The sequence below is a fragment of the Diorhabda sublineata genome, chromosome 6, assembly GCF_026230105.1.
Source record: "Diorhabda sublineata isolate icDioSubl1.1 chromosome 6, icDioSubl1.1, whole genome shotgun sequence".
Taxonomy (NCBI): Eukaryota; Metazoa; Arthropoda; class Insecta; order Coleoptera; family Chrysomelidae; genus Diorhabda; species Diorhabda sublineata.
In genome coordinates this window covers 10,068,432-10,212,610 of record NC_079479.1, presented here as the reverse complement: position 1 = coordinate 10,212,610, position 144,179 = coordinate 10,068,432, and the positions used below count along the sequence as shown (strand labels likewise).

The 144,179-nt window shown below is 31.8% G+C and overlaps 4 protein-coding genes across 7 annotated transcripts; 2 read left to right on the top strand and 2 right to left on the bottom strand.

The window, feature by feature from the left end:
* The first annotated feature begins 31,062 nt into the window (after positions 1 to 31,062).
* LOC130445203 (protein gooseberry-like) lies at positions 31,063 to 82,036 on the top strand. Its single transcript, XM_056780747.1, has 9 exons — positions 31,063 to 31,126; positions 37,181 to 37,193; positions 42,710 to 42,714; positions 48,201 to 48,373; positions 53,719 to 53,947; positions 70,131 to 70,336; positions 73,378 to 73,564; positions 77,066 to 77,434; positions 81,587 to 82,036. The coding sequence occupies exons 1-9, from the start codon at positions 31,063 to 31,065 to the stop codon at positions 81,859 to 81,861; spliced, it is 1,521 nt and encodes a 506-aa protein (XP_056636725.1). The 3' UTR covers positions 81,862 to 82,036.
* Positions 82,037 to 85,671: 3,635 nt separating this feature from the next.
* On the bottom strand, positions 85,672 to 110,781 carry LOC130445640 (uncharacterized). 2 transcript variants are annotated; one of them, XM_056781390.1, is made up of 16 exons: positions 110,182 to 110,781; positions 108,464 to 108,744; positions 106,571 to 106,844; positions 106,319 to 106,506; positions 102,411 to 102,672; positions 101,691 to 101,869; positions 99,673 to 99,911; positions 98,232 to 98,423; positions 97,395 to 97,509; positions 95,949 to 96,181; positions 95,527 to 95,830; positions 92,782 to 93,026; positions 91,198 to 91,540; positions 91,004 to 91,135; positions 88,227 to 88,350; positions 85,672 to 87,498 (listed from the first exon to the last, which is right to left on the bottom strand). In XM_056781390.1, the coding sequence occupies exons 1-16, from the start codon at positions 110,390 to 110,392 to the stop codon at positions 87,221 to 87,223; spliced, it is 3,600 nt and encodes a 1,199-aa protein (XP_056637368.1). In that variant the 5' UTR covers positions 110,393 to 110,781; the 3' UTR covers positions 85,672 to 87,220. The 2 variants fall into 2 exon arrangements, with proteins under 2 accessions (XP_056637368.1, XP_056637369.1); XM_056781391.1 differs by lacking the exon at positions 110,182 to 110,781 and having other exon boundaries at positions 106,571 to 106,710; positions 108,464 to 108,595.
* A 271-nt stretch (positions 110,782 to 111,052) lies between these two features.
* On the top strand, positions 111,053 to 124,574 carry LOC130444967 (phosphatidylinositol 5-phosphate 4-kinase type-2 alpha). 3 transcript variants are annotated; one of them, XM_056780367.1, is made up of 9 exons: positions 111,056 to 111,406; positions 111,462 to 111,559; positions 111,616 to 111,726; positions 115,646 to 115,784; positions 116,672 to 116,911; positions 118,093 to 118,195; positions 120,038 to 120,274; positions 121,367 to 121,432; positions 122,859 to 124,574. In XM_056780367.1, the coding sequence occupies exons 1-9, from the start codon at positions 111,281 to 111,283 to the stop codon at positions 123,092 to 123,094; spliced, it is 1,356 nt and encodes a 451-aa protein (XP_056636345.1). In that variant the 5' UTR covers positions 111,056 to 111,280; the 3' UTR covers positions 123,095 to 124,574. The 3 variants fall into 3 exon arrangements, with proteins under 3 accessions (XP_056636347.1, XP_056636345.1, XP_056636346.1); XM_056780369.1 differs by lacking the exon at positions 121,367 to 121,432 and having other exon boundaries at positions 111,053 to 111,406; positions 120,038 to 120,232; XM_056780368.1 differs by lacking the exon at positions 121,367 to 121,432.
* Positions 124,575 to 134,938: 10,364 nt separating this feature from the next.
* LOC130444968 (transcriptional repressor protein YY1-like) lies at positions 134,939 to 142,907 on the bottom strand. The gene is made up of 6 exons (XM_056780370.1): positions 142,268 to 142,907; positions 139,482 to 139,667; positions 139,198 to 139,420; positions 138,479 to 138,598; positions 138,305 to 138,420; positions 134,939 to 137,971 (listed from the first exon to the last, which is right to left on the bottom strand). The coding sequence occupies exons 1-5, from the start codon at positions 142,731 to 142,733 to the stop codon at positions 138,315 to 138,317; spliced, it is 1,101 nt and encodes a 366-aa protein (XP_056636348.1). The 5' UTR covers positions 142,734 to 142,907; the 3' UTR covers positions 134,939 to 137,971; positions 138,305 to 138,314.
* Positions 142,908 to 144,179: the final 1,272 nt, after the last annotated feature.

Below are 144,179 nucleotides of genomic sequence, written 5' to 3'. Positions count from 1 at the left end.
GACCACCTCCAAATGCTAACGGTCGAGACAAAGACACGAAAGTGAGGGTACCCCATCTTATTCGACTACCCCATTTTAACCAAACTCTCCCCTATTAGCTAAGGTTTTATCTAATAGATAAGAGTGAATTATCTATCCGATAGTTCTTGGGGAGGTCTTCGTATCCTGTTGCTAGCAGCGAAAGGGGTGGATAGGAGACTTTTCTCTTGTGCTTTGAGGGGAGGAGCAGCGAAGTTGTTTGATGCGATGGTACGAATCGCATAGCGGGGTTGAAGATCGCTTAGACGGCTTAAAATGGGGGTTATGGCAGTATTGACATAAACGGTGTTTGTGAAGCTCAATCGGAACTTGTATTGGCAGAACCTGAGAATGTACAATTCGCAGGTCGAGTTTTCAAGGAGATAGTAGGGTGAAGTGCTGTTGACGGCGAAGGGGTGGATTCGTCCGTATTTTCCTTGTAAATGCCTTATGAGTGACAGATTTTTACTATAGATTTAATATCTTTATATTTTTAAGTTCTTAACCTTTTGTGAGGGTGTGGTTAATGATGGTGTTGTTAAAAGCTTCCCATGATGGTATTAAGAGCTTTCCATAATTTTGATATTGGTATCTTCCAGCTCTTGGCTCTTCTTCTTCGTGAAACACAATTTATCTTTAGTAATATTTAACACTCAAACACCAACGAGGTTTGTGATGGAAATTATAAATCAGACATACAAAAAAATCTCCTCAATCTCAATAATTCTTACCTATTTAATTGAACTTGAAAAAATAATGCAATTATTAATGTGCAAAAGAATTTTATTCAAAGATTATTTACTATCACAGCAACAACAATTTCATGGTTTTATTAAGATAGATCTTAAGATAAAAACGAATATTTATATACATTACTTGCAACTTTGAGAGTGGATGATTGCATCTGAATATATAAATACCACATTTTTTCAATAGTTTGACAGTTCGGGTTATTTGTTTCCTTTTCCTTCTATTTATCCATATAATATACCTGACGAGAAGTAATTTCAATTTTTTTTTAATTAATAGAAATGAGATCTAGCAAATTATTTATACCTATACGAGGTGCGCTTATAAAATAATTTTATGTGCAGTTTTACCGTCTTACAATTTCATATTTCTAAGATATATACAGACTGTCCCATGACGAGTTAAAACTATCTGTATATTGCAAAATACTTAAAGTAAAATCATGAAAAAGTTTGGGTTTTCGGATACAATCTTTTTAACTAAAATATTTTCAAAGATAACCGACTTCCGGTTTATAATGCACTAACTGAGTGCGGTTTGGAGAAAATGATCGTTGACACACCTGTTAATAGAAGAATTAGAAATGAAGCTTGCACTTTGCTGGAAAACAAATTGGAGAAGAATTATTATGGCTAGCATATTTTAGATTGTTCCCAGTAAACTGTTTCTCTGTTTTGAGCCAAAAAGTTCTCCTGATATTCCTTCATTCAAAAGGTTCAATGCAGCATAGCATTCGATTAACCAAAGTAACTTTAAACTATTGAAAGAAGTTCCTGGAAGTGAACAATTGTAGTAAATGCTTTATCAATTGTCTTAGAAAGGAAAACGCGTTCCAGAGACGATTACACGGAGTTAATAGAGCTCGTCTTACTAGCTGTGGGCCATACCCTCGAAAAAAGACTTCGAGTGCAGTACATCATGCTGGTTGGATAGCAAATCTACCTGTTTAGTGAGCAAGAGGGTTTCAAACCCGATCCAACAGAAAAATCGCATCGCTTTTTAAACTTTGGAACGCTCCTTTATTTGAAATACTGGTTTGAGGCCCGTTTTTGTAGCTATGACTACTGCTTGGGCAGATCAGATCTTTGTGAAAAGACATGAACAAATTTGAAGATATAGATCCTCAAATAAGTATCTCTCGGATGAATTAGTTGGTTAAGTTTATTTTCTTAGAAAGAATCAAGGCTAAGGTAGATATAGTCAAGATGGAATGTGAACCCACTTATCGAAAGATAAGCTGATTTTGCTAATAGATGATCACTGCACTGCACTGTTTTGCAAGTTTTTTGAAGACACATCCAGATTAAGAAAACAACAATAAACATTACAATAGTGGGAAACAAATCACTACAAATCTAAACGTTGTCAATTATGTAGCTGAGCGAGGTGTCGAACTTTTTGAAGAATTTAATAAGCTTTCGACGAATGAAGAAGAAAATCAGATAGTCCTTCAAGTAGTTGAAGCTAATAGAAACCTAACCTAACCGAAACGACAAAACTAGAAGTAGTTGAAAGTTTGGGATCATCAACTTCAAAGGATTGAATGATATTTACATACTCCATGTCCTTAGAAGTTTTAATAATATTTATTAAAATTATACTGTATAATAAATTTACTATTTCCAATATTTGTTATGTAGCTAATAATAAATGTTGGAGGGTGTCTAGACGTGTAAATTAGTTTTGAAATTTTCATTATATAATATGGGCCACCCTAACTAACTCACGTTCCTTCCTAGAAGATTGGAAAGTTGCTCGGGATCAACCCATACCAATAAAAAGCTTCAATCCACAGATCAACCTTGGATCTATGCCACCAACGCATGGAGTGGAGTTATGGATAAATATGGGGATCCAGAGGAATCGCAATAGACATATCGAAGGCTTTTGGCAGGGTTTGGCATGCCAAACTTCTGAATATACTAAAATAGTACGATTTGCTTCCTCGCTCATCTAATGGCTTAGAAGGTTTCTTAAAGAGCGATCCATCCAGGTATTTATCTATGGACACACCTCAGAAATGTTTGAGATCAACGCTGGTGTTTCCCAGGGATGCAGCTTGGCACCTTCTCTCTTTTTACTGTACATCAATGATCTACTGGTCAAAACTGCAAATCCCATCTATAGTTTCGCCGATTATAGCACACTTCAATAAACTTGGCTAACATCCAAATCCGTATACAGCAACAGCTCACAACCATTAACACTGATCTGACATTCTGAAATTGGATGGAATCAATCTGATTGAGATTAATGCAACAAAGACCAAGGCTGTTGTTTTTATAAAGAAGGCTTGCACTGTGACTCATGATTTGGTTTTCTCTGGACATTCTCTTGTACTTCGACAGAATGTAAATAGAGGTTTTATTATATATCACTGTAATTTACACTATATCATAGGTTATACTTGTTTCCATCAAAGCAGTTCTTTTACTTAGACGAGGTTTATTCATCTGAAAAAAAAAATATTTTCAAAGACAAATCATCAAATACTATGAATAATCTCATAGAACACCAAGTTATCTTTTTTCTTCGTAGTTACTGGACATGCCAATCAAGTTGTAACCCCCAGACACATATCACTTTCTATCATCAACAGACTGAAGTTTTTTTCATTTCAATTGAACTGCGAAAGATCTTATTGGAATATTTGTCTTAATACGTTGAGCCCCAACCAAACTTTCCCTAGGGCTTAAGTGTTTTTACACTCCATATGGCGTGTGGGTCCAAGGAAAAATGAAAAAAACTATAATTTAAAATAAAAATAGCGAAAAAATGATCCCCAGGGTCCAGAGCGCTTATATGGACCGTACACAAAAAATCTAATGTTTAGCACGTTTTATTCGAAATAATTCTTTTCATTACATGTCTTTGAAGGTACTTGCGATTTGGAAAAACAAATTTTTTTTGCTTTCCCATCTTTGCAATAATAATTTCCCATAAAGGAGCTCCAAGACTCCAACCCAGCTTTGGCAAACCAATAATGGTCCAAAACTAGTTGAAGCCTTAGACCCGGCCATCTCATATTAATCCAACCAACCCGACCTCGGCCATCCTATAGTCACCCAAGTCGGGCTGAACTTTGACTAGCCCGACTTCGGCTATCCTAGACAATGATAGCTTCCAAACTAGGGCTAGAATTGTACATACTTGGCCTAAGTCTGTGCCTATATTAGGCCCAGGTCTGGGCCTATAGTGGGCCCAAGTCTAGGGCTATACTGGACCCAAGTCTGGGCCTATACTGAGCCCAAGACTGTGCCTATACTGGGCCCAAGTCTGGGCCTATACCTAGCTCAAGTCTGTGCCTATACTGAGCCCAAGAATGTGCCTATACTGGGTCTAATTCTGGGCCTATACTGAGCTCAAGTCTGTGCCTATACTGGGTCCAAGTATGGGTTTATACTGAGCCTAATTCTGTGCCTATTCAGGGCCCATAGTAAACGATCCTTTGGGCCGTGGAGAAGGTTTGAAATAAAATACCCCCTGCAGTCCATAGTACCACCCTGTGCTATAGGGAAAGTTCAATTGCGGACCTATAAACCACGCCGGGTCTCAACGTGTTAATAGAAATATACCAAACAGTAAAAAGACTGTAAGTAGTCTCAGAAGTACAAGCGAATGTGTCTCCTACTAAAAATAAGCAAGTATTTTGTTATTTGTCGCGTTTGTTGAAGGAGATATTCCACAAATGAATTAAGTAACTGGCTATTAGGTAACAGAAGGTACTTGGATTGCGATTTGTGCCTAGTCGTCGCTATCGGTTGCCGAGGTTCTGTCTCCGTATCGGTTATCGAGCCGAATCGTGATACGCTGGTTTAACCAAAGAAAAACAAATACTCTATTTAAACTGTAACCAAGATTAAGCAAATTATAATTATCGTTACCTATTCATTTACAACAGAAATTGTAGTTTTTTTTAGCTGTACTCAGTTTAGACACTTGCAATATTTTCTAAAAATTTCAGATTCCATGTTTACTTTTATGTATTAAAAACTTGAATGAATAAATGACAACTAAACAAGTTAGCAATCAGTAAATATAAATAAAAATCTTAATTTATATAAATATAGTTTAAAAAACACGCTACTGATGCACAACAAACTAAAAAGTTGAAAATAATTTTTAAAATAAGTTTAAAACAATAATGAATAAAAAATACTCGTATTATTGTGGAGGTTTCGTATTTCTTGTACATCCAGCATTTAAGCTTTCAACTTTTAAAAAACGTGTGTTTTAATTTTCTTAAACTATATTTATTTTTCACTTTATAATTTTTGTTTTTCTTTAAACTAAATTTATTTAATTGGTACCACATCTCGTCGAAACTTGTATCGAGCCTTAACGGTGTAATTGGTAATAGTGTCGAGGTGGGACAGGAGATTTCTCTCTGGCGAAAGAAATTTTCATTAAACAAGCCACTATAAATAAAAAAGCTCAAAAACATACAGCTGAAGCTAATATAAGCGTCTTAAAAATTAACTTTCAATGGAAAATAAAAGAAGAATAATATCAATAATTTATTTTTTATGTGCTTACTTTCAGTCTCTGAAGACGATAGCTTGGTTATTGAAACGTGCGTCAGACAGTGTAATTGTGAGTGTTGGTGTAAACAATGTATTCAGTATGAATATTGTCAACGGTTCCAGAAATTCCAGCTTGGAGGAAGACCAAAAGAATCATGGGACTACTTGATAAGAAAAGTTTTGAAGACGAAATAACTCACGTAGAACGAAGCAAACAAGATTGCTATGAAAATATAAATGACCGAAATTTATAAACAATAATGTTATCTCTCTGAAATTTTCTGTAGACGTCTGTCCTAGTTATCTGCGCAAGTTTTTCAGCCACGAATTTTGTCTACGATCGACCGATTTTCTTCGATCTTCCCTTCTATTATCTCATATCGCTCGCCTCTCATTATATTATCTCCTTAATTGTCGTGAGAAGTTACCCCTTTGCTATAGGACCTATATGTTTGTCTTATATTCCGTCCAAGATATCCGCAGCATTTACTTGTAGACGTACATCAATTTTCTTCTCTGTGGCCGCATTCATGGTCCAAGTATCGCATACGGAAACAGAATAACAGGAAAGATGTAACAGCGGAGCTTTTTGGTCCGGAGTTCCAGGCTGAGGTTGCGGTTTACCAGAAGTGTCTTCATGTTGTTCGGAGTTTTCCGCGCTTGCTCAATTCTTGATTTGACTTCGAGTTTTGGGTCGCATTGCTGGTTGACGAGCGTTCCCAGGTAGAGATGACACTTCTCCTTGGAGTCTTATAATGGCGTTTCTTTGTATTTTTAGAATACCAATAGACGTATTCATTCAGAGATTGAAATTCTGGTAGGCTACTGGCAGCTACCACGAAGATTGTTTATAATGTTTCCATTAATCTTTATGCCTGCAGTTGTATTCTCGAGGGCTTCGCTAATAACTGCCTCAGACTAGAGGTTAAACAATAGGGGAGACAGTACACATCCTTGTAGCACGCCTCTTTTTATTGCTATGTCTTTTGATGTGAACCCCGTTATGTTATTAGTTATTTCAAACGCGTTATTCCTGTCCAGCATGTAAAGAAAAACCAGCCCTTTGTGCGGAAGATTGATTTAAGAAGTTCCACAATCAATAAAATTTAGTTTTTAATAAAGTTTCTTTTCCCAGAAGGCATCTATCCACATTAGTATTTATATATTCTGAGTTTAATCGTAGCTGCACAAAAATGGTAAAGTAAACACCGGACGAGGTAACTCGTAGTTGGCAGTCAACGTGTTAACGAACTTAGTTTTGTCTCCCTACTAATAGGGAGTTGTTTTGTATAAAATTTTAAATAAGAAAGGAGGTCGTGTGGCACCTTGTTGGAAAGGGATTTTAGTCCTCTGTTCAACAATATAAAGTTTTTTTAAATTTGGTGCCATTATAACTGAGAAAATTAATTTTTAATATGTAAAATTTTGATGATATCTCTATCTTACGTAGATAATAATGTCCGGTAATATTTAGAATGTATTTTCCAATGTACTTTACAAATCAAGTTAATGATCAAAATGAGCACCATTCCTTTCTTGACAATAACCAAGGCAATTCTCGTTTTGTATGACTTTAGGGGTTATTTTGTTAATTTCTTCCATTATCCTATCTTTCAAATTAGCAACACTGTCTGGTCTATTAAGGAGGTTTGTGAAATGTTAATAATAAATACTTTGGTTAACACTTTTCGCAGTCTAAGTTTGCAAAATTGAAAAAAAAGTTTCTTAAAACAGGACATGTAAAAAATATTAAAAAACCATATAGAAATGTTCGATTTACTGATGAAAAACATTAGATGTACTTCTAGAGATTGAGGAAAATCCGCAAAAAACAAAAATTCTGTGAAATTATGATTGACAGAATGAACGAGGATTTGGAATTCATAAACAAAATAATTTTTTGTGATGATGCGACGTTTCATTTAACAAACAGATCTGTAGATTTTTGAACAGAGAAAATTCTTACTGGATGTGTGAGGCTCACACTTAATATTCTAAAAAAGTGAGCGTTTGGATTGGTATGATTAATAATAAAATTATTGGCCCTTATTTTTTTGAGGGCACAGTTAATGGTGATGTTTATTTAGATTTTTCCATTAACTTTTTAGAGCCTACATTACAAAGAATTTTTCCTGATGAGATATTATCAAAATTTCCCATCTTAACACGTAAACTGCCATGGGGGATCAACCTTATCCCCCATTTTGATAACAAAATTAAATTCAATACGGCCATGGGGTGTAAAAGACGAAAAAGGCCGTTAGTGTGGAAAATAACTTGAATTTTTTACTGTATTCAATATTTTTATTATAATTTGACTAAAAATAAAGTAATATAATAAAAAAATCTTTTGCCAAAAAGACATCAATATTTGTATTTTCATTATGGAACTTTGCGTGTTAAAAATTAATTTTCTGTTATGATTATACCAAATTAAAAAAAAATTTATATTGCTTAACAGAAGACTAAAACCTCTTTCCGACATGGTATCACACGACCCCTTTTTTTATTTGAAATTTTCGAAGGGGTGATTATAATTCAGAGGGGGATAATATTTTCATATTGTAAATTTTCATTTTAAGAATAAAAATCGACCTGTTTTTTTTTCACATAGTACAGAGTCCTTCACGACGAGCTGAATTGATATGCATATGAGAAAGTACTGCGATTAGTGTTCTGAAAATTTGCTTGCGTGGGTTTTTCGAAGTGCTCGTTTCTATTAAAATAATTTCGGTTTTCTGAAACTTGGAAGTGGACCCAAACTTCGTTATTTTAAGCGGAATGCTATAGTTTTTATTAAATTTTTGAAATCTACGCAATTTCAATACAACTTTATATAAGGCATAGTAAGCCTAAAGTCCATCATTTTTTAATTATTTCACATTTTCGAAATTTTTGAACACATGCAGCCCTCCACTAAAAAAATTATATTTCTAAGTTTAAGTGAGTCAGGTCTCATATTTTTGGGATTTGGACAAATAACATTTACAGCTTTCAAAATCTGTGAAAACCTTGACAAAAATTTATATGGGGTGTTCAAAAAATGGTGTCGAATTTCACTATCTAAAAACATCGAAAACTTAATTTTTCAAATGGCAACTCCCATTTTTCTCTTTACCATTGGATTCTACACTTTAAATTAAGGGGACTTTTTGTAGAATATTGAAAAAAACTGAAATTTTCATGGTTTTTAATTGTCACCTGCCGATGGCGACAATGAATAACAAAAGTTAACGTATCAAAAATCAAAATACTTTAGTCAATTAGAAAATTTATAAAAACACTACACTAAGAGGAGAAGAACGAAGCTAAAAATTAAACTAAAGTAAATATTCTAAATGGTTGCCCCCAACCCGTGCTGAGTGTCGTTTCTTGCGGTGACAGAGTTCGAAATTCATTCCGAGCTCTTTCCTGGCAGTGTTGTTTTGTAGTTAGCGGCGAAAAAAATCTAATCGGGTGATATCCGGTGAACGAGGAGGCCATTTATGCGGTCCATCGTGTGCTATCCATCGGTCCTTAAAATGAGTTACAAGTGCACTACCGTGTGGAGGGGGCTCCGTCGTGCTGATACCACAGCTAATTCCAATTCAGATTTAGTGGGTGTAAATAATTTTCTAATATTTCTAGATATATATTACCTGAAATAAACAAAAATTTGAAGTAAAATTCACCCTCAAATTTAAATAGTAAGATTACCATTCAAATTTTCGTCTTAAAAATATATCATCAGCATACTGTCATTTTTTATCCCAGCAAAAACATTGGAATTCCAGTACCCTTGAAACTGTCTTTCACAAAACATGTGAGGATTAGAATCACTCCAAAAATGGGAGTTACCCCGGTTAAATGTTCCATTATTCTGAATTTTACACTCATCTGTCCAAATTAAGTTTTGTAAAAAATTTTCGTCTTCCTGAGTTCACAAAAAGAAATTTTTCTTTGATCGTCACCTGGCTTTAAATTTTGTACCAACGAGATTGAATACAGATGGAACTTGTGTTTTTAAGACTCCTTTGAATACTTATCTCTGATATTCCCAAATCTCCTTCCGAATCGATTAATGAATTTTCAGGATACGTTCTGAAGTATCCCAAGACTGTAATTACATTGGATTCATTATGTACGACAGGTTTCAATTTGCTACACGGTGCAACAAACTGACCGTGGGTTTTACAATTATGAATGAGCCGCGTAACAGGGGTGGGTCGTGGTCTATCCGAATATCGCAAACGGAAAGTATAGCAGGCTCGTTTAAGACAACCCTATCACATTCCCCGTATATTACCAGCAAATTGTAATAATTTTATAAATCCTAAACGGGACGTGATGAACAGTTTTGCAACGCTTAAACGTCAAGATATTTTCATTGTTTGTTGATATGTGAGCTTATTTTGGTGGCTCTACGACAATTAAAAACAATGAAGATTTCAGTTTCTTAAAAGTTTCTAGAAATACTGTTAATTTGAAATATATGAATTTACTAACGAAGTCCCCTTAATTTAAAGCGTAGAATCCAATATTAAAGAGAAAAATGGGTGTTGATATTTAAAAAAATTAAGTTTTCGAAGCTTTTAGACAGCGAAATTCGGCACCATTTGCTGAACACCCTATATAAATTTTTGTCAAGGTTTTCACAGATTTTGAAAGCTGTAAATGTTATTTGTCCAAATCCCAAAAATATGAGACCTGACTCACTTAAACTTAGAAATATAATTTTTTTAGTGGAGAGCCAAAAATTTGAAAATGTGAAATAATTAAAAAATTGTGGACTTAGACATACTATGCCATAGGTGGGGAACCTGCGGCCTCCGCGAGATTCTTGTTCGGCCCTTTGCCACCTAGTACAAAATGGTAGAGTGTTTTTTCTTTTTTCATTTATAAGGAATATTGGGAATTAAAAAATTGTATAATTGTCAGGTAATTGAAAAATTATTTATTGGGATATTTCAGAATCCCAGAAATCAATTATACTTTTTTCAGAGTATTGCCGAAATGTTGGCTTTATATCCAAATAAATAATTTTACACTTTACTGAAAATTCCACATTGTTTATGTAATTTACATATCTAAAAGAAACGAATAATGTTTTATGTAATATTTATTTGAAAATAAAGTAAAATTACAAAATACTATTTACAAAATTTGTCATACAGAGCAGCCACATGCTAGCAGACGATATGTTTACATCGATATTGATTGGTTGCATCATCGATTACACAGAGCCATTCATTAGTCAGCTGATTGTCTTTGCAAAAAAAATTAAAGTAGCGCTAGCAGCGCCAACTACCTTGTCTAAGAAGTAAACCAAACTCGGTTTCAGATCTCCCATTTGAGTGTCACATCTTGCTTTGGCTTATCTGACTCGCATCTCTCAACGCTTCCCTGTTGCGATGTTCAGCAAACTGTAGTTAACAGTGCGTGCTTATAACAGTTACACGGTTTTATTGTATTTCTAGAAAGTATACACTTTGTTAAAGATATTATTCGATATTCGTTTTTTTTTATCCATCATGTCAAATAGCAAGAGAAGAAAATTAGGTGATGAAAACAGAACATTTAATGTAGAATAGGAGTTAGATTTTTTCTTTACTGCTGAGAAAGATAAAATGATGTGTTTGTTGTGCAATACAGTTTTAAATACTTTAAGAAAAGCGAATGCAAATAAACACTACTTGACTCATAAAGAACATAAATATTTCGCTTTAGAAGGTGAATCACGAAGAGCTGCTCTCAAAAATGAGAAGCATCATCAGCAGGCATCTTTTAGTGTCTTCGTAAATCAAAATTACGCAGCAAAGAATGTATTGTTGAAGCAGTGAGTATGTTAGATCCAAGAAATGTCGACAAATACAAACAATTACCTCTTTCCAGAAGAACTGTAACAGATCGACAGCACGAATTAGCGCAAAATGTAATAGAACAACTTCATACAATTATACAAAATGAAGATGTTTATTTTTCAATTGGTTCAGATGAAAGCACTGATAAAACAGATTCGGCACAAGTTTTATATTTTATTCGTGCTATAACTAAAGATTTTCAATGTTACGAAGAACTACTTGCGTTGGGTACACTAACTGGAAGAACTCGCGGAGCCGATATATTCGAAAACTTCAAAGAAGTATATAATAAATTACAATTGAATGTCAGTAATTTAGTCAGTATCTGCACCGATGGCAAAAAAGAAGGATTCGTTGCTTTGTTAAAAAAGGAAAATTTAAACTTGAAAAAATTGATATCATTTCACTGCATTTTGCATTTTTGCATTTTGCGCAAAATCTACCATTTTGCAAGAGACTCTGGATAGAACCATTGCCATTTTCATGCTCTCTTTAGATGAGGAAATGATGTATAGTGTTGACCTATCACACTACTGCAAGGTTCGCTGGCCATCAACAGGTCAGGTTTTGTCTTTGACAAACTTTTATCAACAACAAGGAAAACATTGTGATCTATCAGATGAAGTATTTCTCAGAAACCTTGCATTTTTGTCTTATATGATGTCAAAACAAAACAATTTAAATATTTGCCTGCAAGGTGAAACGAGGTATATTTATGAAATGTGGCAAAAGATCCAAGCGTTTAGAAAAAAATTTATCATTTTTCGAAACATTGCTTTGTCGATCGGAAATATCTGCACAGCACTTCCCGGAGCTAGCTAAAATGTTAAATGAGCAGAACTGTGAAAATAAAGAGTATACTAATAGATTTTCTGATTTTGACGAGCACACTCCTGCTATAAAACTGGCATTTGAACCACACTCGATAGATATATCCGAGGCTCCTGCAAAACTACAAATGGAGTTAATTGATTTAGAGGAAGATAGTATCATCAAATCCCTTTTTAACGCTAAAAACGATACCATAGAAATCTGGAAAAATGCTGTTGAATGTCCATGCCTTCGAGAATATGCTCGCCGTTTACTTTCCTGCTTCGGAAATATCTACTGTTGTGAGACAAATTTAAGAACGCAAATTACAGATGCACATTTACAGGATCAATTAAAGCTGTGTGTTACGAAGCTTGATCCATATATACAATTACTGTCAAACAAAAAACAAAGCCAAATAAATCACTAACTTAGTGAATAAAAAAATATCTTTTATTGTATTTTTTTATAATATTTTTATATTATTTTATATGTATATTATATTTAAAATTATGTAATATTATATTTTATTTTTTCTATATAATGCTATAAATTGTTAAATCTATAGAAAAACTATAATAATTTCACAAAAGTCACTTTCTTAGGTCAATCAGCTTATGCTGCCTCTCTTATTGCTGCCTAATTTAAATGTGACCTCTTATGGTAAAAAGGTTCCCCACCTCTGTACTATGCCTTACCTAAAGTTGTATTGAAATTTTGCGTAGATTCCAAAAATTCAATAAAAACCATAGCATTTCGTTTAAAATAACAAAGTTTGAGTCCACTTTCGGTATAACCGGATTCAGCTCGTCGTGAAGGACCCTGTACATGGATCGCATTGTATTTTGAGATGTATTAGAAATATCAGTAAGCTGTTGAAACGTAAATCCAAGTTCTCGATAATCATATTCTTGACCTAGAACCGCAAAATCGTCATGGATTTTTATAAGAGATCGTTTTAGCGATTCTTTTTAATTCAATAAACAAATAGTTCATGTACTTGAATGTATTTGAACGTTCTCAGGCTTGAATATTTCAACGAGAATAGATTTCATGAGGAGAAACTGAAAAAAAAATGCAGTTCTCACGCTGTTTAAAGAAATACCGTAGTTTACTTACTTTTACCAAATTCAAACTATAATTATTGATGGTACTTTTTTCTGTTAAGTTTACGCGTACAAGCAAAAGCAAATTTGTTTACCGTGAAGGTATTACTACACCTTTTTACACGCATTCTCTTTTTGATTGGTGTATAACGAGGGTAGCATTTAACTAAACCATACCAAAAGCAAAAAAAGCTCGATGAGTACCTACTACATAAATTAAGTTTTAAATTGGAAATCCTAATGAGAATGTAAAGAATTTTAACATTGTAGTTACCGTTATGTACGTAATTTGAAACTACTTTGAAGTTATTCATTCTGAAAGTGCTATTTTATTTATTTATTTTCAAGGAAAACATTGTATTTTGAACGTTGATTAATACGACAGTCGTTTGATTGGAAAATACACTCATCAACGTTTTAATAACAACTGCGTGTTCGCCAAGTTTTGGTCGATATATGACAGAGTAATAAATTGATGAAGCATTCGAAATAATTAAACGTTTCGCTTCTTTAAGTAGACAGTTGGAATATTTTTTTTTATTTATACGTTCATTTTTTTCGTATGAAATTATAATTGAATAGATATCTATAATAAATATATCGGGTGTACACTTATATTCCAAAGGGATGAAGATAAATACGCGACCTAACCCCATCAGCATAACGTAACGAAAAGCGAATCAAAGAAACAAGTAGAACATCACAAAAGAGAGGCCAAAGAAAGATGAATGGAAAAGATCTGTAGTGAAATGAAAGAATTGAACAATAAACATGATTATTTCAATTTACATAAAAAACTGCAGGAATTAACTGGAAATACAATAAAAAACATACCAATGATAACAAGGAACACCAAAGGAGAGATCCAGTTGACAGAAGAAGACATTCCAATAGAAATCTTTAAGGTTTTGGACGATCGGAACTTGACCCATCTTACAACATTTTTCAACAAAATCTATAAAACAGGAGAAATTCCAAAAGACTGCCTTAAATCAGTATACAGTCCTAAAAGGAATCACTATAAGTCTTGTGACGAATATCGGATGATCAATTTTAGTACTCTTGAAAATAATCAAGCAGAAAATTTATCGAAAATGTGAAGAACAAAAAGATGAAACGCAGTTTCACTTTGGAGAAGGATTAGGAACTATAAAAGCATTACTCGCTATCCCAGTACTATTAGAAGTTCAGAGAATACAACAAAAGTATATATGTCTGTTTCATTGATTTCTAGAAGGCATTTGATAAACGACACGATAAACTTATAGAGAATTTAACAACTATTAACTTAGATCCAAATGATTAATCAAAAATATCTATTACAATCAAACGGCAGAGGACATGGAAGCAGTCGAAATCAAAATTCAAAAGGGAGTTCGCCAAGGAAAGCTACTTAAAAATTTAAAAGGCCCATTGTGTCAATCCCCCCTTTAAGAAAACCCGATGGAAACTGGGCTCGCACAAATGATGTTTTTACCCCTCTTCCATCAAATAATCCAATAACAGATGTCGAGAGAGAAACCTACTCACAATCTGCCAACTATCACCTCCCCTAAGAGCAATAACCCCATCAGAAGTGTACAGACAGAACTCCAGGATATAATCTCATCACCAGGAAAGTATTGAAACATCTTTCAAGGAGCCATCGCACTACCACCAAAATATTCAATAGAATAGAATTAACCATTATCCAATACAATGGAAGCATGCACAGATAATCATGTTAGCGAAGTCAGGAAAATTTCACCATGAACCCAGCTCATACTGGCCAATTAGTTTACTACCCAGAACCGGACTTAGGCATGGGCCAACCCGGGCGTGCGCCGGGGACCCCCGCTGAGGGGGGACCTCGCGACGAGCCATATGATTGATTTTTAAACATATGAATGCAAGCGAAAAAATACATCCATAGCCAATGTTCGAAAAAATCATTTTACATAGACGAAATTATAGATAAAGAAGAACTATTTCCAACACATCAATTTGGATTCAGACAGCACTGAACAATCCAACAGTGTCATAAATTAGTGAACAATATCAAGCAAACACTAGAACAAAAGTAATCAAGTGTTTTAACATTTTTAGACGTCTAACATTTCGATATTTTGATAAAGACTGAAGTTAAGTCGAAACGTCAATTTTTTTATCAATATTTCAAAAATTATTAAAAAAACTAATTTTAAAACAGAAGATACTTTAAATCAAGAGCATTTAGAGCATTATTATTTTATATATTCAAATAAATACCTATAACAACACAAGATAATAAACTCCACTCCAAATAGGAAGTCTTCTAAATAAAATTTGTGAGAATTGATTGGATCTTGAGGTGAATCATTGTAGAATTCAAAAAAGTAAAGTTGGATAGAAACACTTTGCCGATTGGACAATTTTGCTTTTTTGATATCCACTCACAGTACAAATAAATTAAAATTTGATTGAAAATTTGTTTAGCTGATTTATTTTATCAAATAATTAACCCTATCGAGCAATCAATTCTAGCCTTTTTTTTCGAAAACTGTTCATTCGTCGTTGAAACTCAGCAACTAGTTTTCATGGATAGATATAAATAATCTAACTTTTTTTTCGAAATTTGAAAATTGGTAATGATGAATATTAATTTTGAAACAAGAAGATTTGAAAATCGATTATTTAAGACAACGTGTTAACTCTGATCACTAGGAGCCATTCCAATATCTTCATCAGGTGTTCTATCAAATCTTATATTTTATTTTATTTTGTCATGTATCTAGAATATTTTTTTAATCCATCTAAATGTTCTTGATTATAGGTCTCTTCTTTTTCAAAATAAGTTTTTTTTAATAATTTCTAAAAGATTGATAATAAATTTGACGTTGCGACTGATTTTATGTCTTTATCAAAATATTTAGATATTTCTTAGACCTTTTGATTTGTTTAAGTTTCTAAATGTTCTTGATTTTAGAAAAAACTAATTTTAAAACAGAAGAGACCTAAAATCAAGAATATTTAGAAATATAAACTAAGAAATATCAAAATATTTTGATAAAGACTTGAAATTAGTCGAAACGTCAATTCTTTTAACAAATTATCAAAAATTATTAGAAAAAACTAATTTTAAAACCGAAGACATCTAAAATCAAGAACATTTAGAAATTTAAACAAATCAAAAGGTCTAAGAAATATCAAAATATTTTGATAAAGACTTAAAATTAGTCGAAACGTCAATTCTTTTAACAAATTATCAAAAATTATTAGAAAAAACTAATTTTAAAACCGAAGACATCTAAAATCAAGAACATTTAGAAATTTAAACAAATCAAAAGGTCTAAGAAATATCAAAATATTTTGATAAAGACTTGAAATTAGTCGAAACGTCAATTCTTTTAACAAATTATCAAAAATTATTAGAAAAAACTAATTTTAAAACCGAAGACATTTAAAATCAAGAACATTTAGAAATTTAAACAAATCAAAAGGTCTAAGAAATATCAAAATATTTTGATAAAGACTTAAAATTAGTCGAAACGTCAATTCTTTTAACAAATTATCAAAAATTATTAGAAAAAACTAATTTTAAAACCGAAGACATCTAAAATCAAGAACATTTAGAAATTTAAACAAATCAAAAGGTCTAAGAAATATCAAAATATTTTGATAAAGACTTGAAATTAGTCGAAACGTCAATTCTTTTAACAAATTATCAAAAATTATTAGAAAAAACTAATTTTAAAACCGAAGACATCTAAAATCAAGAACATTTAGAAATTTAAACAAATCAAAAGGTCTAAGAAATATCAAAATATTTTGATAAAGACTTGAAATTAGTCGAAACGTCAATTCTTTTAACAAATTATCAAAAAATATTAGAAAAAACTAATTTTAAAACCGAAGACATATAAAATCAAAAACATTTAGAAATTTAAACTTATCAAAAGGTCTGAGAAATATCAAAATATTTTGATAAAGACTTAAAATTAGTCGAAACGTCAATTCTTTTAACAAATTATCAAAAATTATTAGAAAAAACTAATTTTAAAACCGAAGACATCTAAAATCAAGAACATTTAGAAATTTAAACAAATCAAAAGGTCTAAGAAATATCAAAATATTTTGATAAAGACTTGAAATTAGTCGAAACGTCAATTCTTTTAACAAATTATCAAAAATTATTAGAAAAAACTAATTTTAAAACCGAAGACATCTAAAATCAAGAACATTTAGAAATTTAAACAAATCAAAAGGTCTAAGAAATATCAAAATATTTTGATAAAGACTTGAAATTAGTCGAAACGTCAATTCTTTTAACAAATTATCAAAAAATATTAGAAAAAACTAATTTTAAAACCGAAGACATATAAAATCAAGAACATTTAGAAATTTAAACAAATCAAAAGGTCTGAGAAATATCAAAATATTTTGATAAAGACTTAAAATTAGTCGAAACGTCAATTCTTTTAACAAATTATCAAAAATTATTAGAAAAAACTAATTTTAAAACCGAAGACATCTAAAATCAAGAACATTTAGAAATTTAAACAAATCAAAAGGTCTAAGAAATATCAAAATATTTTGATAAAGACTTGAAATTAGTCGAAACGTCAATTCTTTTAACAAATTATCAAAAATTATTAGAAAAAACTAATTTTAAAACCGAAGACATCTAAAATCAAGAACATTTAGAAATTTAAACAAATCAAAAGGTCTAAGAAATATCAAAATATTTTGATAAAGACTTGAAATTAGTCGAAACGTCAATTCTTTTAACAAATTATCAAAAAATATTAGAAAAAACTAATTTTAAAACCGAAGACATATAAAATCAAGAACATTTAGAAATTTAAACAAATCAAAAGGTCTGAGAAATATCAAAATATTTTGATAAAGACTTAAAATTAGTCGAAACGTCAATTCTTTTAACAAATTATCAAAAATTATTAGAAAAAACTAATTTTAAAACCGAAGACATCTAAAATCAAGAACATTTAGAAATTTAAACAAATCAAAAGGTCTAAGAAATATCAAAATATTTTGATAAAGACTTGAAATTAGTCAAAACGTCAATTCTTTTAACAAATTATCAAAAATTATTAGAAAAAACTAATTTTAAAACCGAAGACATTTAAAATCAAGAACATTTAGAAATTTAAACAAATCAAAAGGTCTAAGAAATATCAAAATATTTTGATAAAGACTTAAAATTAGTCGAAACGTCAATTCTTTTAACAAATTATCAAAAATTATTAGAAAAAACTAATTTTAAAACCGAAGACATCTAAAATCAAGAACATTTAGAAATTTAAACAAATCAAAAGGTCTAAGAAATATCAAAATATTTTGATAAAGACTTGAAATTAGTCGAAACGTCAATTCTTTTAACAAATTATCAAAAATTATTAGAAAAAACTAATTTTAAAACCGAAGACATCTAAAATCAAGAACATTTAGAAATTTAAACAAATCAAAAGGTCTAAGAAATATCAAAATATTTTGATAAAGACTTGAAATTAGTCGAAACGTCAATTCTTTTAACAAATTATCAAAAAATATTAGAAAAAACTAATTTTAAAACCGAAGACATATAAAATCAAAAACATTTAGAAATTTAAACTTATCAAAAGGTCTGAGAAATATCAAAATATTTTGATAAAGACTTAAAATTAGTCGAAACGTCAATTCTTTTAACAAATTATCAAAAATTATTAGAAAAAACTAATTTTAAAACCGAAGACATCTAAAATCAAGAACATTTAGAAATTTAAACAAATCAAAAGGTCTAAGAAATATCAAAATATTTTGATAAAGACTTGAAATTAGTCGAAACGTCAATTCTTTTAACAAATTATCAAAAATTATTAGAAAAAACTAATTTTAAAACCGAAGACATCTAAAATCAAGAACATTTAGAAATTTAAACAAATCAAAAGGTCTAAGAAATATCAAAATATTTTGATAAAGACTTGAAATTAGTCGAAACGTCAATTCTTTTAACAAATTATCAAAAAATATTAGAAAAAACTAATTTTAAAACCGAAGACATATAAAATCAAAAACATTTAGAAATTTAAACTTATCAAAAGGTCTGAGAAATATCAAAATATTTTGATAAAGACTTAAAATTAGTCGAAACGTCAATTCTTTTAACAAATTATCAAAAATTATTAGAAAAAACTAATTTTAAAACCGAAGACATCTAAAATCAAGAACATTTAGAAATTTAAACAAATCAAAAGGTCTAAGAAATATCAAAATATTTTGATAAAGACTTAAAATTAGTGGAAACGTCAATTCTTTTAACAAATTATCAAAAAATATTAGAAAAAACTAATTTTAAAACCGAAGAGACTTAAAATCAAGAACATTTAGAAACTTAAACAAATCAAAAGATCTAAGAAATATCAAAATATTTTGATAAAGACTTAAAATTAGTCGAAACGTCAATTCTTTTAACAAATTATCAAAAAATATTAGAAAAAACTAATTTTAAAACCGAAGAGACTTAAAATCAAGAACATTTAGAAACTTAAACAAATCAAAAGGTCTAAGAAATATCAAAATATTTTGATAAAGACTTAAAATTAGTCGAAACGTCAATTCTTTTAACAAATTATCAAAAAATATTAGAAAAAACTAATTTTAAAACCGATGAGACTTAAAATCAAGAACATTTAGAAACTTAAACAAATCAAAAGGTCTAAGAAATATCAAAATATTTTGATAAAGACTTAAAATTAGTCAAAACTTCAATTCTTTTAACAAATTATCAAAAAATATTAGAAAAAACTAATTTTAAAACCGAAGAGACTTAAAATCAAGAACATTTAGAAACTTAAACAAATCAAAAGGTCTAAGAAATATCAAAATATTTTGATAAAGACTTAAAATTAGTCGAAACGTCAATTCTTTTAACAAATTATAAAAAAATATTAGAAAAAACTAATTTTAAAACCGAAGACATCTAAAATCAAAAACATTTAGAAATTTAAACTTATCAAAAGGTCTAAGAAATATCAAAATATTTTGATAAAGACTTAAAATTAGTCAAAACGTCAATTCTTTTAACAAATTATCAAAAAATATTAGAAAAAACTAATTTTAAAACCGAAGAGACTTAAAATCAAGAACATTTAGAAACTTAAACAAATCAAAAGGTCTAAGAAATATCAAAATATTTTGATAAAGACTTAAAATTAGTCGAAACGTCAATTCTTTTAACAAATTATAAAAAAATATTAGAAAAAACTAATTTTAAAACCGAAGACATCTAAAATCAAAAACATTTAGAAATTTAAACTTATCAAAAGGTCTAAGAAATATCAAAATATTTTGATAAAGACTTAAAATTAGTCGAAACGTCAATTCTTTTAACAAATTATCAAAAAATATTAGAAAAAACTAATTTTAAAACCGAAGAGACTTAAAATCAAGAACATTTAGAAACTTAAACAAATCAAAAGGTCTAAGAAATATCAAAATATTTTGATAAAGACTTAAAATTAGTCAAAACGTCAATTCTTTTAACAAATTATCAAAAATTATTAGAAAAAACTAATTTTAAAACCGAAGACATCTAAAATCAAAAACATTTAGAAATTTAAACTTATCAAAAGGTCTAAGAAATATCAAAATATTTTGATAAAGACTTAAAATTAGTCAAAACGTCAATTCTTTTAACAAATTATCAAAAAATATTAGAAAAAACTAATTTTAAAACCGAAGAGACTTAAAATCAAGAACATTTAGAAACTTAAACAAATCAAAAGGTCTAAGAAATATCAAAATATTTTGATAAAGACTTAAAATTAGTCGAAACGTCAATTCTTTTAACAAATTATAAAAAAATATTAGAAAAAACTAATTTTAAAACCGAAGACATCTAAAATCAAAAACATTTAGAAATTTAAACTTATCAAAAGGTCTAAGAAATATCAAAATATTTTGATAAAGACTTAAAATTAGTCGAAACGTCAATTCTTTTAACAAATTATCAAAAATTATTAGAAAAAACTAATTTTAAAACCGAAGACATCTAAAATCAAAAACATTTAGAAATTTAAACTTATCAAAAGGTCTAAGAAATATCAAAATATTTTGATAAAGACTTAAAATTAGTCAAAACGTCAATTCTTTTAACAAATTATCAAAAAATATTAGAAAAAACTAATTTTAAAACCGAAGAGACTTAAAATCAAGAACATTTAGAAACTTAAACAAATCAAAAGGTCTAAGAAATATCAAAATATTTTGATAAAGACTTAAAATTAGTCGAAACGTCAATTCTTTTAACAAATTATAAAAAAATATTAGAAAAAACTAATTTTAAAACCGAAGACATCTAAAATCAAAAACATTTAGAAATTTAAACTTATCAAAAGGTCTAAGAAATATCAAAATATTTTGATAAAGACTTAAAATTAGTCGAAACGTCAATTCTTTTAACAAATTATCAAAAAATATTAGAAAAAACTAATTTTAAAACCGAAGAGACTTAAAATCAAGAACATTTAGAAACTTAAACAAATCAAAAGGTCTAAGAAATATCAAAATATTTTGATAAAGACTTAAAATTAGTCAAAACTTCAATTCTTTTAACAAATTATCAAAAAATATTAGAAAAAACTAATTTTAAAACCGAAGAGACTTAAAATCAAGAACATTTAGAAACTTAAACAAATCAAAAGGTCTAAGAAATATCAAAATATTTTGATAAAGACTTAAAATTAGTCAAAACTTCAATTCTTTTAACAAATTATCAAAAAATATTAGAAAAAACTAATTTTAAAACCGAAGAGACTTAAAATCAAGAACATTTAGAAACTTAAACAAATCAAAAGGTCTAAGAAATATCAAAATATTTTGATAAAGACTTAAAATTAGTCGAAACGTCAATTCTTTTAACAAATTATAAAAAAATATTAGAAAAAACTAATTTTAAAACCGAAGACATCTAAAATCAAAAACATTTAGAAATTTAAACTTATCAAAAGGTCTAAGAAATATCAAAATATTTTGATAAAGACTTAAAATTAGTCAAAACGTCAATTCTTTTAACAAATTATCAAAAATTATTAGAAAAAACTAATTTTAAAACAGAAGAGTCCTAAAATCAAGAACATTTAGAAGCATTGATATATTAAAAGGTCTAGGAAATGAGAAATTGAAGAAAATTTAATTTTTTATACCATATTAAATCCCATCACTTTTCCTTAGAAATAATTAAAAATATCTTGTACCAGCGATGTAAAAATTATAAATTAATTTATAAAGGTCGGTAAGATCTAAACTCATCTTCTTAATTTGAACAAATTTTTTTTAAAATTTTGTGAATCGTTATAAAAAGTTACTGGACAAAATTTGCTACCTCTGAAATCTGCTGCTACAATTTAATCCAACACTGTATGTACCTATACGTATATTTGAGCAAAACACATTATTTTAGAAAAAGAAATTCTTTGTTAAAAAACTGTAAGAATTTTCGTAACGTTTTAATAGTTTTAATTCTTTTCACATCCCCGAAAATATCCATTTCTAATGGTTTATAAATTATATACCACACGGTATATTCGGAAAATTATATACAAAAAAATGTAACTCGCACAAATACCAAATACCATTGTTAGAATTAACCATTACAGAATTCCATATATATACCTCCAATAAAGTAAAAGCGTTTTTGTTCGCGTGGTACCACTGTAAAACCGAACGGTGCCCCATAATTCAATAATAATTTTCGATTTCATCCCCAATAAGTGTAGTTGTCTGTCAACTATGAACATTAGTTTTTCTACAAAGCTGTAATGGAACTAAAAACGACTTTCTAGCAATAAAATTCCACAATGAAGCTGTAAATCTGTGGACCGTAATGGACCGGTCTAAGAAACTTTCTGAGCGTACGAAGGCCTTCCAATAATATAACAAAAAGTTGTTAAATGGATCGAGTAGTATTTCCAACTCAAAGCGAAAAAGTCTATTATTTAGAAGTAAGCAAGTCAACATAACCTTAAAATGTATTTGACACGACTTTGAAGAACCAAATGATCTGTCAAATGAGACATGTGCCTGTCAAATGAAACGACATTTTCGATTTCCAATCTCCCTAATATTTTTGATACGATAAAAAATGGCCAATTCACTAGTGTTGATTTTATGGCATCGATCATTTATACTAAATTTATACTAAATCTTATAAATAAATCAAAAAACCATCCAATGCTATTCTGGTATTTTGCTAACAATTTGACCCCATAAAGCAAAAAGGTCTATTATTTATAAGTAAACAAGCCAACATAACCTTAAAATGTATTTGACACGAATTTGAAGAACCAAATGATCTGTCAAATGAGCCGAAACGATAAAAATATGGCCATTTCTATTTTATGGCATCGATCATTTATACTAAATTTTATAAATTGTCGACACTAGTGAATTGGCTATTTTTTTATCGTTTTAAAAATATTAGGGTAATCATTTGGTTAGGTTAGTCGTGTCAAAGACATTTTAAGGTTATGTTGACTTGCTTACTTCTAAATAATAGACTTTTTTGATTTTTGGGGTCAAATCGTTTGCCAACCACCAAAAACATTGGTTAGAGACGTTCGTGAATGTCAAATATGGTTCACTAAATTAAGACCCTGGCTCGTATCGATCAGGAAAACTAAAAACATTAGTTAACAACATAATAAGGGTGTAAAGGCAAAAGTAAAAGCAAATCCATGTGACCAAATGCACTATGCAAAAATAACCCTTGAAAAAAAGGAGTAATTTGGACTGTTCTGCCACTCATCATAACCTTAACCACGTAAAGTTTGGCATTATCGATCGTTTAAAATATTTCCTTTTCACGATTCTTCGAAAAGATGTTTGCTTCTGTTTCAATAACCCTTCAGTGTGTGCAAATGAGATTTCGGAAGTAATCTTGGCCACATGGGAGCATCCAAAGGATCTCCTGTTTATTTTTCCTTAGAATGATGTTTGCTTCAATTCCAATGACCCTTCAGTGTGTGCAAACGAGATTTCGGAAGTAATCTTGGCCAAATGGGAGCGTCCAAACGATCTCTTGTTTATTTTTCCTTAGAATGATGTTTGCTTCAATTCCTATGATCTTTCAGTGTGCGTACACGAGATTTCGGAAGTAATCTTGGTCAAATGGGAGCGTCCAAAGGATCTCTTGTTTATTTTTCCTTAGAATGATGTTTGCTTCAATTCCAATGACCCTTCAGTGTGTGTACACGAGATTTCGGAAGTAATCTTGGTCAAATGGGAGCGTCCAAAGGATCTCTTGTTTATTTTTCCTTAGAATGATGTTTGCTTCAATTCCCATGACCTTTCAGTGTGTGTACACGAGATTTCGGAAGTAATCTTGGTCAAATGGGAGCGTCCAAAGGATCTCTTGTTTATTTTTCCTTAGAATGATGTTTGCTTCAATTCCCATGATCTTTCAGTGTGCGTACACGAGATTTCGGAAGTAATCTTGGTCAAATGGGAGCATCCAAAGGATCTCTTGTTTATTTTTCCTTAGAATGATGTTTGCTTCAATTCCAATGACCCTTCAGTGTGTGTACACGAGATTTCGGAAGTAATCTTGGTCAAATGGGAGCGTCCAAAGGATCTCTTGTTTATTTTTCCTTAGAATGATGTTTGCTTCAATTCCCATGACCTTTCAGTGTGTGTACACGAGATTTCGGAAGTAATCTTGGTCAAATGGGAGCGTCCAAAGGATCTCTTGTTTATTTTTCCTTAGAATGATGTTTGCTTCAATTCCCATGACCTTTCAGTGTGTGTACACGAGATTTCGGAAGTAATCTTGGTCAAATGGGAGCGTCCAAAGGATCTCTTGTTTATTTTTCCTTAGAATGATGTTTGCTTCAATTCCCATGATCTTTCAGTGTGCGTACACGAGATTTCGGAAGTAATCTTGGTCAAATGGGAGCATCCAAAGGATCTCTTGTTTATTTTTCCTTAGAATGATGTTTGCTTCAATTCCAATGACCCTTCAGTGTGTGCAAACGAGATTTCGGAAGTAATCTTAGCCAAATGGGAGCGTCCAAAGGATCTCCTGTTTATTTTTTCTTAAAATGATGTTTGTTTCAATTCCCATGGCCCTTCAGTGTGTGCAAACGAGATTTCGGAAGTAATTTTGGCCAAATGGGAGCGTCCAAAGGATCTCTTGTTTATTTTTCCTTAGAATGATGTTTGCTTCAATTCCCATGACCTTTCAGTGTGTGTACACGATATTTCGGAAGTAATCTTGGTCAAATGGGAGCATCCAAAGGATCTCCTTTTTATTTTTCCTTAGAATGATGTTTGCTTCAATTCCAATGACCCTTCAGTGTGTGCAAACGAAATTTCGGAAGTAATTTTGGTCAAATGGGAGCATCCAAAGGATTTCCTGTTTATTTTTCCTTAGAATGATGTTTGCTTCAATTCCAATGACCCTTCAGTGTGTGCAAATGAGATTTCTGAAATAATCTTGGCAGGTATGGTAGCCTGTATTTCTTACTCTTTCAAGGATTTTGTCGATAAAAATTCATGGTTTGATAAAAACTGCACTAGAGCAGTCAACAAACAAAATGCGGCGCTGAAATCTTAGTGCCGAGAGAAAGACCTGGAAGCTTACAAACAAAGATATAATGAGATAGTGAAAAACAAGCCACTCAATTGTCCAAATGGATCATGGTGTTTCTGGTCTAACAAAAACAGTCAGCCAAGTATTTTGTAAGGCAAAAATTTCATCGTTGACTGGAGATGGGTTAATTGCAGTAATCCCAAAAGAGAAGGCGGATTTGTTGAGTCGCATGTTTGTTTCAAATTCAACTCATGATTTGATCTATGCCAGAAATTCAACACCAAGATGTGGCGAAATTTTTCAAAGGCTTGTACATCAATAAAGCGACTGGTCTAGATGGAATACCACCCATCGTATTGAAGAATTACGCTACTGAACTAACGAGTCCGCTATGCAAAATCTTTTCTCTATCATATGAGATGTTTCTTCATTGCAGATTGGAAAATTCTTTGGGTTCAACCCATACCGAAAAAATACGGTTACCAATAACCACCGTCCGATTGGCAAAGTATGTTGAAAGTCGTTAACTAGCAAATCTCGAGTCTGCGACCATCAATACGGCTTCGTCTGTCGGGTCGAATAGAAAATCTGAGCCGACTCTGAAATGATGAAATGAATTTTGAGAAATTATATATATGTTTATTGCAGTCTACTTGTTTTGTACAAATACCCCAAGAATCTTGTCTTCCCTTATAACGTTTACGATATCTTAGTCAGAATCGAACAATGCCCTGTTGTAAATTATTGTAAACACGTTGAAATTACGTTTTGGGACTCTCCAGCTGTCAAAAAAAATGTTTCTTTCCGTAGGGTACCTACTCTAGATACTTTTCTATACCATTAAGGGTGTTGAAAATAAAAAATTCCGTGTAATATATTTCAAATACCTGTTATGCAAGACGATTAAAAGATTTTTGTTTTATCTTGTAATACGCCTTTTCGTGAACGATCGGAGCTTACTACAAGAAATTGATATTAAGAAAATTATTTTCAATAGAATTGGTTCAACCACGTCCAAAATCCTCGCAAGAAAATGCTGGTGATTTAATCCATTTTTTGACCAAGACGAATTTCTGTAAACAGCTCAAGTAACACTCGTATGTTAACACGTTCTGAGTACGTTCACCATTAAAAATGTCAATGTCAATGTCAGATTTGACATATTCATATCAGTGTTACCATATTTCAAAATTTAAGTATACTTCTTCCAATATCAATTGCAGATAATTTTGTTTGATCTACCATAGCCGTAGATACCTCATTTTATAAATGTATTATTTTTATAAATACGACTTTATTTAGACAACTTGCTACTTGCTACAACTAAATATTGAATTATAAAACGTAAATAGGCGAGTAAAATGTGCTTGCCTGTAAGGGAGTTTGGTTTAAACAGGATACCAGACGTGTACTGTACCCGTTTTGTACACGATTCGTCCATTAGAACTTCGGTAGTCTTTTATCTGACGCAAATAATCTTGTCGCCATCGAACTAGTCTTGACGATTCGGTTATTGCCATCCGTTTATTCAGTTTTTTGTATTTAAAACCACTTGCTAATAAAACTTGAGGCAATGTTTCTAAACTTGTATAATTGTATGTTTTTCAGTTCTGCGAATAATCCACATCAACCCCTTCGTGACTACTCGATAAATGGAAAATTAATGTACTCTAGTTAATTCAGCAATTGCTGAATATTTTCCTTTTTTAACAATTCGAATATATTTAAAATACCTTGTTGTATTTGTATATCTAAATCTTTATTATTAAATTCATACCTACAATGTGCAATTTCATTGTCTTCATTCGTCCATAGTCTAAAGAACGACATATTTTTATTTATTTAGAAATTTATGAATTAAAGGAATCTCACCTAGTCACGCCACTGCTTATCGCAGACTGTCTAGCAGGAATATTTCAAAGAAATTGTGTTCATACACCTTCCGATAATTTCGGCCGATAGAAACGCATTTATATTTACGATACGATGTTTTCATTGGTAAACAGTGGAGATGATGATTCCTCGTGGACTGACGGTTTGTTAGATGTTTACCGAATTTTATACGGAGTAAACAGTATTTTCATTTCTTAATTTGGTCTAAGTGCCATGCGTTTTTATGAAATATTGATTGTTTCTCACATAAATACCTTCTGCAATTGATATTGGAAGAACTTCAGCAATCCTGGTTGATTTAAGACAGATAACAAAAAAACAATGATAACAAAATGAGAAGAAAACAAAAACTATTATATAACTAAGATAAAGCACTTAAAAACCGATTATTAAAAAAATTGATTGAGTAAAAAATAGTGTGATACCTGAAGCTACTTTTGTGGATTACTTTTTGTTTTACTACAATGTGAGCCAACAATTATTTTAATTTTTTTTTATAATTTCAAATTGAGGAAGTTTGATAGCAAAAACTGTAACCCACTTTTTAGTCCTGATTATTACTATATCCAATCAGTACCTATATTGGAAACAACATGTATAATATACAGGGTGTATATTAATAATTAATTTTTATATAGGAACACGAACCCTTACGGGGCCTAGTTGCCGAGATATAGGGTGTTCAACATTTTAAATCAAAAATTTGCCATAAATCAAGAACGCCTTTAAATTTTTTTTTCAAATTTGGTGAACAATATGCTCCTTAATAAAATAATATTTTGACATAAACAAACTTTGGGAAAATTTAACCAGTGGCACGCTGTCGGGGTAATTGGGTCCACCCCGACCAATCCATTTTTCACTAAAACGTCTGTTTAAGTAATTTCTTGCCGCTGCAGCAAAATGAACAGATGTCTCATCGTGTTGAGACCAAGGGCGGATCCAGGATCTTGACAAAGGGGGGGTCATTAGTATTAGGACGGCTCCTGCCCCAAAGACATGCCATTTTAAGCCTTTTACCCACAAATATATGTTTTTGACATCTGATTAGACCAACTCTCGAATTTCCTGAGTATTTTATTTTTGTTTTATTAGGTATTGTTTTGATATTCAAAATATTTGGGGATATATTGGCTCCCTGTATCCACGGTGAAAATAATTCGTACTTTTACATATTCCTACTTACGCCCTCTTATAAGAAACAAAAAAACAAGTTAATTAATCACAGTTTGGGAGGGTCATGACCCCTATGACCCCTCCCCTGGATCCGAGCTTGGTTGAAACCACATGTGTTGTCTAATATTTAACGATACATTCTCCAACAATTAATCCAACATTTCTTCCTGAAATTGCTCAATTTAATTTATTTGGTAAAATGTAATGCCCGATTAAACAATCTCCAATCATACCCATCCACACATTAACCGAATATTTCACGAATAAAGTGCGGATTTTCTTCATCCCAAATGTGACTATTTCTAGAGTTAAAAATTCCTTCCCTAGTAAATCTAACCTCGTCGGTATACAACACATATTTTGGAAAATCGTGTCAAATACACAAAATGTCACGAACTGTCAAAAATATGACAGGCGCCTACTAGTTTATAATTTAGAAATATTGACAAGTATTTAATTACCTATTTGGAGGCAAATTTCTACAACACCTTTTATTTTAGCTCCATAAAAGGTTGTTAGTTGGTTAACTAAAAATAATCAAGCAATTTAAAATAAAATTGAGAAAAGAATTTGCTCTAGTGACGTAAAAATAGGGAGATATAAGTGACAACTAACCCTGACAGCGCGCCACTGGTTAAATCTCTCCAAAGGTTGTTTATGTCAAAATATCAATTTATTAAGAAGCATATTGGTGACCAAATTTGAAAAAAAAAATTTATAAGCGTTCTTGATTTATGGCAAATTTTTTATTTTGAGTGTAAGGTTTGTAAGGGTTCGTATTCCTAGATCAAAATGATTCGTTTATTAAGATCTCTCTATGGTAGAGCGTTGTCGGTCGAATATAGAAACACCATGTATATATATCCATCAGTATCATAAACTAATTGATTTGTTTTTATGCTTTTTTTGATAATTATTTTGTATGTGTTTGTAGGAACTTATACAACTTATTATATATAAATAAACATGTAAAAACGATACTGCAAGTCCACTATTAGCTCGTCCGAGTTTGTTGAATGTATTCAAGTAGCGTTCACTGAAGACACTTAATTTTTCTTTCACCAAGAGCCAAAATGCATCGGTGATTGTTCGTAATACTTTAGACTTGGTTGATGTTCCCCATAACTGAATCCCATAGGTCTAAATTTGGTCGGAGACAACTTTGTAAACTAGGAGCTTATTTTGATTTACGTCCTACTGATTTTTGACCTTCGGTCTCGCGATTTTGTCATGTCAGTTTTTCTCGTGAAATTACTGATTGGCTAAATTATTTTGTTATAAAATAATGATTTGTATGCCAAGAACTGAAAGTGCTACTTTGTTTAACGAGTCCGAAAATTCCGAGACGTTTATCAGATCCAAAACTTTTTCAACTACACTGGGGAAAGAAAATAAATAATAGAGATTTTATAAACATTTTATTTATTGAACAATATAATGTATTTAATAATATTTGCAATGTCAATATTAATTCCTTAATTATTTGCAAAAAGTAATGATGATTGTACCTCAAGGACACTTCATAAAGAGCTCGTACTGTTTGCACGAGATCTACCCGGCAACTCTTCATCACTGATATTTTCTTTTTCATCATCATTCATTGTTATTCATTAATTTAGACAAAATTTCGGATAAAACAAATCATTTCATAATATTAAAAATTTAAAGTTATGCAAAATCATCGAAGTGTAACTGTCAACTGTCAATATTGAATTGACTAAAGTTACATTTAAGGAAATTAAAATTGTGTACTCCAGAGCGTCCTGAAAGTGTTTTGAAGTACAGAACTGTCACTTTCACTACATGGAAAATTCAACAACTTCCGGTATGTACCTAAATGAATACGGAACGAACAACTTTGAGATGGCGTCGTCTAAAAAAGAAATTTATCCAAAAAAATTGGATATTGAAAAAACAGCACGACCTTTGCGAATATTCTAAATAGATAAAAACTTATGTACTTCTCAATATTAGTTCTAAAAATTCTCATCAGTTAAAGATTGATAATAAAAACATATAATTGTACTGTACTGACTTATAATTAAGGCCACCCTATAATTTACCATTATCCCTATAATCAAACTTTTAGCTTCTCGCCTACCGGATCGAAGCACGCCCTCGAAGGCGGGGTGGAAGAGAGGCGGAGCCAACAACTTCTAACACCAGTCAAAGTCAAAATATTTCAAGTTAGTTCTGAAGTTGAAATGTTCTTGATAAGTTTGAAGACCTATCGGAGACAAATAAAGTTACGTTTAAACGTTTGAAATACATTATTTTTACTACCTAATTGGTTTTCGAACTTTTTTCTAAGTGCGCTCGAGACATTTGCTTAATTATTTTAGTGGTGCAGTGCTCAAATAATTTCTCATTAAGTGATACCTGGGACGCTGAATTCGCGAAAAATGACTGTTACCGGAAATTTTGGAATGATGCCTCGACCGTGTTTTTCAGGTTATCCTTTCCAAGGTATGTTTCCATATCCTAACATTTCGATTGCAAAAAAATTCTCTAATCTACACGTAAACGAACAGCTGTTGAGAATTTTAATATATACAACAAAAATTGTTATATTATATTTTTAATTGTAGAAATTATTCATAAAATATAATTTTAGAATAATGAAAATTAAATAATTTCTCCGGTAATTTAATAAGAAAAAAACACGATCTTCAAAATAAAACAAACAAAAGACAAAGAGGCAGTTCTCTACATTCATGGTGAAGAAAAAACTGCAATTTAATGGAAAGTGGCTTCAGAAATAGTCAAAAACAGAAGAAAATCGAAAGCTCTCCACAACAAAATGATGATGAATATTATATTTAACTCCTATTTCTACGTATCACTTAGCAGTGACATGATTTTTTTATAAAATTATATATTCGTTACATTTTGAACGCCAAAAACGATTTTTTTCATCCTATATTACTGAAAATTGTATAACATGCTAATACAATATAAGAATCTGTGTAGCACATCTTCTTGATGTTTTCAATCGATTTTTCTAATCAATTTTGTGCGATTTCTTGCTTAAAATTGCGAAAGAAGATTCCCAAGCTCTTTTGGACATCAATCCTCTTTCTAAATCACAAGCATGTTCTATAGGATCGTTGTAGATGAAGATTTTCTATTTCTATTTCCGTAGATCGATTTATTCTCATTTTATTATTAATAGAAATGATTATTATATACGTGTCCTGTCATTTTACCATGCAATATTCGGTTATTAACCATTCATTGGTGGTCCAATATCCATGTGCAAATATCGATGGTATTCTCCTTTATTTTTGAAATAGATAGAGAAACATCTCTAGCAATAATAAATCTCTTTCCCTGCATAAATTACGAGAATTTGTAATGGCGAAGTCCCAGATAATCTGTCTTCCAATTCTTTCGGTAACAGTTCCAGGACATTGGACAGTTATTGAGTTTTTGGACACTTATAAACGTTTTTCAAGATTTGTCTGTGTTGAGTCCACTTCGAATAGTCCAATAGCTGGATAAGTGTCTTCAATAGTCAATATTTTTGTTGAAACGTCGTTCAATATTTTCATAAAAATAAAAAAAAGTATTTCAGAATTTAGACTCCTTATCGCTTTTTTACCAAATAAAATAATTTTCAAAATGCAGCACCAAACTAAAATTAATTTATTTTTTATATTATTATCAAAAATAAGTAAGTGAAATAGTCATTTTTTAAAATTTAACTTTTAGTTTTGAATACCTATAATGCGGTTTAACTTTTGAATGTGCGTATAACGCAAATTTCACACTTTTTCTATAAATTTGTTGTTTTTATTTTACATTATTTTGTTTATTCGTAATAGTGAAAGACTCAGTGGGGTGTGAGAAGTGCACGTGCATCGAGCGCACAGGCACATTTAGAAAAACATTCCTGCATTTAGCGCACACTAAGTCGAATCCAAAAGATCGTTCGACGAGCGCACAAGAAAATTTGAGTCCCAGAGACGGACAAACATACGAACTTTTGAATAATTATTATCATTAAGACAAAACGAAAAACCATCAGCAACATCTAAGATTTTCCAAATTGAACAAATGTTCGATATTATGTAAAAAATTGAACAAAAATTGATACAAAAAGTATTTTTCCTAAGAATGAGTACATTCGTCCACAAAAAAGCCTTTTAATTTAAGAATGGTTAGGTTAAGTTAGGTTATGTTAGGTTTTGTTAGGTTATGTTGGTTATGTTAAGTTAGATAAGGTTAGGTTAGGAGACTATGACTAAAATCGCATTGATGAGAAAGTGTTAACTCTTTATCTTCTTTTATTTACGGTAATGAACATTTCAAGTTAAATACAGGGATTGAAGATACCGTCTTTTTACCTGTAAATGTGCGCTGGAACTACCGTGCGCTCGATGCTAACATTCAATGAGTCGCTTATAAACTTTCGTATCAGATATTTGGAATTTTTGTTTCCAAAATGTAGGGCAGGATTTAGAATTTTGGAACCCCTGCACTGTTTGAAATTTCTTTGGTAATTTCACCAAAAACGTGTAGGAAGTTTATTACGAACAATTTAGAAAATATACTAAACAAAATAATCCAATTTAGATTGAGAAAATAACAAAACATTCCATAAAATGCTGCATTAGCAATCTTACTCTATAAATTTTTAATGTTGGAACTAAGCACTCAATTAACTAGAGCTCAGTTTGAGAAACATACAAAATATTGTTTTTTAAATTTATCATATAATAAGCAAAGTATCTTCCTCTACAAGCTATTTTATTTCAAATAGAATGATATTGTTTATTCCGATTGAAAATCTAAATTTATTTAAAGAAAGATGCTCAAGTTTCTAGACTCAAGCATAAATGCAAACGGTGTAGCTACACGTTAAAAATTTATTTGGTAATTTTACCAAAAATGTGTTGTTTTCTTCTTATTCTCAATTTACTATACAATAACCCATGTAGGGGCCTTCAGACTTGAACGACGGGGCTTAGCTTGGGCCAACGCTGGGAAACCCGGCCTTGGCAAACCGATAATGGCACAAAACTCGTTAAAGTCTGGGTAACTTAACCCCGGCCATTCTATAGTCCGTCTATATAACTTTATCTAAGCAACCAGGCCTAGTCTAGGCTTGCAAACCAAGCGAGGGTGTTCCACCAAGTCCTGGCCAATAACGGCTTCCAAGCTAGTGCCAAAGCTGTACATAACTGGCCCAAGTGTGGGCCTGTACTGGACCCATCTTAAAATCCTATATGGGAAACAATCTATATGTCTCTCTGAATCGGAAACTTACTAAATTTGATTGAAAATAAGAAGCTTAAGTGCTCTAGACTCAAACATAAATGCAAACGGAGTAGCTAGCGTCATCTCTACAATGTTTTCCAACTCAAATCACAAAATTTTACAATGAAATACAGAGAATTGTTATAGAAAAAGTAAACAGTTCCGTATAATTACTAACCAAGTAAGTTTTCTACTCTATGGTCGTACAATTACACCATCTCAGTAAATTTTCTCCATTGTCCAAGAAAACTACTCAAATTGTATTATAGTTTGATTTCGCTTACACTGACTAACAAAACAATAGTAATATTACAGAAAAAATTTACAGTGTAGAACCATTTATTTAATGTTTCCATAGTAACTAAAATCACAAAAAATTTTTGTAATTTTATAATAAAATAATAAAACAAATCTTCAAATTGCCGGTTTACCCATAGAATGCTTTATATAAATTTTGAATAAGTTAAAAGTGTATTACGGACCTGTTTCTCTTTTGATCGACATTCCTTATTATGTTGTGACACTTCATATAAAAGAATTTTAACAATGTGGGTACCTACCTCAACATTTTTAATTTTCCTATGAGTAGATTTTGATAAAATAGTTTGTGGAAATGATTGATTATAGAAAAAGGTGAAAATTTCAAGTTCTATATTATGTATAATTTTGATTATTAACAAACTAATTGAAGAAAATAAACTTTATCACAACTAAGTATTAAATAGCTTCTTTTATTAAATAATACCACGTATTATTATATACAATTGATTGGTAATGTTAGTTCGATGGAATAATATTATTTAGTAGTTGTGTCAAATGTAAGAAAACGTACAGTATATTCTAGCACAAGCGTGTAGTGATGCATATTATTCACGAAGATGAAATTTACTATACGAACAGCGGGCGAGGTCTATACTTTGAAAAATTGAACAGATTTTTAGCAGCTAAGGCTTTTACGAAATTAGTAGTAGAAAAAAAAACAACGGCGTCGTGTTCTAGGGGTTGAATAAAAGTTATGTGCATAAAATTCAACATTTTTGGAGTTTACTCCTTAAGAATCGATTTGCATATATAAGGGGCCCGGTATGAGAAAAATTTGAGGAGTAAAATCTATCGATGAATGACCTCGTTACGTTTTTGGTGCGCACCCTATGATGCGCAACTTTCTAATTTGTCACTGTCAACATACTTATATTGCTGTTTTTATTATAAATACCAATAATTAATATTGTTATTGTGAAGTTTTAATTTTTATCATTGTGTTCCGCTAAAGTGAACTGAAAGTATTTTCAAATAACTATGGCAGAAAGAGGTGTAGATGATATTGCCGGAACATCTAACAAACACGTGGTTGCAAGGTACGTTATAATTCATGTATTATATGTATGAGCATGTGCAATTTGTATTTATTAAATATTTTAATAATTATCGATGTAGTTCATATAAATATATATTTGAAAACGACATATAAAATTAGATAATCAACCCAATATGAATTATCGAGATTATTGACTATTGTAAAAAGTTTAATGTAAAATATTTCATCGATTAGTGATAATAAATGTATATGAAATGAATAAATTGAATAAATATATATTTATATATGTATATTATTTTCATTAATTAACAAATTTGCCCTTTTATACAGTATCAATCTTTTTTAAGTTAAATAAACTCTTTTTGCGTCTGGTTAGACTATCTAACTCAAGGAGTAAGCTCCAGTCGTGCGTCGGAGCTGACACACACAATTTTTGTCAATGCTTTATTTTTTTAAACAATAAAAACACCAAAAAATTGGTACAAATTTTGTTTTTTTGCTTTTTGCAATATTGTAGAGAGTTGAAAAATCTTCAAAATAAGCTCTTATAAATTAAATTTCGATAATTTGTTGCTTAGATATTTTAACCGAAAAGAGAAAATTTTTTTAATTTTTTAAATTGTTTATAATTTGTTTAATTTCAAATATAAAGATTTTTTATTCACTGAAAACCGAGATCTCGATGTACTTAATCAATGTTCCAAATACGGGCCCTGTGGCTCCAATAGTTTTTGCAAAATGGCAATTAAACCATAGGAGGCCCTTTTTTTCAAAGGGCCATTCCAGTTCACCGGATGGTCCTATCAAGTCGCGTTGGAAAGAAGAAAAATTGAACTAATAATCCCTAATCTCAGTTTTTTGAATATTTTTTTGACCTCAAAAAAGTGTTCAAAAAAGGGATGAAAAAAAATTATAAATAATTTATTGTTTTTCAAACATTTTATAAAAATATCGTAATACCAATGTCATTATGACGGCTTCAATAATTTTATTTATTTAATAATTGAAAACAATTATTCATTTATGTTATACGTAGTATTAAGATTCAAGATAAAAAATTATTGTTTCACAGTATTAGGATACAAATAAAAATACTTTTATAAACAACGTACAGAAAAAGGAGTATTTTCAAAATTTTTTGTATAAAATACGTTCAAGTGAAGCAGTAAATACGAAATATTTCCCCAAAAAATTAAGTATTTGCACCTAGAATGCAAAGTATTTTATGCCAGTATGAATAACTGTTTGTTTAATTAATAATAAATCTTACAAAAAATTGCAAAATTCATATAGGGGAAAATTATTAATTTTAGCAAAAAACTAATGTGACAGCTAATTTTAGCTGAACGAGTTATTCCAGTTAAAAAAAATCAAAATCGGCCCAATAGTTACTGAGATAATTAATATTTTTCAGCACTCCGCAGATTTGAAGTGTGTGGGACAATAATTGAACGTCGTCTTTGCTTCTTTTCATTATCCCCATTCCTCCGCTGTCGCAGTGTCATTTATACTGCTACCAAATGCACATTTTCAATAATAGATTATTGAAACTTTTATTGATAAAAATTTCAAGCTTCTCCTACAAAATGACGCAAAAAACATTCCTTAATATTGAAAAACAAAGCCGCAGTAAATTTGAAAAAAAATGTCTAACTTCGCCCCAAATTAAACTGCCAGCTTTCCGAATATGTCATTAGTATCACGATATTTTTATAAAATGTTTAGAATACAATAAGTTGTTTATAAGTATTTTTTACCCCTTTTTTGAACACATTTTTGAGGTCAAAAAAATCCAAAAAACTGTGATTGGGGATTTTTAGTTCAACTCTTCTTCTTTCCAACGCTACTTTCCAAATGATGATAGGATCATCCGGTGAGCAAAAATGGCCCTTTGAAAAATAGGGCTTCCTATGGTTTTTAGAGCATTGATTAAGTATATCGAGATCTCGGATTTTAGTGAATAATAAATCTTCATATTTAAAATCAAACAAATTATAAACAATTTAAAAAATTTTTTTCTTTCGTTTAAATTATCTAACCAATAAATTATCGAAATTTAATTTATAAAACCTTGTTTTGAAGATTTTTCAATTCTCTACAATATTGCCCATAGTAACAAAGACGAGTCTTGCATAGGTTCAGCGCAAAACGAAAAAACAAAATTTGTACCGATTTTTTAGTGTTTTTATTGTTTAAAATAATAACGCATAGACAAAAAATGTTGAATTTTATCCATATAACTTTTATTTAACCCCTAGAACACGACAGCGTTGCTTTTTTTTCTACTTGTAATTTCATAAATGCCCTGGCCTATATTCCAAGTGTGGCTATTAAATAACGAGACTGCTGATGAAAAACATTTTATTTTGATATTATATCTTCTTCTTCTTCCTGCTGTGTATAGCAGCATTGCCTGTTTTCCTTCACGTCATTGCCTCTGCTCAGTCACCTGGGAGGTTGTCACTCCATCTTTTCCTAGGTCTTCCAATGTTTCTTTGTCCTGCTGGCGATTTGTCCCTTGATATTTTCACAATTCGTTCTTCCGTCATGCGGTCAATGTGCTCATTCCATTTTATCTTTCTATCCAGTACCCAGTCATTGATATTATCTATTCCGCATGTTCGTCTTATGTTTTCACTCCTTTCTCTATCCATTAGTGTTCTTCCCGCTTTTCTTCGAACTATTTTCATTTCTGTAGTCTCCAATATCCGTTTCGTTTTAGAGGTCTCAGGTCAGGTCTCTGCAGCATAGGATAATATAGGTCTGATTGCGGTCTTGTATATGCGGACTTTTGCTTCAGTTCGAATGTATTTATTTCGCCAGATTGTGTCATTTAGGTATGCTGCTGCTCTTGAGGCTCTTGTAGCTTGTAAATATTATCTATATTTATATATTATCATTTTCAATATAATCTCCTTCCCTTTACCTACATCTTACATAATTCAAAACTATTTCAGGTTTTCTGCGATTTTCCTATAACTTCGTGAACCGATTTACCAAATAGCCGACGATAATACAGCCGCTGCTGTACTCGCCCTTAAATTACCCCCTTCCCTATTAAATAATGAACAAAAGACACAAAAAAAATAAACAGAAACAACAAAAAAACATACAAAGAATATATCACTTCGCTACAAATGCTTCGGGAAATTGGTGAGTAAAACAAAGTTGAATCTGTCTATCCCAGGTTCAAACTTAGCTTGGAATTTATTATCACGTCGCTGCAAACTAGGGTTGGAAGCGAACTGCACAAGGACTTGAACCAATTCGAACTGCTGTGGCTCCCGCACCGTCATGTTTAATGCAAATAATATCGTGCAAATGCACCAAAAATTGCGGAGCTGCCTGCGGATGCCGAAAAGCTGGTTTGAAATGTTCCATTATTTGCTCCAATTGCAGAGGCCAAATATGCGACAACGTGCCAGATATATTAGATGCCATCGGAAACGAAATAGAAGAAGACCCAACCTTCGATTCGTCTCCTTCGGATATGGCGGAGGCAGAAGAGACAGATTTACAAGGCGATGAGGGCCTTCCGTCGACATCGAAAAAAATAAGACTCGTCCCGTAAAATAATGCGCCACTTTTTATATTATAACAAATATCTGAGTCCGTTTTTTTGAAACGGTTTAGCGATTTTTCGAAAAACTCAGATTTACGTTAAATTTAAAAAAATAAAAAATTCAAATTGAATACCAGCCTTCATATTCTTCTATTAAAAAAGAAATCATTTTAAATATTGCAATATATGATAATATACAATATAAAATAGCATAATACAAGCATAACGTTAGTTAATTATTAATAATAATATTAAGAAAATTCTTACGATGTAGCGTAACTAAATATTTAGCAAAAATCGTATTGAAAAAAGCTGGGAGCGCTATAATTAAAAACCTATGCGTTATACAAAATAAAGTTTCAAATAAAAAAGATGGAAAATATTATTATCTACAATAATGATCTCTACAGTTTTTGTTGTATGATGCGTGGTTGACGAGATATTTAATAAAACGTGTTTTTCAAGATGGCGGCCGAAGTAAAGCCCCCTCCCATTATGCTCATTTGGATTTACATTCATGGGACCCCCTGAACATATTCAAAAAGAAATAACTATTCCCGTACGTTTTTTACAAAAACAAATTGTCTCTTTTGTTCGAAAAAATGCAGTTTTTTCAGGACGCGCGCCGCTTTTTTTTCAACAGACTCACATATTGTTCTTTTTATTGTAGATTTGAACATTCAACGTGTTAATACAAATATTTTGGACGACCTTATTGTTGTTCAAATGTAATAATTTTAAGAACCAGTTTTGCTCGCACTTTTCGCATGTTAAAATTTTTATACAAAATTTGCAACGGCTACACACATTTGTCTACAGACTCAGTAAACATCGCATTCGAAAGTCTAACAAATAGGTGTCTATTATGTACATTTATGTTGTGATAAAATAAAAAAAGTTCAGTTAGTTATATTTTCAACTGATCTTGATAAAAGGATATTTTATATGATTTTACAATGAATAAAACATAGTTAATCAAAATATTGTTTATCACAAATAGTTCCGTATAATCACTATCCAAAATAAGATTTATAATCAAAGATCTTCAAAGATCTGAAATTTTCTCAACTGTCTAAGAAAATTATTCGAAGTGTATTATAAAAGAAGTCTTTTACCTGCTGATTGGAAACTTTCTCGTGTTCAATCTATACAAAAAAAAGAAGAAAAAAGAACGGTTATTAACAACTACTGTTCGATAGCTTTAATCCCAGTTATTACCAAGGTCATGAAGAAAGTCGTTAACCAGCAAATCATGTCTTGAGTCTGCTACCACCATCAGCGATCATCAATACACTGGACATATCGAAGACTTGTGACAAAGTTTGGCACGTCAACCTTATAAATAAGTTAAGATCATACGATTTGTCGACCTCACTTATCGACTGGCTTAGTAGCTTCCTCAAATACCGATCCATCCAATTCGCTGATTATCCCCTGGGATGCATCTTGTCAGTTACTTTCTTTTTCCCGCCACCATCATCAATATCAGTATTGAAAACAATCTGGGGTGGACTGGAAACAATCTTATTGAGTTTAATGCAGCAACGACCTAAGCAGATGTTTTTGCAAAAAATGCTGAGACTGCAGCTCACGATTTGGTCTTGTCTGGTTATAAAATATCAAATTCGCTTGTTTGGTGTTGAGGCTGGAAGCAATTTGACCTGGTGGCGAATTTGGATCTCGACTACCCTGAGGATACTTGACTGAAGACAGAAGAGATCAATTCGACTTATAAGCGATTTGGAGGTCAGTTCGGAGCAAAAAAGAAAAGTCGCTGACCTGACTCTGTTTTACGAAAACTTTCATGGCAGATGCTATTCCGAACTGTCCAGCATAATCCCACCCAGAGCAGTTTTTTCAAAACCTACCCGACAGACAGACGTGGCTCGTGAATACCCAGTGTGCCTGCAAACGTCCAGAACGTCAATTAATCGGTACAAGCCTGTGTAACCAGCTACCAAGGCACGTCTTTTCTGAAACTAGAATCTACAGAAGTTGAAAATCAATGTCCACAGACATCTCCACTCGGCAGGCACCAATCGAATCACTTGTAAAAGGGTTTCCGTCTTTAAAATACAGTCACAAAAAAAGAATTTTTATTTATTTCAAACCAAACGAAAATTTCAAACATTTACCTGGATTTTTATCACAAAATGAAAACATTGTAGTGAGACTTTTATATTTTAATTCCCAATAGTAAAGCTACCGGTTGCCCGTGTAGTGACTGATTATACCACGGGGAAGTCGACATCTCCTTAGAGGCCAATTGTAGCGATGTTTAAATCTTGTAAAATTTAAGTGGTATGACATTTTTATGACGCGAACAAAACTGACGTGATAAATTGAGCTTTTCGATGTTTCCGTTTTTGAAACGAACAAACGATAAGTTCGGAGAATCACATACAATGGATATCTATGCAGGGCTCAAGTAAAAAAAATAATTGCAAGTCTACAAGAAGTGATTCAACTAAATTTTTAGCATAATTGAAGAGAATAACTTTCGATTCAATAAAAAAGTTATTCACAATTAATCAAAAGTATCAATAAATTGAAAAGAGAGAAGTAAGCTTCGTTATATTTAAGATTATATACAGTACAAATTTGAAAGTAACGATTTTAATCTTGATATAAAATGAAACAGTGCATTACTCCACTGGATATATTGTATTTGCTTAGTTCAGTCGATATCGACTCCTTGTACAGGACGATACAATATTGGGTATCAAAAAATACACAAAAACTATTCGATCCTTTAGAAATTTACAAAAAACTTTTTTTTCGCCCACCAAAGACTTTTCTTCCATCCATTCCTATTGTTTACTATCAATTTCCCCAACAATTTCATTTTTGAATTGTTCAAATTTCTTCTAAGGAATAAAGGATTCGATGCACAATAAAACTTGTCATTCTATATGATTCAACAAGAAGCTGTTTTGACAGCACTGATATGGATATGTCAAATCTGTCATTGTCATCATAAAGTTTGACATTTCTAATGAGAAACGTGTTTTCATACAAGTACTATTTGAATTGTTTACAGATACTCGAAACACACAGGATCAATTTCGTAAAGGTTCTTCAAAATCGACTAGAAAACATCAATGCAGAAATTGCAAGACCGTCATGGGACTTAACGTGAGATTGAGGTATACCTGGGCATTAGTTCTACTCGCAAACATTCAATATTACATGAACATTCAGAAGAAATGGTGAAAAAATTACAGTGCGGGACGTCTGTAATCATGGATCTACGAGAATGGTCCCCAGAAGTACCTCGGCAGACCTAGAGATTGCGCTAGCTGCCACCGTAGTAGAAAGTACACAATATATACAGCATTTATTTCAATTTTGAAGTCGCCACGTTTAGTACTTGTTTGGCAGAATTTATAAACATGGGAAAAAATGGTCATTAGCCCAACCTATGTAAAAACTGAATTAGGGTGACTGCTTTTTCGTTATCAACAGTAAAATATTGGGTAGATAAGTTTAAAGAGGCCGTACGACCTGCGAAGACAAGCATTGCACTGGTCGACCAAATTTGATGACGACTCTAGAAATGTTGAAGAAAATCCACAAAGCGGTACTGAATGATCGTCGAAGAACAATCAAAACAAGGGATTGAAGAGGGAGAGCCGGTTCCAAATAAGGCAAAGACAGTTGCATTTGCAGGCCAGGTCATGGCGTCGATTAATGAATGAAAATTTGAATTGCAACCTCATCCACCCTATTCGCAGGATTTAATCCCCTCGAATCATTTCCTGTTCCCAGACTTGAAAAAGTGACTCGGTGGTCAAAGATTTTTCAACAATGAAGAGGTGATGTCGGCGATTACTGACTATTTTGAGGAGCTTGATGATTCTTATAAAAATAGTAAGGAGCTAAAAGGAAATTACTTTTTTTTCTCCGTTAGTCCAGGTATTTCTGGGACCATCTTCATAGATAAATATGTACAAAAAAAGAGCAAGTTCATTGAATCGAAACGACTTTCATTGCAATTATAATCAAAACATTTTTATAAGAATCACATACATATATTGTGTTTTTAAAAATAGCTAAATCGTATACTGAAAAAATCATCTATTTTATCATTAATTCGATTCAATAATAACTTTCCTTTAACTAGAATTTTTAGCACAAACGCGGCAACAGCCAATTAATTTTTTTAATGGCTCAATATAAGCTGTCTGCTAATGGTTTCGTTCCCACGAAACAAAAAATAATATTAAATAATAACGAGTGTTCCAGATTTCCTTGCAACAATTAAGTTACCATTAATTCAGACATACCTAAATTAACTTTAGATTATATAATTTACGATCCCCCGAGGGTATTTTATACACGTCTAGCTACTGTTTCAAATTATTTCGCAAAACATGTGTTCTAACCTCAAATATCAATGCCCAAAATAAAAAATCTTTTTTAAAATATATTTACAAAATCAAAATTACAATTTAACTATCTCGAAAATTCTTGTTCGGCATTACAAAGTTAAAATAAAAAACTTATACGGAAATAAGTGATTGCTGATTTGTTATTTGACATTCATCGATTGCTGATTTGTTATTTGACATTCATCGATTACTGATTTGTTATCTGACATTCATCAATTACTGATTTGTTATTTGACATTCATCGATTGCTGATTTGTTATTTGACATTCATCGATTACTGATTTGTTATTTGTCATTCATCGATTACTGATTTGTTATTTGACATTCATCGATTACTGATTTGTTATTTGTCATTCATCGATTACTGATTTGTTGTTTGACATTCATCAATTACTGATTTGTTATTTGACATTCATCGATTGCTGATTTGTTATTTGACATTCATCGATTGCTGATTTGTTATTTGACATTCATCGATTGCTGATTTGTTATTTGACATTCATCGATTGCTGATTTGTTATTTGACATTCATCGATTGCTGATTTGTTATTTGACATTCATCGATTGCTGATTTGTTATTTGACATTCATCGATTACTGATTTGTTATTTGTCATTCATCGATTACTGATTTGTTATTTGACATTCATCGATTACTGATTTGTTATTTGTCATTCATCGATTACTGATTTGTTATCTGACATTCATCATTTACTGATTTGTTATTTGACATTCATCGATTGCTGATTTGTTATTTGACATTCATCGATTACTGATTTGTTATTTGTCATTCATCGATTACTGATTTGTTATTTGACATTCATCGATTACTGATTTGTTATTTGTCATTCATCGATTACTGATTTGTTGTTTGACATTCATCAATTACTGATTTGTTATTTGACATTCATCGATTGCTGATTTGTTATTTGACATTCATCGATTGCTGATTTGTTATTTGACATTCATCGATTGCTGATTTGTTATTTGACATTCATCGATTGCTGATTTGTTATTTGACATTCATCGATTGCTGATTTGTTATTTGACATTCATCGATTGCTGATTTGTTATTTGACATTCATCGATTACTGATTTGTTATTTGACATTAATCGATTACTGATTTGTTATTTGACATTCATCAATTACTGATTTGTTATTTGACATTCATCGATTGCTGATTTGTTATTTGACATTCATCGATTACTGATTTGTTATTTGTCATTCATCGATTACTGATTTGTTATTTGACATTCATCCATTACTGATTTGTTATTTGACATTCATCGATTACTGATTTGTTATTTGACATTCATCAATTACTGATTTGTTATTTGACATTCATCGATTACTGATTTGTTATTTGACATTCATCGATTACTGATTTGTTATTTGACATTCATCAATTACTGATTTGTTATTTGACACTCATCGATTGCTGATTTGTTATTTGACATTCATCGATGACTGATTTGTTATTTGTCATTCATCGATTACTGATTTGTTGTTTGACATTCATCAATTACTGATTTGTTATTTGACATTCATCGATTGCTGATTTGTTATTTGACATTCATCGATTACTGATTTGTTATTTGACACTCATCGATTGCTGATTTGTTATTTGACATTCATCGATGACTGATTTGTTATTTGTCATTCATCGATTACTGATTTGTTATTTGACATTCATCGATTACTGATTTGTTATTTGTCATTCATCGATTACTGATTTGTTGTTTGACATTCATCAATTACTGATTTGTTATTTGACATTCATCGATGACTGATTTGTTATTTGTCATTCATCGATTACTGATTTGTTGTTTGACATTCATCAATTACTGATTTGTTATTTGACATTCATCGATTGCTGATTTGTTATTTGACATTCATCGATTGCTGATTTGTTATTTGATATTCATCGATTGCTGATTTGTTATTTGACATTTATCGGTTGTTGATTGCTGATCTGTTATTTGACATTCATCAAAGAATAGGTACAGTGACCTCTTTTGAATACTTGGAAAAGTATGAAAAGCGAATCAAATATACTATGCTACCTAAATAATAGTACCCACGTTAATATATTTCATGGAAACTTGGGTAATGAACAAAAAGACACAAAGTAGAATAGTAGCAGCAGAGATGAAACAACTAAGGAATATAACAGATAAAACGAGGATGGGTGGAAAAAGAAAAGAGGTAATTATAGAAAAGCCGAAACAGGAACCAATAGGAATCAAAATAGTTTGTTTAAAGATGATGGTACGAGCACATAAAGAGAAGAAGACTATGAATCCTAACAAGCAAAAAGATATCTACTATATAAAGAGAAGAAAGGGAAGAGACAGGTACTAATTTGAAGATGAGCTCATCTTTCATTAATAATTAATGACATTTGAGTCTTGTCAGTCACACAAACTGCTACTTTGGTCACATTTTTAAGGTTTTTTAATTGTTATAGAAGAATCTTTCTTCTTTCTAAGAAATCGAAATTATTAATCCCTTGAAAATTAGACAGGAATTGGAGTTTTGAAAAAATTGATTTTTACTTTTAAAAAACCGAATGGAAAATTAGCAGTAGCAGTTCAAATAATTTTATGGTTGATGGTCTAAACAAAAGGTAACAGTATGATAAACCCCACCACGACGATCATCATGAAACTCTATACATAGATTATAGATGATACGAGAAATCGATTCATCATATAAGAAATGCTGACAGATGTCGAACCATGGATAACTTTGTCCGATATCATCTAGATCTAGCTATCTATCATAACCTAACCTAACTTAACCTAACCTAACTTAACCTAACCTAACCTAACTTAACCTAACCTAACCTAACTTATCATACTAGTGCCAAACAAAAATAGCGAAATTTTTTTTTGAGATAAACAATTATGTAACAGTTTGTATTTGAAAACTCGAAGGAATTAGAAATATCGACAAGTTTTTTAAGACATGGATTTTAAGAAAGTTATAAAGTTGATATCATATTTGAGAATATTTGTTGGAAATCATCAGATGTCAACTCAAGAGGTTGTTAATCATACATTATTTCTAATATACCTTTAAACAACAATTATTAATTGTTGTTATTATTAATACGCCTTATTTAATAACATACAAGTTTTAAAAATGTGATCTGAAAATGATGACAGCAACACCTTCCTCTAATCGCTTTTACTGTCGGGCTCGACAAGATCAAAGTAAAGGACACACCGCTATGACATGCCAGAAACACTGGGAGGTCCATGTCAGGTCAGGCGACTTCTCGATGTGATTTATTTCCACCTTTTTTTTACCGTATAGGAATCGAACTAAAGTTACGTTTAAAAACATTGTCCACACGTACGTTGCATCAATACGGTAATTTCGAATACTAAATTATTTGCGAGAGCATCTTTATCGAAAAAAACCAGAAAAATCATAATTTTTATTGTAAAAAGTCTGTTATTTACAAACTAGCATAGATGCAAGTGGTAATTGTTAAATATTTCCTTTTGTTCATAAAATAAATTTTAATAAAAATCCTGGATACAATTAAATAAATCAAAAGATTTTGAATTTAATACGAAATGATGATATGCGTGAACCAAAAACATAAATAGTGTCTGAATACAACTGTTTTACAAAAGCGTGACTGCTTGCAACGTAGTAAACTAGCAGTTCTAAGGATGCAAAGAAGATATAACGGAAGAAACCTTCAGAAGAATCTATCAAAACCTGAGAACCAGCCCCAACATCCAACTGAGGAGCTGATGTGCTACATCAAATATGATTAAAGCTGATTTTCAAGGTCGAAAAAACAACTAAACCCCTACCAGCAGTGGACACAAATGTAAGAATAAGAACAAAGAAAGAAGAAGAAGCATCTATTAGAGGCCCGGTTAAGAATTTGCCTCTTCAAGAGGCTGCGATAACCAAACATCCTACTATAAATACTAGAACCGAAAAAAAGGCACTAGCCCTAAGAAAATAAGATAATAGTCCACAAAACTCATGTAAGAAGGAAGGAAAGCTCGCAGCAGAAAAAACTGACTACCTTATGATAAGAGATGTGGGGGTGGATGTAAGGTCTTTCCGGATTGCATTGTTGCATCTTTGATCAAGGCGGGTTTGGACTAGGTGTGCGAATGTGAAGGGAAAGCTCTACCAGCGTACTGTACCAATCAGTGCTGGCAGGACAAGACCAAAGTAAAGGACACACCGCTATGACATGCCAGAAACTCTGGGAGGTCCATGTCAGGTCAAGCGACTTCTCGATGTGATTTATTTTCACGTCTTTTTCTATTCGGTATAGGAATTGAACCAAGTGCAAATTGAATGTACTAAAACGTACTCCACTTATGTCTCTGTGGACCTGTAAGGTAAACTCCAGCTGTTTCTTGTTCATTACTTTCCTGTATCTTCCAATCAATGCTGGTTGGCCGGAGGTTCAGGATGAAGAATTGGGCTCTTTTTTGCTTTTCGCCTTCACCGATTAGTCAGGAACCAAAGACTTACGTCTCTCTGCAACAGTGTAGGGAGCCTACTGTTACATAGCCTGGCGCTTTACACTGTGTCTCAATTTTGACACGTTCTACTTTGATCTCCACGTAACAGTTCCTGGAGAGCTTTCGTGGTGAAAGTTGTCGTTCCATTCCATGCGTGTTTAAAGCTAAGCAATGATGGTCACAATAAAATTTTTATACTACTTGTCATGTATGGGTTTTACAAAGGTCGGGAAGCCTTATTACTCTGCTTTTAAGTCTGTCGACTTATTTTATAACGAAATGGCTTCAACTCTTTTGAGTTATGAAATACATTCACTCACGAGTCTTTTCATTCACGAAACCAATGAAAGGACAAAAACTGTGTCTAATTATCAAACTGTTCGTATCCCGTCTTTGGAAATATAACAGTTATTGGACCTATCATAATTGAAGAACAGTTTTATATTTCAATTTCATCGCTTTTTCACAATTGTTTCATATCTTTGCTTAAATTCATTCGCTTATTACAGGTCAGGGAAGAGTAAATCAACTAGGAGGAGTGTTTATAAACGGAAGACCGCTTCCCAATCACATAAGACTGAAGATAGTGGAAATGGCAGCTGCTGGAGTTCGACCTTGTGTCATATCAAGACAACTCAGAGTGTCACATGGATGCGTTAGTAAAATTTTAAACAGATATCAGGTGAGATTTTTTAGTTTTTATGTTCGAAATTAATAATCACAAAAGTATTATAGTCGCGTGGAATTCTCTTCTTTCATAAATCCACGGTTACCACTTTATTATCCACTAGTACCAAGATTCGTTTTTCTTTTCATGATATTTTCTTGCAGAACTATCTGTTCCTTGGATTCTGTTACTTTGATCATCTTATTAATTCGTTTTTTTTTAGTGAATTATCAATAGATAATACTAAAGATAGCAATAAATAGTTTTTTCTCCTTTTTAAATTGTGAACAATGCACTTTGACACTGTTTACGTAATTAACAATAATTATCAAAAAGGTATCGCTTGTAAGGTAAAGGGTTGTAAGCCAACTATACAATTACAAACCATGTATCTTATTTATTAAAGAAGCATCCTATGCACATTAATTTTCAACCACAAACAAAGGAAATTCTTGGAAAAATGCTCCACGTTCAGGATTTATGTTTGACTATGAAAAGGGTGGATTTCAGCATAGAGTACTCACACCATAATGATGATGGAGAATTTAATACCTCAGATTTTCGTTGAGAGTACGCCAAAAGCACGGTTTTTTGAAGTAACATTCTTTTTTTGAATATAATTTCTTAGTGCATTGCTTCACACCTCTTTCTAGATTTTCCTGGTGATTCCTTTTTGATAATAAACACTCAGCTCAACGTTGTCTATGAAATAACAATGATCTTGATGCTATAGAAACTGGTCAAAATAATTTGAATAATCTCATGCCAAAACTATCTAATCAAAGAATCAAAGAAATACAAAAAAACTGATATACGAGGTCTGGCTAATAAATAACGAGACTGGTTAAGAAAGAGGTTTTTATAATAAAAAGTATTCTACATTCGAATGCTCCCCTTCAATATATTCACCTCCCGTCGTCATTTTTTCATTGATTGAAGCAGAGCTGGAAGTCTTTGGTGTGCGTCTTTAGGAGCTCTGCTCGGATCCCTTTCAAAGCAGATTTTTTCTAACCTTTCAAGGAAATCTGAGCACAACCGTTGACGGACGAGCTTTTGGTCATGTGCAATTCCTCGTGTACAATTTTTCTAACCGTTTCTCTATCGGCGTTTACAGCCTCGGCAATTATCCGGATGCTCATTCGATGATGTGTATGCACAATTTAGTTGATTTTGGTCACTGTTTCCGAAGTTGGAACAGTCACAGGACGACCTGGGTGCTAGTCATCTTCAGTACTTTATTAGGGGCCTCATTAAATCGCTTACACCACTCAAAAACACGCGCACGAGATAGAGAATTGTCCCCATAGGCTTCTTGCAACAATTTATTGATACAACTATCACTAATTCAAAATAACTATACTAGTCTTATCAATAAAATTGTCTACAAAAAACGTATCAATACTTTTTTCTCTACGAGCCACTGTTTATGAGATATAACGATTCGAAAAATTTTCCCCGCAAGCTATGAGGTAGTTAGGGTATCTTTTTAACGTGGTTTCCTCACTGCATCTCTTTTGCAGTTGCAACAAATTTTGTTCGGCAGTTTTTCCAGCTGATGTATTGTTGTCTGTAGGGTTGGACTTCTCCTATACAGCTAACGTACTCCAAGGAAAACGAAGATTCCTCTATTGGAAAAGTTCATGACCACCGTTTTGTAGAATTCACAAGATTTGATCTAAATCTTCTATCTGAAGAAACCCGAAATTATCACAGGCCTCTACTATGCCGAATTATTATTTATTATTAATTTAGACAACGGCGAAGGAAAAACGCAACGGTTCACACTTCTATACTCACCATGGTCAAACTGGACCAATCGGGCTATAAATGCTACCTCATTCACCATATTTCCCTATTTGACTCCCTTTGATTTTTGTAAATTGAATTGAAAAAAGTCTCTCGTTGTATTATAATTCGAGTCAAATCAGGACATCATCTCCGGAGTTTGCTTAACTCGAGAAAACGTATTTGTAAGATTGGTTAAAAAAGTTTTTTCAAAAATTTTTTCAAAAATGTTCGTTTTTCTATTGTAGGCCAAGTACTTATCAGACCATCCTCATATGAGTATCTCTATAATTAACAAACATCCGTAAGTTTTCAATTAGAGCGTGATTGGTACACAAACAAAGAATATTATTTGTTTATATACGAGGGTAGTGCATAAAATAGGTTTCACAAGGAATTAGGGATGCTAGGACCACTGTTGAACGGAATTTATCGAAAAGAATTCAGCTACCCGCTGGGTTTATGAACCAACTTCTTTATTTCTAACGTGCATAACGTTTCGACGTTTCAAAGTTGTGATTTAATCATATTTTCCGAGTTATTATAAAGAAGGAGATTGAGTAAAATGACATTTTCGTTGTATTTTATTACATTGATTGAAAGAATGCGAAATGAATGTACGAAACTCGAGTCTAGCGAAACGGTGTATTTCTTACAAGTGCGCACAGGTGTTGCTGATGAGAACGAAACTAAAAAAAAATATGTTAATCGTAAAAACACTTTTTATGTGGCATAACAAACGACCGGTCGTGTATTTCGATAATAAGTACACTCACATACAAACATTTTCGATTTTTATTGGTGTGACTGTTGATAAAAAAATAATAATTAGATGAATTTACGACTTTGGATCGTCATGGTACTTCTACTATAATAACTCGGGTACCGAGAAACAGTTTAAGAACGAAAATAAAATGAACAGTTTCCAGGAATTTTTATTCGAATAGAAAACTGTACGGGATATTGAAAAATTAAGTAGCATGTAATATAATTTCATACAGATATCAAAATATTGAGTTATTTTTTGAACACAAATATAATATAGAGTCATTATTCCCAAATTTGACCAGGTATACCCCTAGGTGTCAACAGGAAGCTCTACAATAAGAGTGTATTGAAATTCTATAGTTAGATTTGATTTTTTGGGAATAGTATAAAATAAAACTGATAATAAGTTTGTTGAAAATGGTTTAAAAGGGAAAAAATCTGCATTATAGAGCATACAATAGTTCTTCTAATAAAATACCCCTTTTTGAATAGATTTTAAACATGAAAAAGCTGTGGATACTAGCTGAAGCTCAAATAGATGAAGCACAAAGGAAGTTAAGCAAAAAACACAGTATAGAAGATCATGTATTTACAATTGAACAATTAATAGAGGTAAAACGGAGCGAAATAGATATACATCGCTTTCTTAGACCTACAAATAGCTTCCGAGTGTAAATAACAGTTTCAGATAGGATGAAACATAGAAGTGTACCTTAAAGGTAGATAAACATAACCAAAGTCTATTTTCCAACAACAACGACTATGTCAGGAAAAAAATTTAGAGTATAGGGTAGTGAACACACATAGAATATAGAGTAGTGATTCCCAAATTTGTCCAGGTGTACCCCCAGATGTCCACGGGAAGCTCTACAATAAGAGTGTATTGAAATTCCATAGTTAGATCTGATTTTTTGGGAATACTATAAAGTAAAACTGATGATAAGTTTTTTGAAAATGGTTTAAGAGGGAAAAAATCTGCATTATAGAGCATACAATAGTTCTTCTAATAAAATACCCCTTTTTGAATAGATTTTAAACATGAAGAAGCTGTGGATACTAGCTGAAGCTCAAATAGATGAAGCACAAAGGAAGTTAAGCAAAAAACACAGTATAGAAGATCATGTATTTACAATTGAACAATTAATAGAGGTAAAACGGAGCGAAATAGATATACATCGCTTTCTTAGACCTACAAATAGCTTCCGAGTGTAAATAACAGTTTCAGATAGGATGAAACATAGAAGTGTACCTTAAAGGTAGATAAACATAACCAAAGTCTATTTTCCAACAACAACGACTATGTCAGGAAAAAAATTTAGAGTATAGGGTAGTGAACACACATAGAATATAGAGTAGTGATTCCCAAATTTGTCCAGGTGTACCCCCAGATGTCCACGGGAAGCTCTACAATAAGAGTGTATTGAAATTCTATAGTTAGATTTGATTTTTTGGGAATAGTATAAAATAAAACTGATAATAAGTTTGTTGAAAATGGTTTAAAAGGGAAAAAATCTGCATTATAGAGCATACAATAGTTCTTCTAATAAAATACCCCTTTTTGAATAGATTTTAAACATGAAAAAGCTGTGGATACTAGCTGAAGCTCAAATAGATGAAGCACAAAGGAAGTTAAGCAAAAAACACAGTATAGAAGATCATGTATTTACAATTGAACAATTAATAGAGGTAAAACGGAGCGAAATAGATATACATCGCTTTCTTAGACCTACAAATAGCTTCCGAGTGTAAATAACAGTTTCAGATAGGATGAAACATAGAAGTGTACCTTAAAGGTAGATAAACATAACCAAAGTCTATTTTCCAACAACAACGACTATGTCAGGAAAAAAATTTAGAGTATAGGGTAGTGAACACACATAGAATATAGAGTAGTGATTCCCAAATTTGTCCAGGTGTACCCCCAGATGTCCACGGGAAGCTCTACAATAAGAGTGTATTGAAATTCCATAGTTAGATCTGATTTTTTGGGAATAGTATAAAGTAAAACTGATGATAAGTTTTTTGAAAATGGTTTAAGAGGGAAAAAATCTGCATTATAGAGCATACAATAGTTCTTCTAATAAAATACCCCTTTTTGAATAGATTTTAAATATGAAAAAGCTGTGGATACTAGCTGAAGCTCAAATAGATGAAGCACAAAGCAAGTTAAGCAAAAAACACAGTATAGAAGATCATGTATTTACAATTGAACAATTAATAGAGGTAAAACGGAGCGAAATAGATATACATCGCTTTCTTAGACCTACAAATAGCTTCTGACAGTGTAAACAGCAGTTTCAGATAGGTTCAAACAAAAGAAATGTACCTTAAAGATAAACATTATCCAAAGTTTATTTTCCAACAACAACTATGCCAAGAAAAAAGTTTAGAATATAGAGTAATGAACACACATAGAATATAGAGTAGTGATTCCCAAATTTGTCCAGGTGTACCCCCAGATGTCCACGGGAAGCTCTACAACAAGAGTGTATTGAAATTCCATAGTTACATCTGATTTTTTGACGAATTGGGAATATGATATAAATGTATCAACTAAAAGTGATAATAAGTTTTTTGAAAATGGTTTAAGATGTTTATGGTTTATAAAATCACCTACCTGCTATTGTAAACGGGGATAATTAAGCTATTCAAAAGTGGTACATGTTAGGCTTTAATAAATATTTTTTCTATTTTTGGACGGGTATTTCCGTTTTAAAAATAAAGGTCAGAAACTAAACGTATATTAGATTTATTAAATTTTTAACAGAAACTTAGTGAATCAAACTTTACGATGTAATTGTTTTTAGGAAACGGGATCGATACGTCCTGGTGTGATTGGCGGTTCCAAACCTCGAGTAGCAACTCCAGAAGTAGAAAGTAGAATAGAACAATATAAAAGGGAAAACCCTTCGATTTTCAGTTGGGAAATTCGCGATAGATTAGTCAAAGAAGGAATATGCGATAGAAGTACCGCCCCCAGCGTATCGGCTATATCGAGACTTCTTCGAGGAAAAGGAGGAGAATATGAAGGAGACGGTAAGTGGTTTTGACATTTATGCATAATTCAAATGAAGTGTTTGACACACAAACAAATGGTTCACAGTTGGAAATGAGGATGGCGCCACTTAGCGTTTTTTGAGAAATATTTAGCTACATGTACCAAATACGACGCTGTTAAACTGCTCTGATGAGACATAATAACGTCGAAACTAGTCAGTAGTTACACCCTCTTCTTGCATATGCGAGTCATTAGGGTTGTTAATATCGACAAAAGGGTCGATTTACATCACGCTCTTAAGGGGTTGTAATTCAATATTCGTCCTTTGAAGAACGGCGACATACATTTTCGATATATTGATATATATATGTTGGGCGTGGAAACGTCATCTTCACATAGTTTTTTTAGGTTAAAAATTGAATAGTGTGTTACTTATATTTTACGAATGTCTGATGCAAAAGGAAGTTGTAAGTAGGCGCGGAGGGTGTTCCTAGCCTAATTCAACCTAACCTAACCTAACTCAGAAACAGAGAAAGCAGCACTATCGGCAGTACATTGCTGAATTACTTTTCAAAACAAATTTCTCGTAGGGTTTCTTATTGGGAACGTGGCAATGAAACACCAAAGTAGACTAACCTTAATATATTTTCCGAGCTTTCGAATACTTATGTATTCATCGTCTGGGTAATAATTAATTAAGATTTTCGGTGGTTTTGAATCGTATTCTTGTAAAAAATTTTGAAATTCATAGGTTTCAAAATTCAATATTCAAATTGACGTTGCTAGAAATATTTAAAAAATTTTTTGAACAATATCTGGAGGTGTATTTTTAACTTCTAAATCTTTGTATTGTATTATAATCAATATGAAGCAACTCTGAACTATTTTAGTATAAAAACAAAAATAAAACTATTTAAATTGTGTTTTAGTCGTTGTCTATATGGTAAACATGGCGTATGAAATTGACATGTAACAATTCTTGGTTGATTTGCGTTATCATAATAACATTTGAAAAATATTTTTCATTATAATGGCGAAGATTTCTCTTTGCGTGTCATATATTTATTGGAGAGGGAATAAAAAGATAAGGATTAAAAATCAACAATTTTATTTAAAATTAGGAAAAAAGCTGAAATTTCGATTTTGTTTTCGAATTAGTCGAAACGGTTCAGAACAAAAGTATTATTATCGAAGGTCGAGCAAGAGAATGGACCCCACCTGCGCTATCTACCTGTCGGTCTGAGACACCATAAAAAACCTAATAAATCATTTTCTTTTACACCTAGCGACTCTCCACTTATGTATAATAATAATTACCTTCTACATCAAACAACACGTAACGCGTTTTCTATTGAATTATGCAGTTTTAATTCGAAAAAGAAAAGAAGAAATTTAAAAATTCTACAAAAAGTTATTAATAAATGTCATGTGTTAAGCTCGGAACAACGCTGAAACTGATCTAGATAATAATACCGTGAACAAAGCGTCGGAGCCGTTGATGGGAATGCGAACTTCTTATTAGTTCCTCGAATTTATGATGTTTCTTGTAAAAAATGGTTTAATTTGCTTGACGTCTACTTCCGTTGTTTTCTAGGAGTTCAACAATAATAACGGTCGCAAATGTATTCTAATTTATGCATACAAATTGAACATGTGCACTATTGACTGCACACTTTAAAGGTAAAGTACGTAGGTACAGTCAGTGGTGGGCTCACCAGCAAGCTAAGTAGGCTGTAGCCTAGAGTGGCAGATTTCAAAGGGCAGACAATTTTGTTCAAAATTTTTACACAAAGAAATGGAATTCAAGAAACCCTACAAAATGTATTGGATGCTACGTAATTTGACAATCGCTCGAAAAGAAACTCGTGTCGATTGATGTAAAAAAATATCATCCGTTTCATCCAATTTATGACTCCAAAAATAAACAATAATCGACTGTATTGGTTATTTAGGACGAACCAAATCCAACGAAAATTGTTCGCGCACCGAGCTCTTAGGAGTAAATGGATACCATTCTATTAGAGCAACGTAAAACGATAAATTCTGAATAGTACGCCAGCATTTATTTGTCAAAATGTTCGAAAAAATCGGAGAAACCGATCGCGGAAGAGGAATCATTCTCCACCACCAGCCTCAAACGGTTTCCCTGCAACCTGGTGAACCGGTTCTTCATCCAAACACTCGATAGGGAATAATGCAGCCGCAGCTGTACTTAATTTGAAATAAACAAAAAAACCAAAAAAAAAAAACAATAAAACCCTCAAACATAAAAAAACTAGTAGGGCCGTTTTTGCTTACAAGCTTCGCTTCGTTTTCATTCGGCTAAAATCTCCCGCTAGAAATAGTTAGACAAACACAACCCAAAGAAACCATCATAACCTCAGCCCTGCAGAGGAGCTATTCCTATACCAGGGCCTACTCAAACAAACCACAATCCTCCTTTTCCTATCAAACTTTAACAAACGAATCTCTCTCTTTTACCAACCTCAAGCATCAGTTCAAACAAAAACTTTTTCCCATAAAGGATTTTACGATGGGTCCAGTGTAGGGACGAGTATGTATAACTCTGGCCCTAGCTTGGAGGCCGTTATTGGCCCAGACTTAGCCTAGACTGGTCTCCATCCCTTGGTCTGGCTGGTTGCTTGTAAAAATAGATTTTTAATATACGAGGATATATTGAAAAATTCTTATCCCACTATAGAACCAAACAAAACTTCAATATCAAAATATTTCATAACTCAACATATTCTCCTCTTAATTGGATACATTTATTACAGCGAACCTGCAACGTCTCGACCTTTCAAAAAAAATGTTTCTTCTTGTTCTGCAAACCAGACCTCCACAGCTTTTATTACCTCCTCGTTGGAAGAAAATTTACGACCTTTTTACGAACTTTTTTTCAGTTGTGGAAAGAGATGATAGTCGGACAGAGTTAAATCTGGTGAATAAAGGGGGTGTTCTAGTAATTCTAACCTTAAGGTCGAACGCCCACCAAAGTAACGTGACGTGTGGCGTGGCAAATGAAGTAGCAAGTAGCATGTGTATCAAAACAATGTAATTAATAGATTTAACGCCAAATAAAGTGATACGACTGTGATATGACAAACTACATGTTACTTCGGTGTCATTCAAATGCAGCATGTTCCATTTTTTGCCACGTGTTACGTGTTTTTACCGACTAGAGTGACAAGTGTTTTGAAAAATATTATTATTTTAATTATTTTATTAATTTTCTAACTTTTCTTTTCATAATTTTCTAAGTTAAAAATGGAAGACGATCCAGATTTTAACATACATTTTATTGGTGTAAACTTTCGTCATCCGATGAAGAAGAAGACATATTGACAACTGGTGTTACTAGTTTCTAGATACATAGGTAGGCGTTGTGTCACACCATTCGTCATTTTGTTGTTACGTGTTTGCTATATCACTTGCCACGCCACACGTCACGTTACTTTGGTGGGCGCTTGGCCTAAGTCACGAAGTTTTTGCATGGCAACATGAGATTTGTGTGCAGGGGCGTTGTCCTGCAAATACAAAACACCTTTGGATAGCTTTCCGCGTCTTTTCTATTTAATTTTTTCCCGTAGAGTGGTCAGTAATGTCGAATAGTAATCTCCAGTTATTGTTCTACCCTTATCCAAAAAATCAATCATGATTACTCCATGGCAATCCCAAAAAAGTAAAGCAAGAACTTTTCCGGCAGATTTTTCTACAGCTACACATGTTCCTGTGAGGAGATATCGCTAAAAACATTATTCTAGCCCCATCACTTATTAATCTGAAAGTTGAAAGAAACTAAAGACGCTAAACAAGAATTGTGATGCATTTCAGAATGTATTTGCAAACAATATTTTCAAATAATGTAGGAATACTGAAAGTTTCAATGTCTCTCATCTATTAATGAAAACGCTGCTTAGATGTCACAAGTTTTTGGAAAAATATGAAGTGAAAATCAAGAAGATGAGAATTATGAAATATAATAACTGGGGAAGTATGAATGATGAATAGTAGGAACATTTTTATCAAGATTTGAGGGTTATTGAAGAATTTCATCAAGGGTTCTGGGATGGAAATATATTTGAGGATTACTAGAGTTTATTTCAGAAATGTATAGAGTAATAAATTCTCATTAGGTATGCAAAGGGACCACAGAGTGACCAAACGAATATTTAAGCCGCTTTTATAGTTTGGCATTGATTTCATTGTAAAATTCTTTCTTTTTATCAAGTGCAGGAAGTACCAACCGGGTTGGGGTCAATATATGAGCTTAGCCTATTGTTATCCATTCACAAACACTGAAAATAGTGTATTAAAATATGAGAAAAAATATAAAAGTTAGGCTAAAATTGGCCTCATTCTATTATAGTTTTTAATGTTCATACCAAGTTCACCAAGTTATCTATCAACTAGTCAGCCTTAAATGACCCCAATCACAGCTCTATATAGAAAAATTTTTTCCTATATCAGTGTTAATGCTAAAATATCCTATTTTTCCACTGAAATAACACGTTGAGTAAAGTACTTCTAATGGCGATAAAAATGTGTATTATGGATCCAATAAATTTCTCTTAATTAGCTTTGTTTTTTTTTTAATAATATGAATTATGTATTGTAACTCAGAGTGTGTACTGATCACACTGAACAACAACAACACGCACGTTTCGATAACGAAGCTTTCATCTTCAGATACCGAAGGTAAACTAGTTTAATGGAGACGATAACTTGTTTATCGACCCGGCTATCAGTGAATGTAATTATGAGTGTTGGTGTAGTGGTAGTGTAAACAGTGTGTTCAGTATGAATATCACCAACTGTACCATATATTCCAATTCAATACAATACAATATAAATGTATTTGAATCAATCTTCTTCCTTATCCAACGTTCTGTTAATTTATTTTAACATGGTTAAAATCTATTGATTTTTCAGAACATAGGCAATTAGGATTGATAAAAATTGATATTTATAGTACAATTAAACACTTTTTGAAGTCGTTAATCAAAAGATTTTCAATCTCAAACCATTTCTATAAGTTAAATAATTAAATATTCTAATTTTTATCTTCTTTTATGCATAAAAGAATTTTATTCATAAAAAATTATTACTTTTAATGTTAAGATATCTATTATACAAAATTTGATATAGTTATTCAGAGTTCTGCCAAGCCTGGCTGACTATAGGATGGCCAATGCCGGGTTTCCCAGCGTTGGCCCAAACTAAGTCCCGTCGTTCAAGTTTGGGGGCTCCTACTTGGGTTTGAACAGTCAAAGCATCGATTTAATGGGTAATCCGCCGTACAGTCTTTGTTTGGTACCAAATGATATCTTCTGATACACGCATATCAAAAATAAATTGCGAGGTGGATGTTTTTATGTTTTTCTACAAACCACTTGGTTCAAACGAATGCAAAAGTGTATTGGAGAATATGTTGAGAAACAATATCCAATTACTTATAATTGTTTATCGGAAAACTTAAGTAGCATCCAGTTCTGGTAATTATATTTATTTAGTTTCCATACTCTGTCAGAATTTTTTATATTAAAAATACGGGGATATTATTGTTTATTAGTCTGAAAATATAGTTGCCCATTCGGTCTGTTACTATGTTCTTACATTTGTATATACATCTCCGATCCAATGTTCTTCTAAAAATAGACGGCAAGAATTAAAAAAAAAACTATTCGTAGCAATTTGTTACGTCATTCCGGGACTATTAACTAACCGCTTTTAAAGTTACCGCTCTGTGTAATCTGACACCTTTTTTCTGTTCCCTCTCTCTCTCACTCTTTCCTTCTTTCTTCGAGCTGCTCTGTTACATTTAATATTACAACTGTAATTAAAAACTAAATAGGTTGATTTTTTTTTCTGTTACCACTCCTGCAATTTTAACGTTCTAGAAGCTATTCAATATTATACAGCTGATAAAATGCAGTAGAAGGGTGGACTTTTTTTTAATAATTACCCTAAATATAAGTGAAACAATGAATTATAATTTAACACGTTAACTGCCAAGGCAATTTTCACAATATAATGTAATCACATGAAATCATTAAAGATATTAATTTAAATACAAAGTTGTCACTGAAAAGTATAAAAATAAAGGCTTTTTTGAAAAAAGTTTCATTTCTTAGTAGTTGTATTATATGAAAAAAAAACTTCTCGACAGGTAAATTATCAGTTATTTCGTAGTTGGCAGTCAACGTGTTAAACAATGAGAAACTCGCTTTTATAGCAATAATGAAACTAAAATATAGAAAAATAATTCTTGACATATAAATAAAATTAATTATTATTAACATTTTTATATACTAATTTGTCCAGGGAATGACCAAATGAGTTTTTCGATTATTGAAAATTATTCACTTCCCTTTCCTGTTATTTCTCTGTTTTACCATTTTCTAGACAAGCTCGAAATCTACGTCTCGTTTGTAGGTGACTGAAATTTGATGCAAACTGTTACAAATCTAAGACAGACTTTTTCAAATACGAGGTCTGGCTATTAAATAACAAGACTGGCGACGAAAAATGGTTTTATTATAAAAATTATTCTACATTATAATGCTCCTCTTCAATATACTCCCTCGCCACACACCTTTCCATACGTTTTTACAATTGATCGAAGCAGTGTTGGAAGTCTTCTTTGGTGAGTGCCTTTAGGAGCTCTGCCGTTTTTTGCTTCACCGCTTCCATCGACTCAAATCGAGTCCCTTTCAAAGCAGATCTTTTTCTAACCTTTCAAAGAAATCTGAGCAGATCCGTTGACGTTTTTGGTCAGGAGTCAGATTTTTTGGCACCAATTTCGCACAGATTTTTGTCATGTGTAATTCCTGGTGTAAAATTTTTCTAACCGTTTCTTTATCGGCGTTTACAGCCTCGACAATCATCCGAATGCACATTTGACGATCTGCACGAATAATTTGGTGACCAGGACGACCTGGGCACTGGTCATCTTCAATGTTCTTTCGGCCCTCACTGAAGCGCTTACACCACTCAAAAACGCGCACGAGAGAGATATTTGTCCCCATAGGCCTCTTGCAACAATTTATAATACTCAGTCTGAGTTTTTTTTCAATTCAACGAGAAATTTGAGATTGATACGTTGCTCCACGATAAAAAATACGTTCGATTTAAACCGCTACTGCACAAATACTATAATAGTGACGGAAACCTGCACAGACAAGATCTAGACGCCCTTCTAGGCACGCAGTCTCGATATTTAACTGCCAGACCTCGTAATTCGTCCACTGGTTTAAATCCACCAACGGAAAGGGGCGTAGACTGATAATAGTAGACATCGACTGTTCAGACGGTTTAGTTAAAGGTGGTTTATTGACTTTTGGAAAAGAAACTGTATTATTTGTGTTTCCTTCAAACAAAAATTCAAAAAATATGAGATTGCAGAAGATCGTGGATTGACAATGGCTAGATCTCTACGATATTATTGTGAACTAAACCTGTTTGAACTGATATGGGTACAGATAAAGGGAGAACTTTCAAGAAAAACTAAGTCTTCTGAAATGACTGACGTTGTCCAGGCTGTAAATAAGGTAAAGCCTAGAAACTTGAGAAAAGCAGTTAATCATACGATTAAAGAAGAAGAGAAAAAGTTTTCAGTTCATCTTCTTATTTGGATATGTAAGAAATAGCTCTACTTTTTCTTCTCTGCGCCCATTCAAGTTTTTATATTAAAATTATTATTCAAGGGCGAAATGCTGCTTAGAAATCAAATTTAAATTCATGCTCAAGCAATTGCTGAAGCCCAGAATCGATTTTTGGCAAAAAATGGTTTTTCTTAGTTAGTCACAGGACTTATTGAGTGATTAATGAAACTTCAGTTATACAGGTGAATGAAAAAAAAACCGTTTGCATTTGTATAAAACGTATAACTGAATGGGTGTTAGTGATATCCGATTTCGATGATTTTTTTTCATAATCTTTGTTTTTACGGCGGATTTATGAAAATAAAATATGGGAAATATCTCACCTGGATATTTCGTGTAGTTTTTTGACTTTAAATGTGATCATAAACGCAATTCTTCACACAAAATCGTTCATAACTTTTTTAGAAAGCATCAAAGGCAGTTTATATATTTTTTTTTTGTTAATCTACATAAAAAAACGAATATTTTGGAGAAAAATATCGAAAAATGTTTGTTTATTCATTTTTTATCGCACTTGAACATTTCATATGGTTTTCTGACTTTAAATGTTATCATAAACGCTCTAGAAAATCGAAAAATCATACGATATCGATGAATTTTTTTAAAATCTTCGTTTTTACGGCGAATTTATGTGGAAAAATATAGGAAATATCTAACTTGAAGATTTTATATGGTTTTATGACTTTAAATTCTCTGTAACAGTTAACCTTAGTAATATACCATTTTGTTAATGGTGAAAATTTCCAATTTTTCAAAGTTAACTTTTAATATTGTACACTTGATTACAATCAGTGATTTTAAGAATGTTTTTATTTATATAACTTTAATGATTACTTAATAAAAAAGATACAAACGATTAGAAGTGAGAAAATTTTAATTTTAAGAGAAATTGTTATTATTTTTAATTGTAAAAACATGACAAATCAACATTTTTGTATAATTTTTTTTCCAATTTGTTCGTTTTTCTGTGTAAATTATAAAAAAAAATATAACAACTTCATTTGATTATTTGGGAAAAATTTACCAATAATTATACGTGAATGGGTGCATTTTCATAAACATTTAACGCCCTGAAACGAATATAAGTTTCATTGTTTTCCATTCCAATAATTTTTTTCGTGAATCCGCCGTAAAAACAAAGATTTAAGAAAAATAATCGATATCGGATGATTTTTCGATTTTCTATAGCCGAAAAATGAAAGGACCACGAAAGTATAAAATTTCTCTCTATTTATTCAATGATTAGGATTTAAATCATCTAATTTCATATGTCATTACTTCTCTTAACATTGATTTTTGTTAAAAAAAAAGGAAAATCTATCGTCTGTTATTTTTTTAGCGATTTCATAACATTTTCATCGCTGAATAAATAGAAATAGAAAAAAAAACTATTTAACAAAACATTTAAGCACGACATCTTGTTTAAATCGTGTGAAAGTCAATATAGGTTTTTATAAGATATTATGGCACGAAACCCATCAACTACTCTCACTTTTGAGCGCACCTGTCATGGTTTCTAGGAAGAAGGTCATAGTTATCCATATTCTCATGGGTATGAGATGTGTTTCTTGTATTGTTGATGGACTTACTTCCATTCAACAAAAATTTGAGTCACTATACATTTTTGGTATCCCACCATAACCAAATTGGCGAAAAGCAACATCATTCATTGCTTCAGATCTTTTTTAGCAGTACTACAATTTTTGTTATGGTTTTTTCTCAAAATATTTTTCATGTAAATTAACAAATAAATGAACTTTGTTTGATGCTTTGCAAACAAGTTTTGAACTATATTCAAAGAAATGCATAAAATTCATAAAATATATTATTTTTTTCAAAAATACGTCGTGAAAACGATTACTCAAAGAAGAATTCATCAAAATTGAGTGATTTTTCGATTTTCTAGAGCCAAAGAACGAGATTACCACAATAGAAATTTATAAATATCATGTTTTGACAATAAGAAAATTAGTTAAATTGATAAATAAATAAACAGTAGACTAGAAGCGACAAAGAAAACGCAAATTTATTTGCAAATCATCTCAGTACAGTCTTCCAGCCACTAAGTCACGAAACAGACCAAGAAGTAGAGGAAAACTTAGCAACTGCAATAAATACAAGAAGCCCCATCAAAGCATTGACTCCAAAAGAAGTACACAATGAAATAAAATTACTAAACCCGGGCTCTGACCTAATAACCGCCAAAATGCTGAAAGAATTACCTCAAAACATGCTAATATACATCTAAAATGCAATTCTGAGACTCTGATACTGGCCAATTACAGCAGACTTACCTCCAGGGGATTGTCTGGATCAATTTGGATTCCGACAAAAACATTCGACAGTGCAACAAATCCACCGACTCACGCAGAAAATAAATAAAATCCTAGAAAACAAAGAAAACTGCTCCGCTTGATATCGGACAGGCTTTTGACAGAGTGTGGCATCGAGGGCCGCTATACAAAATTGAAAGAACTCTTTCCCCAAACTACTACCCACTTCTGAAATCTTACTAAACCAACAGAACCTTCCAAGCAAAAGTTAAAGAGGAAAAGTCCGAAAATTTTACTTTTACAGGGGTGCTACAGGGTAGCGTACTATGTCCACTACTTTACATACTGTATACATCAAATATCTCAGAGACACAGTATACAACTTTTATTGACGACACAGTAAAGAGGATTACTGATTAAGAACCACAAACAGCAGCAAAAAATGTTCAGGTTCATCTTAATCAATTACAGGAGTGGCTACAAAAATGGAGGATTAAAGTTAATGAAACCAAATCAATAAATGTAACATTCATACTACGTAAGAATACATGACGGCTAGTCAAGTCAAACAATACGGAAAACCATAAGCAGATAGTGCCAAATACTTAGGAATCCACCTAGACAAAAAATTTAACTGGAAACAACACAAAAAAAGAACACAACTTAATATAAAAGCAACATTGGTTGATAGGGAGAAAATCCAAAGTCTCACTTGAAAACAAAGTCCTTATCTACAAATCTGTCATCATGCCTATATGAACATATGGAATAGAACTGTGGGGCTGCGCTTCCAAATCTAATACAAATATTATTCAGAGATCCCAATCTAAAATACTCCGTCAACTAGTAGATGCTCCATGGTATGTAACAAATTACACATTCACGTGGACCTGGAAGTGCCCACTGTACAAGAAGTTATCCAAGAGAGGATCATCAAATACCACAAAATTATAGAAACCCACCCAAATCCACTATTAGAGGAGTTGTTAACACCATGAAATGCAAAAAGATTGGAAAAAAGTTGGCCATTAGACCTAATATGAGGTATAAGATGCCTCATCAAGACATTATAGATGTTAGATTATCTAACAATCGCGAGCAAATTAACCCATAGAATATAAAAAATATTGTTAACAAAAACTTAAATTAAAAAAAAAATATATGTAAACGAGACTATGATTTTTTTCAGAGTACAAGAATCCATAAACCAGTGTAATTCATAAAATATCAGATATCAAACGCCTCCATTTTCAAATTAAATTCTCCCTTTAAGTATGAAGCCCGGAGACCACCTACCTTCATTTCTAGGTATAACCACGTCAAACAGTGAATCATTGGCTAGATAATTTTAATTAGGTTGTTTGCTTTCCGTTTTTTCGATCTCCTCCGCTGAAAATAATTGTTAATCGTTACGGCTTCTGAACCAACAGGTAAATTATAGAATGGCCGATGAAATATAATGATGGCGTTATATAACTATAACTATAGTCGATTTTATACAATTATTTTCGTACGATTGGTCGAAAAATTATTACTAATCAAATCATTTTGAATTTTAATCCTACTAAAACGATTTTTAGTTGAAGGTAAATCATTGTCTATCATTTACGAGGATTATATATTAGTTTTCTCACGAAAAACTATTTTTAAAAACTTTTATTCACAATAACATAAGAATTTTATAATTTTAAATAAATTACATTAATTTCAACAAGCCGAATCAATATAAACTCATCGAAAGATGTTTACATCAATTCCTTATTTTGTATTAAAATAAATGTTTATGGAATATGATCTCTCGGTTTTAATTTTTAAAATAATCCGGTTTTTTCTAGAAATATAACTCGAATTAGCTTTTTCACATGATACGGCGAGATTCATCCGTACTAGATTTTTTATTTCGACCGAATCCTAGAAGCGAAACAATTCTCTAATTATCATATTCATAATGACACAGATAAGTGCAACCAAGATTATATACATGGTGTTCCCGGACTTAGAAAATAAGAAAATGTCTCTTACAACCCCTCGTTTGTGTATGTCCATGCAGGGCCGAGCCTAGGGTATTCGCCGCCCGGGGTCGGATAGAAAAATACCTCCCTACTCCGGGAAAATATTCATTAATAAAAATAGTCTCTATCTAGCAAATGTGTCTAGATCTTATTAGAGATAGGATTAATTGGATAACTCAATGCCGATTTTGAGGTATAGGTACTTACTGTTCACATTTTAGATTGGGAAAATTAATAAAAACACATTTTTCAACATTATTTATTGACAAATATATAAAAACGTAATGAAAATAAAATTTGGATTTTTAAGGTAGTAAAAGAAAAGAAAAAAAAACAAAACGAAACGAAAAAATAACAAATATATATTCCTAGATCCTAGTTTTAGATCGGTTTAAATGTTAAAATCTACTTTTCTTACCTTCTTTAGGTAAAGCAAATTCACAAATAAATCTGTAACATTTATACTGGAACAAATATCTTCCTCGATGCTAATTACTGCTAAATTTGTAAACCTCGATTGGGCTTTTGCCGCCCCGTGTTAGTGTCGCCCGGGTGCCATGCCCCCTTGCACCTCCGGTACGGCTCGGCCCTGTGTTTATGTAGTGTACTTGACGGAATAAATCATAAGTCCAGGGGCGGCTCAAGTCCAATGGTTAACAATCTGTAACTCTTACAGTCTCAAGATAGCAAAAATGATTTTTTAACAAAAAGATGTAGATTTTCAATTGTGATTATTTATTGAAAATACTTACAGAAGGTATTAAAACACAATCAAATATTTCTATTTCAACAGCATACTGTCGAACGTCGTGTTTTTACATAAGGAAAAAATTGAAATGTGGCTCATGCACCGGATGGAGCCCCTCACCATTTCCTAAATGATGTAAAAAATGATCTTAATAACATATTTTCCAATAGATGGATTGGTCGGGGAGGTCCATTTGCGTAGGCATTACATTCCCCTGAATCAAATACGATGGATTCATTTTTTTGCATTCCAATTTTTTCCTTATGCAAATAACACGGTTCGACAGTATGCAGCTGAAATAGAAATATTTGATTGTGTTTTAATACCTCCCTGTAAGTATTTTCAATAAATGGTTACAATTTATGATCATTTTCTTCAGAATGTCTCTTTAAGGCGAACAACGCATCTCCTAAACCATCAATTTTATCGAGATAGATTGTACAAACGTCAAACATACTACTTAAAAGTACATCCATTAAAACACCCTGTATATATCTAACATATAGAAATGTCGTTATTTCTTTAATTTCTTGGACCTTTTGATATCTTTATGTTTCTGAATGCTCTTGATTTTAGGTCTCTTCTGTTTTAAAATTAGTTTTTTTAATAATTTTTGAAAGATTGTCAAAAAATTTGACGTTTCGACTAATTTTAAGTCTTTATTAAAATATTTTGATATTTCTTAGACCTTTTGATTTGTTTATGTTTCTGAATGTTCTTGATTTTAGGTCTCTTCAGTTTTAAAATTAGTTTTTTTAATAATTTTTGAAAGATTGTTAAAAATTTTCACGTTTCGACTTTTCTTTAAGTTGGTGACTTTCAACATAAACGAACTTTATCTTCGGCTGTTCGTAGCAAATAGAAAAGAGCCAAACACATCACGTGATTTTGACGTATGACGTTAGAACGTGATGCTTTCTGTTTGTTTGTTTATGATGATTTTTTGGCTTTTCTTGTTTTCTCTTCGCTATTTTCCGTAATGTCATCCATAAATACGGGATTACAAACAAAACATGAAAGCAAAAGCAGTACACACGTCAAAAAAGAATTTTTATGTTAACGGCAGCGACGTCAGCTTTATGACTAGGGTCAATAGACGTCAAACTGCAAACTGAAAGTCAAGTTTATGAATCGTCATTAAACGATAATAATTCGTAGAGACCAGTGCTCAAATCAAATCAGTATCAGCTAACGACTAGGTTCCAAAGCAACGTCAAACGTCACTCGCTAACGGCAACGTCAAAACGTCACTCGCTAATGGCAATGTCAACGGAAAGTCAAGTTTATGAATCGGCGGTAAACGATAATAATTCGTAGAGACCAGTGCTCAAATCAAATCAGTTTCAGCTAACGACTAGGTGCCAAAATTATCATTTGCAAACAGTCGCAAAATCAAATGGCCCGTTTGAAATACGTTTTTAGTATTGCGTATGAATATAAACGTTTTAGAACAAACTTTTAATTAACCAAAAGATATTAATAGTAGATTAAGAAGCGAAACTAACAATTGAACTTTATTTCATACAACCAATCAATTCAATTACGTTTTGTTTAAACATTTGAATAATTAGGGCGTTTATTTAATTAGTACTTATTAAATTACCGATTGTTTCTGGCCAAATTAGATTTTGATTGATGGTTTTAATGAAGTTTAATGGTAAACATATCAGTTATTGCCTTTCACATTACAGTTTTATGAAGGATAAAAAATAGGTGTGCGAATTAACAAAAGATGACGCAAATATATGCAGCTAATTGATTTTTGTTCCATATCCGTGTTTGTGATTATTTCAGGAAATCATTTTTTATTGATATCGTACATACAAGGTGTCTATTTTGACATGTAAAAATCGGCAAGGTCGATGTTAGTAAAAATACGGGAAATATTTAACTATTACGGCTTTAAGCTGGTTAGTTTTTTAGCATTACATCCTATTGAGAAAATATTTCACATATTCATTCAGTTATTCTTTTGTTTTTGTCCACAGTGTTTTAGCATAAATTCTAGACATTTCTAGATGGTCTGTTTAACTGTTTTGTCATCTTTATGGTTAAACTTCGATTAGATTTCATAAAAATCCTCACAAGTACAATAATTTTTCAGTTTTTGAAGTTGAAGGTCGTTCTGAGCGAAATTTACCAAGTTTATGACAAAAAGTAGTTGCTCTGAAGTCAGATTTTTATAATACATAACAAAAACTGTCAGAAAGGGCGTGCGCCAACTCGTGATCGTAGTTGACATGAATATTAGACAACCCGTGACGGGATTTTTAATTATGTACGTTGTTGAAAGTATAGCAGATGGAAAAAGTACTTTGAACAGTATTTACAAGTACCATCCATGTGAACTGTTGTCGAGTTTCTTAAGCAATTTAAATTTAGTTCAGATTCAAATGTTATTAATTAAATCATTGTTCTATAAAAATATTTTCCTCGGTAATTTTTAAAAAAATCTGTATTATTTATAAAATTTTGAATTTGGTTTAGGTAGCTTAACCTAACCTAACCTAAACCAAAGGATTTAGAAATTCTAGGTTTTAATTTTTTGAATTTCCAGATTTAAAAACTCGAACTACCCTTTCGTTTACCTGAAAAATCGTGACGAGTTGTAACGCACCCGTGAAAAATTACCGGATTGCCCCTTGTCTCATTACTTGTCTTTGTTATCCTAATTAAAGGCGACGGTTTGTCGAAAGCACTTGGAAATAAACAGTCAAAAGACTACATCTAAAATTTAACGCTTCTTGTAAAATTGCCACGCAAATCTCATTATAGTGCCCTGTGACCGAATCCCTTATGAAAAGAAATAATATAGTTGATATATTTGACATATTGGAATTTGGAATTGGAATCTTTTCAAGAAAAAACCACCAAGAACTTTGGGAAAGAAGAGAATGGTGGGCTTCTATCTAAGGACGTTTAGTACATAAAGGTTACAATAATGTAGAGCTCTCAAAAATTGTGGAAATGATAATTAGAAACTTAAAATAAAACAATAAAAAAAAATCTATACTAATATCAACATTTTCCAAAAGAAAATTTTTAATACTCGACCGATTGAATGATCCAGCTACCTTTTAATTCACTTGCTTTTTTCATGACCCACGATGATCCAAATTAGAGTAGGATTGTAAGACAGTGAGGACATTTGACTAGAGACATTCTGTGTCAAGTTCAGTTCGCGTAATATGGTGGTTAGTTGCCGAGTGAATAACTTTTCGAACTATAAATTTGTACCGAATGACAATATACCTACTATAATAGAGGGTGTGCGGTTTAGTCCAGTATGAACGTTTTTCCAAATCTTTATTAGTACCAAAATTTATATATATATATATATATATTAATAGTACTACAAGCCTTTAAGTGACTAATTTTTCTTTTCTTGGAGGTCATTAAGTGATTTCATTTCCAATTTCTTCTTATATCTATTTTTATTTAACGAATCCTTTTGGAAATCTATTTCCTGGCATCCTTTTAATAAACCATCTCAATCTTTTTTTAACATTTACACATTGTTACAGAAAAATCCACTGATAACGAAGGAGGTTCGGATTGTGAAAGCGAACCTGGTATTCCATTGAAAAGGAAACAACGTCGATCTAGAACCACATTTACCGCACATCAATTAGATGAATTGGAAAAAGCCTTCGAAAGAACTCAATATCCCGATATATATACGAGAGAAGAACTAGCTCAGAGGACTAAGCTTACAGAGGCAAGAATTCAGGTAAATCATCATTTTAATTGTTTTGCTTCTCAAGCTGAAACGGGATTAGCAGCAACTATCTATATAGAAATCTTCTTCGAGAGCTTGTTTTAAAATTATTTTCAATATTTCATGAACAAGTTAATTACCACTATTCTAAATGAATGAAATTTCGAAAAATTGGGACTGTCATGTCGCTTAACATGTCAAAAAGGTTAATTTAATTAAAAGTATGTTCAGAAATTGCTGTGTTGTTTGATATCATACAATAAAAATTTGTCGGGTCTTTATCTTTATACCTCCACCACCAAAATAATCATAATAATGATAATAATAATAATAATAACGACGAAATACAGTGTTTTAGAAGAGATGTAATTAAAATTAAGGCAGAAAACGCAAAAAAAATTATTTTTTCAAAAAATTCTACATACATAATCTCAAAAAAGATCACGTGAAAATCATAAAATTTATTTATGAAACATATAAGTAAATAAAATTCGAAATCAACAATATCTTTAAGAATCTGCCCAAAACAGTCGATATTTTTATATCTGGAAAAATACAAAAAAACTTAATCAATTTATTTCATTCTCTCTGTCTCTCACAACCTAACCTAACCAAACCTAACCTAACCTAACCTAACCTAGCCATGTTTTTATGTAAAATAGTCTTCCGCCCAATCCAGACACTTTTATTATTCATACTTCGCAATTTCAGTGGTGGTGGTATAACGAATAAGTACCAATTTGTCTTATCAAAAGTGTGAAATTTTAGTTTTTGAACAAATATATCAAATAAACTGTTTGTTACAAAAAATCCTACAAATAATGAGAATAAAAGTCGTTTACTTGGATGAAACTCGTACTTCATCTTCTACTCAACACGAATACGTAAAGGAAAATTTTTGAAAATAAAAAATCTATAGTTAAAACAAATCCGACTCTGTTCTAATATAATTGGTAATGGGATTAGACGATAATCCTCTAAAAACACGTTTTAATAAATCCAATTTGACCCTAATATATTGTAATAGTTTTAATTCAAATTTCTATCGTAATAGCTATTGTCTTTTTTTTGATAGTTCTAAAAATTAATTGGAAATGATTTACGTTCGAGATTCAAGGTCGCCGGGTTGCTATTTCGTAATAATCGATTACCATAAAACTTGTTATCAAATATATCAACAATTTAAATACTTTTTTCGATTCCTCACTCGTATACGAGGGTTGCTAACCAAGTTTTGAGATATGACAAATGTGACATTCCCATCAGAAAAATTTTTAATGGTGAACGTACTCAGAACGTGTTGTCATTCGAGTGATATTTGACTTGTTTACATATACTTAAAACATTATCATTGAAATGGAATTAAATCACGATTATTTTTGCTGGTTTTACGAATTCAATAGCGGTCGTACTTCGCTACAAGATGAATTTCGTTAAGGTCATTCAAAATCTGTTGAGCCAGAAAACATCGATGCAATTTGTCAGTCAATTCTGAAACCAATCGCAAAAAGATCATTCTCCACCACGACAATGCAAGCTCTCAAACATCAGCTCAAACAAAAACGTTTTTCAACTGTCAAAACGTCGAATTGATGGGTCATCCGTGGTACACTCCTTGTTTGACACCCATTGATTTCTTCTTATTCCCGCAGTTCAAAGATGAATTGCGAGGTTTTTCTACGTCTGAAGAAGCAGTTTTGGAGGTACCTCAATCGGAATGGAAAAAATGCTTCCACCATTGGTTCAGACGCATGTAAAAGTGTATTGATGTTAATAGAGAATATTTTATTTGTTTATCTTAAAACTTCAGTAGCAACCCTCGTAATGTTACCTCATAAAATCAGATTATAATTTCGGGAACATACAGGAAACAAGAAGTTGGAAAGAAGCAGTTGAATCAAGATTATATAATGAAAAAAATATTGAGCCCAATTAAATACATAATATTGTTTATTACGATGAAATAAAATCAATCTTTTTCAATGAATTATCTAATATTTTTTACTTACTAAAAAGCCTATTAATTGCAAAAATTTAAGAGAAAAATTCGAATAACCAAAACCATTCTTTCGAAATAAACAAACTTTTATTAGTAGATCCAGTAATTTATCGATAAGGAAAGCCTACAAAGTTTTTATCAACCAACTTTTATCGACCTTTCAATAATATTTACATCCGATTGGAAAAATAAGCGGAGTAGGTGTTTGGGTTCTCCATAATCAGTCCGAAGAGAACCAAACCAATTGATCAACCGCATTCAACGTATACTTCGGGGGTAGCAAACACAGCCGTTTTTGATGGCCATCTTTCGTGCCATCTCTTGGTTAGGTCTTCTTGAAATTTGTTTTTTATCCTTTACACATTTAGCCCATCGATTTTCCATCAATCTGTCGATGGGGCATCTCCAATCTCTTCAGGGGGCATCTACAGATCTTCCCTTATAGCTTTGCTTCTTATTTGATGTCTTAAGCTCACTCTTTTAATACTTTTCAATTTCATCTCTACTGCCCTCATCATTTCCTTCATTTTTATCGTATCCACTCGAGTTCTCCCTGCATATTACAAGGTTTTGTCTACAAATTGTAATTTTTTTGATTTCTCTCTCCCTCTATGTAACCAAAGGTCTTATGATTATTTTGAAAATACATACTTTACCTCAGGTGGACGTGTTGTTTTTTCACATGAGGTCCTGCAGATAGCCAGAGGTCTCATTTACTTGGGTTCATACCTCAGTTTTTGGCGCTTGTGGGGCTGTCGTTCACAATTAGTTTACATCTTATGAGCTCTTTTGCTGTTACCATTCATTCCGTTGTTTCCACAGATATCTGCATATTGAAGCTTTCAGTTGTTGTTTGGAACCGATATAGGAAACGCTGCAGGTCACCTTTTCGGTTATCAAAACAAGAATGGGCTCAGACTGTCACCTTGTCAAATTCTTCTATATAACGGGAGTTAGTTTAGGCTGATAGTCAATATCAAATTCAATTTGTTCAATTGATAGATATATCAGATGATTATTCTAGCATTAGACATTCTTCTGTTACTTGTTGCAGGTCTGGTTCAGCAATAGAAGAGCTAGATTGAGAAAACAACTTTCTTCTTCATCGTCATCATCATACGCTTCTTTGGGAGTTGTTGGAGGACCTTACAGTGCTCCTTCTACCCCATATGCCTCGTCCCTCGGCCAAGGATTAAGCGATAGCACTTTCCCGAATTCGGGAGCCACCGCTTCGAGTACTAGTCACAGTAAGTATAACATTTAAGATCAAGACGAAAATTATTCACATTTCTCATGTCCTAATTATTTAAATTAAAATTCATAGTTACAAAACGTTTTATTACTACTAATTTGATTTGATTTGATTTGATTCGTTCAAAAAATTTCTCAATTTGATATTTGTTTAATTAAAATGAACTATGGGAGCGTATATAACAAGTCATGGGAAAATTTTCAACGAAGTATACAATGCAAAACTCTACACGACAGAATACGGATTGAAAATTTGAATAGCAAAGTGAAATATGGGACATAGGAACGTGGGTGAGACGGAGAGAAAATTCTAGAACTACATCTAAAAAAATGGAAGACAGTGGACTTGTTGATAATATTAAAATGGATAGCCTAGAAAGAAGACCAAAGAAGCTATGGCGAAAATACTGGACTTTGTTTTCCGGGAAAGACTTTCTGGCAATGAACATCCATATTAGAAAGAAAAAATAATATTCGACCACTAAATTTAAATAATCATAACATGCATTTAATACATTTCGAACCGCTACTGTGTGCAATCGAAACCAAATTAAATATTTTATTTTATGCAGTTGATGGGGTGACTTCTTTGAAATATTCTAACAGCTTCTTGTTGTGTTCTATTCTTGTGGATACTTTGATTTCTTATCGGGGCTATAGTACAGTGAACCAAGCAAATCATCTCGAAATTTTAAAGACATTCATGGATTAGTTTGAAATTTTGACAGAAGCTCAAAAATAATGCAAATAACAAACTGCCACCCTTACGCGGGGGTGAAAATTCAAAATTTCAATATACCACCGGAAATCGATAGAGAATTAAATTTTATGAAGAAAATGTGAAATGAAGTTTTTTATTGCACTCAATAATTTCTGAGTTATTCGCGATTTAAAATTTAAAAAAAAACACGTTTTTCAACATTCTTTCACGAAAAACTCGAAAATTACCAATTTTCTGGAAAAAATTATTCTTATCAAAATTGAAGCTTATAAAAAAAGCAAAGAAATTAGTTAGTTTAAATTAAATTTTTTAAATAATGTTCAGCAACTTATGAGTTACTAAAAGCCAATTTTTTCTTTTTCGTAAATTTATGCAAAGCTTTGAGCTCAAATAACGGAAAAACCATCAATTTTTCATAGAAAATTGTAATAATCATTTTTAAAGTACTTTTTTAGACCTTCAAAATGATCTTTTATAAAACTGTCTAGCATAAAAATTAAGCGAGTTATGACAAAAACAAGTCAAGTAACTCGACTTGAAAAAAAACCACCATGTGCAGCAAAAAACCCTAACAACACGTTCCAAAAGTTTGAATTGTGGGGACACGTATATTTTGAAGAAAAGTTGTTTAATGTGAAATTTTTTTTTTCGATTTAAAAAAAACGTTATTTTTTCAAAATATCTCAAAAACTATTGGATCAACGAAAGAATTTTTTGGTAACTAAAATTTAGTTTTTATTTTACTGAACATTTTGCTTTTTTTTAAACTCACGTAGCTTGAAAATTAAACGAGATATAAGCGTTTAAAGTATTGATTTCAATGCTAATGGAGATTCTTTTTTACCCTTTAACATCAAAATTCTTTGAAGAAAAGGGTTGCAACTCTCATGGTTTTGTAGCTTATGAAATTCCCTACAAAATGATGTTTAGATGAATGCAAAAAGCTTCGTCTGCGAAGAGCGTTTGTTGCTCTCCCAATTGATTCATTTCTTTCTTCTTTAATATGGGCTGCATATTCTCAATTCGTCTAATTAGAGCATCCCGTGTGTCTACTATGATACAAAACAAAAATCTAGTGGTGTGAGGTCTGGATGGCCAATTAATGGGACCTCCACGACCAATCCAATGCCCTGGAAAACGTTCGTCCAAATGTTGCTTGACCTGACGAGCGACATGTGCAAGAGCTCCATCGTGCTGATAGTACATCTGCATTCTAAATCATTTTGTAAAAAAATTAGGTAGTTGTTTCCTGTGAGACGATTCTCCAAAATGAAAGGGCCAATTAAATAACTGTCAACCATACCACTCCACAGGTTTACAGAAAACCGATGTTGAAAATTGCTTTCGACTGTTGAGTGGGGATTTTCGTCCGACCATACATGATAGTTACGAGTATTATTGATGCCATCACGGGTAAATGTAGCTTCATCCGTAAAGAGTATACTCGATACAACACGATGATTATTATTTATCCACCGTCAAAACCCCATACGGTTAGCGTAATCCTCTGGTTGTAGGTGCTGTAATTTCTGTACGTGATAAGGATAAAAGCCTTGTTCGTACAGTGTGTTTATCACCCTTTTTTGTGGAATTACCAATTGAGTAGCAATTCTCCGTGAACTAGTAGTTGCATCTTCTTGTACTAGATGCAGAATATTTTTTACTTCTATCAAACCTTGTCGAGTAGCGCGTTCAGATGATATTTTTGCACTGGGAAGCTTACCAGTCTCGCACAATTTGTTAAAAACTCTAATAAATACATTTTTATTAGAATATCTTTGGTGTAGCAAACGTTGACGATATTCTCCAGCAACAGCTGTAGATTTACATTACAAAAACCATAAACAAACACCATATTTGCATATTCTAAATTTGAATAAGTATCTGGCATTTTGCTAACACTAACAATCACATAAATTGGAACTTCAACGTTCGGTTACTGTTCACTGTACACTGACAGTTCATCAAAATGTCAAAATTATCAAATGTCTTTGAGCCTCGAACATGGCATACGTTTTAATTATTCCACAACTTGAAAACAAATGAAAATCGGATAAGAACATATGAGTTTTATACATTATTTTCACGTGTATAAAACACTCCTAGAGTTTGGTGCGCTCCTCCCGATTCACCCTGTATACAGTTTAGTTGGATTGTTGTCAAAAACTGACATTGCAAATATATTTAGAGACCAGAATATTGGACTAAATATTGAAATACCATATTGAAAACTTTCCAAAAAGTGAGTTGCCTCAAGCTTTGACTAATGCCAGTCAAATAAATTAGTGAAATGTGCAAAAGACAAATTAGAAACATCAACTCGAAGGTTGGCTGGCCGATTTCGGGTTTCCCGCATGATCATCCATCGAACTAAACCTAGAGACAGTTGAACATCGAGAAAGAAAAAAATGTCCAAAGTATACTGAAGATGCTGCCTTGCATTAAGAAAGAATAAAAGAAAAGAAAATGTTGAAGATATCACGTCCTTATTTCTGACATAAGAGGTGTGAGTATCTTGACCCTAACTTGTACCAAACATAATCTTCTAAATGTTCCCTATTAAAGGTTTTTTGGACGTTATCGGGTAGAAACGTGTATGACAATAACTGTTGTTATGAATTATAAATTAAAACAATGTTTATATAAATTAACTAGCCATTTAATTAGGAGTTTTTGTTGGTAATTGCTCATTTTTATGTTATGTTTGTTAAATTTTACTCTAGAAGTGTCATTATTTATTTATTTTATTAAAAACATATATTTGTTTCAGTGACTGAACTATACCCTAATCATGGTGGTCATTCAATATCCCCTAATTTACCAATTTCAGATGTGAAATGGGAACATTCTCTTCCACACAACCCCTACACATCTCACCCGATTTATCCTTCTAACATAATGCCGATATCCCAAACTTTAACCCCTTCTATTAGCCTTTCCTCCAACGTACAACCAAGCTCTTCTCCTAGTATGACTACAAATACACTACAGAGTATATCTCAAACGACTGAGATAGGGGAATATAAAGATGGAAATCATAATACGATTCACAATTCATCCAGTCCGTCTGTTGGTCAGCAAAGTTATACGAACATGGTACCTACATCTGGAATTGCTACGTTGATTGGACCAAATAGCGGTAAGTGTAATTTTAAAAACATATAAACTTTATAATTATAAATTTAGATGTATGATATTTTTTAGAGTGCGTAAAGTACATAATTGGTTGTTTGTCATTTTTATTCCTCGCCAAATGGATTGAAAATCGTAATTTCTTGATTCTCTGAAAACTACAACCGCAAGCAGAAAAAATTGTGTTCGAAATGATATAAAATATTGTGATAGTTCTTGTCCTCACAGTCCAACAATATGTTAATATCGTTAACCACCCTTTTTATGTTTGTTTGCGATAGTACTGGTTGGAGGTAATTGACTTATGAAAGGTTATCTGCCCGATCCATCACTATCAGTTAGCCATCAACTGATACACATATCCGTTAACAACGAACAAAAATGGACACTACAAGTGATTAAAGCTGCTCAAGCGTTCACCCAACTGCGACAAGGCCAGAGTCAGCCGAACATGAGTTGTTTCGCTGATAAAGTCTTCCAATTCTCAGTCTTAGTATTGCGGGCCTAAAGCTGATCTTGGTCTAGCTTTTTCTGTAAGACTGAGAGTAATAATGCAATTTCAATCTCCTTCATCACCAGCAGAAAGTATTGTGATCCACTAAATATTTTCAAGTAAGAATTAAGATCAAATGAGACTTTCTAGAAACGACTTTTACCTAGTTTACCCTCTAATTTTGGAGTGTCACACAAAAAGAAAGCATTGATATTCTAAAATAGCCCATCGTATTCTATGGGTTTTAACCCAATGTTCAGGAAACTCTTCGAGACATTGGCAAAACCATTCTCTGGGCTTAGGTGCAAAAAATTGTCGCCATGAATCTGAATAAATAATAATCCAACGATGTAAGATCCAGACTAGATGCCGGATGTGGTAGGAGTTTAACGCCACCAAGTTCTTCGATCTCATTTTTAGCTTCCCTTATAAAACCTCATACTTTCAAAATCAGCTGTCCACTTTATATCTCGGCATCAATAACTCGACCATCTGGAATGATTCCGAAGTACACTAAACCTTCATAATTCCACCAGTCACACTATTCGAATCGACCCATTTTTGCAACGGGTTCTGGTAACCCACTGATATTCGGGTTTATTGAATGATTGAATTTTATATCGCAAGTAACAAGGCATCTAATATGATCCTTAAGAAGACAAGGATCTTTTTACACTACTCGACTTTTCGTTTGGAACTCGGTTGCTTCGTATGGGACTATTCGACAACTTTTTTAGATCTTACTTAATGATTTTAAATGACGATGTATGGTATCTTCATTTGGACTTCAACGTATTTTGGTATGAGGATCCCACAAAAGTTTCTCCGAAAAAAAATCATTAAGCGAGGAAAAATGACGAAAAGTCAGGAAAATTGGATTGTCACGAAAACTATTGCTTAAACTCAAAAACTGATTTTCGGAATCTCCATAAGAAAATACATGATGCCACGTGTTTTTTGGATACTTTCTCATTACTGATTTGATTAGATATCAGATTTAAATATGATTATAAATTTTTAGTCTCACCATTAAGTAGAGGCAACCAATCATATACTATATGTTAGAACTGGTTGTCGAATTACATGGGGAACTATTTATAGTTTCCGGTATCGCTCGGTAGACGGCGAAAAAATCGTGAAATCATAAAATAACTAAAAGTATTGAGGTTACATTTTGAAAAAATAATTATTTCATTTTATCTATGCGTGTCGTATAACGGGTTGCGGATATGACAGGCGCTACGAAAACACTTTCAGGAGGAAGCAAACTACAAAATTGGATTTTCTTGGAAACCGTACTTCATATTAGAAGACTACTATGCATCTATATATTTGATAGTTTTCTTTTCGAAAACATACAAATTCAGCAATAGAAAAATATAACGTGGGAGTCCTAGCCATAGAGATATTACCATAGAGTAGGCATGCCTACAAGTGAGAGCGTCTCGCGAATGAAAAGAGAAAGAGAATCATTTATGTATTTCTATCTCTTTCTTTTGTTGCGTACTGTGTCTCTAATTCAACGGGCAATGGTAAAGTGCGTACACGAAATCTAATCAACGCGCATGCGCCATTAGACAGAGACAGCAATACATAAATTATTCTCTCTCTCTTTCTATCGGCCAGACGCTCCCACTTGTATGGGCGCCTATAGCATGCCTACTCTATCTGTAATATCTCTATGGTCCTAGCACAATAATTCCAGGTGCGACCCCTATGATAAAATGTCCGAACTACATTTTTAATTCCACTCAGCTCTTACTGTATAGTGGAGTAGAGAGTAAAGTTGGTCACTTGTCGGACAGATGGCGGTAGGTGTATCAAGAGGAGAAAAATGGAGAAAAGTCGTGAAAATTGGATTTTCAGGAAAACCCACGTGTTTTTTGTGATACTTTCGGAGTATGCAATTTTTTCAAATTTTCAAAAGTTAACCCCTTAGTTATAAAAATGACAAAAAAATGTTTCGCTCGAATTTCGTACAGTGGCCTTTTTTCAATTTTGTTTTAAATTGTCTGATTATTTTTCCAAAGTTTGTTTATGTCAAAATATTACTTCATTAAGGAGCGTATTGGTCACCAAATTTGAAAAAAAATCAAAGGCGTTCTTGATTTATGGCAAATTTTTGATTTTGATTTAAAATTTTGAACACCCTATATCTCAGCAACTAAACCCCGTACGGGATCGTATTCCTATACCAAAGTGAATCATGAGATTTATCTGTGGTAGAGCGTTGTCGGTCGAATATAGAAACACCCTGTATAAATCTATTTCGTAAATGAGCCATTAGATCAATCGCCATTTTTTTCAATCGCTTTCGCCATTCGTAAATTTTGATTATACAGGTTTCTATTAATAAATGGTTAGATAATAAAATTCAGGTCAGAGCTAGATAATATTGAATAGTAGGGCAACCACATTCAACGAAGCATTTGATTTCTCAGAAAAAAAAACAAGAAATTGAAAAAAGATACAAAAACATTATACAACTTCTAAATTACGTCCATCATTAATGACCAGCTAGTGACAAAAAAAGGTCTATCCATCCATCCGAGAATGGTATCCACCAGACCGAAAAGTATAATATAATTAAAAGCAAAATATTTCTTATATATTGCAACAATAGCAAATAAACTTTTACAACTTTTTCTTTATCTATTAGCGAGTAGTTCTATGGTTTCATTTTCTATTTTTCGATAAAATTCTATTGAAATGTTAGTATTTTAAAATTGATTGTAGCAAAATTTAAATTTGCAAGAATGGACAACAAAAATTGATTGATTCGAATAGGAGGAGACATCTTGTTGGTATTAGTTGCCTAAGTAATCGTCTTAAAGCCTCCTTAGTCGCCATCGCCTTCCCGACTTGAAATTTTTCTTGATTTCCTTGAAACACCATAAGGACCTTGTCAGGTTAAAACAAGGTTTACCTTATAGATACAATTCAAACTAAGACTACGCTAGGATCGCATCAGGATAACCCTTTTTGGAATTCATTAATTATTCGTCAGGTTTTCTTCATCATATTCTTACAAAGAACCTCTCGGGATCACCTTACTGGAAAGAAAAATATTTCTCATCAGGTTATTCCAGCGAATTTCATACTAGTCTAGATGCTCTCCAGAAGTGTAAAGTCCTCCAAGCATCGCTGGCTTTGAAGCAAGGATCTTTAACTAGGTCAACTACTAACATTTTCTTTTGTGTTTTCATAAGGAGCTTGATAGTTGCTAAAGATTTGTATGGTAGTTTCCTCAGAACCGGCAGTTCGAATCAACGGCCTTGAGTTGCCTGAATAACGACTTCCTTGTGATCTGTGATTATACCTACCAGAGTTTAGCTGTAGTCTGAGAGGTTTGTCTCTTCTATGAAGATTTGGTTGCATCCATATAAATGGAACCATGTCTTAACAGTCTCATACAGTCATACAATGTACCAAATTTGATATTTTCAAGTTAGAAATTAATTTTTTTCGAAATTAGTGAGCCAACTTTGAGGCCTTATAATTTCTCATGGATGGAATTTGGTATGGAGGTGAATTGTCCCCGATTGTCATATAAAGGGGCTCCTCTATAAATATCTGCTTATGCTGGATTGTATTAGTAGTTTTCGAATGTGGTTACCTTTGGTACGTAGTGCTCTTTTATTTAAAGTATTTCTTTTTATGTTACAGCAAACAGCAACAGTAACGAAGCGCCCTGTACGGAATCCAACACGGACCACCATCTACCTTCTCAATGGCACATGTCTTCACCCCATCAAATAAGAAACGTGAGTCCGACGTTGCCGAGTCAAGGTATTCCAGGTAGTTTGAGTCAATTAGGACAACCGTTATCGCAAGGTTTGGGTGGGTTTGCGCAGAGCGGAATGCAGCCGAGCATTCATAGTTACCACTCTCATCAGGCATCGAAAACATTTGGACATCAACCTTTTTACGGATGGTATTGAAGTCGATTCAATAAATTATTAATTCGAAGAAAATCAAGTTGAAAACTTGATTATAAATTCAATCATGTCCATGTGCTAGGAAGCACTGTAAATGCTTAAAAAGCCGAATTATTTCGATAAACGATTTTATTAGCGATATCGATTTTTGAAGATGAAGTTAATGTATCGAAGCACATAAAACGGAACGTTTCTGGTTTAATTGCCATCGTCAGTACGTTATCAAATAAGATGTTGAAGTTGGAAACAACTTCTATCAAAAATGTGGAGATAATAATTTCTGTTAGCGGTTTGATTTTAAAATTCTTTCACCGCACTATATTTTTGTATAAAATACTTGAATAAATTTTTTAAAAACGCCAAAAATGTACCTAAACATCAAAGATTTCCTCACAGGAAACTTTTTATTAATAAAATTAGACTTAATATCAAGAAAATTTATATTATCCATCAAGTGGATGTCAAAATTTTTAACTATTTTGTAGAAAAACCTATAGAAGTTTAGATATTAAAACCTTACTACACTATAAAATGAAATAACCTCCAGCAATTAATATAACTTCCGAAATTAAGTTGGAATTTCTGGAATCGTTGTGGTAATATTCATACTATTTACTGTTAAACTAACTCTGACATTCGCTTCGATAACCAAGTTAACATCTTCAGAGAATAGTAGAGGAAACTACCTTCAGTCTCTGAAGACTAGTAAGTTCATCAATTGAACGATATAACTCAAAACCAAGATCGTATTTACAAAACAGTCAAGCAGTCTTTGATTCGCTCAATTTTTTTCATGTTCGAGTGGTGTCTGCCGTGAGGATATTGATCTTGAACTTCTGTAGGTTCTAGTGCTCAGAAAAGACGTGCCTTGGTAGCTGGTTCCACAGGCTTGCACTTCTCCAAAGAAAGGAGAACCGATACATTTAAGTGTTGTTGCAAAAACTGCTCTAGGCGGTACTGATGGTAGTCATCTGTTCCTGTCTACGGATTTGGGTGGTTAACCTCAAACGTTTCTGAAGTGTGTCCATCGATAACCAAAACTCAAAGAGATCAAAAAAATGTGATTTGGATAGAAAGAAAAATTAGTAACGTATTTTTTGAGAATACAGACAATAGAATTGATTGAAGCACAGCTTTTTCGAAAAAAAAAATCATTTTATTTTTCAACGAGTCCCTTTTGAGATTTGCACACTATTCACAATAATTTTTTCAATCTACTCTAAATAATATTCGTACACCTTATCAAAATTCAGTATTTCATAGTTCCATCGATTAATTATTTCATGATTAGGATCAATAATAACCAGGGGTTAAGTCTGGAGAATGGAGGTATAATTCGTAGCCGACTTCAGGTGGACGGTTTTTTTCAAACCTCAGTAAATTAACCCAATAAGTTGACCTATTAATTGTCCAACCCTCTTGAAGGTAGTCAATGTGAATTATATCACGTGCTTTCAAACAATGGTCGCAGTAACTTTATTGCCTAACAAACCCACTCCAGTCTTCTTTTGCGACGATACATCCTGATAAATCCTCTGTTGTTTCTGCTGCTTCCTGGGGTGATCTGGTGAGTGTAACTTTCCTCGTGGATTGAAGAACGTCAAACATTCCTGCTAATAAGTTTGGCGTAGTCTCCTTTTGTTAATCACTAGGTACTAGATCAATACTGTGAGAGATGAGTGTGATCAAAGACAAGATGATGCCAAAACTTGCGACAGTTGTAGCAAGGAAACGGTGCAATAGTTCAACTTTTAGAAGCAAACGAAGCACATATTATTATAATAATATTTTTATCAAAGATTATCAAAAATTTCACGACGAACTTTTTTGGCACGGTATATGTCAACTCATGAAATGTGAAGCTTGGTTTTATCTGTATATAAATATGTAATAAATAACTTTAAATTATTCAGCTAGTACCTAAAGTATTGTGAAACTGAAAGAAGTACATGATCATTACAATTTATAATCATCACATGTTGGATACTCTCCAAAAGACGTCATTACTTGCAACCATTCGTCTTCTAGACTGGTGGTTCTGAATGTACCAACACGGAATTGGATTCATCAAAGAATATAAAATACAAATTCCAATTCGGAAACAACCTTGTGAACGATACAGTTGTCGACTAACACGATGTTATACTTTTGCAATTTGATTGTCCAGCAAGTCTGTAAATATCCGCCTCATCATCAACACGATTTTGTTTAGAATCACCGTGATTCGTTTCTTACTCATTTCACCTTCACGACATTGCTACCACTCTTCTTCGAAAGCCTCGGAAGGGAGACATTTAAAAAATGGTCTGTCTCGTTAGCACTTAAGATATCTTCTAGACTACACAAAAGGAGGGAAAATCTGCTATCTACTGATTGCATCTACAACTTGTCTGTATATCATCTCGTGATAAAACCTTCCATATTTTGCTTACTAAAAAGTTTGATTTGTGAAGCAAATTTCTGTTTATACCTAACCAATTTTTGATACTTTCTACAATACAATTTTCGATATGAAGGGAATTCCGCAGGTCGGGCCCGTTGTAGTCAAATAACCATATCTTAAATGAATCTTCTACAATATCGTCATCCCATCTAGTGTTTGGTTGTATCTGATTTTAATGCCTATCGATTGAAATGCTACAATTTTTTACAGTACAACTCGTCGAAACTTGTCGATACCGCGCCGGTCGCCGTCCCGTCCGCAAACTTGTTCAGACGTGCAAATTAATACGACTTGTGATGTATGCGCTTGCCAGTTTCCATAGAAAGATCTAATCTTCACTTTTTTTCGAAATTTGGAAATCGTTAGTAATATGTAGCTAGATTTAGTTTAGGTTAGGTGTCTACGGAACCCAAAGGAGGCTATTTGCTAGTACTATTCACAAGTGAGCTCAGCTACCACAACAAAATTATAGTTATCCACTGTTTGCAGGTGGATCTAGCGGGGGTGCCAACGCTGCCAGAAGATTCATTATTCTTAGTTTCTTTTAGATGTTCAATGTCCTCTTCTGTTGTGTGGGTGATGTTACTAGGGAGTCATCGTGACATTCTTCTAGTCATTTCTCATTGAGCACTAATTTAAAGTGTAAATCTTTTGAAAACCATTCTGGTAAATAGTGAGGAAATAATTGGAAATGAATGAGTAATCAATAATTTTCAAAGTGCTTTTCTTCGTATTTAAAATAAAAAAGTATACTTTACAATTTGAAAATATAAGTATGTACTGTTATGTATAACCTTTGTGAAGCTTTTCCAAAATACACACTATATTTTATGTAAAATGTATGCTTTATATTTTCTGTATTATATTGTACATTAAAGATTATTTACCGAAAAATTTTAATTTTTTTCTTTCCATTCTACAAGTTTCTTATACCTTAACTCATTGAGTTGGAACTTCTGGAACCGTTGATGCTATTCATAGTGAACACACTATTTACACTACCACTACACCAACACTCACAAGTACACCGTCTGAAGCACGTTACAATAACCAAGTTATCGTCTTCAGAGACTGAAGGTAAACTATTTACGTTTGAGATCAGTTCCTGTCCAGTTATTCTCAACCGAGACTCAGTTAACTAACTAGCAGAAGGTTAATCTAACCTCCTGATATTTTAAGACTGTTACTTGTAAAAACTTGCATATTTCATATTCAATTAATACGACTTGTGGTGTATGTGCTTGCAAGTTTCTATAGATCAAATCTTTACTTTTTTTCGAGGTTTGGAAATCGTTAGTAATATGTAGCTGGAGTTGTTAGGTGAGGTTAGGTTAGGTTAGGTTAGCTAGAATAGTTAGCTAGAATAAGTATTTAGTTAAACATTTATTATAATTTTTTGTAAATCACAATAATAAAAGTAATAACAAAATTTATATGGAATAATTTAACCACATTTATCAACAAATTTCATAAAAATATTAATAATACAGGAACAGACGGTAATATCGTGGAAAAAATTTGTTTCATCAATTGAGGCTACCATCTAAAATCATTTCCAGTCATACAGGATTACCCAAAAGTAGTTGAACAAATCAAATACATACTCTCTCTACTTGCTCACATTTTTTCATGTACCTAGGTTTTGCCGTTCTTGATGTATGTTTAAAAATAAGAAAAAATTTGGTCTACAATTATATAAATAATACTGGATGATTGAAAGAAGATCCCAGTTATCTACAGGGTGTTTCCTAAGTAATCTAAAGTATTGCAAAGATCGCACAACTTTCACTCCAGCTACTATCTCAGACCACGCAGATCTCGTCGGTGTTTTCTGCGGTTTGCCTGTAACCTTGTCATCTAGTTTCTCAGTTAAATCGGTCGAAGACAGGGAATAATATAGCCGCAGCTGTATGCGTCCTTACCCACACCTGTTTGGTTATCACATTCCAGGAGCTGTTTAGTATGTAGAGTCATTTTATTCTAAATTTTTTCCGCGCCCGATAGTAGGTGAAAGCACATTTAGTATGTGAGTACCAAATAAAGAGAAAATCACTCCAATTCCAGTCCGTAATGAGGAAAATTTTTTCTACATAAGCACCAATTCTAAAATATATCTTATCCCACTTAAAAAGGTCCCTATTGTACTCAAAAGACAATCCAACGAGGCTTTCTCTACGCAAAGCTTAATCAGAATTAGCTGTAGCAGCAAACAACTTCTAAACATGTTAACTGAACTAGGTGGTGAGAGGTCAGGTAGCAATAAGTATTTTCAACGACAATCTAATGAAACAAGAAACGTTCCTGCAAAAAAATTGAATATGTGGCAACATATAAGTATCTATGTCCTCATTGGTAATGGTTTTATCATTCTGATAACATCTTAGAGTGTTATTCGGTTCAGGCTTTTGAAACTTATATGGTGAACGGAATCGTATCAGTGTCATCCTCATATGCAGATGTTCTAATTGTTAAAAATGAATGGCAATTTGTCTAATTTTTCCCAAACGTTGTTCGGTGCTTGTAATAATTGAATCTAAAACATGCTCATTGGATAAAAGTTTCCACACCTCTACAGCAGATTGGATGTGATAATTTTTTGTAACCATGCATTTCATTTATTATAGAGTTGTGATTATTTACTTCACAGGGTGTTTTGCATAAATACTCACTTTGCAACATTATTTTTGTTCACCTTAAGCAACAAGAAAAAAATAAAATAGCTAAAGACAACATCTGAACAATTATGTTCCCGAGAAATACCAAATGGTAAATTCGACCAAAAAGTTAAGAAAAAATTAACTACAAACTTTGTTGGAATGTAGTTCGTTTCCATAGTTTTGATTTAATTTTTTTAGGATGTATGTTTATCTACTTTTTAAACAGACGGAAATCCGCCGTTTATATCACACCAAGAAGTCTTTATAAATTAAGCGTGCATAATAATTGTTGACCGGTAGTGGTTATCAATTTATGTATTTGATTAGCGTGCATAGTTTCCTTGCATATAACTAAATACGGTTCGTAATTTTGGATTTCTTTCAATATATCTACATCCTCATCTGAAGTAACAATTTCCGTTTTGTATAAATCGGATGAAGCCTTTTGATTTGGTTCTTGGTTGCTCGTGCTAAAACGTTGTGGAAAAACGAGAACCAATTGATCTAGTGTCATATTTGAAGCCGCATATGTCAGAATATCTGAAACCAAAAATTATTATATTCAAATATCGAAGATGACGTGGTGATAATGGCAGAAAAGAAATGACACAAAAGATAAAATTAGAAGAAGCAAAGAGAACAAGTCAAAAACTTTAAACACCTTGGCGTGTCACCAACACATGATGATAGATTGGAACAAAAGTAAACCGAATGAATTGCAGCAGCTTCTAACCAAAGGAAAAACCAAAAAAAAAATAGAAACAGAAATATATATAAAAAATTGAAAATAAATCAAGATACGACAAAATGAAGAGTAACATTATAAAAGGGAATTTGAATTTAATAGAAGTGCAAATAAGGTGGTTTGGCCATGTTATGAGAATGGGAGAAGAGAGAGATGAATACAGAAAATATATGAAGCACAGAAAAAAAGTAAGACCGAGGAGGAGATGGCCATAAGAAATTAAGATGGCAGGGGAAAATCGAGGAATAATATGGAAGATAATATATAAAACACATAGAATAGCAAAAAATGGAAACTTTTGTGGAAAAGGGAACTTACATAAATATTTAACAAATTTTACACCTGATAAGGTAGAAAGGCTACAGGATTAACTGAGTAAAATACTACGTTATTGTGTTACAAAATGGAATTTCAACGTGAAATAGTATAGGTGGAATTCCATGGAATAGAAAGTGGTTGTTTTGTTTCATTCAAATTATGCAAAAAAAAACTAATTCAAGTAAAATCTAAGATAATAATTTACCTTTCAAAATTTTCTTATGAAAGAAACACACTCGTTTCAAATTCTCGTTTTGGGCAAGTCTCAAAATCCGTCGTTGTACCGTAGCTATTAAAAATTTCCATTCGTCGGTTCTAACGAATCTATCCTGAAAACAATTATAACGTGAGAAGACTGAATAGGTTATTCTTGTTACTCTTGTAACTTGACCTTTATCTGTATGACCGATCAATGGTAGAATATTGTGAAACTATTCTAACGAACCCACTCACTATAAAAGTGGCGCATGGAAATAAAAAAGTTGAAGTGAATAAAATTAATCAGAATTTAGAAAAGAATCAAGATTTTGAATATAACATTTTATAAAACTTGACATCTGTCGATTTTTTTATTGGTATGAAAAGTATTAAGAAGTTGCAACAAGTCTTAATTATATTCAATGCTGGAACATACTATTTAATTTAATAGTAGAAAAAGCCCGGTAATTTTTAAGAGATTGTTACTTATTTTTACCTATTACTCTCTAAAAAGCCCATTTGCATTAAATATATTGTTAGGTAATAGTTGTTGGTGCCCCCAGGAATTTAACCTAACCATCGAGTTTTCTAGAACTTGTCTCCTTCATTCCTATCTGTTATTTTTCATTTTATTCTAAGCCAGAGAACTATAAAACTCTATAGACCTTTCAAAGAAATATGATTTCAAGAGTCGAGAAAAATCAAAAATCAAATTACAACTCTCCCAAAGTGATGAAATGTGATAATTCTATAGGAAATTTCAAAAATAGTTGCTACGCTTCTCAAAGATGTGGATGTACAAAAAGTCTCGTTGAAAACACTGAAAATTAGAGTACAAACATCCTAAAAACATACTTTTCAAAGAACCATAATTATAAGAATAACTCACAAAAGGCAAAGAAGTGCAAGTAATTTTATCTAAAGGACCGAAAATAATAGAAAAGATTCTGTAAAGATGGAAATATGTAATAACCATAGTTAAAAACACTAAAAATTGGAGACCTATAAAACTTCATAGACTCCTCAAGTACCAAAAATAGTGGATTATGCTGTTCAAAGATACAAGAGTGCAAGCAAACAAAAAACATTAGAAAACAAGCTCGCTAAATACAGATCAATGCACGAAATTTTAACAACCGAATTAAAAATGGAAGAATAACTCACTTAAGGTGAAAAAGTGCAAGCAATTTTGTCTAAAAGACAAAACATACTAGAAAAGACTCCCTAAAGATGATATATGTAATAAAACTCGTTGTAAACACTTCAAACAATTTTTTTTTATTCAAGCTGTTAGAAATTGATTGAACTAGGGCATAAAGGCTGTGAATCAACTTCGGTAATATATTTTGACCTATTGACAGTTTAGCAGTCAGGTAGTAGTAACCTTTTGTATGCAAATAGTACAATAAAAAATAAATCTCTTCTGTTCCAAACCTAGGTTCTTACTCAATGTTGCTCATTCCTCTTCATCAATACTTATTTGTGATGATTTGATGGCTTTTTGGGAAACCTATAAAAGGTTGTTTTATGAAAGGAAATGTTCCACGTTTCTTCACCAGCTGATCAGGTTGTTCACTGCACTTCTGTATGGCCAGGTACTCACATGAGAATAACTTTGTTGATTGCTTCCAGTGAGTTCAAAGACTGTGTGAATTATCATACTAACTTTGAGTTGATTTTATAACAATCTAATGTTTTAAGAGCTGCTCTGATGATCTTTGTATTGTGGTAGTTGCGTTGTGGCTGCGTATGTTACTGTTTGGAAAATAGAAGGTTCTGTGCCCACTGATATAGTCAGCTTGGTTTTTATGCTATATATTCCTGCCCTTACTTGTCCATTTTCGAACCAATGGTTTACAACACCAATGAGCCCAGTGGGAACACAATTTCTGCGTTTGCCCATTAATGTCGACTTGTTATTATAACTTTATTGGTTTTGAATTTCAAGTTTACGTTACTGTCGTTCTAATTAAAATATACAGTCGCAAAAACCGTCCGAGCCAATTCGACCTGATCTCTTGTCGAGCAAACCTCTAATAATCTGTAGAATTCAATATATGGCACACAAAATGGTTTAGTTCAATTTCAGTCATTAAAGTCGATAACTTGGTTATCGAAACGTGCTTCAGACAGTTTAATTGTGTTGATAGTTTAAACAGTGTGATCAGAATATCTCCAACGATTCCAGTTATCCCAACTGGGTTAAAAATAGCAAATACTTTTAACGTACAATGTGTGGGACTTGCACCTCGCTCTATGGGACTCCCTACCCACTAAAATCACATCTCTTTTTGCTTGCACCTTTATGAACCTTTGAGACCTCGTAAGCATAGCTTCAAAAGTTCACGTTGTCTAATATGGTATTTCAGAATATTACTATTGAGTTCTCTTTAATGAGAGTCAGTTCTTTTTATTCCAAGAGTAGTCCAATTTCTGTGAGAAGTCAGTAGGGTTGTTAGAAGGTTTTTAGCAGTGAGGATGGTGTTAATATCTCTATGGCATATTTCCCTTTGTGTATTCCACCGATGGTGTGGTCGTTGTTGTTACAGCATAAACATATCGGGCTGTCAATGACGTGGGAACGATTCAGATAAGCTCCGAAACATCTAGAGGTCCAGAGACTGTCTGTAAGGTAGAAATTCATTTCGCTGTGTTGTTTTCTGTTGATCCAATTAGGTAAATTTTGAATGAGCGTTCTTATAGTAACACAGTAACAAGGTATATAACTTTATAAATAAATTCTAATTTGATTCAAATTGGCACACAATTAAACCTCTCACTAACCTTGGCGAATTGTAGTAAACACTGAGGACAATTGTCAATGAGTAATAGAACAGCGTCGTTTGTTAACATCAGTATCGACTGCAAACTTACATTTCCTCTCAAATTTTCATTGACCGATAAATAACCATTTACCTGTTGATAATAAAAAACAATTAAAACCAATACAATAATGATTTTTCATAACATCTACTAACTTCCAGAAGAACTGGTTTAGGTACAACTTGACTACACAGCAACGCTTGTAACTTTCTCAAAATTATATCGGCTTCTTCGTTAGCCGGCCATTGTTCTTTAACGGGATAATTTTCGTTGCAAGCTTCATACAATTTGGAATTTATTTCGATTTGAAAGGGTGGCATCTTATCTAGATATTCCCAACGCAAGCTCGAAAACAAATAACAGTCTTTAGGTTTCTTTTCTTGTTCTTCGAAATACGTTTTATTTATATGGTTATATCCCAGTTTTTCTTGGTGGCGATCTTTATTCGTATCGTCGTTTTCGTCTTCAAATATATCTTTTTCTACTTGTTTATTCCCACTGAAACGATAAAGTTTCGTTAATTGTTAATACACAAATAAACTAAGAGATATATCCGCAGTAAATGGTGTTTAATAGTACGTCAATATGACAATGAATTATATCTAATATTGATATTTTTTAATAGCACTGTATTTGTATACACATAATCAATTCGTTAGCGAGAACTGATCATCCAAAAAGCCTTCGATTATCTAAATACTTTTTTTTACAATCCCACTAAATATGACAGTCATGTGTAATTTGATTGCTTGGACATTCTGTTTAATTTAATAGTAGAAATGGCCTGTTCATTTTTGAAAGATTGCATTAAAAAAATTGTTAGGCAATAGTTGTTGGCGCCCACAGGAATCTAACCTAACCATCGAGTTTTCTAGAACTTGTCTCCTTCATTCCTATTTGTTATTTTTCATTTTATCCTAAGCCAGAGAACTATAGAATTATATAGACCTTTCAAGGACATATGATTTCAAGAGTTCCGAAACATCAAAAATAAAATTAAAACTCTCTGAAAGTGATGAAATGTGATAATTCAATGGGAAATTTTAAAAATAGTGTTTCTCAGAGATGTGTATGTGCAAGAAGTTTTGCTGAAAACACTGAAAATGAGAGAAAAGACTTTCTAAGAATAGATCAATGCAAAAAATTTTAACAAAAAGAACAAATTTTCTTGTAAGCAGTAAAAATAGGAAAACTATAAAAGTCTATAGACCTTTCGGGATATATGATTTCAAGAGTTCCGAAACATCGAAAATCAAACTATAACTCTTTAATGGGAAATGTCAAAAATAGTGCTTCTCGGAGATGTGTATGTGCAAGAAGTTTTGTTGAAACCACTGAAAATTAGAGAACAGACTCGGTAAAAACAGATCAGAGCAAAAAAATTTTAACAAAATAACAAATAATGGAAGAATAACTTACTAAAGGCAAATAGGTGCAAATATTTTAGTCTATAAGGCCAAAAATAATAGAAAAAAAACTCCATATGGAAATAAATGTTTAACAAATTTTCTTGTAAGCAGTAAAAATACGAGAACTATAGAACTCTATAGACTCCTCGAGGACATATGATTTCGAGGGTTCCAAAACATCAAAAATCAAACTATAACTCTCCGAAAGTGACGAAGTGTGATAATTCAATGGGAAATGTCAAAAATACTGCTTCCCAGAGATGTAAATGTACAAGTTTTGTTGAAAAACACTGAGAATTAGAGAATTTGATATATTCAAGAGATGCTTACTTGGAATTATTTCCGTCTACGTTGTTTTCGTCTTTCATTTGTAAAATTTGTAATTGCGAAAGATAAGATCTCACTAGCAGTTTCATTGCTTCGCTAGCTCCTCTTTCGTATATGATTTTACTCAAATCGACATTTTCCGGTTTGGAAAAATACCTTTCAAAGTAAGTTTCCAACGTCTTTTGTAATAAAGTACTGGCTGAATTTGTATCGCTACCGATACTGGATGGAAGATATTCCAGAAATACCTAAAAAAAGGTATTTATCATTCCTTTCATTGTAAAAAATGAACTTGACTAAATGGCAAATGTAAAAACATCTTAAATTATAATAAACCTATAGGAGAACAATAAATATGAAGAAAAACTTGAAAAATGGACGAAAAATAAAAATTGGAAAAAAGACAATTTATCAGAAGAAAAAACAATAAAAATATCTACGGTAGCAATACTAGTTCTCTATTTTAAGCAGTAGTACCAGTTTTTGAGGTAGTATTGTCGAGTGAGAGGGAAGTAATAGAGCAAACAAGAGCTCAAACGATATAAGCTCAAATTACATAGAGTACATTCGAAATACTTGGTCTGACATATGTAATGGAAACAAGAGCTGAAACATAAATAATTAGGATAACTGAAATGAAAATGATGAGATTAACCTCAAATGTACATTGAGGGGTAAGGATAGAAGAACTAGGAATTTAGGCTGTGGTGAGATGGGTCGGAGGTTTGAAAGGTTATGTCAAAAAAAAACAGAAAAACACACTAGACACGCTACCAGAAAGTTGGTGTAAGAGATACACCCTCTACACCTCAAGAAAAGCCCAGGAGGAGGTTAAATTTGTGGATCTAACGCTAATAGTTTCGTCTAAAAGTTTGAAAATAATAAAGAAAATCCTAAAAAATGAATTTATAATTAAAAACACACAACATAAGAAAAAATCTCGAAAAAGTACAAATAATTTCGTTACAAATATAACAAAAATTGTAGAAAAGGTTGATGAATTAGTAGACGTAGTTCTTCCAGTATCGGGTAAGCAATTTTTTGGAAAAAAAAGAACATACATTGTAAGCACGAAAAGCATTTTGTCTACAAAATAACAAATAACAGAAAAATCTTCCCGAAGATTGAAAGGTGTTGATAACTCTAAAAATGCGAGAAGTTGAATCAAAGCGAGTGAAAATATTTTATTAAGAATAAAAAATAATTAACAAGATTCTTCCAAGATGTATATATTTAACAATTTTTATTAAAACCACCGAAAACCACAGAAAAAAATAGAATCCTTGAAAATGGATAATTGTAAGAAATGTTGACAACATCAAAAATGAAATATAATTCTCCCAAGGTGGAAAAGTGCCAGTAATTTCATTGAAAATACCAAAAAATAATAAGAAATACTTTAATGTAGAGTTACCAGAAGTTTTGGTCAAAATATAAAAAATGTAAAACGATCTCCAAAGATGAATGCAATACGGAAATTTTATACAGAATACAAAAAAAGACTTTTAGTTTATAAACCAAAAAAATTGTAGAGCTACTCCTCCAAAGATATATATCCATGCATGAAATTTTGATTAATGTAAAACAGAAGAATAATTCCAAAAATATATAAAGGCGAGAGAAAATTTGTCGAATAGATGGAACACACTCCCAGAAACTTTGTCTAAAATATCAAAAATAATAAATACTTATTCTGACACAATAATTTCCTATTTAAAATTAGGCGACATTGCACAAATGTAACCCAGACAGAGATACAACCTCTTGTGTTGGTAACTATTAGGATCTGTTAGTCATTTAGTTAAGTGATACAAAGTGTCCCTTATTTTACCCTCCATTAATATATCGACTTGGATTACTCAATTTACCTACCTAACTTCAATTTATTATTGTATTCGTTAAAATTTATTGTACACCGACCGCTCCTAATGATAACGTATCAACTTACTTCTATTATATATTGATGAGATTTTAACGACCATAAATCTAATTATTTATAGCTTATACAATAGGATTTTGGCGAACCTCTCCAAAAAAAAAAGAAAAAAATCTCTAGTAGCACACATAGCACAAAGCTAGTACAATTGAACTCTATTTTTTTTCAAAATTACTGGGCTAACTTTACCCAGATGTCAGTATTTATGAGAATATTGGAAAATATATTCACTCATATTAAACTTTCAGTCATTTTTGTCGTTCAGTTTTTATTTGGTAATCATATAAGTGAATCTTTATGGAGATTTTACTGATTATAGGAGTTTTGGGTAGCTGAATTCAAACGTGAAGGTGTCACCTTGACTGATAACGAGCCGGATGGTCAAAAACTACAACAACCACAGAAATCATCAAAAAATTGGTTGGACTTTTTGCTTCCATTTGAAACCTGGATCCATCACTCTACTCCCGAAACGTGAATAAGAAAAAGAATAACAACGCTCCTTCTAACACTTCGGTGATTGCCATGGCTACCCATAGACCACTCACCATATTCACTAGATAAACGTTCATGTTGTCGAGAAAGAAGGCTGTTAAGTCAGAAACACTTGTAGAACAGACTTTTCAAAGAAATCTCATGAAAAATTGAAAGACAACTTTTCTAAAGTGAAGAGGTGCCGATATGTTTATTGAAAATACCAAAAATAATAGTAAGTAGAATATGATGTGCAAAAAACAACAGAAATTTAAAAATGGCTCTATTAAATTTTATCGGTGTGGGTAATTTGACTGAAACGATCAAAAATTTCGTACCTTGATGAGTTTATTTAATGTAATAACTTTCTTTTCCATCATGAGATTCACGAATAACGACGAAAGTAATTCAGGACAAATGGTGATCAACAAAATGGTCAATTCAGAAAACGTCGTTACGTTTTTACTTTTATTTTGTTGCGTAAACGTATTTTCGAAAAGAAGTTCGTGATTTTCCAAAACCAGCAAATACAAATTATCACGAGTAATCTTATCCAAATATCTTTGAGCCATTTCGGCTCTACATTTTTGAATGAAGAGTAGTGTGAGGGCCAAATGTTTTTCGGCTGGCTTGGTGAAATTTCTGTAACACAATAAAAAAAATATTTCTATAAAAACAAACAGTAAATATTTCAGATCATTGAAATTCGTTCAGTATTGAAATAACAACTTAGTTTAATGTCACACACTGTATAACTCACTCTGGTATTTTTTCTGTTAAAATATTGATCAACTTATCGGTTGAATACTCTCGGAAAATTTTACTCTTCAGAATCAAATTTGGGAGGTCTTCGTAAGATTGGTGTTCCAATAAATCCAATATTGATTCCGAAAAGTTCTGTCTGGTATTTGGACCGAAAATTTTGTCAGCATCTGTTCCGACCTTGACGTCCAATAAAGTTTTTTTTAAATAATACATTAATCCTTTGGTAGACTAGAACAAAATGATATCGACAACATTATTCACATATACAAGTCCAATACTTATTAAAAACAACATTTAGTAAATTAGACTTTTTAAACTATTGAAATATTGACATGTGTTGCTTTAAATATATTTGCAAGTAATTTTTTTATCACTGTGTGTAGAAAAATTGAAAAGGAGACATTTTTTATTAAAAAGAAATTTGTAAAGTTAACGAAGAAGTCTAAAAGCATAGGAATTGATTAGAACTTCAATTATGGACAAGCTTTTAAGAACAAAAAGGAATCCATGAGTCCTACAGAATCTGCAAGATCCAGCTCGTTTGGGTGTCCGGTTACTAGAAAAAAAAAACGCAACGACGAAGCGGACTCACTCGCCAGACTGGGATCAGCGATCCCGCCGATGGATCCAGAACCCATCCTTGGTATGGCCAAAAGCGTTGCCATCGCGTCTCTGCACCGTCTACTCGCAAGGCGGGCTCGGCAGAGATGGATAGAGACACCTGATATGAGACAAAGGAAGGCCCATATAGATGGACCTCGTGCATCTCACACCAAACAACTACTCCAAATAAACAGGCGCGGAATTCGACACTTCGGAGCAAAGTTTCCTCAACACCTCAGCGGCACATGTGCTCTTTGCTATCCAGGCAGTGTTGATTAATAGCATAGCTTCCAATTTATTATCACGCGTCACTACTACTTCTATTTCTGCTTCTTAAGTGTGAAGAAGCATGCTGAAGCGCAGGTATATGAAGAATACAGGTCCTACGATTTTTTTAATTCCTGCACAGGTTGTGCACTTCGGAGAATCTGAAACACCCGTGCCCAGAGAGCTTCTGGGTCAGGTAGTAATTTATCTCTTCGTGGGGACGTCTAAGCCAGATGTCCACCAGTGAAAAAAGTCGGTGGGTCCACCTTCCCTTAGTCTAGGCATCCGGGTCCAGAGAACTTCTGGGTCAGGTAGTAATTCACCTCTCCGTGGGGGCGTCTAAGCCAGATGTCCCCCTGCGGAATAGTCTAAATATCCCACAACATTTGCCAATGATCTAAGCTGTTATTCCACTCATCTCTCCTCAGTTCTTCTTCGCTATGTGCGGTAGATTTTTTTTGTCGCTAACACACGAATAGGTAGCCTTCCAGCAATTAGACATACTGTGCGCTGGCAACTCCCAGGGCGCTCAACCAACCGTTAACGAAGTTATCGTCTTCAGGGGACTTACATGATTTCCTGACTGTTCTTGTATTTTTTTGACACGTTTTAAAACTTCCGTGGGTAGTATCCTAGCCATCTTATAATATGGCGCAGCCTGAATATAGTCATCTTCATTGTTACACCTAAAAATATGAGACATCTTAACACATAGTATACAAAAAAATTTACTTCTAATTTTCCGACGCAACCATCAATTTTATGAGAAAATTTAATAGGACATTTTTTGTAGAACACTTAAAATACTATAACTTATCCCTCAAAAATTTTTTACATATTGTAAGTTATTTGCATAAAACTAAAAACCTCCAATAACTTTTGAACGGCTTAACCGATTTGATTACGGCTGACGCAATTCGAAAGAACTTGACTGAACTTAGATTTTTACTACGGGGTTTGAACCGATTCGCACTGGTAGATTTTGAGGAATCTTGAGAAAACTATGAAAAAAAATTTTTTTAAATAACTTTTAAACAGCTTTACCGACCGATTCCAAAAGTGAAACTGTAGACTCCTTTATCGGTGAGTGCCGAACACTCACACGCGCGGAGTTCAGACGCTTGGGCAAGCCTAGTGACATTAGATTTCAAAACATTTGTTTTTGGTAGTGTTCATAATCTCACTGAAGCATTTAAAGTAGTAGACTGATAAGCCGGAATGCACTCCAATTGATCACCTTTTTCTTCTAGGTTGAAATTAATACTAGATGTTGCTAAGTACATTAATATTCCTATGTGTCTCATCAAGTTCCTTCTCTTCGATATTCTTCAATTATTATTTATGCTTTCAGAGTTTTTTCTTTAATTGTATAGTGTATTACCTGAAAATCAAAAATCCGTATACTTACATAACGTAGTGGTCCCCCAAAAGTGCACAAGAGACGCGATACGTTTCCACAATATCATCTTTATTGAATGCTCTACAAATCACTAATTTGACGTTGTCATCTGTCATCTGCCATTTTTTTAATAGCAATACCACGCGAAGTACCATATGGGCTTCACTCATTAAATGACAATAAGTCTGTACTGAAGTAAATCTAAACAGAAACAAAAAGAACTATTTGCGAATCAAAATACATTGTTGTTTGAATAAAATATTACATAATTTGGTAACCGAATCTATAAAACAATAATTTTGTATACAAGATGTCTCAAAACTAAATAATAGAGACAAAATACTCGCCTCTAGATGCATTGATAAAATGCATCTAGAGGCGATGCAAATAGGAGATGATACCTTCCAAGGAAGCTAAAAGGCTAACAAAGTATAATCAAAGCTGAGAAAAGACCTATTCCTGGTTACAACAAGTCAAAGATTTTTCTTGCGCTCATAGTTGTCTCAGTAATGTAAAACAACATGCATCTGTGACTGTTTTTAGGATTAGAGCATCAAGTAATTTAACACAATATTTTTCAAAACCTGTTAAACGTGGAACAGTAGTATTTCTATTTCAATTCTTACATTTGAGTTTTTGATGAAATTTATCTGTTATCGACCTCCCATTCCATTCAAAGAATTCAATAAAACACCAATGTCGTTGCTAAAACTACTGCTACCTACACTCTAAAAATGTTTAAATCAAAGTTGATTTAGTAAAATTTTTAGTGATATTATTCCTATTATTCCTTACTGGCAAGTTTTCTTATATGTTTATAACCTCGCTTTTTATATAATGCTTACAAAATTCTATTTATCTTTATTAATTTCCTTTTGTTTTCAGCAAATTTTGTATAATTCCTTGTAAATTCGTATTTTCTATTTATTTGGGGAAAAGAGCAAATAGAATAGATTTCTGTTTCGTTATATTTTAGAAAACATATAAACTCAGTTTTTATTAGTTGTTAGAGCATAAGATCCTTTTTATTGAAATCTACCCTACCTACTCGTTCCTTCTTCAGTAATTTCCATCTGTGTTCTCGTTTTCTTTCTCATTTTATTTTTTCTTCCCAGTATAACAGCTACCAAGTTAGGAGTTTAATCACGCCCAAAGGGTTCAACCGGTGCACCACAAACAAATTCATCTCAAATCCAACAACTAGGAATTCAGTTGGAGGCTGCAACCATTCCGGATTTCTATAGATATGTTCCAGTTTCATTAATATATAGAAATCTGAGTTGTTTTTAATTTTCAACTCTTTTTATTCGTTTTTGTCTCGCTTTATGCAATTTAACGATATGTACCAAGTACATACTTTTTTCTCATTAGTCCTGAGACACGGTGTATGTACGGTTGCACCGAAATGTGTAATAAATAAGATTTTAGTTGGAAATTGATGTTAATTTACCTGTGTACATTAGCAACAATAGAAATATCGTTAAAAATCATTTTTGGAGATGGTAATTCCAAATTATACAATGTCAAAAACGATGCATTTGAACTACTATTCGAGCTGGCTGAATGAGCAGGCGAAGTTTCTGAATTAGCTAATAATACCATATGGTTTTCGGTAAGTAGAATTTGTTCTACACCCAAAAATGGTCTCAAACCAACTAAACATATCGAATCGGTAACTTGAGGACAAGCCTAAAATAGAAATAATTTCAAAAGTTTATATTTTTTTGTACATTTTTATATACCTAAATTCCACTGCCAACATTTTAGTGGTCAAATTATATCTATCGGGATAGAGAACTTATGTCTTTCTAAGATACAGGGTGTTGAGGTTTTAAAAATAAAACTATTTGAATTCTTTGTCTATTAGTATCCGGTATAAAATAATTTCTAATACGCCTAATAAGACAGGTAAAATAGGATTAAACCCGAAATTAAATTGGGCGCGTTTGATTTTCTAGATTCTCGGAGTTTTTCGTTTACTTAATAAGCCTAGCAGCTCTTAACATAATTACAGGCAGGGGTTTTGGAATTGGGAAAATTTCAAAATTATGCGAAATGAAGATAAAGGATCGCATAAAGGATCGAGGTTTTAATGGATTTATTTCATCATTTGCCATATAAACAAGCAAATCCAACGAGAGATTTGTCGTTAGTGTTTTCATCAACTACTTCTTGGTTTCAAATAAACTAATTAAAAAAAAAACGCGATCATGAACACTTCCTTCGTGCTCGGTGGATTAATATTTCAATATTCACAGACTTCTTAATAGTTTCTCTCTCACAAAAATGTGGGTATCTATTTTATAATGGAAATTTTGAGGTTAGAACCCTTTTTTTTGGGGAGAATGTTGTGCTCCACATTTTTTACCCGACAGTTCGTGAAATCCTCATAGTTTTCGAGTTATCACGAATCGAAATGTTTTTGGGTACTTCAACGCATATTATGGTGAAAATTTTAGGTTAGGAAAAAATGCATAGGAACCAATTTATAGAGAATTTTGTGCTCTACAGTTTTGGCTCCGGCATTTTTTTCGATTTCTACGTAGTGTTCAAGTTATTCGCGATTAAAAATATTTTTGAGCGTTCAAACCCATTTTATAATGAAGATTTTGTGGTTAGTTGAATTGAAAGTATTTTTGTACAGAATGTTTTATTCCAAATTTTTGTCCTAGCAGTTTGTATCAAGTACAAGAAGGCATTTAACAAAAAATTTATAGGTTAGGAAAAAGTCGAAACCTCTTTTGTACAGAATTTAGTACTTAAAATTTTTGTTCCAGCAGTATTTTCGAAATCCTCATAGGTTTTGAATTATTCGCGATTTAAACTATTTTTGAGTACTTGAACGTACATAACAGTGGAAATTTGAGGTTAGGAAAAAATGCCTAGGAACCTATCTGTAGAGAATTTTGTGCTCTACAGTTGTGTCTCCGTCACCTTTTTACGATTTCAACGTAGTTTGCAATTTATTTACGATTCAAAATATTTTTGAGTGTATAAACCCATTTTAAGGTGAAAATTTTGAGGTTAGAAAATAATACCTGGGAAACTTTTTTGTAGAGAATTATGCGCTGTACATTTTTTGTTCCAGCACTTTTTTTCAAATTCCTCATAGTTTTCAAGTTATCCGCAATTCTAAACGTTTTTGAGTACAAGAACCCATTTTACGGTGAAAATTTTAAGGTTAGGAAACGCTTGGAGACCAATCTGTAGAAAATTATGCGCTTCATATATTTTGCTTCAACACTTTTTTCTAATTTCTCATAGTTTTGAGTTTCAAGTCCCAAAATTTCGAAAATCCATGCCTTTAATTTTTTTAATAGTTGTATATCAGAAAAATCAGGGATTGTGGAAACGGAGATGGAAAATTTGATCAGTTTCTAGGCATAATTTGACCCAAGGAATTACTCCTAGAGAGTTGGTAGTCGAATTTGAGGACACCCTGTATATATAAATAGAAAAATGGCTCACCACATTGATATTATCGACGATTTCGAAATTTCTACACATCTGATGACTGTATCTTAAGGTATAAGATTCCAAACCAGTTTCAGTTAAAGCGTGCAAAAAATATTCTTCCATAACTAATTTAAAAACGGGTGCCGTGAATGGATATACCGCTATACAATTATCCTTTTCGACGTCCTTTTCTGAAAGATAATTTTGGAAATACATCAAATTACATAATTCAGACAAAAAAACTTTCTATTCATAAATTACACTGCATTTCATTGGTAGCGCCTCAAAAGTTAACAGAAAAATATCAGTTTTTGTCATTCACGTCTAAAATTGTTTTATTTTTGACCAAACTTTCACTTTTCCGTTAAACTTTGTAAGTAGCTCGGAGTTATCATCAATTATTTTCGTACTTTTGAAGGTTAGTTCACATCTGGTTCGTGTAAAATGTCACGCAAATGTGTAAATTCTTCGACTTATTTAGTTTTTTTTTGCGGTGAATATACACCGAAAAGCCAAAAAAAGGCTATTACACCTTTAATTAACAAATGCCAGGATAAATATTGGGTGCTACACATCTGCCGTATCTCATGTCATAAAAATTAGACCGATTGGTTTAATGGACAATCTTCGGCGCTGCTTTCTGGCAAACCAATGAAATGGTGCAAATCTACCAATCACATTATTTTTGCTGGAGTGTGACAGTGTTCACCTGGTACAATCCTAATAACTTACCTTTGTCATCAAAATGGTAAAGATAACCTTCTTGTTGTGTAGCTATAATACAAACAACACAGTTTAAACACTGATGGAAATCGCTGTGTAGCGATTTCTTTCCGGATGGTTTGGATTTACCATTGAGGCATTGATCGATGTAGATCGGCTTTAAAACGAAACTTTTGAATTCCTCTACAACTTTCCTTTGAACACTTTCGATTAATATAGGCATGAGTCTCAACTGTATTAAATTTTGAATCGTATATTGAACGGTTTTATTCTGAAAAATTTATGATACTACTACTAGATACTTGATACTATGATTCGTGGTGAAAGGTTCTAATCCACTAAAGCTATTACATCACTCAATAAGTCGTGTGACTGACACACATATAACGCTGCTATTGTCAAATCCATATGATATTTCGATTTGTCAGAAAAAATTGACAGCCATTTAGGTGAAGTTACTTTTGTTATTTTGAAAACAATTGCGTGTGTTAATTCATTATTGCTTTTTGATGAAAAAACATACTGTACAAGCTCAATAATGGCTTCAAAAGTGTTGTTATCCGGATTCTATTCTATTGGAAAGTACCAATTGTTATTGGTTTGCTGAATTTAAACGTATTTGTACAGATGGTGAACGTTCTGGTCGTCCAATTGAGGAGGTTACTCCAGTTAACTCCAAAAAAGCTCACAGATTGGTTATACCTAATCGCAAATTGAAATTGGTGCAATCATAGCTGAGAAAATTAATTGTTAAGATGTGTCGCTCTTTTACAGTGTGTCTATTAGATTAATTATTATTTATTTTGTGGTTCATTATTTCCAGACTGTATAATTTTAGTATGACTAGTATTTTATATCATCGCTTCCAATATAGAATTACTTCTAGAAAAATCTTCTTAAAAATCATATTGTAAAAAAATGAATATTTCATAAATACATTGCCGGCATTTATTTCAATATAAAAAGGAATTGTAAAAACCATTTTAATGAGTTTTATTAATTCAATCGACAACAGCACCTGCTGTCATCAATTCTAATAAAGCTTTTAAAACTTTTTGCAATCAGCATATTCACACGTAGTTCTAACCTAAATGAAAGAAAATATAAAAAAATTATTTGTAGAGCCTAAACTGAAAACTTCCCTATCCGTGCATATTTTTCTATTGCAATTCCTCATTTTAACGGAGCTCTGATGCAATAAACAGGTATTTCATCAATAAATCCCACATAGAAAACAAATATGTCTTTGGTACAGACACAAAAGGTATAAGAAAGCCTTATCTATATTTTTGTATAATAATTCCATTGACGGCGCCACTTTATATTTCCTTTTCCTTATACTATATTAGAAAAAAAATAAAGCTCAATCGAAAGCTAACGCCATTTCAGGGTTAATAATAAACTGTAAAATCTCAAAGATTTTTAAAGAGAAAAAAAGAAAAACTTTTCACTCGTACTTTATACCTTGTAGCCTTATGCGTTTAAGTTTCGGTTTGAGGTGTGGATATACTTTGAAAAATTTGAACGAACCTAAAAAATCACAAAACTGAATTCTATTATGAACATTATTCATAGGAATGTAAATGTACAAACGTATAAACTATATTTGTTCAAATTTAAGTCAATAATCTTTTATAATTAATAATTACACAAATTATTAATATTAGACATATGAATTCAAAAATCATGATTTTAAAAATATCAAAATTAACTAAATTTCTTTTTAAAGTAATGTTTACTTATTGAAAAATGATACCGATCATTGTTTAGATCTGAATTAATGGCAAATTATATCAAAAATTTTATTCATCAAAAAAGCACAACAACTAACAAAAAACAAAGAAGGTGTTGTATCAATCCGATATAGGAATAATGTAAATTTTTTTTTAATTCAAACCGATTCATTATTACACAGAAAAAATTATACAAGAAAATTAGCTGTAAAGTTAAAAAATTAATTATGAAATAAACTTAACAGGGTACTTGCATGGTTTGAGAAAAAAATAGTTTTGGATATATAATAGAGAAAAAAATTATTAAAAATTCAAAAATTTTGTAGGTAGATTAAACATTTCAGTAAGGCCTCCATAATGCGTGACGTCATGGGTATAAAATAAACACTGAACATGATAAAAAGTAAATACGACAGTCATTCTTTCGGTTATTCTACAATAAACTGTGATTAATCTCAAAAATGGTATATAAATCGTGTTTTGTGTCAGGATATAAAAATACCACGACTAAAGCACCTGATAAAGTTTTTTTATGATGCCAAGAAATTCAAATATAAAACAAAAATGGTTTGAAAGTGTTGGTCGTTTTGACGTAATTATTTTTGTTGTCAGGATCAATTTACTATAAGTAATATTCAAATTTAACTTATTTTAATATTTTATAGTAATTAAGTTTATTATGCTTCTAATTCACTTTATTTTCATATACAGAAATGTTTTATTTATATGTAACTAATAAATAAAAACTGTATTATAACAGCACACGCTAAGTTGCCTGCAACGATAACCTCGTGATCATCAAGCAGACAACTGCTCAATGTTTTTATTCAACCTATAACGTCATAACACCAATGAGAATCGTTTTCTTATGTAGTTAAAAATTTGAAATTTTACGAATAATCAAAAAAATTAACATTTTTTTTTAAATGCAAGTACCTTAGTCTAGTAACTTTTTTAGTAATTTTTAGTGGTGTAATTCGGTTTCCTAAAATGGTTCTCCTAGTTCAAACAGGGTACAGCTGGAAGTATAATTTACTTCTTTAACTCATTTTTCATAGACAGGGAATCATCTTACACATAAACAGTCAGTCAAAGAATGTTTTATCATTTTATTGAAGAATTTTATTCCTCATTATAACTACCATGACTTGCAAAATGTGGATTAAAATCAATCACTATTACTGGAATACTTTCGCGAAAGGAATTAATTTATTTTAGTGAAAAGTATTAAACCACTAAGGACTTTTCACCGTGGAAAATTGTTGGCTTATAACTTGGCAAATATATTATAACAAGGTGAAGTATTGGTCAGTGGTAGTACGTTTCTATGAAAATTATTATATGAAGATCTGGAAGAAGAAAAGAAAAGTAGATTGGGTCCCGGTGGATTAGATCCAGTTCGAAATTATTCGAAAGTTTACAGGATAAATTAAAGAAATGCTTCAAATCACAAGATATGAAACTTCTACAAGAAACTATTGAACTAAGAATAAGCGATGTACCATATGTGGTAGTAAGAAGTACTTTGGGTACCAGGACACGAACAATCCATATCTTTAATACTAAATTGTACAGATGATAAGCTCATAAATCATCCAGTACCATTTTGTGGATTTTCTTCAACATTTTCTGGAGTCTTCACCACCACTGAGATGCTGGTCTTCCTAGACTCTGCTACTCAATATTTCACTGTTGATAATGAAGGAGCAGTATCACTCAGAGAAGAGAAAAATTCAAGCAACTACTGCCATCTCTAGGACAGGACAGGTACTTCTGGGACGATCCTCGTACTATATGTAGTGTTTGTAATTAGTCATTCGCCCTCATATTTGATACAAATACAGTCAACTTTTGGGTTGCCTAATAATAGGCATAGGATCTCAATGCCATCGAAGTATCTCTGTAGACACTCGTAAGATGGCAGGAGTGAAGAATGCGTTGTGAACGAACACGCACGTGAAGAAATATTGTTTTTTTTCTTCTATACATAACCCTATTGCATACCGTATTGTTTGTTACATATAATTAATGTCAACTTAAATAAAATAGTTTGTTTACTCAAACGGCGAATCACTTAAATCACACACACGTATTTATATGTAGTATGTTACAACTCGAAAATAAAAATTTAGTGGATTAGGACGATTCACCACTATGGCGACGAAATATAAAATATGTACTTACATCTACAGTGCCGTTTGGTTTGATTGTTGCCGATATATCACCATCGCTGAATGTAAAAGGGCTGTTTTTGTGAATTATACTATTTTCTTTTATGATCATAGGTAAGTTCACAGTAATTTTCTCTTCATTCTTCAACATTTCTTCTCTCAACAATTTTTTATAATCTATTGGACCGCTTGTATTAGAATCTGGAATGGGAGAACCAAACAACTCGTATTTTATTATTAAATTAAATTTGGAAAATGTACTTACAGGCAAAAGAAAAGTCATTTTGAGTACATATATTCAAATCACTTGCTTCTCGCTTATCAGTTTCGAAAACTTTGAACAGATGGAAAGCATCTTTACTCATACAAGCAATGTAATTCTCACAAAACGCTACGTGATGAGGACTAAAAGTGAGTTCAATCAACAAAGGCATTTCTTCAAAATCCACAAATTTTATTTTAGAAATATCATGTGTCTTTACAACAAATGAATATATGTTAATAACCTTTTCTGAAAGTATTAAAAGATTTCCGGATATCTGAAAGCAAATACATTCAAATAAAATCTACATATTTTGATTCGTAACATCAAAAATAAAACTAAGATGATGATAATAAACCAAACGAAGAAGACACAGAAGATAAAATTAGAAGAGTTAAATAGAGAGTAAGTCCAAAGCTTTAAATGCCTTGGTGTGACATTAACACAAGATGGGAGACTAAAACAAGAGATAAAGGAGAAAACTGAAGCAGCTGGACACAAATATAAAAAAAGTATTGATATAAGGATAAAAAATGTGGACACATAGAGGCAAAAAAAGGAAAATACAAAGTACAGAAAAAAATAAATCAGGATACAACAAAAAATAAATAATAATATAAGGAAAATCAATTCAAAACAAAATCGAAGAAGGATAATCAAAGATTGTTTGGCCATGATATGAGAATGAAGAAGAACAATTAATATAGAGAAATACAAAAAAATAAAGAAAAACTAGGTAGAAGGAATAGTGAAAGGAAAGAAAGTAGGAATAAAGTGGCAGGAAATAAAATAGAACACACGGGATAGGAAAGAATGGAAACTGGTGGACTCCAGCATGCCTTAAACGTGAAAAGTTAGAAAAGCTTTAGGATTAAAAAAAGGAAGAAATATCAAGGCAACGAATCATTATATGATGTGGTCTTCACCATAGATGTGGTAGTTAGATACTTAAAACTAAACTCTACTCAGTACTATAAAAATTTGTTTAGTTTTTGGAAAAGTTAGAAGTTTAACATATTTCAATTCTAAGCTTGCCCTAGATCGACCCTGTAACAAAATTTGTTGGGAGCCCTTCAACTCAACAGGAGAGAAACCCAATTGGATGGTACAATTTCTCACAAAGAAACCAATTAAAAACCCATTAAACACTTTATCGAGCTCGTTCCAGGGACCAGTGGGCAGTTAAAACATCAAATTACTTCTAGAGAATAGAATCAAATTAAGAATATTTCAAAATTTATTGCTAATTTGTTACAACAAAATTAATTTTGCTACTGCAATCATGTCACATAAATTTTCCATATAAAAGGTATGTGATAAAAATTTTGTTGAAAAACTGAGGATCAGATACAGAAGACGTAAAGACTGAAAATATCATTCAGCAGTTAATTTTTCTTAGTTACAACTCATAAGGGCAGGATAATCACAAAATATCGAAAAAATTTAAAAATATCATTCTTTCAATATAAGGTATATTAACGCCTTAAACATATCAACCATGCTTACTCAAACTTGAAATATATGGTGTATATGCTTCTCACCAGCATAAGGAAGCTTCGATTTTTGCACCAACTGAATTTTGTAAAGGTGCAGCCTCAAAATTCCAATTTACAATTCCTCTAATTCGTTTAGAATATCTTTGAAACACGCATGCTTTTTAAGTTTTCTTTGCTTCTGTAAGGAAAATTTTTCCTTGTAACATTGTATGAACTTTTTCTTATATGGAATATTAGGGGCCTCGTATATTTGATACAACTGAAGTGGCGGTGTCTATGCCTCTAGTTCGAAGTAAACTTTTTTCAAATCACAATATGGATCATATTTTAATTATACTCGAACATTAAAAAAAAAAGTAAAAGGAATGTATGCTTATGTTATGAAATCTTTTTACTTTACCTGGCAACATTCTATAAAATTTGGATTTCTCTTGACTGGCACTTCTATCATCTCAAGATTTCCAAGTTCTGTTTGATTTGTGGTAGGTGTTACTCGGCCAGCTATTCTAGCCCTCATTGGTTGAACCATACCACATTCAGAAGAGCCTAAGCTGATGCCACTATTTGTCATTTTTGATTGCTGTAATGTGGCAATACTATCCCAATTTATATATATGCGAACGAAATTGATTTCTTTATTTTGACGATTGAATTTAGTTTCAAGAGTGGCAACATAATCTCCTAAAAAACGTTATTTGAATCTACATATATGCGGTATTATAAAGTAATTATAAAAGTAATTTGTGAATTTGGATGAAAATCACTTTAAATTGTAATAAACTTAACTCTTTCACTGGATTACCACTCCACTTTTGGCTACCTTACTTTCCTGTAATTTTATTAGGATAGGTAAAAAACCAGTAATGGTCACGACATCAGTAATGGTCACTTTTCAATTAAAAAATGAATAACAAGGGTTGAAAAGAGCCATCTATTGCACACTACTGATGTTAGGCTAGGCAGTTATTAGTTTGCAAATGGCTGGTGTCACCAAGCATGAATGGTGAAGAATCTGTGCTAAGCAATTACAAGAAAATGAATTTGAAAAACGCCGTCTACAAAGTTTTGCAAGAAAATAGTGATACCAATCCAGATGATCCTCAAGAACCACAAGAAAGTAATGATCCGAATGAGATAAGAGAAATCATCAAAGAAGCACCAGGATTGAGACGTCGACGATTCTGGTTATCAGATTCTTTCTGATGAAGACATTGTGTGGCATATAAAGAACAATAATCAGGAAGTAGAAGAGAAAGAGGAGGATGGAGAAGACACTGAAATAGAAAACGATGTTTCAACCTATGATGAGGTGTGACACCATTCAGCTTTTGTCCTTAAAAAGACTAAGAGATTTAGCTGCAAAAAACGTGTTTGTAATAGTCTTAAACATAAAAAATATCTGATTTCTTTTGTCAGCGTTCTTAAACATACAGTGCATAATTAAAGGAGTTCTGTAAATTCTATTTGCTGTTTTTTGTTTACAGTAATAAAGTTGAATTACAGTATATTATTCATATTATAGTGTGAATACGACTAAAATCGAGTCCAAATCAGTTAACCAGATTTACAATTATCCTGACACTGACATGCATCATTTAGTCCTGATAATTGATGCTCTACTATAATAGTAATAAGTAAGTTGCTTACAATAGCCAGAAATAAAGAAAGGCCTATAGAACTTTTCAAAATGTAGAAGAAAATCGTAAAAAGTTTATCGTAGTTATTAATGAATCTAAAATTGTATTTATAAAGATGTCTGCATCAAAAGACTGTAGGAGAGTGAAAGATTTAATAATGATAAAAATTTCAGAGGTGTAAATAAATTTAAATATCTAGGAGAAAATACAAAGAATCAAGCTAATAGAGCTTATTTTGCAAATCTGAATCAGGAATATTAATTATATTTCAATTCTAAGGTTGTATATTGAATATTACAAAAAAAGATGAATACACCTAAGAGATTGTACTTAAATATCAAAAAAATACATCCAAATAATAACTCGTAATTCATTGAGTTTATTCAATAAAATATAAATGAAAAGGTCTAAATATTGAAGTTTTGAGTATTTGAAATGAATTAATGCCTATGGATAATAAATATAATATTTATAAACTTACCATTGAGACAGTGAACAATTTGAACAACTTCATCTACCGTGGGAAACGAGAATATAACTTCAGAATTATTGTTGAGATCTCTAACTTCAACACAATTGTTCATTAAGGCTGATAATAGCCTATTTGGGGGTGCAACTGTGCAAGCAGTTGGTTGTTCAACAACTTGAATATGTTGATTAGTAAAATGATGCACTGATATTACACGTACCATTGTTGGGTTTGTTGGAGACTGATTAGCAGATCAAAACTCCAAATAAATAAAACTGGATTGGGAGTGCTCTTGAAAGTAATTAGTTCTTTGGTGAACTGGGTGTGGAATGTGATCTATATTCAGTTATTAGTTCTATTTTTCACATGTTGACGTAATTAGAGGGAGTGTTTCACAGCAATTTATTAAGTTTACTTAAAAAGACAACTAAGTATTGATCACACGAAAATTTTAATCTAGATTTTGAAAATTTGTCCACATGTCATTTTCCTTTCACAACAACGTGTTTTTAAAAACCCATTTATTTTAAACCATTCTGTGAATTACCAAACTTTTTTATGAAATTTAATAAGCACTCACTTTATTTCATTTAAAAATAAACTGTCAATTGTGCCAATATAACATTTATTGGTTGAAAGCTGTCAATTGTTATATTTTAATTTTTAGTCATATTTAAGTGATAATTACATCCATAAATTGAACATATTTTAATTTCTTTTCAACTATCATTTATTGTATTATATGTTACTCACGTAATAATTTGGAAATGAGATAGTCTAGCAAATCCAAATTAATTAGTAACTGAAAGTGACAATTCTTTTAGGGATTGATGTTGGAAATATTTGATTTAGAAATCTGGCAGCACCGCTCATTTACAAATTTATCAAACAACACTGCAGGGAAGTAATCAATGAAGGTGTGTGTCGAAGTTAGAATAACTAATTTATTCGGAATAGGAATGATTTTTGTAAAAAAATATTCGACTAGGTACTGTTCGGATAATTAAATCGTTATCAAATATATTAATTATCGTATCATTGATGTTTTACCAATGATGTTTATCTAGTCGCAAAAGCTGAATTGGTGGTTATAAAAAAATTGACTGTCAAAATGAGTAGTAGCCAGGGTCTTTCGAAGTTAAAAAAGAAACATTTTCGAGTGAAACATCAAAAAGTAAAGCTCTTCAGAGCCAATGAACCATTCCTGTCTGTATTTATGTGGGGTATCAATCATACAGTAAGCTTTTGTTTATAAACTAATCACTTGATTTCTAATGTTTATTATTTTTCAGATTAATGAACTAATGCACGTTACCATACCGGTAATGTTATTACCGGACGATTTTAGAGCCTACTCGAAAATTAAAATTGACAATCATCTATTTAATAAGTAAATTATAGCAGTATTATCTATTCAATCCTAGTACCATCATAATCTATTTTTAGGGAAAACATGCCCTCCCATTTCAAAGTTAAGGAATACTGTCCTATGGTATTTAGAAACATCAGAGAAAGATTTGGAATTGATGATCTTGATTATAAAGAATCGTTAACAAGGTTAGTAGGTGTTATTTTAAGTTAATTATATTCCATTTCATCACACTAATTTATTACAATTGCTTCCACAATATCATTGTTCAAAGATTTTGTTTTAATTTCATTATTTACATTTTGTAGATAAATATATGTTTTTCAAATTAAGATTTGTAATTCTGATATCATATTTACACATAAATTTACGAGGTATATAGACAAATCAAATGTTTCCATTTTTACCACCTTTGATTTAACTTCTATTCTGGTGGAGAATTTTGATATACAGTAAAAGCTTATTTGTGGATTTAAAAAATGCCACCCAATTCCTATATTCATTGATTTTGAATTTATTGGAGCTTTATGTGCTGTTGAATAGTACTACTAACCAATTCAACTATATCATCAACACTCTTACATAAATGTTTGTCTGTAAATGATTTAAAACAATTGTTTTCGTCAACTGTTAAAGGACTTATTTTTTGACATTTACTTGGCACTTCCAAGATTTCCATAATCATAATAGAATTCACAATAGATGCACACTGCACCATCCAAGTTATAACTAACTGTCAAGAATACACAACTTGCATCTCATTACTATATTGAAAAACCTAAAATTGTATTTTTGTCGAAATTTGTCAGGAAGACAGTCTTTGAATTAAAATAAAACAAAATGTCTTTTATTGGCAGTTAGGTACATACTTCTAGATCTTATGATACGGTTATGTAATTTTTTAGTTTTTCCAAATTTTTTTTTATTATTATTGTTATTAGCTCTTGTACATTCATGAAAATTTTAGAAAAAACTAAAACTATTTTGTAATGATATTCAAAATGAACACAATAAGCTTTGGATTGGTAATTATGTTTTATTACTCTCTCTAAATAAAAATAGACTATAATCACTGTATAAACAGGATTTTAAAAATTCATGTCACAATTTGTTTAATGTGGTTTATTGGTCATTTATTAGTATGCTATGAATAAACTTGAGATTTTATTGTCAACAATTATTGTCATAAAATTCTACTTGAAAACAATAAAACTTTATCTCAATATACTGAAGTAAAATTATTTGTTGAAACATTAGTTGTAATATGAAGTACTGTTATTCATTTGAAAAAAATATTAGTAATCTGTCTATAAAACAGAACATAATATGTGTTATATAACCTTCACAGTAATCCAGATATGCCAACAAATAATCCATTTATGTAAACACTAGATTTTGAAAACATTTAAACAAGATGAAAGGACTTATGATATATATATATATATATATATATATATATATATATATATATATATATATATATGTATATATATATATATATATATATATAGACAGAGAATTCGTTTACCGAGTAGAAAGCATTTTCCAGTAAATATTCCAAATTATTGCAAAATGCGGGAAAAGATGATTTCAATTGGCAAGTGATTGTGTATTTTTTTTTCATTGTAAAATATTGAGCCCTTAACTAATTCTGAATGTGGAGTAGCAAGCATTGCTATTGATAATTTCCCACTGTACCGTTTTTCAATCTGCATTTTATCCTGATGAAACATTCCACCATGTTCATCTGATATGAATCCAAGATTTTTAGGAAAGAAATCTAAATGTGAGTCCAAAAAATTGAACCTTGAGTGACATATTGTATCATAAAGCTTCATAAGCAGAAAGAAGCTCCCGAATTATTTTTCGGTAGTTTACAGGTTTTGTATTCCCAAGAAATATATGACAATGATGACACAAGCTCTTTTTTCTGTTTTGCTCCATTTCGAATCAAAAGCTTCGTCTTTCATTAGCTCATGTATCTGTTAACCTACAAAAATTCCTTCCTTTAATTTTGCGTCACTGATTCGAGGTAATTTTGTTTTTAGATATTGAAAACCTACATAATCTTTATTGTGGTAGCAGAAAAATTTTTGAGATACATTTTTAAGCCTAGGATTTAAATTTTTTCTTAGTGGTCAAGTTTTTATTTTGTAATGTTTTTCTCTTTTTCTCCTTGTAACCCAGTAAGTATTGCGACGAATTTAAAATCAGCATGACAAGATTTGAGAATATCCAATTTTTTGTAATATCTCTAGGTTTGTATAATTTTCGTTCATGGTCGTAGCATGTGCAATGGGCACTGATGGGTATTTATTACCATTCTGGAGTGAAAAAAGTCTCCATTCACTAGAATCTTCTGGAAAACTCAGTTCTGCAGCATCATTACAATGTACCAAGTCTCTAACAAGATCATTTAAGTCACTTTCTATAAGTAAATGAGGTTCTTTAGATTTACTAGAAGATCCAGACAAAGTATACGAAGATGAAGATGTACCTACAGAAAAAAAACTCTATTATGATTGTAGACCATAAATATTTTTATTTTCTACCCTCTCATTAATTGGTGGAACTGGAGGTGAAGTACCTTTACCACGGGGAATTGGTCTCTTTGCAGATGGGACGTTCGGGTATAAGGTATTTTTTTTGAGAAGCCTCGTGTTGATGTCATGCAGAAATAACAATCATTTTCATGATGATGAGGCTCACTCCAAATCATCGGTATTGTAAACGGCTTGGATTTGTTGTTTCCTTTAAGCCAGCCTCTCAAAGTTCTCGAGCAGCTGTTGCAACATACTTTTGACAATCAACTTTTTATCTCGCTCATCGATATAAAATCCAAAATATAGATTATAAGCTGTTTTAACAAGATCTGTCATGGCATTTCGCTGTGTTTTTAGTACGAATTTCCCACAAATGTAGCAAAAAAAGTCTGTACAATTTTTACATTTTATAACCTAAACTTACTAAAATAATTTTCAAACATCTATTTTATATTTATTGTAAACTACATATAAAAAACTTAAAACCTATATAGAGAACATGAACTTGGTGCAAAAATTACCAAAACATCTGATATAACATGTAAACAAGTTTTCACTCAACTGTTGTAAAATCACAGCGAATACTACGCATGCGCGTATTTATTACCATAAAAATCCTTTTCGGCACTTTCCTTTTTATTCTCTCAACTTTATAAAACTCATTTTGTACTTATATACACTGTTTCTAACATTGACGCGCAAAAAAAATTAAAAAAGCCAAAATTTTTGAAATAAAAAAAAATCTAGACGTGATGGAAAAAATCTGCCAACGGGAATAGATTCAGAAAATTTGAATGGTCATATTTATGACAAAAGTTTTTAAAGGAGGATTTCATTGTAATCAACAATTTTAAAAACGCCCATATTCCAACACTTGATGCGGAAAGAAGTTTTTCCGTTTATAATTTATTATATCCAGACAAGAGACACAATTTTTTAATTGATAAATTTTAATAGTTATTTACATCTGGGAAGTGATTTAGTACGGTACGAGATAAATGTTTATGGACGAGGCGACGAAGGAGCCAAGTCAAGAATATCTAATCAAGTACCGTACTAATAATCACGGAAATATATCATATTCACATTTTCATATTGTTTTCAGTTTTAAATAAAAAGGAAAATTATATTAAAATATATTACCCCACCACTACACCAACACTCACCATTACACCGTCTGAAGCGCGTTTCGATAACCAAGTTATCATCTTCAGAGACTGAAGGTCGGACAGTGTAATCGTGAGTGTAGTAGTGGTGTAAACAGTGTATATTGCCAACGGTTCGAGAAATTCCAACTTAGTAATGTCATATTTGACAATTTTACTGAAAAATAGCCTCTGATTATCGTTTCATTATTTAAAAAAATAAAAATTAACAGGGGTCTCTAAGATAACATTTTAAACAAGGATAAAAACAAATATTGGCTTACTGTAAATTCCTATTTCATCAAAATGTCTTTTTATTTTAAAGCGAATCAATAAATTGACATTTTTTTTGCATATTTTTGGTTTTCCATTTACATATTTAGATTTCCTTAGTGATATTTTTGTTATCATCATTTTAGATCTCAACCTTTACCAGACGATTCTTCTGGTAAAAGTGGAGCGAAGTTTTATTTGAGTTATGATAAGATTTTTATAATTAAAACTCTCACTTCTGAAGAAGTAGAACGGATGCATTCGTTCTTGAAAACGTACCATCCGGTAAGTAGTTTCATGTTTCAATTTAATTATCTATTAATTAATTAATAATTAGGGCTATTTTTCGTTCGCGGTGGATAATTTGGACACATTCAGAATGTATTATGAATATCTTCTGGACGTCTCAAATGCGTATGCTTTGTTCAGAACATACATTCCTCCACGAACGATTTATGAACGTCTAATTATAATTTGAATTTAAAACTAGCTAGTAAAATGAAATGTATATAATTAACTCGCCAATTATAGTAAAACTTCGGCTTAGCGCTCTTTTATTTGAACCCGGGGATTCCCAGAAATTGTTCGCAGTGCTGAGTTTCCCAATAACATACAAAACGGTGTTGGTGCGTGACAATGGCTGCGCCATCTGTGTGTCAGTCACGCGACTTATTGACTGATGTAATAGGATACTCTCTATGAGGAATGCCTACTCAAGATATGGTGCAGCACAAAGAATCACACGATTTGCTGAAAACTAGAAAAATAGAGAGATAATGTTGAAACAAAAAAGAGAAAAATCATAATAATAAAAGTTTAGTAAATTCGCGAAATTTCAACCGTGAAAATGTGAAAACCAACCTGGAAAAATCGAGAAAAGGGCGGGAAATTGATTTTCAATTTTTACTAGACACCTAGAATACATTACAAGCTCATTTATACAACTTTGAATGTTGGCTTTCACATTTGGTTTGTACCTCATCTACTGGGTGTTTTCAGATTCCAAAAAATGCTCCATGGAAAGAGGAGAGAAATATCAATCAAATGAGAAAGTTTTCTGTCAAATAGCCTTGTACTTTGATATGGTTAAAAAATAATTCTACAAAATTGGTGTAGGAAGTTACTGTACTTATAGTATCACTGGTGTTATGAATAAATAATTTTTTTTGTAGTACATTGTGGAAAGGCACGGAAAAACTCTTCTTCCCCAGTATCTGGGAATGTATCGCCTAACAGTAGATAACGTCGAACATTACATAGTAGTAAGTAGGAACGTGTTTTCGAATCACCTCAGCACGCACAGGAAGTTCGATTTAAAAGGATCAACGGTCGATAGAGAAGCGTCAGAGAAGGAAAGAGAAAAGGAATTGCCGACGTTAAAGGACAACGATTTCGTCAATGAACAAATGAAGGTTAGATAAACTTTTGTTTGTCTGTAGTAAGTCATAAGTTTTTAAATTTTTTTCATACAGTAACTACTGAATTTCTAAAAACTTTCTTCAATTTCTTACTTCTTCTTTTTTTATGTGCTGTGGACCCCCCATTTTCCGCAAAAATTTTTCATAAGTAGTTACCTAGTTAATAGTTAATCTCCCAAACGATTTTGGAAAATTTTTTAATAATAATTTTTTCACAATGAAAAATTTTTTATTCATAAATTAATTAAAAATCAACCGTTAAAGATATAATAATGAAGCTTTCAGGATTTATTGTTAAATACCTATATTTTAATAAAACATTAATGACTTGAAATTATTTGTTTATTTCCATATTGTTATCTAATTTAAAAAAAACAAATGAAAATTTCATTGAGCTCTCGTTTTTTTTATCAGTACGTTATTTATTTAAGTTTAATATTTCAAGAGAAAATTTCACTACTCACAATTAATTTAAACAAAATGAATTTATTTATCATGCCGCGCCGAGCGCCTCAGACCATATTGCACCTTCTCTCGAATATAATTGAAAATATTTGTCTAATTTATTATTTCTTGATTTTAGGTATCTTCTATTAGAAAATTAATTTTTTTTTTCATAACTTTTGAAAGATTTTTATCTATTTTATAATCCACTAAGGTCTACATTCTCTATTCCCCGAAGAAAAACAATCAACTATATGCACAGACTCCCTCATCCTAATATCTATGATATTCGAGTCTGTATTAACCTTCTTGTAAGGTCCAGTTTTAACATTATGTTAATCTGAGTTCCGCCTCAATCCGGAATGAACTTTTGTATCATACTGCAAAAGAAGCTTCGACAGCTAATCTTCACAGTAACTGCTACCGATGGGGGAACTACTGGACAAGTTCCAACACTAACAACATGAAAATCAGCAGTCCATCGACTTACCTCCTCTAAGTCGAATAAATACAGTAGTTGTGTCTAGATTACATATTTGGCACACCTGATTGACTCTTAATGGTCGTTTCTGAACCTCCCAAATATCCTAATGAATTTTTTGTTGATTTCTAGTTTACCATGATTGTTATTAGTATGTTTTTCAATATTTTTGATTGATTATTCTTCTTGATATTAAGTATTGTTAATATTTTTATTCATTTATAATTTAAATTCTATTTATTTTTATTAGGTGACAATAGGCGAAGAAGCAAAGGCAAAATTAATGGAAACGCTCACAGCAGATGTTGATTTTCTTACCAAATTGCACTTAATGGACTATAGTTTACTCTTAGGTAACTTGTTTATTCAATTTATTACTTCTCCTTCATCCTACCAAATTATAGGACATTGTCTAAATGTAATAAATTTATATATTTCAGTAGGCAAGAAAATCCATGAACTTCATTTCAAAAGTTAATTGAAGATCCAATTATTTATCGAACTTTTAAGATTTTCCAGAAAGGAACAGAACTCTACTAGACTTTCAAGAACTTTGAACTATCTATATATAATATCACTCAATAAGTCGTGTGATTGACACACATGGCGCTGCCATTGTCAAATCCATATGACGTTTATGAAGTACCAACTTTCAAAAGATTTTGTGGAAAATTTCATGACTTTTCAATTAGTCAGAAAAAAGTGACAGCCATTTAAGTGACGCTACTTTTGTTATTTTCAAAACAATTTTGTGTGTTAATTTATCATTGCTTCTTGATGGAAAAAAATACTGTACATGGCTTTAAAAGCTCTCCTCCATCAAAAAGAACTTTTTTTAATGGTTTACTGAATTTAAACGTGGTTATGCAGTCACCGATAATGGTGACCGTTCTGGATGTTCAATTGAGAAGTTTACTCCAAAAAACATCAAGAAAGTCCACAAATTATTTGTATCTAGTCATAAATTGAAATTGTGTGAGTCAGCTGAGGCCGTAAAGATATTAGAAAGCATCGATGGCAACGATGGTTAAATTGAACGAATTCCACTTCGAGTTGCTTCCTCGTCCAGCGTATAGTCCAGATCTGGCCTCCAGTGACTACTGATCTCAAAAAAATGCTTGCCGGTAAGAAATTCACCTCAATTAAGAAGCAATTGCTGAAACTGAAGCCTATTTTGAGGCAAAACACAAATACTTCTACAAGCAGCGCATCGAGTAGTTAAAGAAGCGTTGGAGATTGTATTGCTCTTGAAGGAGATTATGATGAATAAAAATCGATTTTTCTTAGTTATTCACACGACTTATTGAGTGATATATTTTACAAAAAAAAACCAAAAAGTTACCAGCACATAATCATAATATCCAGCCTTAATTAGTGGCGGATTTACATACTTGGCGTAATTTGAAAATATTCTGCACAGAACACATAGCCAACATTATATAGTGATTGGATAAAGAGAAGGAAGTCATCTTTACCGTGAAAAAAAATTTAAACTGGAGTATTAAGACATGACAAATGCCATCTTTTAAAGTTGATTGTCCAAAGCAAAGTGAGGACCAGGTAGAAGACGGCGTCCATGGTTGTACAACCTACGCCAGTGGTTGATCTGTTTAGAAACGCAGTAAACTTGATAAGAATAACCAACGATCGTAACGGATAAGGCAATGAAAGAAGAAGAGGTCTTTATCTATCACTATAAGCTCATACCGTTTCCCTGGTCAGTTCACACATTCGGGTGATCTTAAAACTTCGTACAGATTACTTTTTTATCCACTCTCTAATCTGGAAGATTTTAAATATGGTTTCCATATTGCTAATTGTTCTTTTGAAATCCTTACTGAACACTGTTTACACCAACACTCACAATTACACTATCTGATGCGCGTTTCGGTAACTACGTTATCGTCTTCAGAGACTGAAGGTCAGTTTACCTACTAGGTGAACTGAATGAAAAAAATTGAGTACTGAACACTCATTCAATATTTATTTTCGAAAGACAATGCTCCTATGCATATGAAAGAGGAGAAGACACAGGATTATTGTTTCCTTGTTAGATTAGAATCTTTTGAAACAACTCTCGTAGTTGATTAACTTTTTAAAACGCTTTTTCTATAAAAAATAAATTTAATCCTATAAATGAACATAAAATAAGTTTTCTTAATGTTTCCAAATTAAAAATACAATTAATATGATAGGTATACACGAAGTGGAAAGGGGTGAGCAAGAACTTCAAAGACAACGTGAACTGGAAGCTGAAAATCCTCAAGAATCTGATGAAAGCGAAAGCGGTTCCGGTTTAGAAAATCGGACGATGGGAATTACGACCCCACCCGATTCTCCAAATGCTTTCGGGCATTACCTCCATCGCGAACACAGTCTCCAATACGAAGGTAAATTTAATAAAATTTACCAGTATTTAGACTTAGTGACAGGTAAGCTCGAAATAACATCTTTTAATTAGGGAGACGCTTTAGTAGAGCTTATCGTCGTGTCGTGAAATCGAACAATCTGATGTAGTGAATAAATTTAATTTTATAAAATTATACAATTATTTATGCTTGATGATCACGAGGTTATCGGTACCGGCAACGTAGCGTGTGCTGTTATAATACAGTTTTTAATTATTAGTTACGTATAAATAAAATATTTTTCAATATATGAAAATAAAGTGAATAAACCTTTTATAGGTTAAGTTCTTACATTCTTACATGATCAGGTTGAGAATTAGAAGCATAATAAACCTAATTACATTGAAATATTAGAATAAGTTAAATTTGAATATTACTTATATTAAAATGATCCTGGCAATAAAAATAATTACATTTCGCAAGATCGTCAAAACGACCAACTCTTTCAAACCATTTTTGTTCTATATTCGAATTTCTTGGCATAAAAAAAATCTTTATCGCGTGTTTCAGTCGTGGTATTTTTACATCCTGGCACAAAACACGATTTATATACCATTTTTGAGATTAATCACAGTTTATTGTAGAATAACCGAGAGAATGACTCTCTCATTTAGTTTGTATCATGTTCAATGTTCATTTTATACCCATGACGTCACGCATTATGACGGCCTTACTGAAATGTTTAAACTACCTACAAAATTTTTGAATTTTTAAATTCTGTGTAATAATGTATCGATGCTGGATTTGAAAAAAATTGACATTATTCCTACATCAGATTGACAAAACACCTTCTTTGTTTTTTGTTAGTTGTTGTGCTTTTCTGATGAATAAACTTTTTGATATAATTTGCCATTAATTCAGATCTAAACAGTGATCGGTATCATTTTTCGATAACTAAACATTACTTTGAAAAGAAATTTAGTTAATTTTGATATTTTTAAAATTATTATTTTGGATATATGTCTGATATTAATAATTAATAATATTAATAATTTGTGTAATTATTAATTATAAAAGATTATTGACTTAAATTTGAACAAATATAGTTTATACGTTTGTACATTTACATTCCTATGAATAATGTTCATAATAGAATTCAGTTTTGTGATTTTTTAGGTTCGTTCAAATTTTTCAAAGTATATCCACACCTCAAACCGAAACTTAAACGCATAAGGCTACAAGGTATAAAGTACGAGTGAAAAGTTTTTCTTTTTTTCTCTTTAAAAATCTTTGAGATTTTACAGTTTATTATTAACCCTGAAATAGCGTTAGCTTTCGATTGAGCTTTATTTTTTTTCTAATATAGTATAAGGAAAAGGAAATATAAAGTGGCGCCGTCAATGGAATTATTATACAAAAATATAGATAAGGCTTTCTTATACCTTTTGTGTCTGTACCAAAGACATATTTGTTTTCTATGTGGGATTTATTGATGAAATACCTGTTTATTGCATCAGAGCTCCGTTAAAATGAGGAATTGCAATAGAAAAATATGCACGGATAGGGAAGTTTTCAGTTTAGGCTCTACAAATAATTTTTTTATATTTTCTTTCATTTAGGTTAGAACTACGTGTGAATAAGCTGAATAGAAAAAGTTTTAAAAGCTTTATTCCAATTGGTGACAGCTTTGAGCATTAGCGGTGTTCCTTGTGCTTATAATAGAAATATATATGAGGGATATTCATAAGAAAACTGAATAGCCCTCGTATATAACGTTTGAGTTTTGTTATTTATTAAAATAAATCAAAAACTTTTTTGATATTTCATTAGTCACTTCTCCAATAGTTCCAAAACTAATGCTTTTTTGTTAGACCGGTTTGTTTGTTAGTATGCGATAGATTAGTTTTAAAACTCATGAATTATTTTCGTGATCGGGTAAAAATGTTGTTGTTATTATTGTTTAGCACTTATCAGGCACTTCTTCAATACACTGGAAACTATATCTCCTCTATCCATTTTTTTAATAAATTTATTGATTTGTTAAGAATATCAAAAATGTGAAAAAAAATCAGAAATTTCAATAAATTATAGGCAGGTAAAGTGGGGGCTATAAAAAAACGGTGTACCCGGAACCAAAAAATTTGGTCGCTATCGCATTGACCTTAGCCAAAAAACATCACAAAATGGCGTCGACATGAATATCAATTTGAATTGAATTTTTTTAAATTCCAAGACATAGGCGATAGAGAGATATATAAAAAAGATTTCCACAAAATTTCAAAGTATTCGCTCGAGTAGAACTTGAGATATTGTGTCAATCACTTCAAAAAAACTAGTTTCGAAAAAAAAAACATTTAGAGTTTGAGAAACAATTCCAATCTCCGAAAATAATGCGAATTTTTAAAAAATCCCGTTAAGAACATATTATTAAGGGTCTAAGTTTTGAAAATATGAAAAAATCGTTTTTTTTTTCAAATTTCTAGACCAAAATACCCCCTTAATACATAAATTATAAAATTAATATCTTGTGTCAATGTTTGTTTGCGTTTTGTGTTTGATTTTCACGCCTATAGGCCAATACTATAGTGTCAACAACTTTTTTTATTTTTTTAAATTAATTATAGTCTATTGCTCATTTATCAAAAATATAACCACATGCGCTTTTCAGGTGGAATCATACCAGAATTGGACATATACGCAATTCCTTCATCGGAAGTAGCGCCAGTCAAAGAAATTTATTTCATAGCGATAATCGACGTTCTAACCCACTACGGCGTCAAAAAACAAGCGGCGAAAGCGGCTAAGACCGTGAAATATGGATCGAACGTCGACGGAATTAGTACCTGTGATCCGGAACAGTACGCCAGAAGGTTTATTGATTTCATGTCGAAGGCCATTGAGTAAAAATCGCAATTTGCGCTAGTTTTTATTTTTGATTTTATATGTAACCTCATGGATTGGTGGGATAAATCTTAATCTACATTATTAAATATAATTTTTCATCATGATATAAATGTGAAATTGTTATATTCGGAAGCGTAAGACAAACAGTATCGAGAAAAGTGATTTTTTTCATAGAAAATTATTCGTGCTACGTTATACCAAAAATCATATTATTTCTTCAATTTCTTATTTCTTAGACCTTTTGATATCTTTATGTTCCTAAATGGTCTTGATTTTAGGTCTTTTCTATTTGATAATTATTTTTTTCAATAATTTTTTAAAGACATAAAAATTGATGTTTCGACTCCTTTGAGTCTATCAAAATATGATATTGACCCTGACAATTTACGTATTAATATCAATTAATAGAACACCTACACCATGAACATCAAAATAAGAATAAAATCAAGATAGAAATTTATTTATTCCTTAGTCCTTACATATCAAAAATATGTAGCAGTAATCAATTAAATTATTTATAGATTTATTAGAATTAACAAGATAGAACTATACATTTTACTTAAATTATTTATAACATTTTTGTTCTTATGAATATGAACCATTTCTAAAAATTATCTTTTTCGTGTATTAACTTCCGTTCCAAGAATTTTTGAATCTTTATTATGTTTTTTCGTGGTTTGTTTTATTTTTTTATCGTATTAATGACCTTTTAGTCTATTTTATAAATACTGAGATGTCTGCCCTATATAGATAGCGTCACAATCAGTACAAGACACTTGATATATAATATTACTTTGTTTGTTTTTTGGTGTTTTAGATTTTAATTAAGTGAAATATTTGGATAATATATTATATCCTTGTATATATGGTAAGGAAAAATGTTTTATATTCTGATGTTTCGTTTCTGTTTTGCTTTTTAATTAATTGTAATATCTGTGTAAAATTTTTTTTGAATATGTTGTTTATTATCTTTCCGGATATTGTAAATTCTAATTTAATTGATTTCTCCAACATATTTGAGATGTAAGGACTAAGGAAAAATTAATTTTATATATTAGAACAAATTTCTGTTTTCATTTTATTGTCAGTGTCGATATCATATTTTGAAAAAGGTTAAAAGAGGTCGAAACGTCAATTTTTGCCTGTCAAAAATTATTAGAAAAAAAAACTAATTTCAAAACAGAAGAGACCTAAAATCAAGAACATTTAGAAGCAAAAACTCATATTATAAATTCAATACCGGTATAAAGACATTTACAGGTAATATCTGGAAATAATTAATCGGAATGGTATAATTTGTCAACAAAAGTTAAACTTTTTTTGTCACACGAAACCTTATACCAAATTTTATCAATGGAAAAAATTGACACTTGGTGATATCAAGACATATATTTTTATAAAAAGTACAAGAATCACATTCCTTAATCTACAATGAATAGCTTTGATTTTCGTAAATGTTTGGCTTCTGATAGGTCTCCAACAGTAATCTGCTAGCATTCCTTAACTTTTTTTCCCTTGATAGCGCTTTTCTATTAAACAAATGTCCTTATGAAATCTTTCGTTTTGTTTGTCACTCGCAGCAACCGAATTCTCGGGAAAAAAATCCAGATGAGAGTGCAGGATATATATTTTTAAATACATATTACATCCCAAAGCTTTGTATGAAATTATAAACTCATTGTGTGTGATCCACGCTTGGGCCATACTTTCTTCTGTACTTTTCTACTGTCTCTGCTGTCCCATTCTTAAATGAAATAATATTTTGTGTAACCGAGCTGTAGCCCAAGCAAAAGAACAATGACCTTAAAATCTTCACAAATGTATTTAATTTTTTCAAGAAAGAAATTCATGTTCTCGTCTCTTTCATATCAGAACCACGGACAACTGCTATTGGAGGATATTTGTTTCCGTTGTATAACAACACTGCTTTTAAGCTAGTTGTTTAGTCAATGAACAATTGCCAGAGATTTGGATCATATTCAAAATTCAATAAATTCATCACTACAGGAATGCTATTACAATAGACTAAATCATCTGCTTTATAAAATTAAGGTTTCATTTCATCAGAAATAAGAAAGTAAATTCCAGTCGTTTTATCTAGACCTTCAAAGCTCAGCTTGTCCTTTAGACAAATTTGAATCACATAACATGTGTCACTCTCTTGAGATACCTTCAGGTTGACTAAGAACAACTTCCGGACTAGGAACAGAACCCAGACTTTCTGATTGATTTGGAGGCTTTGGTACAGGCAGTTCGGCACTATGTAGGATAGGTCTTAATAAGAAAGATTCATCCATGTGTATTCATGACAGATGACAAGTGTGGGTACTGGGCAGTGTGTTTGGACTTGGTTGTGACGCCTTTTGGTTAAATAAAAAAACTGATACACTGGAAATTTTCACATTCAGTTACTTTTTTTCTGAAACAACTCTCAGTGGTTACAATCGTTATTTACTCATCGTGTCATTACAAATATATGCGTTAGTACACTTATTACTAACACTAATATAACGATCTTCATGTAGATCATATGAACCGGAAATTCCGTTCTCCTAAGGCACTTTAATCTGTAAAATATACAATTGTTTTCAGTTTCTATTAATGCTCTGACTCTTACGCTTTAAGATATAACTGTATATTAATCATAGAGTTAATATTGAAGATAGATTGTACTATTGCAAAACTTATTATTCAGTTTCTTTCCCTTTCCAAAAGACTTTTCCACAATAAAAAAGGATGATCTCCCTGACTAAATATGTCAGACTGTCACAAATTACACGACATTGCCTCAATTTATAGTAAAATGTAAACAAACAACATAATAATAAATGTGGTTTCTTTCATATTTACCTCACTTTATCAAGGTGAATAAAATGCTAACCTCAGTTCTGGAATGGAATGGACCAATGTTTTTGTAAATGTCACCAAAATGGCTCATATGCTAGCTACACGATTGCTGTAATTTGTGACGTTACAAAATCGAATTGTGTGGGGTTAATGAAAGTAGACGGTCCTTTTCCTTGTGGAAAAGCCCTTGTCGCGCTTCCACCACTCTAAACTTCGACGTTATGGTATTCTAACCACAATAGAGTTGAAAGAGATTGGTTAATCTGTTACTGTTAATTATCGAACTTATTTTCCCTCTCTATGTTTAATATTGACTCTATTATATAAACCATTGAAGAATTCTGTAAAGTAAATTAATCCTGAATGGAAAAATTATCTATAGTATATAAAATTTTGAGATTAAGATTTTAACCAGTTCGACAGGGTCGTGCAATTTGCCTTTTACAGAGAGAGGTTATGAGTCTGAGAGTGTATGAAATTGAACCGACCACATTTCAAATATCACAGTAACCATTAATGTAAAATATAAAAGCAAAATGGTCGTTGTTAATTCTAGTCCGTTGGAATGTTCTGTATCGATAAAAACTCTTAACTGAATAGTTTTTTTCTTTTGATTGTATGTTATTTTGAAATTTACTATTAAAATATGCTTAAAATGTAGTACTAAAGGTGAAATCGATGTAAACAAAAATATTACTTGTTTCCCTAGCAAGCACTGACGTTTGAAACGGAGAGATAATTAATGTAAAAAATATTAAAATTCACTCTCATCAGTTATGTACTCGCAATAAAATATTTATGCTGTGATTGCAAATGTTATGGTTTATACAGCTTTTTTTCAGTGAGTTATTAATACTGAACACACCATACTAACAATTACAAACTTTGACGCGCGTTTCTATAACTGTTTTCCTTCAGTCTCTGAAGACGATAACTTGCTTATCGAAACGCTCTTTAGATAGTGTAATTGTGTTGCTGAAATTCCAACTTGATTCTGTCATTATTTTATATACATTTTCCAACCATTTTGTCCCATGCACCACTCAAGCCGTTCTAAAATTCTTATGTCCCTCCAAGTAACAATAGTGTTCACATCAATGTTTTCATTTGGGTGAAATTTTTGGTAGAGCATATTTGGAAAACCCCTAAATTCACACTAAGATACCCTAAGTTTATTGTTTGTGATATTCTATTGTTTAAAGTAATAACTTTAATAAATGAAAATTATAATTGAATATTTTTAATAACTTAACTTACTTGAATATTTTAATTATGATGAAGTAGTTTTAAATAAAAAAGTTTCTATTAAAATAATAAAAAGAAAAAGTTAATTTGTTGATTGCCTTTACATGACTACATGAAATCTTTTAATAAATAAAAAGAATACTATAACTATTAGTTTAATACCATCAAGTTGATAAAACGAACAATTGAGGTGTGACAATCTACTTTTCATTAGAATTCCAAAACAATTTGAATTTTATTTTTCTGCAGGCTCTACTGTCTAGCTTGCTTAAGCGAAAAAATTCCGATTAGAGAAGTCATTTATTTTCTCCCTAAATTTATGGAAAGAATCCCCAAGTTGGCATCACTGGTAAATGCAGATGTTTACAAAGGCCATAAAACACAAATCCCTTTAATCGGCTCGAAGGTTATAAGGCAACCCTTATTTTTCTGATATAAAGTTGAATGTCCCACTGTAGGTACATTTACGTACAATTTAACTTTTCAGTTTTAACTTGGGAACTCAAATTTATTGATTTGTGTTTCAATAAAATCTTTTTATTACTAAACGGTCTTATCTATCACTAATTCGTTTTATGAAGAACATAAACTAAACATTTATAAATACGAATTATTAAGGCTGTTACTAAAAAAAATTTGAAATGTCAAAAATTTTAATTTTTTTAAAAAACTGTCAAATTCGTTATCTTACCCTAATGTGCAGCTAAGATGACTTCTGTCTTTGGGTAAGATAACTAATATTCAAAGTTAAGTAGAAATATTCTACATACCCAATTACCATTTAATCAATAAGGTAATTTTTTTGAACTTCTAAGCTTATATGCTTACGAATCTTTTGATTCAGTTGGACTTTGATATCATCATCATTTATGGGTGTCTGTTAAGAAAGTAGAACTGGTTTCTTCTATAGACCCATGGTTTCATAGAAGAGTGGATGATCGTTTTCCATGTCATTTTGAATCATCTCCTCATGCATTGATCAGTTAATATCATAGAGACTACCAAATTTTTTTGATAAGATACGACGAAAAGTGATCCCAACATTGTAAAAAAAAAATCGCGTCTTTAATTGTGAAAATCTTTCATCTTTTGATATCTTTAACTCCAGATCGTCTGCGCAATTCGCAGACTACTGTATAAATCATAGCAATTCAACTTTATTTTATGTGCCATTTATTTTTTTGTTTTCGTTGAATATAACGAAAAATTTTTCAAGGACTTTTTTTATGAAAATACTTGGATGAGCAAGTAATTGTTGAAAGGGATGTACAGGGAAAATAATAAATGATTTAAAATTATAGAGCAATTATAATTGAATCGAAATCGTACTAAATTCGATGTTTCTATTGTAAATTATACAGGGATCGTCAGTTGACTGTTGTATTCTCATCACTTGGTTATTTTGAATAATATATCGTAATAATTAATGATGTGAAAATGGCGTGTGTCAAAACAATCATAACTGTTTTTTTTTAATTGTATGATATATCAGTTACCTTTCTTAAATGTTTTTATAAATTCTGTACACTCAAATATTTGATTTTTGAAGACAATGCTAGAAGAAAGACATCAAAAATCTGTCCACATTATTCAGTTTCAAAGTAGAGCACCGTTTTTTGGCAGCCACGTCACGCCATTATCTGAATGGAAAGGTTATCGTTTGGGGTCGTCTTTGGTTCTTCCTAAATGTAGCGTAGCACTACCTCCCGTCCAGCACTACGTCTGGAGAAGTACTGGTACAATTACAGTTTTACTATCTTCGTTATCACTTACCTCATTTAGCTCAGAGACCAATTCGTTGATAGTAGAATCAATTGCTTCTTTTTTCTCATTATTGTCACCCAGCAACATCACTGAAGTCTGTGTTCTCACAACCAGGAATGTTTTTTATAAGTTTTAACAAGGAAAAATCGTCATCTAATTCGTTTTTTTTTCTAAGATTCGGCTATCCAATAAAAAACATCTGTGCTTTGGTTTCTTGGTTTATAACAAGCTAGTGAGCAAACATAGAGCTCGATTTCCGTCACATGACCATTAACTGAATCATCATTTTTAATAAGGTTAGTTGGCAACGTCGCAATCAACCAGTCATAAACTCATTGGCCAACAGTTGGGGTGCGCCCAAATCGTCAACTTTATTGAACATAATAAATGGTACAATTGTCTCGTAAATTTTGATTTGTAAGAACCCTTAACAGAGCAAGAACCAAATATATAGTGTCATTTTACTTATCGGCAACCCTTTCTACTATAAGTATGGTGGTGATTCCATTTGGTTCCTGTTTAGTCCGTCTCCAATTCAGTCCACTTTTTTTTCTGCATTCCATTTCCTTCTAGATTTGTCTCGTCTTTTTATTTGTGTTGGTTTCCCTTATCACCTCAACTGTTTTGTCCTTCATTCTTACTGAACACACTGTTTACAATACCACTACTCCAACTTACAGTTTAGCTTCGGTCTCTGAAGACGATAACTTGGTTATCGAAACGCGCGTCAAACAGTGTAATTGTGAGTGTTGGTGTAGTGGTCGTGTGAACAGTGTGTTCAGTAAGAATATCATTAACGGTTCCAGAAATTTCAACTTAAATCCTTTATTCTTACTACGTGTACAAACCATCTTACCTGTTGATGTTCGTAGTTTTGAACTCACTACGTTCAAGTCGCGCTAATTGTGTCGATTCTTACTTTATTTTTTGTTATTTCGACACGTCATTTTTATGTCAGTCCCACTGCAGGTATATCCTTATATGACTGTAAACTTTTGACACCCTGTATATACATATTAGTTCATAATTAACTTTCAATATTGTATAAATTTATGTATAGGTAAAGCGTATGAGAATAAATGTTTTATTATTTGTGAATTGTGGTGGAATGAACTCGAACTATTACTATAACATTTAAAAAAAAATATCCTTAAAATATTAGTTTATTTCAATCAAATGTTATTTATAGGAATTATATTTTTCGGTGACATTTTGAATGTATAACACATAACAATGACTTTGGTGCCGCTAAAAGTAAAACAGATTTCAAGTACGTTCGGTACCCTGATAAAAAATTGATACTTACTTTTTTAATGCTACGTGTAATTTTCGAGATTTCGCAAGGATAAATAAATAAAAAAGCATTTAATAAATTTATTAAAAAAACCAAAGAAAATTTAATTCTAAACATTTAAATACATTAAATTACTCATTATTTTATAGATTAGAAGCACCTCTTTTTAGATTTTCCGTGGTGGATGTCTTCAGGACATTCCCGTGTAATAGTCCAATAGTTATCTGCCATCATATGCTCATCCCAGCAACCAGTTTTATCTAACGCCATAACAAATTGCTTCATAAGTCCTAATTTGAAGTACAATGGAGGCAAAATAATCTTATCTCCAGAAACTAAAGGTGGGTTTATAATATTTTGTTTGCCAACCGTCATGTTATTTCTCAAAGGCCAATCTTTCTTGATACAGTAATCTTTCTTTGCCATGCTGTCCCATAAACATATAAAGCATGGAAATTTAGTGTACCCACTCTGTTGACCTAATAGAAAGTTCTCCATTTTTAAATCGACACATATAGCCCATTGGTGCTCCGAGTACTTAAGTTTTTATAAAACAAGATCCTCGTTTTGATACTCCTCTTTTAATTTAGTTAAATGAGCAATAGGCATTTTAAATTTCGCTTAGAGCTGTCCATAAAAGATCTCCATTCTTCAGCTTTGTACCTTGAGAGTCCCAAGTTCATTAGAAGGCCACCAATATTATTACAATAAACTATATCATTTTCTGAGCTAAAAATTTTTTTTGTATAACCTGTCTAATTATCAAACACAAAATGTTAATATGAGTATATCTAGATTCTTATTGAACACTTGAGCTTTCCAGAAAATTATTTAATATAGTAAACTGCCTGAAAATACATGGGTTTGGGCAAAAATCGTGGTAGTTATTTTTGTTTCTTTATAATACCAGTCCTGTTGGAATATGTGACATATGCAGACAAAAAAAGGGGGTTAACTTCTCAAATACCATATAGTCTATCGAAAAACAGAAAACCTATTGGCGTCAAATTCAGTAAAGTTGTGTCCTGGTTTCTTGCATCTTCGACGATTTTCTTTTAAGTCGTGGAAAGTGGCCAACACCATTTCTACTTATTTCCATCTCAGGCGATGGTTTTGCTGGACTTTTCTTTTTCTTAACTGCTTGGTCTACCAAGGATTTATTTATATTGCATAAATTCTCAGCAATTAATAATTTGAAGGAAAGTAGATCCATGGTTTCTTGTTTTTTGAAATTATTTGCTCTTAAAACGTAACCAGCTAAATCCAAAAACTGAAAGAATCGTCGAAAGTCATATTTCTTTGATATAATTTTATTCTATAAGATAAACCATCTACTAAATCCACTCCTCCCATAAATTATAACTTTAAATTTTTTTATCAAAAAGAAGATATTATATGAATATTAGTTATTATTATCTATCCAATTTACAGCCCTTAGGTTCAACTCCTTTTATTGTTTCGTTCTCTACACACCACGTCCCTTTTTTTGTCATGTCTTCGTCAGCTGGGAAAGTAAGACCAGGAAATCTATTTGAACTGTACCTAGAACAAAAGAGACCAATTATCACAAATCACATTTGAACTAGAATTGGGCTCAGTTTTTCTGGTGTAAAATTCCAAATTTTAGATCAGACCAGTGACATCACATAACTCATGAAATTTTTGGGGTTGGGGCGCCCCCTTGAAGGAGACAATCTGTTCATTAAGATATGAAAGTTGTTGTATTGGTATAACTCTGATATTTCTCAGTTCCTCAAAATACGTTATTGGTTAATAAACTTCTCTTTCTCCATTTTATGTAACCAAACTGGTGTGTCCCTTGGGCTATCTTCCTTATTTACTCGTTTCCATTCATATCGTAATTTTACTTTCTTTTGCTGCTTGATTTCTTTTTTTTTAATATTTTCAACACTTTCATTATTAGATAATTCTAATTGATCAGATTCTGAATTATAATCATAGTCTATATCATCACTATCCTTAAGGCAAATGTCGTCGCTTTCATAAGGAGGAACTAGAGTATTTTTTTGTCCTCTATTCATCCAAATTATAAAACTTTCTGAGGTTTATTATTTAACACGTAGAAAAATAATTTGGTTGCTAATTGCAACACTATGCGTTTTAAGAGTTAGAAACTTCACGATTTCATTTTTCCACTTCCCAAATTTTTACAAAATGACTAAAAGAATTATAACCTCAATAAAGTAAATGAACTTAACTGAAAATTTTTAATATTCAAAAAGCTTTTGGCATATCTTGTACTCTGTACACATTTAACCAATTTTTAATATCTGTTCATTTGTACCAGTTATTTCGAAAAAAATAATTCCTATAAAGATTGCAAATTGTCCGTTGGTTAGGTTCTACTTTTATTTTGTAAAATTTATATTGTACATAGGATATATTTTGATTTTTATCTGTACATATTATATAATGATGTATTACTGCTGAAGATTTTTTACTTTCTATTTTTAATAAGTTCCTAAATGGTAGGGTAAAATAGAAAAAAATTATTCTTTTTAAATCTTGCGTTGACTTAATGGAAGAGTACTTTCTTTTGCATCAAATGCGCGTATTTCCTTGCAATTTTTACCTTTACCTTATCAAGCAATTGTGCGTATTACTCTCCTGTTATTGTTCTACCTTTTTGAAGATAGTGAATACAATCCCACGACTATCCCATGAAATGGTCACCATCACTCTTCCGGCTAATGAAACCATCTTGCCTTTTTCGTAACAGATGCGCCCTTTGCAATCCACTGTTCCGATTGTTTTTCGTTTCAGGAATTAATGGTGGATCCAAGCTTCATATACGATACAGAAAATACGATTTATTTTGCCTAAACTGCGTCAATAAGACCTGGGAAATATTCATAATGATACAGGTACACATTTCCCCTAAAAATTTTCTCAATAAAACTATAATCCTTTAACTCTGATAATTTCAAGCTGTCCTTTTTTGGAAAATCCAAGTCACATTTTTTTACATCCTTAATTTCCTATTAGCATGCAATTAACTTAATACTTTCCGATGTACCTGGTACACATTTTAGGAAAAACCAACATACTTACATTCGCCTATCTTCTAAATTCTTTCATGGCCCAAGCGAGACGTTTTGGATCGAAGAGAAGTTTGCTGTCTCCAGCATCTTCTATTGTCTCACCCAATTTGTCCCAAAATTCTTCTTTCTTTTTTTATCTTGCATCATCATTTGGACTAAACATTATAATTATTGTTGTTCTTTTCTTTACACTCAATTCTTTGTGTAATTCCACTCCAGTTTTTATTATACATATTTTTTAATTGGCCAGAAACCTGAGAAATTGCTAAGTTCATTTGGAAAGATTAATGTGGGCACTACAAAACATTTCGTAAGCACTAGTTTTGAAGAACACAAAACCTGTAACAAGTAGAAAAATTAGCAGTAGCAGGACATCCATTAACAGACTACGACGATCACATTAAATTTGTTGCCACAACAACAACAAAGAAAGGGCTTAGGGCTTGACGCCTCACCCACTGCAGCAACAGCCTATACATACTAGCTCTAACCACAGAGATACAACGCTTTCCAAAACCTGTTTGTTTCGTTGAACCAAGTAACCTCCTCCTAAAAACCTACCGAAAAATATCTTTTCTATATCAAGGCCAATTAAAATATATCTTATTCCGCTTAAACATGTCCTCATTCCAACCAAAAAACAACCCTATGCAGAGCTCACCCAGAATCAGTTGGAGCAGCCAGCAACTTCTGAAGATGTTAACTGCAAAAGTTGGTGAGAGGTCAGGTAGCAAAAGTTATTTTCGACGACGGTATCATAGCCCAACAACCCTGATAAAAGAACAGAATCTAATTAGATTTTATAGAATATAATAATGATGGTTAGTTCGAATTGAAATGTCAACTCCTATTTTTTTTATAATAAATTTTTTTCTATATTTACCCTACAAGTCTTAGATGGTACTAATAAAATTAACCGATTAAATATGATGATAAACTGCTTCTAAACAGATTCGATATCACCACTAGTAATAAGTTTTCAAAGCTCAGCACAAAAATTTTGATCCTGAAATCGCCTTTCTGTGATCGTCGCGAAGTCAGTTTTTTGTACTTTTTATAAACATTTTCTACTGCTTCGAGCATTAAATATTCATTTTACTAACAAATACTTGCAATATTCAAACGATATAAACCCTTTTTATAGTTCTAGATCTTTATATATTAGAATTAACGCTTGTAACGTCAATAGCGGGGGTATAGGCCGTCTCAGTAACTTACCACGGCGGACCTATACGTCCTCTAACTAAACCCATAAAAAAATTATTCCGGGATTATATACGTCGTTATAAAATCAAATTACCTATTTATAATAAATAACTATGGTTCTTGTGAATATAATTATCATCTTTGGTTCCATTTACCTTTATTTTGTTACCCCCGAAGCGTATTAGATAACAAAAAATCAGACCTTACCAAAAGATTTAAAAAAATGTTCTCTAAATAGAAAAATGAATCTGTCCATCATCTGCAAAGTGGTTTTCATGCAATGGCCAATGAGTTGTTAGTCTAAAATAGAAAGGTCATAAATAGAAAAATAAACTTGTACTCATCCCAGTATATTAGTTCTGCGGTCGGTATTTGATACTAGTCCTTCAAATAAGAATAATTTATTAGAAGTAACAAAAAACTAAATTTAATTGAAAAATTATTTATTTTATGTACATTTCCTTTCTGATATTTTACAATTACAAACTAAGTTACATAAATAATATTATTTATAGTTGAAATTCAATCACAAAATGAAGTAACGAATCCTAACTGAAAACGACTAAAACAAAAACGTTTTTCCTGTATTTCCATATTTATAAAAATATTTCCTTTAATTTTAAGTCAGTCACTTGTACAAACAAATTTATATTTACAATGCTAGGACATGTAACATTTTTTAGATCAAAATTTGTTGGATTTCCTTCACCTATATTTATTGACCTAATCGAAGATATTTTCAATTTCAAAAGTCGATTTATAAATTTTTGTAGGGCGGTCACGTACGGAAAACATATATTTGATTACTAAACTAAATATATATTTCTATATAAAATTTCATTTTTCTTTAGTGTCTTGTAACATATAATAGAAAATAATATAAAAAATAAAGCGCCGCCCCCCCAGTCCTATACTACTTGCTTCGATTCCTTCAGTATTCACGTTTCACCCGGTATATTTTCGGGGCTACAATTTTTTTAAATGCATTCCTCCCCCTTCCTAGACCAATTACTGAAGCAGATTTTATCACCAATCAAATCGTAACATACTGATTAATATATCAAAGATATATCTTGTGATTTTTATCGTTTCCTCGGGGTTCTTCCTTACATCTCATCAATCGGTATTCTTCGCATCTCGTTTTTCTTTTTACTAACACGAGTTTTCTTTCAATTTTCAAATTATTGAAATATCCTTATCATATTTTTTACATATTTTTACGTCAATTTGTAGCAATCCCAACTTCTTTATACAAGGTATCCTATACTGCAAACAATGTACCTTTAATAAATTAGAAAAAATTAAATAATCCCAACAAATTTCAGATTTCGACAGCTAAATCAATAAAATCAATCGAATACTGGTTTTATGAAGAGAATTCATATTTATAGGAAAAAGGGGGATAATAAATCGTCTTTTCAAAACATCACAACCGCATCTTGCAACAAAATGAAGCAATTGGCGTTGAATAGAAACCAGAGGCTACAAGGCTACAAGAATATGTAAATACATGAGATGAAATTACAAAAAAAAATTGTTGGTAAAAAAGAAAAGAAACAAGTTTTGGTAGCAATTTCAGAAAAAAATAAATTATAACAAACGTCTTAAATACTTTCAACAAGCCATTATCATCCCAGATTAATATTTTCCCTTGTGTTTGATAATACTAGTAGCTGTTCATGGAATTAATTTTAAAATATGCACTTTTTGTGATAAGTGCATATCATAGGAAATTGCATTGAAAATGCTGTTAAATGTCATCAATACCAGACTGTATCTTAGATAGGAGGAAAATTTCCACATTCAAAATTCAAATAATTTTGTTTCCTGTTTAGGTCCATTTATGACAACTTTACAGCTCTGTATTTCAGAAATTAGTTGACATATCTGTACCTGTACCAAATTTCAAGAAAATCTGTGATCTCAGATCTCTTAAAATACAAAAGTGATAACAATGACTAATTTAAATGTATTCCTCACTGATCCTATCGATCTGAATGTGTCAAAGGGAACGGAGGGTTAAGTACTTCCAATTCTAGTACATAATAAGCTTTCTAGATATTAGAAGATCTTAAGCTATCTTAATTGTTTCATACTTATAAATATGGCACTACAATTGACAAATCACCGATATTCAGTTAGTATAATTTAATAAATATATTTTAAAACAATATAATAATCAGCAACTTTTTGTAAGAGGATCATATTTTTTACTTGCACATGCCGCCCATACAAATTGCTATTTTCAGTATATTTTGCAACCCACCTAAAGAAAGTTTTGATCACATTCTGATAAAATTCTGTTGTTTCTAGCCCGCTGTAAATGTGAACAATTTTCGACGCCAAAACGAAATTTGGAGAGCTAAGAATTTTTTTTAATAGGAGTTTATTGTATTGATATTATATTTTCCTAGATTTCTCTTGCTACATTTGAATAGCATTCGCCAAGAAAATAATCAATTCACTAAAAGACACCTCCAATGTCATCAATCCACTCTCCATTGGCGGACTCAGCAGATAGTTGATTAAAAATTACTTTCATTATCACAGTTTAAATAACAGACAGTGTCTAACAAAATGATGATTCAACAGAAAGAAATGTTCTAAAATTGCTCTAAAATAAAATCTGCTGGTTATAAAGAAGGTCCTCAATTATATACTCTAGCAGTGCCTATTGAGGGTATGTCCCTTTTTCCAAAAGGATGTTATGTACTCACAGAAGAACATTCAAGCCAAAAAAATGACATAGTTTTAATTGTTAATTAATTAATTAAATGAGCATAAAATAAATGTTTCGTGAATTTCCATGAGCAGGAATACCCTTTCTGAACTCGATAATTGATATAATGTACCATAAGATTAAGATAAGGTATTAAGAATCTTTTTTTTTTTTATTAGAATGTGGTATATATTGTTCCAAAATGTTTTCATGAAAATTGATTTAAAAAAATTATTTCATACAAACAAAAAAATTCATTGAATTTTGAACCTCACAATAAACTATTTCACAGAAAATGTTTGTACAAGTGGAGAAAATTGAAAATGAAATTTAATATCACACAACTTATGAAAAACTAGAAGATAATGATGAATAGTAAAATAATGTACAGGTGAGCTGCAAAATATACTGTATGTGGAGATTCAATATTGAATTTAATCAATTTACTTTATCATGTTTTACGTATTTATAATGACTGTAAAAAATTAGTGCGGTTTCAACTATAAAATAGTAAATTTACAATAATTGGTCGCAATAACCAATAATCGCGTGAAAATATAACTTCACTATATATTCTTCACGCTTGCTTTGGAGAATTTCTTTCAGTTGGCTTTAAAAATTAAAACAGTCCCGCCAACTCGTAAAACATAACACACTATTGTTAGAAAAATATTAACCTAACGGAGGTACATTCACTTGACTGGGGGGTTTGTAGCTCTTAAATTACTAGTTGATAAACCCTGAAAATAAAAAAAAAATAATAGTGAATTTGATATTCGATTAGAACAACACACTACAGATTGAAAATATAATGAAACTAAATTTTTATTCAACGATAATAAATAATTTAATTCCAAATTATAGATAAGCACTTTGAGTTTATTTTCTGCTGATTTCTTTCTGTTTTTTTAGTTTTCGACGCAGCTAATTCTCATTTTACAAATGTAAAGTTTATTAACCTGAAATGTATAGTATCTAAAAAATTAATATGATAGACAAATCTTCTGAGAATTATTACGAATTCTTCGCCCAAAAACTAACCAGGAACGGTATATCAAAATGATTTTACTTGCCTATATCGTTTTAGTCTGCATATACAATATAATCTGGATCGGCGACTTCCACCTGTACGTAAGGTTGTTGTATCATTTGTATACTATTTGAAGTACGTTGCATGTTATTTCTAGATCTAAAATGGACATTTTAAGTACCATCTGTAATTATCTGATTTTTTGAACTAGTCATACTTAGCTTTGGCGTGCGTTAAAATGTGACTTTTGAGATTTGTCGATTGTGCAAATTTCTTATTACAACCATCAAAAGGACAAACGTATGGTCGGTCACCGGTGTGTATCCTCACATGTGTCCTAAAATGAGAAAATAATAGTTTTTTTCAATCATTAAGATTTTAATTTATTTATTCATCAAAAATATTTACGAATACATATGAACTGGCTATTATGAATATGAGATAATAACACAGATCCTTTTTGTTGATTTCAAAAGAGCTTATGATAGTGTGAACAGAGAAAAGTTCATCCAAATATTACGAGAATTGGAAATTCCAAACAAACTAATTCAACTAGTACAGATGAAATTCTCCTGGATGGCCAGACTTTTATAGCTTAATGATTTCCTTTACCTATAATGACTATTCCAAAGCACAAAAAGCAACAGTATTTAGTGTAACCTTGTTGCATGCCCAAAAGAATAGCAATAATTTTAAAATCTGCGTAGATCAAGAATATTTTTCATACTTTATCAAGTACAAGCCTCAGATTTTCGTACATTTATTTCAAAGAGACTGCACAGGAATAGAAGGGTCTGTATTTCTATTGTGTAATAGTACTGCTTTTAAACTACTTTTTGATGAATCTATGAATAATCTCCAGTGTGATCTGCTTACTGTAATAATTGTGGTAAAAAATGAATGTACTCATAAATAACCATAATATAGACATATTACCTTAAATTAAAATCTAAACTGAATCTCTTGCCACACCCCTCGAATGTACATTGAAAAGGTTTTTCACCTGTATGAACCAATTGGTGTCTCTTGAGTTTACTCGATTCTACGAAAGCTTTTCCACACTCTGCACATACATGTACACGAGGTCCATGTGTATGTAAGTGTTTTCTCATTGCCGAATTATCTCTAAACATTTTATTACAGCCTTTGTGAGGACATGCTGAAATACGAAACAGGTATATTATTGTATGCAATATAAAATAGATCAAAAATAAAGTTACCTATTGTTCTATCTGAATTATCTTGATTCGGCCTTCGAACTCTTGGACTCTTCAAACCAGGTCGCGCAAACTCGGCTAATTGTTTTGGGTCCGATAGGTCTAATCCAGGAATTCCATCAACGGGGATTTTTTTGCCGGTCATATATTCAGTATAATCTGGATCTGGTTCAGGATTTGAGCCTTCATCTGGACAATACATAAAATATTTTTCATTAATACTGATAGAAAGAAAATAATAGAGGGTATTGCACAACTGTTTTTTTTTCCTTGAATTTACTTGACCAATTGTACTTGTTCTTGTGATTTGAAGAAGTTTATTGTTTCCCCATTTGCCAAACTAAGTGAAATTATTAAAGTGTTATAGCAGCTCCAGGCAATGAAATCAACGGTAGGGTTTACAGGTAAATTTACTAATTCTCAAAAGTCAGATGTCAGTAAAATTAATTAAATTTTCCTGAAGACTTGCTTGCTAATTAGTTACCAAAATGTTATTTGGAATTTGTTATCAACTGTCTCACTATGGAACCAAATATCTACTTAAAATAATTTTGTATACCGGGTCCCAATCAAATAAGAAATTATAGAATTATTTCTGTGTTGTCAACAAGGGAATTTGAAACTAATTTATGCTTGATGACAAATGTGGTTGTTGTGACCATACGACCCCCAGAACATCACCTAATCATCACACATCACACAGCTGATAGTGAATAATTAAAAAAAAAATTAAACAAAACTTCTGAAATGACCAACAAGGACATAAAAAAGGTAGAAAAAAATAGTGAGACCATACTACCCCGGAATATTCCCTAATTATCTCCCCGCTCACGTAGCTATAAGCAAATCATTAAAAAAATTAATAAAAGATGAGGATCTGTTCGAAATTTTCAGGATTTACTAACAAGGCCATAAAAAACGTAGGAAAAAATATCGAGACTATACCACCCCCGGAACATTCCCTAATCATTACTCAACTCACGCCGATGCTAGGGAATAATTAAAAAAAATTAACCAAGGCGGGTTTCAAATATACAGAAAATATATGTTTTATCCACTTAATCTTCAATTTTTGGTGTGAAATTATGTAGTCTATTATAATATCATTATATGTTTCCTCTATTGACATTTTTTTGCAAAAATTTGGTATATTTTGTAAAAAAATATTGGTGGTAGAAATACGTGGATAACTTCACATGAGTGACATTTTTTAAAGAATATCCACATCTAGAAGGTTTATGGATTCTGCTATTATAATTGTCGACTTTAGTAAAATAATTATTTTCTAGAATATTTTGCACTTGTTCTGGTCCTTTGCTGTATTGTTTTCCTTTGTCTACCTCCTTTCTGTGCCACTTGTAGCCAAGTTTTCCTGGATCGTCCTTTCCTACTTTTCTAATATTTTCTTTTGTTGCTGTCACTTTTCTTATTAGGCTTGGTGATATTCTTCTCTTTATGCTTCCTTACTAGATTTGTTTCTTACTCTGTGTCTGTGTGTTCATTACTCAAGTTTCACTTCCATATATTAACGTAGGTACTTTGTTGTATAACTTTATTAATATGTCCTCGTCTATTTCCTTTTTTCCCGAAAATTGTCTTATTTAGAGCATAGTATAATTGATTTGCTATCTCTATATCTATTTTTCTATATTTGGTGAAAACGATTCCATGGTATTCAAAAGTGGTCACTCTATCTATTCTTTTTCATTGTATTATTAAATATTCTCCATGTTCTTTTTTGATTTACTTCAATTGTTTTACATTCTCAGGTCTCTATGTATTTGCTACTATTACTATATCGTCTGCATACACTAATCCTTCCATTTTTACTGGTTCTAAGTTTCTGTGCCCAATTATTGTCTCCAGTTCATTCTCTTTTATTGTTTTTATCATCCTATCCATGGTAAATACCAAAATACACAAGCAATATAATATATATCAAATTATTGCGAACGTAATTAAAAATACGTCAGGCTCTCCAAACGCAATTTTGAGAAATTTGTTTTGGTACATTTTTTGTGTAAATTTAGCATTAGCAATGTCGTTCTTGGAAAATCAGCTAAAGTAACAAAATTAACTTTTCGACAACTAACAACTTTTGTGATAAATTGAATGGTGATTATTTTTTTAGTTTAATACATTGTAAACTATCTATAAGGTTTGATAATGAGAAATATATGTAGATATAGATTTATTCATCTTAATTTTCAGGGAATTAGAACAATTAGGTATGTAAATAAAAAAATGTTACCAAATGGGTGTTAAATAATGGAAAATGTTATTAACTAAGACCGAAGATTTTATATTATAGATATCCAAATAATAAGTTTTACGTAAATGATCAATCTTAGGGACATTCCTTATATTATAAAATTTGACACAAGCCCTGTCAAACTAGATGAGATAATTAAAATTATCTCTGGATCAAGGATATTATTCCGATTTTTTATCATATATATATGTAAAATTTCAATACTATCGTATATTTAGTAATTATTATCGTTAAATTGATATTTTAATTTAAATTCCGCCATACTATCCCACCATTACGATTTCCATCGGCCATTTAAAAGCATGGCAGATTCTAGTTTATAAGAGATGGCTGCTACAAATCAAAACAAAAGCGAATCTTCGTCAACTTCGTTATCTATGATATTTCAGAGATTCATTTAATAAATGAAGCAGTTTTAAACAATCGATAGTGCTTACACAGTGACCTTGAAGTTCTAAATCAATTCGGACGTGGGAAATTCAGTGAAAAATTTGCAAAAATGATTAACAAGACTTACCGTCACTAGCACCTGATGCCCACATAGTTACAGAAAATTCACCTTCCATTGTTTTTATTTGAACTTGTTTTTGTTCCCATTTCCGGGGTTTTGTTTCAACGTGCATATCACTGAGCAAAATTTCATTTTCACGTCGAGAAAGAACACCACGATTTTTTACAGTCTTTTTTCGTTTAGAAGGTCCCGGCGAAGATTCAACGTATAAATCGGAAGAATCGGGAACTGGTACGTCGTAAATATTTAAGGGGTCGCCGGAATCATCTATAATTTCTTCTTGTGCTTCTAAAATAATGTCTCTGCCCAGATCTCTACCTTCTAAAGATTGCATTGACATCATATGTTCTCCGCATTCTACGATTGTTTCACAACCATCGCTCATATCTACGGGAATAGTCTCAATTTCAACGCATTCTTGGATGTCCGGTTGAATTTCGACTTCGCACATGATATTTTGATGGTCCGCCATCACAATGGCTGCTATTTTGTTTATAAAAGATGGTCGAACAAATATGGCCACTCACAACACAACAATGGCGGACAACAAAACTGTCCAACGCCAGCCAGTTCTAATGAAAAACTAGTTTTCAAAAATGAAATGATCAACGACACAGCAAACCATCGTCTTTCACTGTCGTTCCCATATACATAAGCTTAGTTGTACATATCGGAATGTCGTTACTACGTTTAAAATATTTCGGTTTCACCGCCATCTGCAAGTGAATAGAAAAAAATACATATTCAAAAATTTCATCCAGCAGTTATTTATTCCTAAAATGTTTAAATTGCAGTTTTCTATAATAGGTGGCAGCACACATATGCTAGAAATTTTAAAAAATTAAAATAAATTTATGAATCTTCATAATTATTAGAGAAAAAAACGTACATATAAAATGTTTTTTTTTATTTTCAAAATAATAGAATTGACGAAATGCAGATTTCACGGTTATTTTTGAAAATTACTTATTTCAGTATGATGAAAAAAAAGTGTATACGAGTGGTGATTGTGAAGTAAAGATTTCAAAAGGTTATTTTATGTATGTCCTTGAAGGAAAAACAGGAGAATGGACTCGGGATTTGACAACGGATTTTAATAATAAAAAAACAGATAAGGCGTTTATAATTTATTGATTAGTATTAATAAATTGTTGAGATATATAGAATAATGGAAAAATGACAAAAATATTCGTTAAAAAGTATATTTTTTACCCAATTTGATATTTTTGAACAACGGTTGATTCGTCTTTTTAGCGTTAGCTGAGTATTTGTTTTATACAGGGTTTTCAACTGTTATATCTTGAGTTTAAAATACCAGGATTTAACCGCATAAAATATTTCCTTTCATCGAAGTTACAGGGCTATGTCAATATTGACATAACTCCATTTCAGGATGGTCCAAATGATCTACAATCGCGATACGTGATTCACACCATCGAATAAAAAAATTCCACAGCCAAAGACATTCTTCTCATCCCCTGGATTGGCACTCTTAAACCCAAAAAGAAACTTTAACCTCCGCTTCGGCCTACGAAGATCTCCTTGGCTGCAACAAATAGCAGAGGAAGGAGGAATAAAGAAGAAAACAATGCAGCAAATAAATGAAGTAGAAAAGGATCGGAAAGAGAAGAAAATATGGATAAAATGAAAACGAAAACTAAAATCCCTATACTCTGATGCTCGAAAGGGCAAGAGTTCTAGAGAAGAAGTAGAAGAAAAATAATAAATATAAAGTTTATTTTAGAATTTTAAAATTTTCTCAAAGTAGAAATTTATTGAATCTTTTTTATGAATTGTTATTTTAAAATAACTGAAATTCTTTGCTTATTCAGTGCAGTTAGGTCATGGAGGAAGTCGTCAACCATCCCATGCCCACGTTAACTTGCAATAAGAACAAACCGATACCACACTACCCTCT

Excerpts from the sequence above, each read along its gene's own strand:
- LOC130445203 (XM_056780747.1), top strand. The coding sequence starts at position 31,063 with ATGACTGTTACCGGAAATTTTGGAATGATGCCTCGACCGTGTTTTTCA. Across the intron at positions 48,374-53,718 it reads AAATTTTAAACAGATATCAG|GAAACGGGATCGATACGTCC; the intron begins GTGAGATTTTTT and ends AATTGTTTTTAG. Across the intron at positions 77,435-81,586 it reads GTTGATTGGACCAAATAGCG|CAAACAGCAACAGTAACGAA; the intron begins GTAAGTGTAATT and ends TTTATGTTACAG.
- LOC130445640 (XM_056781390.1), bottom strand. The coding sequence starts at position 110,392 with ATGGTACGTGTAATATCAGTGCATCATTTTACTAATCAACATATTCAA. Across the intron at positions 106,845-108,463 it reads ATTTTATAGAATGTTGCCAG|ATATCCGGAAATCTTTTAAT; the intron begins GTAAAGTAAAAA and ends ATTTGCTTTCAG. Across the intron at positions 101,870-102,410 it reads TTACCATTTTGATGACAAAG|AAAAGGACGTCGAAAAGGAT; the intron begins GTAAGTTATTAG and ends ATTATCTTTCAG.
- LOC130444967 (XM_056780367.1), top strand. The coding sequence starts at position 111,281 with ATGAGTAGTAGCCAGGGTCTTTCGAAGTTAAAAAAGAAACATTTTCGA. Across the intron at positions 111,560-111,615 it reads GACAATCATCTATTTAATAA|GGAAAACATGCCCTCCCATT; the intron begins GTAAATTATAGC and ends ATCTATTTTTAG. Across the intron at positions 120,275-121,366 it reads GTATTTAGACTTAGTGACAG|GTTCGTTCAAATTTTTCAAA; the intron begins GTAAGCTCGAAA and ends GTGATTTTTTAG.
- LOC130444968 (XM_056780370.1), bottom strand. The coding sequence starts at position 142,733 with ATGGCGGACCATCAAAATATCATGTGCGAAGTCGAAATTCAACCGGAC. Across the intron at positions 139,421-139,481 it reads TAATTCAGATAGAACAATAG|CATGTCCTCACAAAGGCTGT; the intron begins GTAACTTTATTT and ends TTCGTATTTCAG. Across the intron at positions 138,421-138,478 it reads TTAACGCACGCCAAAGCTAA|ATCTAGAAATAACATGCAAC; the intron begins GTATGACTAGTT and ends TGTCCATTTTAG.